The following is a 144,179-nucleotide window of genomic DNA, read 5'->3' on the forward strand; positions in this document are numbered from 1 at the left end:
GAATTATTTAATAATTACAGTAAAACTAATAGGAAAATATGTATTTACAAGAATGAGCAATGTGACCATGTAGATTATTATTATTATTATTATTATTATTATTATTATTAATAGTAGTAGTAGTGGTAGTATTAGTAGAAGTAGTGTTATTGCTTCTGCATTATATTTGAGTTTAAGAGCAGTTAGAAACATCAATAACGACAGACAGAAAGTAAGCATAAAAAGTTTTTTATTATGCGTAAGCAAATAAGTTCGTATCACCAAGGCACATTACAGATAAAAGCAAAGAATGAATACTAATATAAAGAAATGCAACAATTTATCACTTGGCAAGAAAAATCCTACTAATGCATTTTTCTGGGACATACACATTTATAAACCACATTTATTTACTAGACTTGGAATTTGAACCAAAGTTTCCATGGAAACAATCCCAGAAAAACAGTAGTGTTTTATCAAAATTTCTGCTTAAGGCTGATGTTTTCCAGGATGGAGTCTTTCGTTTGTTTTTTTGACTTAATGAATTGGTAGGTCATGAGAGCAGCTGTGATCACACCTGCAAGGGTGAGACTGAGAAGGACATATAGGGCCACCTCAGCATCTGGAGCAGAAACCTCTAAACCAAGAAAGTTCACCCCCATGGCCTCATCTGGAGAGGAGGAAAGTGTGGGGGGTGAGCTTGTTCCTGTGGTAACAGAGTGAAAAGTGTAATGATGTTATTTACTGAGTTATGTAAACTTCATTTTCAAATTTCATTTTGGTCATTTATGGTCATTTGAGGTCATTTGTGATCACCTTCAGGTCCAAGGTTTTGACATTCATGTGCTCCCTCTGAAGGATCTGGGAAGCCATTACAATTGATAATGGTGGCATAGTGTGTGGCAGACTTCTTGGCTATACGTGGTAGGGACGGGTCTGAGTGATTCACGTAAAATAAACCAAATTTTTCTGCAAAACCAGTGGCCCACTCCAGATTGTCCATTAAAGTCCAGGCTGTATAGCCACGGATGTCTACTCCATCCAACAAATAAGCTAGAGAGAGAAAAGTGAGTTTAAAGTGCAATATCATGCTCTAGTTACTAGTTTAATATTTAATTTAGTTCAATCCAGATTAACATCTTATCAATAAAAAGATAACACATTTGTAGATAACATATAAACTTGCAACTCGACTCACGCACATAAAAGACTCTATCATTGATTGTACCTTTCAGAGCCTGATTAATGTAGTTTTCATAGTAGTGGATTCGGTGAAGGTCATTCAGGTTCATGTCTCCTCTTTCAGAAATGCCATTCTCAGTAATGTAAATAGGAGGGTTTCCATACTGTTCCTTGATGAAGTTCAAAATTGTTCTGAATCCAGCTGGGGTTACTTTCAACCAGGATGATCCAGAATCCAGCCATGAACGGTCATGGATAGTTCCCACCCCCCTTAATAGGTGAAAGTGTAAGTGAAAATTTTGTTAAAGCTTGGTCTTTGTTATTAGAAGTACACTATATGGCTAAATATATGTACTTGACCATTACACCGATGTGTGCTTGTTGAATATCCAATTCCAGATATTGTCCCCCATTTGCTGCTATAACAGCCTTCAATCTTCTGGGAAGGCTTTTCACTAGTTTTTAGAAAGTGGCTGTGGGGATTTGCGCATTCAACTACAAGAGCATTAGTGAGAACAGGTACCGATGTTGGGTGAGAAGCCCTGGCACACAGTCAAGGCTCTGTGCAGGCCACTCAAGTTCTTCCACACCAACTTTGGCAAACAATGTCTTCAAGGACCTTGCTTTGTCACGGGGCACTGTCATGCTGGAACATGTTTGAGCTCGACCCCTTAGTTCCAGTGAAGGAAGATCTTAATACTACAGTATACAAAGACATTCTAGACAATTGTGTGCTTCCAACTTTGTGGCAACAGTTTGGGGAAGGCCCACACATGGGTGTGATGGTCAGGTGTCCACATACTTCTGGCCATATAGTGTATGTGATTAGCCTGTTACCTGTCTGCATCATAGTGTTGAAGGTTCTTGTAATCCAGGTTAAAAGCCAGCACAGTTGTGTAATGATTGAACCCGAAGTAATCATAGGTGCCTTTTATCCTTTTCACCTCTTCTGGGGTAAATTCTGGAAGGCTTTATAAACACATGTTGAGATACATCATGTTTGAGCTTTGTCTGTCTATATATACCTGTTGGCTGCCATATAACTCTCTAAATAATTTAAATGAAATGTGTTTTACCGTGATTTGGACAATCCAGCACCCAAACTTCTCTCTCGAATTCTATTCTTCATCACATCATTGTAATCGCCATTAAATACAGGATGAGCAAACCAGCCAATCTGGAACTACATTAGAACAATGAGAAATGGCTCATAACTGTGGCAACCCAGCAGTACATTTTCACAGAACTGAGCCACTGGTTGAAATACTTCTTTGTAGTTCCTACCTCCACAACACGCATGGCTGCATCATAGTCCTCTTGTTTGTATGGGTTTCTAGGCTCTGCCCAGTCTGAGTTGATGGTGATACCAACGATACCACCTTGTTTGGCTCTGTACTTGTCATTGTACAGATGCCAAGCCTCAGCATGGGCCTTAAGGAGGTTGTGAGCCACTATATAAGGTGCTGTGCCAGGTCGAAAACTTATACCTAAACAGAGGATGAGCATCTCTGCTTATAGTCAAATCAAAGTGTTATTGTCACTTGTATAACAGTGTAGCATTGCAGTGTGATCTTCGAAAACACACTGTTATCCAAGTCTAAAAACAGATTTAAATAACTGCATAATAAAACTGTATAAATAACTGTTTAAATAAAAGGGGTTCCCCACTATTTACTTGAACTGAACTGAGTGGTGGAACGTCTTAAATACAGGTACAGTTGTCAAGACCACTACAAAACATTTCTGAACATTATTTGTGTTTAATTCTGACCTGTGGTTTGTATTAAAAGGTGCAATAAGCTTTTAATTTAATTCATAATACAAACTCATAATGATACTTTACCTGGTGCAGCTGTGCCGTAACCATGTCCAATATTTGCAACATTATAAGGCTCATTAATTGTGATCCAAAACTTTACTTTGTCTCCTAAACTGCTATAGACAACATCTGCGTAATCCCTGAACCTTGTAACGATGGTATCATTCTCCCACCCTCCAACATTCTGCAAAGCTTGAGGGAGGTCCCAGTGATACAGTGTAACCTGTTAGTATGGAAAAATGTGAAGTTATACATGGAGCAAATTTTTTGAGCCACCTTTTTTTTCCTTTAACCTTCAAAATGAAACATTTAACTAGAAGTGCAAAAATTCATACTTTCATTGGGAATAATAATATTCAACAGCTTAAAACATGTCAAGGTTTTATTCACCTGAGGCTTTATGTTGACTGCCAAAAGTGCATCCACCAGTCGGTGGTAATAATTCAATCCTGCCTCATTAATTTTTCTAGTAGTTCCATCAGGCAGAATTCTTGGCCATGATATGGAGAAACGGTAGTGGTTGACCTTGAGTTTTTTAAGTGCTTCAACATCCTCAGTGATTTTATTGTAGCTATCACAGGCAATGTCCCCAGTGTCATCATTTCCCACCCTAAGAGGTGTGTGTGCAAATGTGTCCCAGATACTCAAACCTTTTCCATCTGCTCTCCAGCCTCCCTCAATCTAAGAATTGCGAACACAACAGAATATAGAGAATGAAGAAGTCAGAAGACATGCATTTAGATAGATAGATAGATAGATTGCTTTCTTATTCCCAGAGGGACTTTCACAGATTACAACAGTAATCCAAAATGTAGAGTGTTCAAGCAAGAGTTCAGAATAATAAAAATAAACATAAACTTATTCAGTACAAAATTATAAAATATAAAATTGGATATAAAGTTAATATAGCCTTATCTACTGTACAATACTGTGATACCAGTTTACCTGATAAGATGCAGTAGCTACACTCCATGCAAATCCTTCACGGAAATGGCCATACAGTGGCTTTTCCTCATTTGGTAGTGGAAAACCATTGTCTCTCATTACTTGATAATAATAATGAGCACTGCGTTTCGGAGTCCTTGGCCTATCTGGGTGTTTAAAATCCACATGGTGAAGTCCAAAGCCAACAGTGTAACCATTAAGCCACTCAAAAGAGTCCATTAGAGACCAAGCTGTATAACCCTTAAGTCGCACTCCATCCAAGTTGTGTGCTAGTAAAAGAAAACGCCAAGGTTTAAAAATTTAATTAATTGTTTGTTGAATGTCTGTTACTTTCATGTATCAATAGATATGCAGTAATTATATAAATTGCAATATTAACACACCTTTAAGAGCCTCATCAATGTAGGTCTTGAGGAAAAATATTCTATCTGTGTCATCAACTGTTGTACCAGTATCTGTAGCCACTCCATTCTCAGTTATGTAAATTTCTGGGTCCCCATACTCTTCCTTTATCCAGTTTAGAAGTCTTCTTAGTCCCCAAGCTGCCGCTTTCAACTCTGTCATTGCAGTGGCTTGAGAGTCTGACACATCTTCTATAACAAGATCCTGATCATACTCATAGGACTTAGGGGAAAGTCTAGACGTTGCATGACGTGCCATTCTAGTAGTGTAGGCGTTAATGCAGAAGACATCAGCAGTGCCTTGGATATAAGCTTTCTCCTGCTCAGTAAAAGATGGCAACCTGGATTCAGATAAGCCTTGAATCTCACTCTTGTTACCCACCTGCCATTTCATGGCATCAGGATAGTCTCCATTTTTGAAAATGGGATGTGCAAACCATCCAAGCTGGAACTGGAGAGCTCGGTCAGCAGCCACCACCTCTCGAGGTACATTTACATCTAGAGGTTCAATCCAGTCAGCATTCAGACTAATGGAAACCAGACCATGTTGTGTTTTCCTGTATTTCGCATCATAGGTGTGGTAGGCTCTAGCATGAGCCTTTAAAAGGTTATGTGCTATCCTATAAGGAGCATCTGCAGGTTTCTTGATACTGGGGGGAAAAGCTCCCAATCCATAGCCTAACCAGGCAATTGTGTGGGGTTGGTTGAAGGTCATCCAAAACTTCACTCTGTCTCCAAATGTTTCAAAGCAGAAGTCACAGTAGTCATTGAATATGTCAATCATAGTGAGATTGTCCCAGCCATTGATGTCTTGAAGAGCTTGTGGAAGATCCCAGTGGTGGAGTGTCACCATTGGTGTGATATTATATGCAATTAGACCATTTATTAATTGGTTGTAATAGTCAACTCCCTTCTTGTTTAAGGAATCTCTGTAACCACTGGGAAATATTCTAGGCCAGGATAAAGAGAACCTATAAGTCTTTATTTTCAGGGCTCTCAACATGTACAGATCTTCCTCTATTTTATTATAGCTGTCACAAGCCACATCACCATTGTCATTGTTTTGAATGTTATTAGGTTTATGAGTAAAATTGTCCCACACACTAGGTCCCTTCCCGTCAGCATTCCAGCCACCTTCAATTTGATAGGATGAGGATGAAACACCCCATTGGAATCCTTCTGGAAATGTCCCATAGTGATAAAGCTTCTTCTGAAATCTGGATTGATGTGAGAACTTCTCCCAAACAACTTTTGATTTTGAAGGAACTTCAGATGGTGGAAGGCTAGGGCGCCATGAACTTTCAGTTCCTTTACCAGTGATTTGTCTAAAAGACTTTGCACTCATTTCTTTAAAACCATTTCTTTGAATCACCTGGGATAAGTAGTAAGCTGAAGCTTTTGGGGTTCTGGGTCTATTGGAATCCTCAAAGTTTACAAAATGGAGACCAAATCTTTGGCTATAGCCTTGAGGACCCTCAAATCCATCTATTAGGGACTGTACAGTGAATCTCTGCACCACAACACTGTCAAAGTGGATAGCTGTATTGACAAATTCAACAAATTAGTTCAGGTTGCTCAAAATAAGTTCACATAGTTGAACATACAGTTAACTACCAAAACACACCTCCACTAACAAGTAATTATTCAACAATAAAATTGTCTGGAACATGCTAAAACATTTAATTTTTTAAGCTGTAAATTTTGTGACCAAGGTTTTGGTACAAGGATAATATAATCAAGAAAATCCTCTTTTTTTTTGCTTAATGCTTACTCAATTGTCCCACTGTAATTAGCTTAATGATTACCTTTCAATGCCTCATTGATGTATGCCTTAAGGAAGTCTATACGCTGCGTGTCATTGAGCAAATCACTGTTGTACTCGGTTGGCAATCCATTTCCAGTGATGTAAATGGGTACGTTGGTGACTGATATGTATTCTGTAGCAATATAGTTCAGTAAACGACGAAGACCCCATGGTACAGACTGAATTTGGCTTGATGCTGTGGTGGGCCAATTTGGGTCAATATGAGTCTCAATGTCCCCAACGCTATCTGGTCCAGGGACACAACTGCCTCTGCTTTCACTGACAAGGCGGGAAGTGTGGTGATTTAGCCCAAAAAAATCAGCTGTACCTCTGATCCTCTCTTTCTCAGCTCCTGTAAATATAGGGAGCCTGGCCACCTCCTTACCACATTCAGCTTTCTTCTTATCAATCTGATTCCTCAGCAAGGCTGGATAGTCTCCGTCTACAAAGATGGGGTGAGCAAACCATCCCAGCATGAAGTTCAGGTAGCGCTCTGCAGCCTCTACATCCTGAACACTGGCAGAATTTTTTGGTTCAGCCCAGTCTGAGTTCAGAGCAATGCCCACTCTTCCACCCTGCTTCATCCGATATTTATCATTGTAGACATGCCAGGCCTCTGCATGAGATTTTATCATGTTGTGTGTCACCTAAAAACAAACAAGTCTTGATATTTTAAAATGTTTTCAACAACTACTTTTGTTGTGACAGATTGTCAAACCTACCTGGTAAGAAGCGACAATTGGGTCTTTGATAGATGGAGGATGTTCGCCTGTGCCATACCCAGAGTTGCTAACTACCCAGGGACTGCTGAAGGTGTTCCAGGTCTTCACTCGGTCACCATATCTGGAGAAGCAGAAATCAGCAAATTCCTTGAATGCCACCACAATTGATTCATTGGTCCAGCCACCATGGTCCTGCAGGGTTTGTGGCAGGTCCCAGTGATGTAAGGTGACTGTAGGCTCTATACCTGAATGAAGCAGTGTGTCAATCAACTTGTCATAATACAAAGCTCCTTTTTCAAGTAAGCTTTCTTTTCGACCTGTGGGGAAAATTCGGGCCCAAGAAATAGAGAACTGATAGTTAGAAGAGAGCATGCCCCTAAGCAGGTACACATCGTAGTCCACCTTGTGATAGCTGTCACAAGCAAGATCAGCAGTCTGGTTAGCAAAGACTTGGCCATCATGTCCAAAACGGTCCCAGACAGTCTCCCCTTTTCCATCTTCAGACCAACCACCTTCTACCTTGAATGACTCAGTGGAGATTGCCCATTGAAATCCATCTGGGAATGAGTCATTCAGGAAAAGATCCCTCTCAGATGTACTCTGAGTTTTGAATTTCTCCCACACCTTTTGGTAGGAAAATGCAGATTTACTTCTTTCCTTTTGGTCATCACTCTGCAAACTGTGCAATATAAATGTACACTTAGTGGTACATATAAGCAATATGAAATATGTTGCAAATATACTTCTTTCTTATACACACTGATCAATTATATATGGTCTCAAATTAACAAGTTGAGAGAGAATTGTCACTTTTTTAAATGTACTTTTCTATGTTTACCTTGCATGTCTCTCATTGTGCTCTCCGAACAGGTCAGTAATATCACACCCCACAATGTGAAACTCTGGGTATTTTAAAACTGAAAAATTGAAATTTGTTTTTAATGTCTCTCTCACATACATCTTCAAAGATCATGTCATAATTTTTGTGGAAAAGAATAATTATTAAATATTATAGACATGCTTTTCTGATGTTCTTACTTAAGAAAATAATGGCAAATCATCTGGATTAATATAAATCACCCATTGTGGCCTCAAGTGAGATGATGAATATTATAAAGCCTCAGACCTTTGGAAGAGCTTCTAGATAAGTAATCTGAACCCTCACCGTTTATAAGATATAAATTATTTGTAATTGGTACATGATCTTATGGCTGCTATTGTTGATTACATAAAACATACAGGGACATTTACCTTCAAGGACACTACTGAGAGGTTGAAAACTGCTGTCAGCACATTGCTTTATGTTCATCTGATACATGAGAATGTGTTGTTGACCAATGGTTTCCTGAAACCATACAATTCATTTATTTAACAGAAAAAAAAAACACTACAATATTCCACATATTATCTATCACATATTTAGGACTAGTTATTATACTGTAAGATATATATTATTATATTTTATTATTTATTCTTCACTTTGATCCTACTAATCTTACTAAAAGTGCTAATAGTACTAAAAGAAATATTAGTATAAATGTAACATTTTTGAAATTATGAGGAATCATTGTGGTTATCTGCCAAGTGCAGTGTGAAACACCTGGATAATATACTGTTAACACTGTCATGAAGAATTGCACCTAAGGACGACCCTGAAAGGTGTTCAGAGATGACCACCACTCTCAAATGTGCATGATGAGTTGGTTCTTTGTTACTGCCCGAGACGCATCGAGATGCGTTCATGTTCATACTACAAATGTGATATGGCCATATCTGTCCCAGACCACCACCAAATGTGGTTTGACTGATCAGATCACAATGCTTCATTGAGATGCATTTGACCCTGTTCACACCTGTACTTAGTGCTGTCAACTTGTGATCTGTTCACCCAGGATTCATGTTAATGCCAGGTATGAACGGGGCCTCAGTCAGGTCACCTGGGGCTTCGGGGTGAATCACCAACTGAGGAGTCATCTGATCCTCAGAAGTGTTATGTTTTATGGAGGAAAGACACAGCTTCCCTTGTGTAAGAATCACAATGATCTATAGACGGGCTGGACACCTAACCCCTAATATGATATCTCTTCCTCATGGGCCTTATTTAGTGGAGTGCTGCTTGAGGACGCCTGTGCTGCTGTTATCTGGGTGTCACCATGCACCTTCTGTGTAAACTCTAGAAACTGTTGTGTGTGAAATTCCCAGGAGATCAGCAGTTTCTGAAATACTCAAACCAGCCCATCTGGTACCAACAACCATGCTATGGCTAAAGTCACAGAGATCACATATTTCCCCATTCTGATGTTTGATGTGAGTACTGAAGCTCTTGACCTGTATCTGCAGGATTTTATGCATTGTGTTGCTTCCACTTGATTGGCTGATTAGATAACTGCGTAAACTGTGCAGGTGTACAGGTGTTCCTATTAAAGTGGATGGTGAGCGTAACTTGAAAACACTTGTGGTGTTAGGCAAAGGTCAACGTGCAGAATTTTGAATTGGAATGCCTCTCATTGGAAGGCAAAAAACATCGAGTGAGATATTTCAGTCTGTTTTCTAGGATTCATTTTTGATCAGACATGGGTGCTTGTGGAGCCAGGGTCGAAGTCTGTCTGCTGAGTGTGCCGTCTCAGCATAGGAATTGCTGTGCAGTGAGTGAGTCAGACACAGCATCTTTGAGATGCTCAGTGCAAAGTCTGTTGACATAACTGGCACCCATCTACAGGTTATGTTGTGAGGCGCAGATAAGTGGAAATCCAGCTAATTTAGCTGACTCAGCAATGAACAGTGCATGGTATGCTAAGTGAAAGATGGCTGTATGACAGCAGTATTTATTGCAGAGTCTCGATACAAGGTGGTACCAGGTGTTTCACATATTCCCTCTTTGTTAGAATGGGTATAATGGAACTTCTGAATTTTATTGCAACCCTAATCATTGTCATATTCAGATGTTCCTAATGGTTTGATTAACTAAATCAGCTATTAAATTAGAAGTTTGTAAATCATTAAATAAGGTATGGCCAAAATAAGGTACAGTTGTCATCAAAGACGCCTATAATACATTAAAATGAAACTACATCCATGCAAACAAACTGAGTATCTTAGAAAAACTCTGGTTAAACTAGATGTCAGTAAACATGTAGTGGTATGTTGTTCATTAGGAAATTCAATTCAAAGTCTTTTTTTTATTTATTATTTAGTTTTTTTTTTTTTTTTTTTACAATTTAAAAATTCTTTGCTTGCTTCCATACTTTTGGCATATAGTGGATAAATTACCTGCATACGTGTTAATGCTTCTCTCAGACTTGCTGTGGTTTTGCAGTTATATTCCATGTGCACAGACAAGAAGTCTATATTTTTCTAAATAGGAAATAACAAAGCAGTTCTGATGAACATTTATCCATTGAACATATTGATTGTTAACAAATTACATTTCAAAATCTTACCAGGTCCAGAGGAGCTATTTGGTAAAGATTGGTGATATCACTCTCACTCATTCCAAGGGACACATGGACTCCTGAAAACATTCAGATCAGCTTATCTCTTAGGCTTGTAGTGGATTATTACACACATATCAGATATAACATGGTATAAGATTAACATAACATTAGGATATAACTCACTTTAAGATAAAAGATTAAATTTGAGCATTAAGGTAACAAGTCTTGCTTAAAATATTTGCAAAATAAAAGATGCATATTGTGTTCACTGTTTGAATTATTGTGGTCATCAAGTGATTATTAATGAAAAATTAATTACGTAAATCACAAATGAATAACTTTCCTTCAAAGTATTTGTTCACCAATATGTTTCATTATGCTGCACCATGTTTTATGTATGTTTTAACTCAAGAAAATTTTGTACTAATTTTTAATTATTTACGTCCTGTTTAATTTTTCCACTAATTCTGTTAAAATGTAATCACTGTTTAAATTTCAGATAAACAATCATGAAATCAGAAAGAGATGCATTTTTCTAACTTACCTTTAAATATATTATGGTACAGTGTATACACATCTGAATGAAGGTGGAGAGCATGTTGAACTTGCACTAAGTCTTTGAGCTCATGTACATAACTAAACGTGATGTAAGAGTCAGCCAGATCTGCAAACTTGGTAAGAACAAAATCTGCATAGTCCTTAAAGAGTTGCCCCACATCTGGGTTCTCCCAGCCTCCATATCTGATCCTAAGGCCTTCAGGGAGTGTAGAACGGTGGAGCTCAATCACAGGTTGGATGCCTGACTGAGTCAGTAGCTTCATGAGGGTCCTGTAGCAGGTTACTGTGTCTTCATGGGGTTGGCTGGGATCACCAGTAGGAAGGATGTTTAACCAGGACAGGGGAACTTTATAATGTGTCACCCCTCTGTCCTGCAGGTACTGAAAGAAGTCTCTGGACTGTGTTGGGAGACTATCTCTGCAGTCAAACAAATCATCTGCACCTGAAGCTCCTGATGGCAAAATCTGACTGGCCAAAGGGTTTCTTTTCAATTCCTTTACAAAATGGTTGGTTAAAGGGCCTGCTAAAATCATGAAGTCCGGCGACTGTTCTCCATGACTACAGGTCGAATAGAAATTCAACAGCCAAAGAAAGAGAAAACTTCCCTTCATGGTGAAGTCCTTCATCTTCACCACAGGATGATTTCAAAAATAAACCCTGTCAAAGACCTTTATATACACACATCATAACCTTTGGGGTAAACAAATTATCTGTGTGGTTTACTGCAGTTTACTGCATTGATAACAGCAGGTAGACTATGAACTTAGATAAATCATGATCATATTTTATGATGTCCTAATTTTAATTAGGCAATATAAATGATAATGTTCATGTTGCTTTATTTATTCACTCGAGAACTCATTGTGAAATACTTTTCTCCAGTACACACCATGTATTGCGTATCTCATTAAAACATATGACTCGATAAAGATTGGCTTATTAAGTTTACATTTATGGCATTTGGCAGAGGCCTGCCTTTATCCAGAGTGTATCCCCAACAGTTGAGGGTTAAGGGCTTTACTCAAGGTGCCCAGCAGTGGCAGCTTGTTGGTGCTTGAATTTCAATTCAATTCAGTTTTATTTGTATAGCACTTTTAACAGTGGACATTGTCACAAAGCAGCTTTACAGAAATAAATACATTCAAATTAAATTAAATCAAAATAAATTTAGAATTTATATATTTGAACTCACAACCTTGTTTTAACCACTAAGTTGTTACCAAGTTATACAAAGGGTATTAGATATCTGTTACAAAGTGTCACCAAGAAAGATTTACCTGAGCTAACTTGAACTCTTAGCTAAGAATCCTAATATTAAATTCAATTCAATTTTTATTTGTATAGCACTTTTAACAATGGCCATTGTCACGAAGCAGCTTTACATAAATATATAAATTCAGGATATAAATTTTAAAATTATAAATTTATAAAGTATTTCCTGGACTAATTTCAAAAGCAATTTGCATTTGCAATTGTGTTTCAATTTGTGGACGCATAAATTGTGACATAATTCAAATGAAAATGCAAATTTACATGATCATACAATGCCTGCAAACATACGTACATACACAAACATACAATGCCTGCCAAATGGACTTTGATTTTCCATTTTTCAAATGGAAAAGCAAAGTCCATTTGCAATTGCATTTCCCATGTCTTACGAATTTTGACCCTGTCATATAGAAATAGCAATAGCAATTGCCCTGTTTATTTCACTTCCTCGGCATTGCGTCAAGATTCTTATTCAAATCAACAATATCAGCAACACTGAACAAATGAAGGAGTCCAGAAGGTATAGCATCAAAAACAATTGCATATTCCTTAGCAGATATTGAAAGTTTGTATCTAAAAATTCTGTATATGAAAGTAGATAACTGTTATGGTCAAACACCTGTGTCACCAATAAAATATTATTTCTAAACCAAAATTCAAAAAAAGCGTTTTATTTTTATATTTAATACATTTATTATTCCAAATCATATCTACATCATCACAATCATCTGCACATTTTCTTTCTTGGCCGTCAATTGTGACTGACGTCACTTTCAAATACAAACATGTATACAGTATACTCCAACAGCGATTGAAAGGTTTCTGTGAGCGGCATCGGAAATGCAAATGCAAAGGGAATTGCGATTCCGTTTGAAGTTTGGCAGGCCCCATATGCAACGCAAGGAAGTGAAATAGCAAACAGGGTAATTGCTATTGCTATTTCGATATGACGGGGTCATAACTCGTAAGACATGGGAAATGCAATTGCAAATGGACTTAGCTTTTCCATTTGAAATTTGGAAGACATTGTATGTTAATGTAAATGAAAATGCAAATGGTAACGCGATTTGCATTTTCATTTGAATTATGTCACAATTTATGCATGTGCAAATAGAAAATGCAACTGCAAATGCAATTAGCAATTACTTTTGAAATTTGTCCAGAAATACTTATATATAGCCCAGTTAGATGTATTTCTCAGAAACCAAGTTGTGAAGTGCATAAATTGGGAAGTGTGTAAACTGGGTGTATGAACTGTTTAACACAAAATGTAGGATTTATAAAACCAAAATTTATAGGGTTGTTTTTATGCACAGCCATATGCATTTGCCAGGATCAGAGAGAAATACATCTAACTGGGCTTTGGTGTCCCTGGAACAGAGAGGGTTAGGGGCTTTTTTCATGGGTCCAACTGATATGCTGACTCAAGCGCTGCTATGCCATCACTAACCGCTTTGGAAGAGCACAGAGACTTTGTTCACAGTAGTTACATAACACATAATAAGTGATAAGTGAAGAGTGATAAACAAGTGAGAGGATGCAAGCTATCATAAACAAATTGCAAATACGTGTATGAGTGGATGGGTTTCACGACCAAACGCCCATGTAATCTCTGTTAGCAATATATGAAATTGCAATCATGTATGTAATGTATATGGAACAGAATACAAATACATTATACAGAATGAACATATAATGTTTTATAAACAGATACAAATACAAATATGAATAGGAGGTGTACTATTCGTTTTTTTTGTTCAGTAGTCAGTGGTTAGTTCACATATCCCAACTTTAACAATGCCTTGCTGAGCTCCACAATAAAAGCATATTTCTACCAATACAAAATGCCCCCCCCAAGGTCCATGAAGACATGGTCTGTCAAGGTTGGAGTGGAAGAACCTGATTGGCCTGCACAGATCCCTGACCTCAACTCCACTGAACACCTTTGGGATGAACTGGAACGATGACTGTACCCCAGGCCTCTTCATCCGACATCAGCACCAGACCTCACTACTGTAATGCTCTTTTTGCTGAATGGGCAAATTCCCATAGCCAAAATCTAGTGGAAAGCCTTCCCAGCAGATCAGAGGCTGTTATAGTGACAAAGGATGGACCAACTCCAGAGTAATGCCCATGGTTTGGAATGGGATGTTCAACAAGCAAATGTGGGTGTGATGGTCATACTTTTGGCCATATAGTGTATATCACAGTTTGTGGAGTATAGGCCAATATCAAACCTCCCCTTTATCTTCAAGATCCTGGAAAAGGTTGTAGCACAGCTGTTATGCTCATACCTACATAGGAATAACATTGATGAAATGACCTACTATTGGCCTCTGATCATGGTTGTGTCTCTTTGCTTGTGTTGCTTGACCTTTCCTCGATAGATTAGAAAATGTTGTTGGAGTTAAGGGAACGGCCTTTTCCTGGCCCAGGTCTTATTTGACTGATTGTTTTCATTTTGTAGATGTTATCATTTTGTAAATGCTGACTTCTCCATGCACACTAAGGTAAAGTTTGGTGTTCCACAAGGTTCTGTTTTAGGCCCACTGCTTTTTTCTCTTCATATGCTTCTGTGGAAGTGGGGGTGTGCTTGAGCAGCGATTTCGGAATGGAAGGCAGAGCTGGAGAAGGTGAGTGATAAGGAATGTGGGGGATTCTGCTAATGAGTGTGTCTGTTTGCAGTGAGCTGAGGTGAGGATAAGAGGGAGAGAGACGTGCACCTCGAGAGAGAGAGCAACCAGCACAGAACCGTGTGTCTGTGCGTGCATGTGTGTGTGATTAAAAAGCTGAAAAGAGCCTTTTGAAGTGCTCCAAGCCTGCCTCTGGCTTCCTCATTTCTGCCTAAACTTGGGACAGTATCACAGCTACCTCTGGGTAAAATTATTCGTAAACATGTTAGTAGTTTCCACTGTTATGCTGATGATACACAGTTGTATGTTTCAGCAAAGTCAGATGAGAGTAACCAGCTTACTAAAGTTGAGGAATGTGTAAAGGACATTAGAGACTGGATGCTTATTAACTTCCTTCTACTTAATTCTGATAAGACAGAAGTACTTGTACTAGGACCACATGCAGCTAGAAGTAAGCTTTCTGATTACATAGTAAGTCTGGATGGACTTTTAGTTACATCTTGTGCAGCAGTAAAATACCTTGGCGTGATTATTGACTCCAGTATTTCATTTGAAGCTCATGTAGATAATATTACTATGATAGCCTTCTTTCATCTCAGAAATATTGCTAAGTTAAGAAATATAATGTCACTAGATAATGCAGAAAAGCTAGTTTATGTTTTTGTTACCTCTAGCTTGGATTATTGTAATGCCTCGCTGTCTGGATGTTCCAGTAGGCGCATAAACAAGCTCCACTTAGTCCAGAATGCAGCAGACATTGTCCTCACTAGAACCAGAATATATGACTATATTATCCCTATCTTAAACTCACTGCATTGGCTCCCAATCAAATTTTGCATTGATTATAAAATATTGACCTATAAAGCACTGAATGGTCACGCACCACAGTACTTGAGTGAACTTCAGGTCTTTTGTGATCCACCATGCCTACTTTGACCAAGAGGTGCAGGCTCTTTGTTGGTACCTTGAATAGTGAAGGTTACAGCAGGAGGCAGAGCTTTCTCTTACAAAGCCCCAGAGTTATGGAACAGCCTTCCAGTTAGTGTTTGGGACTCAGACACAGTCTCAGTGTTTAAGTCTAAGCTGAAAACATATTTGTTTAGCAAAGCCTTTTGTTAATAGATTTTTTTCTTAGGTAATGGAGCAGATCTGGAGGGCTCAAGGGCATAGAGTGTCTTGGTGACCTGCGATGTTTGGATGCTGTCGCCCCCCAACTCTCATGCATTCACTCAGGTTTGTTGACGGTGGAGGTGCTGGCCACTTTACTCAGGGCGCCTTCATGTCTGTGTTATCTTCTGGCTCTCCCTTTTAGTTATGCTGTCATAGCTAGTATTGCCGGAGTCCCTGCTTGCACTATGCACACACTGTACACTGTCTTTAACCATTATGTGACAATAAGCATACCTAATAATCTCTCTCTCTCTCTGTCAAGCTACACATGCTACTCCTGAGATACCAGTGATCCTGCTTCCCTACTTCTTGGAGTTCTCATCACCTGAAAACCACTCGCTGCTGCTGAGGATGGCCTTACATGGACAGCCTAAAGATCAATGAGATTACTGTGGATGGTACCACATAGAAACCATCTTCCTTGGATAGCTTCCCTTTCTTAGGTCATATTCATAAGCGTATAGCGCTTTTTACAAAGGTCATTGTCTCAAAGCAGCTTTACACAAACAAAAGTAAAGTGAAGTGTGTGTGTGTGCCGTCTCTGATGAGCAAGCAGGGCGACGGTGGCAAGGAAAAACTCCCTGAGATGGTGATAGGAAGAAACCTTGAGAGGAACCAGGCTCAACAGAGAACCCATCCTCATATGGGTTTACACTGTAGTGTGCGTGTGTGTGAGCACAATGTGTGTTGGTGTAGTCCATGGAAAACAGCTGAAGCGTTTTCGTGGCAGTATGAAGCATTGCCGGTGGACAGGTCCAGAGTGAAGGGGGGGAGGTCTGGATCACCGGCAGCTCAGGAGTGTAGCTCGGCAGAAGGAGAAGGAAAGTGGTTAGGTACACTCACAGTCACCGTGTGGAGATAAAACTCAACATCCACGAGTCCCCCAGATCTACTCCTTTGATAAAAACACTAGTCGCTAAATGCTAGGTTAAATAAATAAGTCTTCAACCTCGACTTAAACACTGAGACCGTGTCTGCTTCACATATATTAACTGGGAGACTATTCCATAATTTTGGGGCTTGGTAAGAGAAAGCTCTGCCCCCTGCCGTGGTTTTGGCAACGCGTGGTACTGATAGACAGCCTGCATCCTTAGAGCGAAGTAGGCGCGGCGGAACGTAAGGTACTAACATATCGCTTAAATACTGCGGAGCGAGACCGTTTAATGCTTTATAGGTTAGGAATAATATTTTAAAAACACTTGTAAAGTTCTATCAGTGAGGGTTCCACTGAATTCTGAATTCCACTGATAGAATACCTCATGCAAAATGCTTAATTAACCTTTTTTTTCCTGCCATTTTTAAGATATCCACAACTGATATCTACAATCTCTGTTGTACAGGAAAACACTGAAGATCAACGATGAATCAACACATAATGTATTATATTTCAAAAGCTTTATTCAGTATTAAACTTACACAAAAATACTATTGGTACAAAAGGTATAAAAGACAGAGTACAAAGTTTATTTAAAACAAAAAAAACACATTTGAGATGACTGCAAAACTCAAAACTAATGCTGAAATAAAACAAGAGGCTTGTTTATTAAAAAAAAAAAAAAAAAAAAAAAAAACCCAAAAAAAAAAAACATTCAGGACATCCCCTCTAGCTGACGTTTGTGAACATGAAACTATTCTTAGATTACATTTTAGATTTCCCAAAGCAAATCTCTTTCAGACTAGAGTAGAAAAACACCAGTCACGAGGGGACATTTACCAAGGATTGGATTGTTTCTCAAGCTTAGTTCTTAGTTTTGCACAAGGACATTGACCATTGTGCTTTAAGAAAACCAGGCAAATAAACATGTAAATGAATTTGGACCAGTTTGACTCCATTTAAATAATGAAGCATCAATGATTGTATGTGTTTTTAAACAACACTCGTGACAAATTAAACAAGATTTTGAGGAAAAGAAGCAAAAAAAACACCTTGCTCAAGACTTATTACTTAACATGTTCAGACCAAACACACAAGACTCGAACAGAATGGCCGGATAGATCCACATCAGGCCCCCCCCAAAAAAAGACATTGTGAAGAGCAATAAGCAAAATATTAATAAAAAAAAAATAAGACAGAAGTTTTTGTATGGCACTGAGGAGCCTTGCCATCCTCATCCAAAGAAAGAGGCATTCAACAAAATCCTCATATACACATCACACACGAGGTGGAAAACAGAACTATCAAAAGCTTCCTTGCAGGTCAACAAATATGGTTCACAAGTATTCAAGCATTTTCCAGGTTTTCATTGTTTTGATTATTCAGACAAAAGGCACCAAAAAGTGGCTTTAATGTTCCAGAACAGCAAAGCTGAGACGCTAACACCGAGACTGAATTTCAGCACAGCAATCACTAGTTTCCAGTTTATAACAAGCAACAGAGATGCATTTTTTCAAATGTACAAACCTACACTACTGATGGCACTGTGTCCCGAGATGAATTACTGTCAAAGTACAGGCTACATGTTAAGATAATTTGGAATGTGAGCCCAATATACACAAACCACCAAATAAGTTTGTAACTGGGTTTGTTGTGCAACATCACATTTGTAAAATACAAATGAAACAGATGTTCAAATTTAAAGCAGTGGAAACTGAGGCCACTTCAATGCCTACTACAAAACATAACTAAAACAGTGCTGGTCTTAGGTCAGTGTTATTACCTATTGATTAAGACCACTTGGATTCTATGGGCAAACAGAGTCTAAATTTCTCCCAGATGTACTTTATTACCGGTCAAAAGCTTGGACACACCCATTTCTCATGATCATAAAGCTTCTGGTTTAAATGTACTTTTAAGAAAAAATAAATAATTATGTTCATGCCTATGTATGAATCTTTAAATGAATTTTAAATGTGAAAAAGAATTTGAAATGCCTCCAGCAAGTTTTTTTTTTTTTATTATTATTATTATTTAACGCTTAGGAAAGGCAGAAAGTGAGGCCTCAGCACAGGCGGCTATCTAATGAAGCTGCTAAGTAGAGCTGTTATCAAGGCTACTTTGAATAAATATAAAAGTTTTATACAAAGTTTGTTCATTGCTTTTTTGTTGCTTTTTTTCCCCATGAGGTAGCCAGCAGTTTTGGTGTATTCACTATTATTTTTAAAAACGTACAAAGAATGCTTCTGGGACTGGGTGGGTTAAAACTTTTGACAGGTACTATATAAACCTAATTAGATAGGCTTTGATAACAAATCACGTTGAGTCTATAAACCTGATCCAAGACCAGAACACCTTCTTGGGAACTTTACGCATAGGTCCTTGGCATACCCGACTGTATGTCCTACAGGAAGAATCAACCTTCCCCACCTTAACTCTACAAATCAAAAATAACAGAGTAACAAATTCTACCTTTGACAACAAGCCCTTTGCTGACACTGGTTCACATATACATGCAAGTACTAATTACAGATCACTACTTAAACACAAAAGCTATTTTTGTCCTACACATGTACCTAAACTATCCAAAAAGTATAACGTGATTTAACACTGGCTCATCCATTGCTTTTTGGAATGACAACGAAATATGTAAACTCCAGTTTAAAAGTTTAAGGCATTTTTGAGATGCAACCCTTGGCACTTCTTAAGAAGCGTGTTAAACATATGGCAGATCTTTTTCTAGGATGGACAGACAAACACAAAAACTGCTCAGTCAGCTACAGAAAGAAAAGTTTTTATTTGCCCTTGGGTACTTTGGAATGTCAGGCAGACAGCTCCTCAAGTATCACTGGCTGCTGAGATATTCTCAGAGGCCGATGCGCCGTCCTGCCATAATACTGCACAGGCTGTTCTTACTGTTCACCAGTGTGCTCACAGTGTTGTGTTGCCTTACTAAAAATCCTACACACACACTCAAGATGTCCATCTTCATAGTGGCCCTTCCTCCAAGTTGTTTCGGTAGGAAAGAAATCAGATGCAAATTGTTGACTCGGGACTCAGGCTCTGATCCCTAAAAGACAGAAAATATTTGTACACTGATGATGCAAGTTTTTGGGGTGGTGTGTGTGTGTTAATGTGTGAACTCTACATGCATGTCTTATAAATATTTCTATTGTAGCCTTTCACATTTTAGATATCTACAACTCCATAGTGTGTCATCACACTCATGATTTTAATTCTGTGTATTTATTATTCATTCATCCATATCAAATTGTATGTATGGTAGATGACTATGTTTTAACATACCAACAATGTGATTTTTTTGTCTATGGCATAGTTGTATCAATGGCAGAATAGCATTTAGGTGTTGCACAGCAGTTCGTTCAGGTACCACATTTAATGAGACAGTGCTATATTCTAGTTTTATTCATGAAAATTGTATTTCAGAATAACGTTCCCAAATAACTGAGCTGTCATGAGGTTTGTGGCAACACACAGTATAGATGTCTATAAGTGTAAAAAAACAGTAGTTTTTATTACTAGCCACAGCTAAGCAAAACTTTTGCATTAGAGACCAACATTTTTCAGCATCTGCCATTTCACATTATGATACAAGTGTTTCCTCACAAGTGCAACATTTCCATGTGGACTGAAAAAAAAGAAATTGTGTGAAATTATGTGAAAACCAAGTAAAATATGGGATGGTTTCTTTAATGCTGTTTAATTGGTACATAATTATCTACTTGGTAGCTTATATTTTCACTTCACTTATGTAAAACCAAAAAAAAGAAAAATCACAATGGCAAGTAGAGGGTTGTATGATGTTAATAATGTTAGATCACTGTTACTGAACAACCAATTTTCCTAATGCATAAATGCCGGAATGACCCAATTTATTGGAAACAGGGATACCTGCTGCAGAAACGTATTTTCTAGATAGGTTTACCTTTCTCACAGGAACTGGCTTGCTTCTCCTGTTTCTCAAAGTTGAGGCGGTTCTGCTCGGCGGCCGTGCCGTTGGACTCAGGGCTGCTGCTTCTCACTGGACTGCCCTCTTCACTCTGGTACGCCAGGTCCAGGTGCTGCTGCGCTAGCTTCAGGTGCCGCCGCAGGCGGTCCAGCTCCCGCGAGGACGCCTCATCGCCCAGAGACTCGCGGCCCAAGTCACCTAGGTTGTACTCACCTCTTGCACCTGCCTTGCCAGAATCCTTCTTCAGGGCTGTGTGGTAGCCAGGGGGTGCTGAGGGCATGTGACGTGGGCAGACCAAGGTCCTCTGGTTGGGCACGCCTAGTTGATGATGATGTTGGCGCCGTGTACGGCTTTGGAACGCATCACGGATGCCACTGATGCCTAGGTGCAAGATCTCGAGCACAGTGAGCAGCAGGCAGAGGGCGCTCACGGCATACATGATGAGCAGGAAGATGGTTTTCTCGGTGGGACGCGACACGAAGCAATCCACCGTGTGTGGGCATGGGCTACGCGTGCACACGTATGATGGTGCCACCTCAAACCCGTACAGCACATACTGGCCGAACAGGAAGGCCACCTCGAAAGCCACACGTGAGAGAAGCTGCATCACATACACCTTCATCAGGCCGTCACGCTTGATGCGCCTCCGTCCATCGTGTTTCTTCCTCGTTTCTTTCTCCTTTTCTTTTTCCTTTTCCGGCTCAATCTCCTCAGAGATCATGGGGTCCTCCTCGCCATTGTCCTCAGCTTCCTCGTAGTCACGGTTGGCGCTGCGGTTTACCAGAGGCATGCGTTTGCGCCCACTACGTGACGTGTAATCATTGTCCTCCATGCGTGCGATCTTGTGCATAGCAAAGCCAAGGTACATGATAGTGGGTGTGGTTATCATGATGATCTGGAAAACCCAGAACCTTACATGCGAGAGTGGTGCGAACGCATCGTAGCACACATTTTCGCAACCAGGTTGATGCGTATTGCATACAAACTTGCTCTGTTCATCATAGTATATTGACTCACCACCCACCACAGTAAGTACGATCCGAAACACAATGAGTAGTGTAAGCCAGAGCTTGCCCACAAACGTTGAGTGGTTGGAGATCTCCTCCAGAAGACGTGTCAGGAAACTCCAACTCATGATGTCACTGCTACAGCTCGCTGGTCAGTACTGTTAAAGAAAAATGAATAGTTAGGACTCGTTCATAGCAGAAGACATACATAAACTAGCCTGGATTTTTTTTCAAGCCAGTCTTCAGGGACATTTTAAACAGTCCAGAGTTTCCTCTCACAGCTCTGCATCAACCCCACAGAGTACCCAGTTCATGTGTTGGGATCTGAGAGAAAACAAAAATGGTCTTCAAGGACTGGGTAGAAAAATATTGGGCTAGTATAAAATGCACTGGTTTCCACCCTTTTTACAGTAGACATAAACTTCAAAAATTTTAGTTATAAATAAAATAAAGCATGCATATTAATATTAATTTGGTTGCAATGTGACACATTAGTCCGTCTGCTACTGTGGTGGCACCTTCTGTATTCAAAAACCAGAATTTTGATCTTAATGATGGTTGATGGATTCAAAACTTGAGTTTTAAAGGGGACAAACATTCTGTATACACTGTTTTCCTGAATATCAACTCTTAGAGTAGTCAAGCCAAAGCATATAGATGGACCGAGCCAGCACTGCTGAGGGGTCAATATTTCAGAACTAAGACTTGCCAAACAATGAAATAAAAACATAAATATCAGGCCACTAGATGGAGCCTCCACAATACTGTGAAAAGGCTGAAGGGCACTACATTCACACAATGCCTAACAGGAATATTGCCAGGGAGGGGAGAGAAGAGGGAAAAAAAAAAAAAAAAAAGTTTCTCCCTTGATTGTCATTTGTATTAAACAGGTTTCCTGTGGCCTTGCCTACATGGGAGGCAATAAGAAGGCAGGAGACTCTGTAGACTGGCTTAATTTGGGCAACATAATTTTACTCTTCTTTTTAGGTTTCTTAAAATTAGAACATGAAGGATGTTTATATAAAAAAAAAAGGCTGTGCTAATTCCTGAATAAAAGCTTTTTTGGACCCTCTACAGCCTAGCCAGCAATAAATGTAGGGAATCAGTAAACCATTCAAATATAAAACGTGTGAAGAAACCCCCTGAAGTGTAGTAAAACCATGGCGTGAAATAGCCCTTTGACTCCAGCATTTGCTTTTTTTAGTGCCTTCTGAACAATGTGAGTTAGCACCTACCTACTAAAATAAGTTCAGAATAGCCAGCTCGTTTGAAAGAGCGTGCTGACAGACTGAAAGGAGCTTGGCTGGTGTACAGGATCAAAGAGAGGAACAGGAAAACATGGGTCCATGCGAACTGCAGATTGCCCAGCTTTTTCCCAGCTCCACCAAACTGCTAGGCGAAACGTTTTAAGATTATAACACAGGGGTCAGTGGCTTAGACTTGTACGACATTCAGAACGACCTAGACAGCTGAAAACCTTAGCAAACATTGGCTGGGGCTGTTTGAACTGCTTGTGTAACTAACACCAGACATCAAGTCCACCCTTTCCACCCACCACAAACACAGCTATTCTTAAGCCTTTTCTCAACAAATACCCTTCAGCTGTGTTCCTTCACTTGCAAGGCTTCAACTCGTGCCAGGCTGTAGAATACTCCAGAAGTAGGAATGTCTTAATCTCTCAAGGCATGTAACAGCATGTCAGAATAAATGCATGGCTGACTGACAGACTGCATGACTTAGCTTACCGCAATGCAGGCTGATTACTCTGGTGCAAAAAAAAAAAAAAGACTTGAAAGCTGTTTAGTACACAGTAAAATACAGGTAAAGGTGTGAGTCCATGTGTATATGTGGAAGTCAAGGCGTTCATTTTAAATACCTGGCAAAGTAAATAGCTGCAGGAAGTATGCTGGAAACTCGTGCTACAACTCGTACAGCATGCATGGCAGAAAGTTTTATGAGAGGCCTAGTGTCCTCACAAAGAGAGTCATTCTGAGCGCTGACACTACACATGTCCAACACTGACACTACACACAGGCACCAAATTACAGCAATTTGTAGGTAGAGCTAGAAGGGCACATCCATTTGGCGCCAACAGCACAATGAGCCAGTTGTGACATGCAAACACACAGCTGATGCCCTGTAATTCAACATTTTTGTGGGCCAGAACCTGCTTCTTCAACTCTTCCAGTGTTACACCCTGCTCAGCTGGGCATACGTGCCTCAAATAACTGCCATCAGTCTGACCCCGGAAGAAGACTCGAGAATCAGATCTGGGAGGGCAAGGACATGTGACATGGCAGTAAGCATTAGGAATCATATTCCTGATCATGCTGATCCCCCTTTTCTCCCAAAACCTTCACACCAAAAAGCAGAAACAGAGGTGTGGTAATCAGGAGCTTCCCCTGCTGAAACAGGAGATCACCAGAGGCCTAAAATATGTAGTGTAGGAGCAAAGTGAAAAAGTAAGCGACTCACTGACAGTCAAAACATAAGCTAAAAAAGATTTTAACGTCATCTTCAATCACGTAAATTGATATGTTTAAGGCTGAATTCGAGGCCTTTTCTCTGAATCTAAATTCCCCAAATTCCTCAAGGGAATGAACACAGCACCGTTTCATATATCCATGATTCCAACATTCCACACAGGAGTCCTGCAAGATCCAGACAGGACAGCTATTACAGTCAGTGAGCACCACAGGAACAGGACGGCATTGTGAGACACATCTGGGAGAGTAGTTAACTCTCAAGTCCAAAGTATTCATGTCTGAAACGACTCACTCTGACTTGATTCTTTCTACCAGGACAAAGTTTGTATTTGTTTGTTTCATTAAAGAGGGGCATCTAGAAATATATAAGCTATAACTGTTGACCACTGACCCCCGCTGTAACAAAGAAAATGCTGCATACTGCCATATGATCCAGATAACCACCATAAGTTGAGGATCAGTCCAAGGTATTGGTGTCCAAAATGACTCAGATTTGACTCTTTTGAACTAGCAAGTTGAACAACATTGATTCCTGTTTCACAAAACAGCAGCATCAAGTTATAATATAATATATAATGTAAGGTATAGATTTGACCACTGACTTCTGGTGTAACACATGGTCAAGATTTTACACTGTCATTGCTTGCATAAGCCTATAAAAACTATTTATTACCAAGAACAGAATCATTTACATGACATAATTGGTCTAGGAAAGACCACACATACCACAATCAGGTTTAATTGCTACTCTGTAACCACATTGACTTTGACACTTTTTTTTGCTTGACTACAAACAAGGCATGATAGTCTTAAAAACTTAATAAAATAATAATAATAATAATAAAAAAAAAGACATGCCACTTTGACAAACTTGATTCGTGATTCTTGCGAGTCGACTCAGAACGATTCGCGAAGCCTCCATCAGTAAACACCAAGCCTTCAATAAGACCTCACACAGAAGCCTAGAAAATGCTGGAAAACTTCCAAGGTTAACCTTCTAGGTGGGTAAATGAACATAAGGTTCTTGTTTGGACCAAGACAAGCTGAGACTTTGAACAAAAACCCTGGGTATATGCTGAGTATTTCTCTTGAAAACATCACACTGGAGAGATAAACACTAATAAATGATGCACTTACTTCATGTTGGTCTATAAATATCTTTATATGGACGCCGTTTGCCCAACTTGTTAAAACAAAAAGCTTCATTTCGAGGCTTCAACTGATATATTTTGAAAGGTTAGAGCTAAAAATAGCATAGAAATGAAGTTAAATCCTCAAAACTCTGGCTTGTCAGAGATGTTTCTTCCATTAGGAGGAAAATGTGGCGTGCAACGTGTCGCCTCCTCTGTGTGTCTCGCGCCGCTTCCACACTTCACACTCATCCTTCTGACTCAATACTCAACATTTAACACTGAACTTTTTCCACAAAAAGAACCACATTTATCATAGTCACTTCAGATAAACCAAGGTCCTTCGCTATAGATAGTAATAAAGCGTTGAAATGTTGAAAAAAATTCATCGTTCAAGTCCAAACGGTACTGAACGCCGAGTTTACTATTGTTCTCTCCTCAGGAATGAACGCGTCTTGCTGCTCGTTCACGCAATTTCACCTCAAAACCACACACAGTTCTCATTAAATCTGCCATTTTTCACTCACATAATCCACCAGACCAACAGAAAGAAACACTGCCATTTTAAGCATCGGACAGTTCTTGCTTCTTCTTTTTTTTAATAGAAGTAGAAGGGAAAAAAAGACTCGTTCAACGCCACTACAGTTCAAAGCTAAGCTAGCAACAAGACTCAACTCAGTATGGTTATAAAGACAGACACCGTACCGTCAAAGATAGACTTCCACTCGCTTTTCCTTTGGGTTTGTTCGCCTAATGTGTAAAGGATTACCACATTTTTCCCTCCAGCTTCCAAGCAAATGCTCAGTCCTGGTTAAACCGTTCAGACTAGGTCCATGTGCTGTTTCTCCCCACGCCGACGGGGCTCTAAATAAGCGCGGACAAAAGAGGAGCCCCAAATTGCTTTTCCTCCTCCTTCTCCTTCTCCTCCTCCTCCCTCCTCTTTCTATCTTTCCCAATCCCTTCCTCCTCTCCTTCTTCCTTCAGGGTCCCTAAAGTCTGAAACCCCACCTGTTCTCCTTCACTTTTCACATTTTATTTTCCCTTACCATTAGGTTATACACTCTGAGGGAAAAAAAAAGGATACTAACCTGTACCTTTACTTCTTAATGGAGTGATGCACCTTTGATACATAGTATATCTTTACAGTTTTACTCTAAAAATCCAATTATGCACCTTAAATCTTTTTTAAAGGTACACTACATCCACAATTCCAGGTGAAAGATACATATTAAAGGTACAAACCCCGGGGTGCACGGTGGCTGAGCGGTTAGCCTCCAGGGTTGGGGGTTTGAGGAGCTTGCATGTTCTCCCCTTGCTTTGGGGGTTTCCACCGGGTACTCCGGTTTCTTTCCCCAGTCCAAAGACATGTTGTAGACTGATTGGCATTTCCAAATTGTCCACGGTGTGTGTGATTGTGCCCCAAGTCCTGTGCGACCCTGTGTAGGATGGATGATGAAGATGGATGGATGACAAAGTCACTTTGTGACAAAGAAAGATACGATTTAGTACCCTTTTTCCGAAAGTTTAAAATCAGGAACATACAGAATCAATAAATATCATCGTATATTTATTGACATATAAACATATAGGTAAGTGAAAGAGGAAGCACACCTACCTTGTAACCTTGTATCTATTTCAGATACACCTTCATATAAGTGCACACTGCAGGTATTTTGACTAGATTATTGACTAAAGTCCATTCATTATGGGAAAGGAACCATTATACCATTATACACCACTATCTAGATATTATTTTGTGTGACACTGACATAGTGTGAGTGCCTCTGATAAAGTGTGTTTCAGGCACGCAGGATTACTGGGATGTTTTAATACACCAATTATCTTTTATACACGCCAACCTTGTTGATCCACTTTATAGATGTACAGACTACAGAGCATAGAGATAATCTATGTTAATCATCCTCAAGCCCTTCATCAATGTCAGATATTGACAACAGAATCACTGTCAGCTGAAATTTTTTGGTGGGCAGACTTGTTCTCAACACAGCCATGTTCTCAACATCCCAGCAGCACTGTGTCACCTGATACACTTATTCCAGCACCACACACGACCTTGTATCAGTGTTGTGTGGTCCATCGTACAAATGTCTGGTTGGTGGTGGTCTCCTTCCGCTGATGAACGTGGTAGAGAGGGGCTGATGAACTGCCCATTGCAACAGATGGGTTACTATCAGTAATTTTATAACTACAAACAGCACCTATACAGTTAAAGTTGGACCTGATAAAATGGTAAATGTGTGTATATGTAATTTTAAGGGTACCTGGTACTTGACATTAATTGGGTAAGTAAACAGTGAATGTAGTATATCTTTAGAAATCTATTTACAATACATAAATGGTCAACTGTTGAGCTTTTGCATATACACATACACTGTTTTTATACATTCGAGTATGCATAGTCATTCAACAGTATATATGCTCTGGGTCAAAAACTGGGCCAAGAAAAATAAAAAGTCCATTGAAATTAAATTTTTTTTTAAATTTAGCAGTGAAAAAATTCAACAAACTTGGAAAGACAAGCAACATGCAACATAAGTTAATACTGAATAGATTTTCCTTAATATTTTTTCAAATAATGAATTTTAGTGTAAACCTTCACACAGCCTTTTACACACAGATGTGTCAGTGTTCTTCCATTCAATTGTAATGGCTTCCCATCGTTGATAAACAGACTGTGAAGTAGACCTGTTTAGGAGATGAAGTGGGTCCTAACTTTCAATGATATGCAACACTTTTGCCCTTTTCTTTACCCCAGAGTGTAGGCTTTGTTAATATTCAGCTGCACCGCCGGACAATAAGTTGGTGTTACAACACACCAGTTGCACGTGCTCACCCTTCGAAATGTTCCTAACAACTTCCTTTCTTCCTGGAGAAAAACATGTTCGGAAGTCATTGATATTTGAGCTCTTTCCTCAGTAGCACTTTTTCAAAGAATGAAGTGACTGGGGGGACGGCTTTCCCTCTCTCTTCCTGGTAGGTTTTTTTTTTTCACATTCCAGAGTTGTCTCATGCAATTACATCAGGGCATTGCATCATGAAATTTACAATCACATTTATTGTACTATATATTGTGTAGACTTTCCACAAGATCTGGATCAAGTCAAAATGGCTCAGAAAAAAATAAGTCGGTGACCAAATTTGAATACATGATGTTTGTTTGATGGGCTTTTAGCGGATCGCTTACAATTCACTAAAAAAACCGATGATAATTTGCACTTGAAAAGAAAACGTGAGAAATGGCCACGTACTGGTATTTTAGGAGAAGAGAATAAGCTTACCATTTTTCCCCCTCACCCTGTGAAAGCATGATAAGTGGTGCACTAATTACCCAGTTCATACAGATATTACCATCCCACTAAGTCATACTTGTCTTTGCAATATATATATATATATATATAAATTTCTCATACAAAATAAATCCTGATTATTGGTAAAGCTAGGTTAAATTGGCTCAATCTGTTAGCTGGGGCAGTTTGGGGAAATCAGAGTATATAATTAACAATAATCATAAACCTGAATATTGTCTTTAATACACAGCTAGGTATGTCTGCCAGGCTGGCTAGGTAGATTTTAGAACGAGTGCTAAAGCTGCTCGCCTGCTGCTTCCTCTTTTTTTTATTACTGTAAAAGTATTCTGGATTTGGCAGGAGCTGAATGAAATCACAAGCCCCAACAAAGAATGGTACACCTTTTGAATAAGCCAGCTGCGGAACTTCTTGCAACTGAACATGAATATATTCTGATTCTTTTAGTGATATGTTCTAGTGATATGAATGAGATTTGTGATAAGGGAGTCTATGACTTTAGTTGAATAATATTTGTTTTACTTTCATATAGTTTACAACTATAATTATAAGTGATGAGGAAAATATGCATGTCATGCTGAGAAATAACTAGAACTACAGGGGAGGAGATTTTCCTTCGCAGCTACAATAGTGCTGACACATTCTTGAGTCAATCTCCTTGCCAACCCTTTTACAATAAGTCTTTGTGATAATATTTCATGCATGAAGTTCCGACGGTTATTGACTACATACCGCCAATAATTTAACAGAAAATACTTGAGAGAGTATTTGTCTCTTGCTAACACATTTTTGTGCAAATTTATACAAGAACGCTGAGGCAGACACATACACCTAAATAGCAAATAGTGTGGTCTGTTTTGTGGTATTTTTTATTGCTACCCATGCTGGTTTAAACAAGAAAACAGACTTCCATACTCAAAACATCTGCTGTATGCAGACACCACAGACAAACCTCCAAAGTAATTTTCTGGAGACCAGGTAGTTTATTGATTAAAAAAACAGCTGCTAGCCTATGTGACTGTGCCAGTATAAGTGCTACAGTAATTAACTAATGTCACAAACCACATTGTTGCAGTTAAATTCACAGGTTGGAAACAAAGGGCAGGTGCATGCATTATACTTTCTTAAAACTCACTGTATTTCACTGTAGCACTGTTGGTTTAGAAGGGTTTAGACAGATTAAACAAATACACTACAGGAGATGTGAGCTAAATTGCATACAAATTAACTTGTGTGTTTTTAGAAATGTCTGTGTAAAGCACAAGCACAAGAAACTTAAATGTGCTATACAAATAAACCCGCCTTGCCTTAACAATGGGCCTAACAGACAAAGAGTATGTTTCCCACCTTTGCTTTGTTTAGTGTGTAAGGGGGAGTGTTTGGGGGGCAGGGGTACGAGGCAGTGGGGGTTGGGCAGAGTTCAGCTCTTCTACTTGACTCTATCCCCAGGAGTAGGTGGAGTAAACGTATCAGCCGTGAGTCTCTTATTCCATCAAGTAGGCCTCACTGCTCCGTTCTTCCCTCTGCACGACTAGCTGTAGTGGAGCTACAAGCAGAAAAGTGTGTAAGACCTGGTAGCACACTTCAGATTATTACAGAACTGGGGAACACTGGTGTTGCCATGGAGGCAGAGCGGCAAGCCCTCAACCGCCCCCCAGCATTAGAGCAGATGGTTGGAGGAAGGGTGCTTCAGGAGTTGTGTTGCACCAGCAACTTCACACACGACTATCTCTCTAAGGGTCTTCAGCAGGGTTTCTTTGTTTGCCAAGCCATAACATTTCACACTAGCCAACTTGTAATGTAAAATTCTGAATTATATTAGAGTGAAGACCAGTTTAGTGTTTGTAATTTTTTTTTAAATGCCTTTAGTTATATGAAATACAGCAAAACATCTGCAATTATCATAATTCAAAATACCCTGGTGTGAGAAAAAAGTCTTGGGTTTATAATTTTTTTCTTCTTTAAAATAGCATTTCTACTTACTATTATTTTTTTAATCCTTCATGACAGTCACAGAGATCAAAACCAATGTATTCTACATCCCTGGTGCTAATTTAGCCCTTACATGATACAAAGGCTGCATGTGTCCATACGAAGGTTGCATGTGTCCAAGAGCTTCCTCTCTTACTGTGGGAACATGTGTTTGGAAGTCATTGAACCGCCACCACTTTCCAGTTTTTACTACAAAATTCCAAAAGTCTTTTACTGAAGAATCAACATTAAAGCATGGAGCCATGCCACCGAGGATAATTATAACACAAGGCAATAAACCAAGTACCACTTTCTAAACCACTGAGGAAAGAAGTAATATTTATGAAAATACTTTGCCATCCACCACGGCAGACGTCTTTGCGTGCTCCTCCCATAACCGCTGTTATTTATTATTTATATTAGCCCTTACAGTTGCTCTAAATGTGCAGTATTGTATGCACTAATAAATTACAGCAGACAGAAACTTCTGGAAATCAGCAAAACTCACTGCAAACTCGCCATTAGCCTTTATGATCTGGATGATCTCCAACAATATTTATACAACCTGACAGCTAATGTCTCTTTCATTGTACACGTTTACTGCCATTGTCTTACTACTGCACTACAGCCTACAATACCTCACATTAGTACTTGTAGCATATTTCATTTTATACTTGTAATAAAAATTATATCACACTCTTTCTGTACACCCTGCCCCACAGTGTAATTTCTATCCATTTTATAACTCTGTCTGTACAGTATCGATGGTTTATCAGAAGGAATGCAGAGTAAGAATTTCATTGTATAGTGCAACTGCCTGTTTTAGTGTGCGCATGACAAAACTCTTGACTCTTGAATATTCATTCACTCTGCACACCAAAAAGAATAAAAATGTAATGATATAATGAATACATTGTAGTACGTGTATTTCTGTGTTAAGGGTTTTTCCTTTTGTTGTTATTGTGAATTTAATAAATAGAAAATCTCTAATTTTTCTCCGCCCATAAAATCTTCTGGTATTAGATTTAATGCAAACTTTATTGTAGCTTAAATATAGTTAATATAAATATAGCTCTGTTGGGATTAAACTAGTTAGTGTGATAGCATTATGCATTATCATATAATTATCATAGATGTATTATCATAGAATTATGATAGCATAGATTTATACAAAAGTTTTGATAAGCTATCAGAAAAAAAATATGTGCTGCTCAAATGTTAATGGTTGTAGAGGTCAATTTAATGACACAATGCAATAACGCAAAAAAAGTGATTTACACGTGAGGCAGAATACAATCCAAGCATAGAGCTTGCAGGCTCTCTTGCAGTCTTGGAAACTGAACTCGTAACTGCTTGGGGGCTGTTTCCGAAGCCCCCACCCCACCAAACCACCTCAATCATTTCTTTCAATCTGTAGACCACAAGGGGGCCCCATGCGAAAGCCACAACTGCAGTATCTGCTCATTGTCCCTTATTGGCAAAAGATTCCTGTTTGACCTGCTTATAGCTAGAAACAGCCCTGCTCATAACCTTCTGGTTACTATCACAGAACTTAACTGTACAGCTACCACTGCACACTAACAGAATTTTGATGTTTGTTATGCATAGAATTAATCAGACAACCTGTGAGTGTATGAGTGACTTGTAGGAATGCACTGAAGATTAATTCCGATTACTAGTGTGCATATTTACACAAAAAGTGTACAACAGATATCTGTGCGTGTATATATATATATATATATATATATATATATATATATATATATATATATATATATATATATATATATATCTTTGAAAATAGATATAAAGATTGTTGGCAAGGCAATATCTAAATCTTAACATGATTTAGATATACTGCACTGCATATAGTTACATGTTAAAGTTTTATAATAATATTATATATTATATCTATATATTTTTCGTGAATGTGGAGATGTTCTTACTTGACTCCATGGTAGCATTACTGAGGTATACAAAATTTTTGCAGGTGAGTGGTAAGTCTAGAACACCAATTAACTTTAATTCCTTAATGGACATTCAAAATGATTTAATGTGATGTGACATTCTCACACATTTGACCAAATTAATATGATTAATGGGTGGTACGGTGGTGCAGTGGGCAGTTCCGTAGTTCCAGGGTTCCTGTTTCAGTCCTGAGCTCTGGTTACTGCCTGGGCAGAGTTTTGCATGTTGTCTCCGTGTTCATGTGGCTTTTATACAGATCCTCTAGTTTCCTCTTGCTGTCCAAAACATACAGGTTGGTTGATTGGCTATGCTAAATTGCCCATGGCATTGAATAAGTGTGTGAATATGTGGTGCATGGTCCCCTGTGCTGGACTGGCATCCCATCCGGGATAGACTCCAGATCTAGTGAAACCTTGTCCAAAATAAAGCGTTTAGTGAAAATAAATAAATGAACATAATTGACAACATGTTTTCCCAAAATAACATGACCATATTAATTGTGGCAGCAACAATGTACAGTTAAAAGAGAGTGTAAAATAAGTTTATTTATTTAACAAACATTTAAATCATAAATGATTTATGGGTAAGTTGACTTGTTAGGGGCCGTCATTCAGGGGCCGTCTAACAAACTTGAGTTAATAAACCAATGGACCAACCCCTAAGGAAATGCCTTGAAAAAGCACACCAGAAGAGTAAAACTAGAATTAAAACTTGACATGATTGTGTGTCCAGTATAACACTGACTATTTTTAATTATTGCCACAGTCCAGTTGACTTGGTCTTTTGAGGTCTGATGGGTGTTACTACTGCTTATGTTCTTGACAGTTGGCTGAAGAAATTAAATAAAATTCATTTAATGACTTTTAATTCTTTAATTAAATTACATCCCTTAATGTTACCATTAAATAGTTATTAATTAGTTTTGCAATGCACACATCAGAAATCTAGGTTTTTACATAAATGTATCTACTAAATGAACTGTGTTGAGAAAAAAAAAGATCTACATGTATTTCAAAAGCTTCACCTACAGCTGGTGCCTGTTGCTTCATGCAGTTGTTTGTTCTGTCTGTTACACTGCTCTCTATTATATCTGGGTATTTGTACCATCTTATTATCCTGTTCCAGTCAAGGCAAAATCTTCCACATTCCACATTCATGCAGTAGCCTTTTCCGAAGATGTCATGTCTTGTATGTCAATCCTAGTTTCTTACTACAGTTTTTGGATTGTTCTAAAATTTCAAAAGTTCACTGGTCTGAGTAGAAGTGTTTCATGTGTGAAAACAGCTTTATTCACAAAATAAAAGAGCACATCAGTGCCATCAGGTATGGTGGCCCATAGGTTTAAAACTCATTAACAAACCAAGAGCAAAACACCAGCAATTAAAAAAACATGCATTGATCATTAATGCAACATTACCTCAAAACAGAAATTATCAGTGCTTATTGAAAATCACATGCTCGTTTTGACTTCATGATGTTGACATGCTTTGAATTTGTTGTCGTCTTTTAGGTTTTGCTATTGTGCTTACGAATTTGCTCACTTGTGTTTTTTTGCTGTTGCACTTTCTGAGTTTCTGTTGTGTTTTGGAGTTAGCTGTTATTCTTCTGAATTTGCTGTCGTGTTTTTGGTTTGTTAATGTGTTTTGCACTTAGCGATGTAATCAAGCCTCTTCTATAAAATTCTGCATAACAAATGACTACTCGAATCTATCTGAAGTCCAGTGCATACAGAGCTTAGTAAAGATATGTCTATATGTCTTATTGAAATGGTTAATAATGTTTGCAGAATCCAATTGTGTACTCGTAGAGTTCGCCACTATAATAGTGCTAACTGAGCTGATACAGTTGAGGTCAAAAGGTGAAGACTCATGAACAACTATCAGTAAACAAAAAAACACAGCTGTGGATCATTCAGGTAACAACACAGTATTAAGAATCAAGTGGATGTAAACTTTTGAACGGGGTCATTTTTATAAATTCAACTATTATTTTCTCTTGTGGACTATATGTAAACATCTTTTATGTGAAATATCTTATTCAGATCAGCACTAAATAAACAATAACATGCATTTTGTATGATCGCTCTTATTTTGGTAAAATAATTAACATTTTGCAGATTTTGAAAGGGGGATGTAAACTTTTGACCTCAACTGTAAGTTAATCAGTGGTGTCTAGCTATTTATCTATCACTGAATTACTTAGTCTACTTCATACCAGAAAGCTTTTGACATATGCGGATTAAAGTTTCTTCTCATTTAGGCAAAAGTGGTTTCGTGTTAAACAGTGATGGCTGGTCATGATATTAGATGGGAGGGCAAAAATCAAATATCTATCAATAACTAGACAATGAAATTTGTTAGGGTTGAGCAATGCATTATAGCATTATATCATGATGTCTCAATAGCATAATAAGAATGATGTGTGTAATGTATTACACACTTAAAGACAGATAGGCAGTTCCATAAGTTCACAAGGTCCTACTGGGTCCATTGTGCATTTCCTGTGAATACCAGACATGGTAAAGAGAAAAGTTGTTACCCCGAGAGAGAGTAACTACTGATAATCCACCGCATTCATATTAATTTCACAGTGACTGAATTATATTTACATGTGTTGTCGGTGTTCTTCTTCAAAGTTCCCATGAAAATCTCTGCAGTGAGAATCTGTGATCTTACAGTTATGAGAATCTGGATCTTACGACCAGAGGAAGAATATATCACTGTGAACCAGAGACGTCAGCTCACAATGTAAATATATTTTGACAAACCCTCTACTTATATTAGATATTGATTTCCCATGGATCAACATGGCATGACATGGCAGCTTCTATTTAAATATAATTGGAATGTAATTTTGTAGTAAATATTGACACAGACAGATAATTCACTGCAGCCTGACAGTGCAAAGCTATTTGTGCTGAACAGACAAATGAAGAGTAAACTATTCAGATATCTATGTATGGTATTATATATGGTATCATAAGTAATATTTTTCATTGCTTAAGTGAAGTTTTCACTGATCAAAAAATGAAATTCTTACAGGTATCTATGACGGCACAGACAGGATTTTGCAGTAGAGAGCCATATTCTTCACACCTACCAGCACAGCCTTTACCAACAAACACATAACTCTGGCATGGTAGCACCAAAGGTGCACAGAACTACACTACCCATCAGCCCCAGCATGTCACATGTCACAATCACACACACCTTTTTTCCTGTTTCACCTTGATTAGCACCACTTTTTAAGTTCTAGTTTTTCAGCGTCTTGTTGTGAAGCTTTTGTTGTAATGTCGTTTGTTGTGTGTACTCTCTAGTCTGTGTATGTTCTTGCCTGGAGATCATGTTTCATGCTTATGATTTTAAGATTTACGTCATTTGTGTTGTTTTGTTTAAATAATAATCTGCCTGCACTTGCCTCCGCCTCCACCTTCTTGACAAACACAACTAGGTTTCACCTAAAACACTCCAAATACAAGAGCTGTTGAAGGATTTCTGCATTCTTACACTGTTAAATCTACAAACTAATAAGAAATGTTTTATGTATTCGGGACTTATTATGGCTTATGAACAGCAATGCAACTCGACAAATTAAAAGACCGCTGATTTGCATGAAACCTCTGAGAAAATGACAAGTTATATTGTTTTGTTCTGTATACAAACCTCATTAATATACTTTAATACAGTTTTTCCTCCTCCAAAGGTCTCTCGAATGTGCAAATCTCAACATTTTCGAATTCGCACAAAAAGGTTTGTAGAGAAGCAACAATGCACCATTACTTTAACTAATACTGTAACAAATCTATTCATGCATTTTCAAAGATTGACTTAAAGTTTGCTGCTCCACATTTGGTTAATCCAGTATGACTGATGGTTGCTTCTGTTCGGTATAGAGTGTTACTCTGTCCCTTAATTTATACCTGGATTTTAGTGTATATCCAAGGTTTTTTTTTCTGCCCTAAGTATTGTTTTGTGAAGAGACTATCTTGCAGGAATATGACGCTTGTTGGCACTAAAAAAAAGCGGATGAGAATTTTAAAATTAAAATTTTGGTGTTCCTTCCTCGTTTCCAGATATAAGCGGTAAATGCAGTCACTTAGGGCCGCAAGGGGGCTCTGTATGAAAGCAGGATTTTTAAAAAATTATATATTTTTTGTAATAATATCTTTTGGTAAGTAGGATGTCCCTTAGGGCCCCCAAAGGTTTAGAAACAGACCTGCTTGGGTGGCTGGGAAACAAAACCATCAGTAAAAGATTCCTGTACATAACACATAAAAGTGAGAGACACTTATGCGACACATCCTTAATTTGCTAATCCGGAAGCTTTAAGGTTACACATGATCCACAGTCAATTATTAAAAAAGAACATTTTCATATTAAGATGAAACAGATATGCGCATGTGTATTTTGAAAGCTTTACTAGCTGGCCCCTGTTGCTCAGTGCAGTATTGTTTGGCCTGTACTATCAGTTACACTGCTCCCCATTATACCTGTGTTTAAAACATCCATTCAAGCTTACTATTCTGTTCCAACAAAGGGAGAAACAATCTTTCACCCTCCTATTGTGGAGTGTAAGACAGGTTCTGGATAAAATTTCCTGGCATAGTTTTGGATAAGGATTTTATTATCAACAAATTTTACTTGTGATTAATGGATTATTCTTCAATATATTTTTTGTTATTCTTACAAAAATGGAGCCATAGAAGAGGAAAAAATTTTTTTAAATGCAAATCATAAAATCACCTGCATGTGAAAGAGTGTGTACTCCTAGTGAACACCCCTAAATATCCTTATGCGGTGGGACACAAGCGATATAAACAACAGGCTGAAAAAAAAACTACTGGAGCAAAAAAAAAAAAAATTAAATTCTGCAAGTGAAATTTGGTGGGTAATCCTCCACTGATGAAGTCCTCTAAACAAGCTAGTATAGCCATGACACTTTACTATTCCCAGATTTCTGGCTCTGTGTGTGGAATTGTGTTCATTCTTTCAGTCACTCTCAATTACGCGACGTAGCTAAGAGTCACTGCCAGGAGACGTGAGCGTGCTGTAGTATACTGCATGAGCACAGAGAAAAGAATATTTTTATGTCAGTTTCAGGTTTAAAGCATTCTGATTTGTTTGTCACTTTTAACAAATCAATGGATTTTAAGATCAAGTCTAATCATAAGATCCCTTAATGGACATAATTGGACCTGGTTTCTGCTGATAGTTCTAGTTTTAAGATTTATTCTTCATAAGATTTATTCCTTGGTCTAAGTAAAACTGTCTCATTAAAAAAGACAGATATGTATTAGATTTTTAATTTACAAAAAAAAAAAAAGAAAAAAAGTTATAATATAATCACCAGTGGACACCAATATGTAATATGTTTAGACAGAGACGCATGTTATATTAGCTACGTCTTATTCAATTCTTTTATTCTAGGAAAAAAGACAAACTGGATATGTTGAAGGCTGTGGTTAATTCTTTTATTTAATTGAAATGATAATTCCCATTCTCATTATTTAACAAAACGAACCAAATAATACATCACATGCCTGAAATGTAAATAATTACTGTAAATGATTTTATATCCTTGGCTAGTGATGGTCATATAGAGACATCTCCACGGCTGATGTCCTCCTTATTAGTTGCAGTAGTTGGTACTGCAGCAGACAGCAGTGGTACCAGGAGCCTGCTGTTGCTGCCTACAGATGTACTCACTCATGCAGCCTTTCATATAAATGGTGGCTGTTGGAAGACAGATAAAATTGTTATAAGTAAAAATGTGGTGTTTTATTCCCACAACTGAATTATCCTAGTGCAGATTATCATATTGCACCCTAGGACAGATTCACAAAACAGTGGCTTATTATGAAGTCCTGGGTGTTTGAAACATCCAAATATACATTTTCAGTTTCCTGTTTAATAGGTAACATTTGTTTTTTTTTGACTGATTGAGATAAAGTTCTTACGGGCATCTACGATGGCGCAGACAGGATTTTGCAGAAGAGAGCCACATTCCTCTCTTCTACCTGAACAGCCTTTTCCAACACATCCATAACACCACAAAGCCTCACCTGAAACAGACCAAAGACAAGAGCAGCTGGAGGATTTCTGCATTTCAGCACTTAATAATACAAAAGTATCTAATTCGAAAAAATATTTCATATATTATGGGTCTAAAAACCTACTGTAATTTATGAAGAGTAAGGCAACCAGACAAATGAAAAGTGCCTTCATTTTCATCGTATCTGAAGAAATAATAAGAAAAACAACTTTTAATCAGTAAACTCACCTCTCACATTAGTGGTCCAAACATTTCTTTAAATTTAAACATTAGCAAAGATTTCTAATATGAATGGTTGTACATAATCAACAATGCATAATTATTTGAGAGTTGTTTCAACATTAACGGACATGTTAACAAATTTACCCATGTGTTAGACTCACCCATTGGCTGTTGCCTCTTTGCTTAACCCAGTGTACCTGCATTTATACCTATACAGTATCTTGGCTTTTATTCAAGGTCACTGATACGCCCCAGCCAAAGATTTGTACATTTGTATACATTAGGGAAAAATGTAGCTGGCACTGGTAGTTGGCAGCTGTTTGGTCACAGAGGAAAGTTTCTTCCTAACACATTTTTTCTAAAGACAACGTCAGCTATGTGTTGAAGCATTTTTTGGGATTGGGATGTTAGTCTAGAGTCTTGGACCAAATCTCTCAAGCCTCTAACCTGGTACTGGTAGGACATGAGCTGAAGTAAAATAACAATAATATCCTGCAAAAATACATTTAATATAATGTTCAATTCAATTCAATTTTATTTGTATAGCACACTCTATTGCTTTTTTAACAATCAACATTGTCACAAAGCAGCTTTACAGAACTCAGGATGTAGATTTAGATCCCTTATGAACAAGCCAAAGGCAACAGTGGTAAGTAAAACTCCCTGAGACGACATGAAGAGAAACAATGAGAGGAGCCAGACTCAAAAGGAAACACATCCTCTTCTGGGTGACCAGATAGTGGGATTAGTGGATCATTACTCTTCCACATTTGTATATCTTAAACAGTACTAACAGAGTCTGTGCCCATGATAGCCTCAGATTCTTGTGTTACTTCAGACTTCCTAACATATATATATATATATATATATATATATATATATATATATATATATATATATATATATATATATATATATATATATATGGTTAGAGGGTGTGTGTGTGTGTGTGTATATACAGTATATATATGTATGTAATGTATAGGTGTGTTCATATTTTATTTCAGGATTTCGTGGATATATCCAGATATACTGTATTCACAGTACCATGTTTGTTTCTAATTAATTTAGATTTTTTTTTACTGTAAAACTACTGCTTATTTTTCTTAATAAATGCTTTGTGTCTCTTGAAATTCTGTTGTTTCATGTAGATCAAAAAGTGATTTCAGTGCAATATTATATGGTTTAGTACTGAATAATACATAATGTCAACTTATCTGTCATTGTTTTTTTTCCCCTTAGGTTTAATGTGAAGACCATTGGAAACTTCACAAGGACAACAGATACTACATGGGAAAAATGCAGCTTGTCATTTGAGCATGCCTTTATCTCAAAACATAGATTTCAGCAGGCCCAGTCCCACAATGCAGACAGAACGTTTTTTTCATGGCGTTAAAAGCATCTGTCTCCGTTTGTAGCCTTTAGTTACTTGTTGAAGACATTGTCCTTAGCAATGGACATAACTGTTGTCTGTGTCAAATAACAAAGTGTGAAGGTCAATGCCTTTTAAAAGGTTACAGCATTCTTCACAGGTCCTTCCCTTCTTTTGAATTCATTGTCTCAAATAGGAGCGCCTCTCAAGCAACCCCCTAAACACATTGTAAAGTGGCAGACGGACACAGTTCACAGAAGCTAATGATATTTGGAACTTCAGCCAGAACAAAAGACCAAATACCAAAATCTGGTAGTGAAATCGTCAACAAAGTTATCTCTGTAGGCATAAATATCACAAATTTTGGACTGATTTTCAATCTGGACTGAAACTTTCAAAGGCTTAACGTTAATAGGGCAGCAATATAATGTGTAAGCAACAAAAAAGCAATCCCTTAGCTATAAATACACCTTTTAGACATGAGCAACCCTGGCTACACCCTTAACCTTAAACATGAAAAAGTGCTGGTTTAATACCTACAATGTGTTGTTTTAATTATTTGAATGAGAAGCAAAAAATTTGGTTCACATGATTTGCTGGTATGATATTTTCATACCAAGTTGAAATATTTTCACCATAGGATTTTATATGGCCAATTGATTGACTTTGTTTCCAGCATTTACTTTAAATCTGTTCCAGTTACCCACTCCACAATCTGGTGAAACAGACGATCTGTTTATTTTGGCTATGATGAACTAAATGCTGGAGGCTGGAAGCTTTATCCCAGTCTTTCATCAGTAATTATGGAATTAAAAAAGCAACATGTGTTAGCTTCACTTCTGTCCCTGCTATTTAACCCATAGCCTAGAGCCAGGGTTTTGTGCCTCAGTTTCAGTAACATTTTACCAGACCACCAGGTTCATGTGGCAGACTTTTCGTTCTCTGTCCAGACATATGGGAACAACAAGGAGGCAATCACATTACAACATGGTCTGCTTGTTTACGTTTGTTGGTGACCTCATTACACATTACAGTAGTTCTGACATCTGGTGAAAGGCCTGAATGAGACAGGCAGTGCTACTGTTAATCACGGTTGCTAAAGAAAAAAAACCTTTTTGATCTTAAATTAGCATCTCTTTCAGTAGCACATGCTCTGCTAAGACACAAGACTGGAAAAATAGACTTTTACAGCGACAACTGTAGCATGTACATTATTTCAAATGACATCCATTTTTTATTCATTCAGTTAGTATGATTTTTATTACATTTACAGCATTTAGCAGATTCCATTATCCAGAGAAACTTACATTTATCTCATTTATACAACTGAGCAGTTGAGGGTTAAGAGCCTTGCTCAAGGGCCCAGCAGTGTCAGCTTGGTAGTGTTGGGATTTGAACTCACAACCTTCCAACCAGTAAACCAATGGATTAACCACTGAGCTACCATTTCCCCATGTTAGTATGTTATTAGTGTATTTTACCATGACATAGATTTGTCAGAGAACGCAACAATAAAGGCTCTTGTATTTTGTGCAGCTGTCTGAATTACTATCATGTTTCTGATTTAGCAGTCATGTTTATGAATTTGCTGTTGTGTTTTTGTTTTTTTTTTAATGTGTTTTGCACTTACAAACCTAACTAAACCTCTTTTTCTTTCTCTTTTCCTTAAAAGCAGTGCATAAATGTCTTAATAAAGATATGTTTATATGTTGAAATCGTTTATGAATCAAAATTCAGGATGCTGGTAAAACTTATTACTGGTTAGTGCTTTTTAGATTTATCTGAAAGCACAATGCACTTTATTCATCAAGTCTTAAAATTGAGCCAAAGAATACAGAACATGCTTACATGCCCAACTCATTCAACTGCAAATATAAAAATGAGTACTGGATTTTAGTACTTATCTTCCTGGCTCACGATGGTCACATGGAGACATCTGCGTGGCAGATGCCCCTCTTAGCGGTTGCAGAAATTGGTGCTGCAGCAGGTAGCAGTGATACCGTGTGCCTGCTGCTGCATACAGATGTACTTACTCATGCAACCTTTCATGTAAAAAAATGGCTGTTGAAAGACATAGTTATTATTGATATCAATTAGGTATTTAATGTATACGATGACAAATGAATTTAGTAATGTATCTTTTGTAGTCTGTGAAACAAATACGTATATTTAGCATAGAGATAGAACAAATTCATGTCAATCTAAAAAATGTACAATAACCTGGTTGCATAAGTGTGTACACCCTTTTATAATGAGGCATGTGACTATGCTCAAAATTAACCAATCACATTTAAACTCATGTTCAAAAGTAATTATCATACACAATGAAGTGATTCTGATTAACCCCATATGAAGATCAGCTGGTTCTGTAGGATTTTCTGACTTCTGAATGCATGATCCACAAAGAGCATACAAGTCATGTGCCAGAACTCAGTGTTGAAAGGTACTGATCAGGAAAAGGGTACAAAAACAATTCCCAAACCATCAGATGTACCATGGAACGGCCATCATCAACAAGTGGAGAAAATGGGGCAACACAGTGACATTAACAAGAAAGGAATTGATGAAAGGACAAGATAAAAACTTATAAGGGAGGCTGCCAAGAGACCAATGTCAGCATCAAAGGTGCTGCAGGTATGTCTGGCAAGTACTGGCCAGTCCCTGCATGTCACAACAATCACTTGTAGTCTTCACATGTCTTTTAGAATCCATGCTGAAGCATGGTGATGGCAGCATCATGCTATGGGGCTACTTCTCTTCAGCTGGGACTGGGGCTCTAGTCAAGAGTGAGGGAAACATGGATAGCTCCAAATATCAGTCTATTTTGGTACAAAGCTGCAGGCCTCTGTTAGACAGCTGAAGATGAAGAAAAATTTCACTTTCTAGCACAACAATGACCCAAAGCACAAATCCAAGTCAACAAAGGGATGGCTTCAGAAGCGGAAAATCAAAGTTTTGGAATGGCTGAGTAAGAGTCCAGCTCTAAATCCTATTGAAAACCTGTGGAATGACTTGAAGTGGGCTGTGCACAGGAGATCTCCTTGCAATTTAATAGGTTTGGAGCATTTTTTTCAAGGAAGAGTGGAATAATATTTCCAAATCAAGATTTCCCCTAAAACATTTATCTTTCGCTTTTTGTTCTTTTACATTTACATTTTACATTTATGGCATTTGGCAGACGCCCTTATCCAGAGCAACTTACAATAGTGCTTTGAAGTCTATCAAAAATATATTCTGATATTGGCTCACTAGGTCACAAACTAGGAATACCATCAGTCCAAAACTTCTTTTCCCCCTAAAACATTTGTTTTTCACTTAAATTTTCTTGGTTGCCATATCACATTAAAGGTGGAAAAGGATCTGACATGATTTTATGATTTTCCTGGTTTAACTTTTTTTTTTACATCATGAAAATCTTCAGTTTTAACAGGAGTGTGTAGACTTTTTATATCCACTGTACGTGTGTATTTTGAAAGCTTTACTAGCTGGCCCCTGTTGCTCAGTGCAGTATTGTTTGGCCTGTACTGTCAGTTACACTGCTCCCCATTATACCTGTGTTTAAAACATCCATTCAAGCTTACTATTCTGTTCCAGCAAAGGGAGAAGCAATCTTTCACCCTCCTATTATGAAGTGTAAGACAGGTTCTGGATAAAATTTCCTGGCATAGTTTTGGATATCTAAAGGATTTTCTGAACAAATTAACTATAAATCTTTTATCAAATGCAAATCTTAAAATCATGTGCACGTGAATGAGTGTCTCCACCTTAGAGAACACCAACAAATATCCTTATGCGGAGGGACACAAAAATTATAAGTGGCACATTGAATAAAATTGCAAGTGAAATGCAACACAAAAAAAATCTGCAAGTGAAATTTGATGGGTAATCCTCCACCGATGAAGTCTTTTAAACAAGCTAGTATAGCCATGACACGTTCTTATTCCCAGATTTCTGGCTCTGTGTGTGTAATTCATCAGTTCAGTCACTCTTAATTACACAACACTGACATAACTAAGAGTCACTGCCAGGAGAAGCAAGTGTGCCCTAGTGTACTGCATGAGCACAAAGAAAAGAATATTTTTATGTCAGTTTCAGGTTTAAGAAATACAGATTTGTTTGTCACTTTTAACAAATCAATGGGTTTTAAGACCCTTGTCTGTCAATAGGTTATTATTGGACCTGATTTTTCACTGGTCTAAGTAAAACTGCCTTGTTAAGAGAAGACCAATTTTTATTATATTTTCTTTTGTTAAAAAAAGAAAAGAAAAAACCTTATAAAGAAAACTGCCTTTAGTTTGCTTTTTCTGTGAAAATCAATACCACAAGTAACATAATCACTAATGAACACCAATGTATATGCAATATGTTTACATAAAGACATATCTTATATAGGCGATGTCTTATTTTATTCTTTTATGTGTTATTAAATTTCTTTTATAATAGGGATAGAAAAAAAACAAACTAGAATTTTTAAAGGCTGCAGTTAATTCTTTTATTTAATTAAAATAAAAATTCCCATTATTTAACAAAACAAATCAATTAATGCAGATGCCTGAAAAGTACACATTATATTTTATACTCATGAAATATAAATGAGTACTGGATTGTAACTTCTTGGCTAGTGATGGTCATATAGAGACATCTCCATGGCTGATGTCCTCCTTATTAGTTGCAGTAGTTGGTACTGCAGCAGGTAGCAGTGGTACGAGGAGCCTGCTGTTGCTGCCTACAGATGTACTCACTCATGCAGCCTTTCATATAAATGGTGGCTGTTGGAAGACAGATAAAATTGTTATCAATTAAATTGTGGTGTTTTTATTCCCACAACTGAATTAGTCCATGCATCCTAGAATGAGTTCATGAAACAGTGGGTTATTACAAAGACCTGGGTGTTTAAAACATTGAGATATATATTTACAGGTTCATATTTTATGAAGTAATATTTTTCATTGATTGAATTTTTTTTTTAAATAAAGCTCTTACGGGCATTTATGGTGGCACAGACAGGATTTTGCAGAAGAGAGCCACATTCCTCTCTTCTACCTGAACAGCCTTTTCCAACACATCCATAACACCACAAAGCCTCACCTGAAACAGACCAAAGACAAGAGCAGCTGGAGGATTTCTGCATTTCAGCACGTAATAATACAAAAGTGTCTAATTTGAAAAAATATTTCATATATTATTGGTTTAAAAACCTACTGTAATTTATGAAGAGTAAGGCAACCAGACAAATGAAAAGTGCCTTCATTTTCATCATATCTAAAAAAGAAAGAAACATTAAATCATTAAAAAAACTTTAAATCAGTAAACTCACCTCTCACATTAGTAGTCAAAGTATTTTTCAAGTTTTAACAAAGTTTTAGCAACTATGGTAGAAAATATTACCATCTGAAGAGAAATAAAAGCTAAACTCACAGAGACACAGTTAACTCCAGAGTAATATGTTTAGTCTCGTCACAGCCGGGGAGAAGAACTCCAACGACCAAAGTGTTACATGCAATTAAATAGTTCACTGCACAGGGCTAGTGTTTCATGATTGGTTACAGGTAAACAAAGAATTTCATCCTTATTGGTCGAATAAAGATAAAACTAACATGAATTATCATAAATGTTTACATGATTGACAGGAAAGGAAATACATATATGGTGAAAATCTAATGTAATACTAGGACTGTGAGAACTACTTCATTTCAACCTCATTTCAACTTCTGGTCACAAGCCAATTCTATTCATCATACATAACAAAACATGATCACAACTGCACATCCCACAGGTTGTCTTAAATCAATCATGATGGAGTAGGACTCTCTCTATGCCTTAAATCAGGACTTCAGGACATCTTCCTGCTTTCTCACACAACAAGCCTAAATAACAAGAAGCTAATGCACTGGACTTCTGATTACCCACATAAATGTGTGACTGCTGAGTATAATGAGGGATTAACTAATGGTAATAAAGAAATAACTAATAGAATAAATGATTAACTCATTAGTAAAGGTATGAAATTAAATCATTTTTCATACAACAATGCATCACTATTATTATGAGAGTTGTTTCAAAAAGAACCGACATCTTAATAGATTTATCCAAGTGTTTTCACTCACCTGCTGGCTTTTCCACCTTTTGCTTAATCCAGTGTCCTCCTGAATTTATACCTATAATATGATCTTTATCTAAGATTACTCATGTGTCCCAGCCAATGATTTGTACATTTGTATGTTTGCTAGGGGGAAAAAACGTAGCTGGCACTGGAATCCGGTAGCTGTTTTGCAACAAAGGAAAGTTTCTTCGTAACACATTGTATCATTAGACTACATATGAACAGTTTCTTGAACATGAAATACAATATTGTTTAGATCTGTTTTTCTCCCTTTATAAACCATGTTTTGGGTTTGGGATGTTAATCTGGAGCCTTGGACCAAGTCTAACATGCATCTAAAATGATAGTGGTAGCACATGGGCTGAAGTAAAATAATAATAATAATAATAATAATAATAATAATAATAATAATGGTTGCTAATACTTCACCGTAATATCACATCAGAATACATTAAATATTCGATTCAATTTTATTTGTATAGTGCCTTTTTTTTTTTTTTTAAATAACAGTAGATATTGTCACAAAGCAGCTTTACAGAACTTAGGCTGTAGATTTAGATCCCTAATGAACAAGTCAGAGATGACAGGGGCAAGAAAAACTCTCCAAGACAACATGAGGAAGAAACAATGAGAGGAACCAGACTCAAAAGGGAACACATCCTTTCCTGGGTGATAGTGGGATTATAAATCATTACTCTTCCACATCTGTATACTATAAAGTCAAACAGTTCTAAGTGTTTTGAAAAGATGTTCAGTATCAACATCATAGTCAGTGTGATTCTACATTTTCTATGCTGGTCTCTAGATTGTGTTTACATCAGCTGTATGTGCAAATTTGGGTTATTTGGGTTAAAGTGCTAATATTGTTCTTCTTCACTGCACCACATTTTGTATCCCCCAGACATACAGACTACGTTATTCATGCCTGAAAGATGACGTCAGGTTCAGGATCTCAGCACAGCTTGAGATGGCATCACACAGGCCTATGGCAACAACAAGATTTATAGGTGAACTCAACCTGAAACAAGGAAAGATGTATTTAAGACACTTAAAGTAATCACTCTCAGGTATTTATAGTCAGGAGTAGGCTATGTATGTACAGAAAGCATTATACAGAATGGGTTTATGGCGAATAATATGACTTTGGAGACAACTTTCAACTGGTGGATGTGTCATTGTGTGGCCTGGTCAAGGAAATAAGTTCAACAACAATGACATCTGATATGCTTGTGAAAAGAATGGAGCTCAGGTGTTCGGATCAAATATATATATATATATATATATATATATATATATATATATATATATATATATATATATATATACATATATATATATATATATATATATATATATATATATATATATATATATATGTATATATCCATCTATTTTTCATACCACTTATCCTACTCAGGATCATGGGGTAACCTGGAACCTATGGAGCCTATCCCAGGGGACTCAGGGACGGGGTGCCAGGCCATCACAGGGCACAATTTCTCACAAACACACGCATTCACACACTATGGACAATTTAGAAATGTCAATCATACTACAACACATGTCTTTGGACCGGAGGAGGAAACCCCCGAAGCACAGGGAGAACATGCAAACTCCACGTACACAGGGCGGAGACGGGCTTCTGTAGCTCAGTGTAGCCTCAGATTCCTGTTCTTGGATGACAGCAGTGGAACCCAGTGTGGTTTTCCGCTGTGGTAGCCTATCTGCCTTGAACTTTAACACGTTTTTAAAATTCATAGATGCTTTTCTGCTCACCACAGTTGTAAAGAGTGCTTATTTGAGTTACTGTAGCATTTCTGTTCCTCTTTCTCTAACCTCTCTCATCAAAAAGCTGTTTCTGCCCACTGAACTGCTGTTCACTAGATGATGAAGTCACTGAGAACACATTTTTCCCTGTTCTGATGTTTGATGTGAATATTAATTAAAGCTCTTGACCTTTATCTGCATGCTCTTATGCATTGTGCTGCTGCTGATTGGAACACTACATGAATGCGCAGGGGTACTGCTGTTTGTTCAGTGAGTATATATAAAATACTCAGAAACATATAAAGGTACTGTAAATGTATACAGGTATACTGTATTGTCATTGCCCAATTTTCTTCTAATTAATTATTTTCTTAATAAATACTATGTAGCTAAAACTATAACTTATTTTTTCTTAATAAATGCTTTGTTTCTTCTGAAATTGGAATATGTTTGCATGTACATCAAAGGGATTTCATTAGCTTCACCAAAATGTCTGGGAATACGTCATTTTTAATGGTGCAATATTATGCATAGTACTGAATAATACTTAATATCAAATTATTTATCATTTATTTTTGTTACTTCTAGGTTTAATGCAAATAAATCCAACTTTGGAGCAAAATGCAGCTTGTTATTTAAGCATGTGTAGATCTCAAAATATTGATTCCAGCAGACTCAGTCCCACAATGCAGACAGAAGTTTTTTTTTTTCATGGCATTGAAAGCATTCGTCTCTGTGCATAACCTTCAGTTCTGTGTTGACGACATTGTCCTTAGCAATGAACACAACTGTTGACTGTGCAAAGTGATAAAGTCAATGCCTGTGAAAAGGTTACAGCACTTCTTCACAGATCCTTCCTGTTTCTTTAGTTGTCTCAAGCAGGAGCATGTCTCAACCAAGCCCACCAAACACATTGTAAAGTGGCAGATGGACATTTATATACCAGATCTAAATATACTCAATTTACACCAGATCTAAATATAATAAATATACCAGATCTAAATATACCTTTTAAAATTGCAGTAACTCCCTGAAACTTAGTGCTAGTTTAATTATTTAGATGAGAAACAAAGATTTTGTACAGATGATTGGGGATTTTAATAATCTATTTATCCCATATTCAAAGATATTAGAAACAAAAGTAAAAATTTTTATGCCAAGCTGAAATGCTTTCACCATATGATCTTTGTCCAATTGACTCACTTTGTTCCCAGCATGTACTTTAAATCTATTCCGGTTCTCTTCACACACTCCAAAGTCTGCCGAAACAAATGATCTATTTATGTTGGCTTTGGTTAACTAAATACTGGAAGCTGGAAGCCTTCTCTTAATCATTCCTGACTAAATAAGGAATTAAGGGAGCACTGTGATGCACATTAGCTTCAATTATCTTGTCTCCTAGAGCCAAGCTTTTATGTTCCACTTTCCAGACCATGTTCACTTACCTAGAAACCTTTAACATTTTTACCTGACCATATTTTAGGAAAGGTTGGAGGAAGTTCATGTAACAGATTTTTCCTGCTATATACAGACAGAAGGGGAAAAAACAAGGAGAAGAGAGCGTTAAGATAGCTCTGCCTGTTTACTTTGTTAGTGACCTCATTGCACAGTACTTTGGTTACATTAATTTTTTATGTATGACTTTTTGTGTGTTTACTGACAAAATTTCAAAGGAAATTGTGGCTGGCTGACTGAAAAGAAAAAAAAAAACATCAAAAACCTTAGTTACATGCTTATTTCAGGGAGCTATGGTTTCTGACCTAAACAGAAAAGGAAAAGTGCTGAAATGAAATATGACCACATAACCACATGGTGATTGAGAACAATCCTATCTGAAGTTTTTCAGATGAGATGAGAGCAAAATGAACGAGTCTTTGCTCTTTGGTGAGGGTAATGCACAAGGAATTTGGTATGTGGCTGCGCTCTGGTAGATGTGGGGCAGTGACATGTCTATTGCTTCTGGTAATTACTGCTGCCCAAAATAATTCACCAGTTATTTTAAAGAAACGTTTGAAAACAGCCTTTAAAATGTCCTTGAGTTTGCAAACTTAACAATGTGTTTGACAAACACATTTTGGCTGAAATGAAATGCCTCTAGAACAACAGTTATTTTCACTGAATCAGTTTTCAGAGTGTCGATGACGGCCCTTAAATGTTCAGTGACCAATCTCTGATTTTGGAAAGCACTTGGGTAACTCTCAATACACTGAAAAGCCTTTGTTTAAAGTAAAGTTAGTCAGCTACTGCCTGCTCTTCACACCAAATGCCTCTTTGTCTGGGCCTCCTCTGTCATTGTAACCTGGGACAACAGGATCCACTGTCAGTCTGGAGGGAGTAGTTGTGGGCAGAGTGTTGCTCTTTATGTGCCTTGTTTGGAAAGACAGGAAGTGTCAGTATGGGTACAGCTACAGATTGTCCAAGACGACATGATATTTCATTTTGGCGGTTAAAGTCCATGCACATTACTTGACCTCTAAATTGCAGAAAAGGAAATTATAGGGTGTACTAAACACTGGGGCTATTGAACAGTAGTCAAGCTGAATTTCTCATTTCAGTTTTTAAATGATCTGTGTGAAGCTGCCGGTGACAAAATCTACTATTAGGCCCCGTACAAACAAATCCTACATATTGTAGGCCTAATCATTTTTACTTTATTTTTAGGCACATCATACAAGCAAAACAGCAACTTCACCAGTAACTCTTATGCAGACGATACTGAATACTCTGACATTCATAATGGTTCCAGTGAAATAGTAGAAAAATCGTGACCTCAGGATTATAAGGCTCTATCCATGTGAAGAGCCATTTGGAGATAGGGCACATCAATGTTTTTATATTAAAACTAGCAAAACTTTTGGTTAAACACTTCATAGAACTTTATTATTCTACAACATCAAATACTGTTTGGTTGTTGAGGGCTCTATCCTCATGCAATCTCTTGATCTCATTAAATAATAAATAGATAAGCAGAGAAAGATATTTTGAGCCTATTAGGGCTACTTTATGATTGTATATACTTAATATTTTTTTTAAAAATGATCTCTATTTCTAAGCTCTAATTTACAAGATTTATCACTTTTAAAAATCTGCTTTTGTTCCTGAAGTTGTTCCTAAAGATATTTTTACCTTAAAATGTAATTTTAGAACCTTTTGAAGAATATGAAAATACATGAGAACATACAATATGTTTCTGTCCAAGCACACAAACACTGGAACGTTACACACTGTTACACTGGAAAGTTCCATTTATTAAGCACAGTTCATATAGCTAGCTAAAACCAGTAAATATTTAATGCTAATGTTTTTGGGCCACAATATTAGCTTCCCACTGTGCTGAAGACTTTCTAATGTGCCAGAATGTTTTTACATTATAAAGCCAATGAGTAAAGTACACTTACTTTTGATTGCTCTCATGAAGCATATGTAGAAAATCTACAGATAAAATTGAAACATTCCCTCCAATTTACTACAGTGAAGCTTCAAGTCTGTTCTTTTATGACAGAGGATAAATAGAAGGTTGATACTAATAGGCCAAGGCTGCATATATTGCTTTCATCCTAAATTCATCCTTGAAGACTATTGGTTGGTAAATAGAATCTTCTAAAGCCAAATTTGTATGTGAGTTTGGAGATAGAATGTTTTTTTTTTTAAGTATGACAACTAAAACCTTTGCTATTAGTGTGTGTTAATTTATTGTTAACTTGGATCACTATTTCCTGTTTAAAAATAGCAAGAGGGTGACAGTAAGACAGGCTGATTAAGTCAGCAGGATTTTTCATGTGCTGTTATATTTTATTCACCCAAAATTTATTTCTGCATATGTCGATCTTTCAAGAAAATGAAATAAGTTTCCAGAATACACATCTTAACCAGGGAACAGCATGTACTCTCTTCATGTTGAAATGTACTGCATTTGACCTTTTTTTCTTTTTTTTTCTTTTTTTTCATTTTTGGATTAACTGATATATGGTTACTTGACTTTGTTTTGTGAATAACAAATAAAAAAGAACCAGGAAAAATAAATCAAAATTAATTTTATGAAAAAAAAGAATGAATTTCCTATTTAAAAAAAACAACAAAAAAGTTGTTTCCTTGTTCTCCCATTTTTATTATGAAGTGAAAAACGAATAAACAGACTTGGACCATGTAGTTTTCAAATACTTTTCAAACAAAATGCCTAATAGAACCTAATAGAGGTCACAAAATCATCCAATCTGACCATTGTTATTTTGCGGTATTTGTTTATCTTCTCTATCAGCTTCAGTTAAACATTTAAAAACAGGTTTCTCTCTATACTGACTCAAATCTCTATATCACAAAAATCCATGGTGAAAACGGTCGGTTTGTAGGTGGTGTGTTTACTGTTTACTGTGACGACGTATTTCTCAGGACAAAAGTATAGGTATTGTGAAGTTGAATAACCCTGTTTCGAGTTCCATAATGTACGCAATTTGTCGTGAACTACAACACTACTGCATTATACTGCTATGGGAATGGATTTAATGACAGGTGGGTATGCTATGTCCATAGAAATCTTTGGTAACCTTATGTCTACTTTAAGTTTCTAATGTTTCCTGGAGTGAAAAAGGAACATATGAATGGGTTTTAAATTTTATTCCTGAACATTGTCCAGAGATCACAGATCATTTTACTTACTGATTGTGCACTATGAAACCAAAACCCTGAAACAACATGAGATTTTCACTCCAGTTTAGGCTGAATAGATGGTGCCTTTATGGTATGGTTTCATTATTTAGACCCAGTAAAAAGGTTTTGTGTTTACTGACATCTTAATGCTATATTGAAATATTCCAGGTGAATGTGGTGGGATTTTGCCTTTTGTCCCTTCACAGAGTCTTTTGTGCCTTTACAGGTTTATAAGAGAAGTCTCACTAGACTTGTTATTGTACAGACATCAGACAGACTGAAAACTTTCCAGTGGACTTACAGCACTGGTAAGCACAAATGCCCTTTCATTTAAAGTAGTGACTCCAACAAGCCTTCTTATATTGCACTGTACATTTGTGTGTGTGTATGTGTGTTTTCCCAGCAGCTGTAGATTCTAACTTACAGGCAGCATGAAGCTTTTGGTAAGGCCCGTTTTCTCACCTCCACATTAATACATTATTTGTCTTTCTTCTGTAGCTTATTATATAGAATTTATTTGTAATTCTTTTCAGTTCTTTAGGTTAGACATTCCACATGTCTTTATTCTATGTTTGTTTGATCTACAGTACTGTGCAAAATCTTATTTTTTATATACAGATATTGTCTTAGATTTAGATCCTACTTGATTTTATGACTTCTGCATTATTGAGTCAGTAAAAAAAAAAACTTTTTTGATTTCCAAAATCACTTTTCCAACAAAAACTTGCATGTTTGCATGTCAGTAAAGATAGTAAATAAAATATTATGTGATATAAAAACAAAACAAAACAAACAAGCAAACAAAAAAATCATAATGTTGGCTGGCAGGGTTTACCTGCGAAAACAGTAGCATGTGTGACAGTCAAAGTCTCTAGAAGGAATTTGGCAGACTCTCCAAGATGCTCTCCAGAATTTCCTTATAAAACTGCACAAAGTGTACCTGAGGCTTCTGATGCATTTGTAAAAAGCAAAGTTCTGTCTCACCAAATACTGTTCTTTATAGTAGATTTTTTTATGTAGAAATGTTTAATTTCATTATTTTTGAAGGCATCTTTCCACCAGCATTTGTTTACATGTACTTTTGCACAGTACTGTATATTACCAGTCCTAAAATATAATGTTTCATATGGTGCATTTATTAATACTCACTATCTTAATTGAATCACGGTCACTGGATTTTATCCTAGATCTTTTGTGTAATTTTGATTTCTACAAGCAAGTATGCTGGTAAGCAAGATGAAGAGTACTTAATTACTGTCATCAACTGAACCTGAAATGATTCAGTTTTTGTCATCTTTTTTCTACTTTTATTATTTTTTTCTTTTTTTTTTTCAAATTTTTATTTATTTATTTATTTATTTATTTTTCAGGAGCACAAGATCTGGCCCAAAAGAGTAAGAAAAACTTTACAGGATGGCATGAGAACACAATGTCTGCTGCGTTTAGGCAGGGAGAAAAGCGACTTCACATGCTGCATATATGGAAAATGATGCATATGGCTGTTACCCGAAAAAAAACTTGAAGGCTTTGTTTATTGTGTTTCTCTTGTTTGTTACACTCAGTAGTTTGTTACACTCAATGGTTTGACCGGGACAATCCCAGTGGGAAGGGAGATTATGAAACCTTGAAAGATTTGAGAGCAGAGTATCCTAGAAAGATCTGCTCCCAACCTCTGACCATTCAGGCTGCAACGCTCAGTGGTGTTCCTGCCCAAAACATTGGACAAGTGTTTGAAGTGTGAGTCTGGCAAGCATTGTGCAGTAGATCTTGATTTCACTGATATAAATAAAGTAAGGATTAAAACACAACAGACATGCTGTTATAAAAAAAAAAAAAACAGCAATGTGGTCGTGTGATGTGGAAATGTGAAGCAGTGTTACTGTTAATTATTTGCCCATAACAACATGTCCCAAAATGTTTTGTTCCTCTTATGCCACAGCATTTTTGTAACTATAATTTTTCTTTATTATTGAATGACAATTTTCAGTAAGTTATTCAGTTCCTTCTGTCACTTGTTACAATAGCTATAAACTGCCATTCTCTCTTCTGCCTCTCTTTTTGTCATAAAAGCCAAAAAAGCTTCTTGTGATATAATTGAGAAACAGCTGTTAAGTCCTCTGTATTGAGGACTTTCCTGTTAGAAAATCTAAAGTTAGAGACTTACCTCGGACTGTTTCAAATGCTGACACTGCAGTCTCATTTCTAAAATGCTATATAAAGTCTCCTCACAGAAAAATCTGTTTATGTGGAGAGTTGACCGTACAAGTCCCTGTGAATGTTGTTGCTATAGAAATAGTAATGTATCAGGACCTTGCAGCTGGAAGTATTGTCAAAGCTGCTGTTATAAAAATTTAATCAACACCTTCTAACCAATTACAATTGAGCATTCAAGAGTGCTGTGGTGTAAATTGTGATATAAAGTGACAAACTGTTAAAATGAGTACTCAAAATCATAATATGTTCATCTTAAAATGTTTTGAACAGTGTTTTATCTGATTTATTACCATTCCCTTTCACCATCTTTCTCTGTCTCCATTAGGTATGACACAGTTTCTGGCTTTGCCTGTGTAAATTCTCAACAAAGGAATGAAGAATGCTGTTTGGACTATAAGGTGCGTTTTGGATGCCCATGCCCCTGGCCCCCAATCAAGCCTATATTTTCTGCAGTGGAGGATGTCCAAGCCCAGCCAAATACAACTCTTGCTTAGATACTGCTGATAATGCATGCTTTGTTTCTTCAGGCATTTTATTATACAATTTAAAATTCTGTTGTTAACGCTGTTTTTCCTTTTAAAATGTTTAAAGTGTCAGTGAGTAAGTCTTGTTTTTGAGATCATTAACTATTTCACTCATTTCCTTCGGCATTACTAGGGTGATGGAATGTAACGTTTTTTGTTTGCTGTTGTCATTATGAATTAAAGAAGGCATATTAGATTTAAAGCATACTTTATCTAGCCTCTTACTTTGCAAAACTATTGTCTAATACTATGGAAAAAATATTGTAATGCACAAAATAATGTCCTGGAAGTTTCCTGGTTTTTCCTGGTTTTGATAACTGTAGGGGTGTGTGTGTGTGTGTGTGTGTGTGTGTGTCTGGCAGGGGAGCTTATGTATTTAAATCTTGCTGGGGAACAAGTGTACCCAGAAGGATAGGAATATCTGAAATTTCTGACCTTGTTGGGACATTTAGCTGGTCCTCATGAGGAAAACTGTTTTTTTTTTTAAATTTTTTTTAATTAGGTTTAGATGGACCAAGATTAAAAACCAAGATTAAAAACTGAACTTGACCCAGTTGTCAAACTATCTCCTCCCCTTTATCTTCAAAATCCTAGAGAAGTTAAGTAGTTAAGCTCATACCTGCATAGATTAAATCTTTCAGTTAGGCTTCAAGCCTCAACACAGCACTGGTTAAAATAGTAAATGACCTACTATTGGCCTCCAATCAGGGTCATATCTTCTTGTTCATATTACTTAATCTCAGTCTCAGTGCAGATTTTGATATCATTGATCACAATATTCTTTTATACAGACTAGAAAATGATGTTGGAGCTCTGGAAACAGCTCTTTCCTTGGGGTTCTGCAAGGCTCTGTCCCAGGGTCACCACTTTTTCACCTATATATAAATCTTGGTACAATTAATCATAAACATGGCATTAGTGTCAACTGCTATGCTGATGACACACAGTATGTTTCAGCAAACCTAATGACAGACACCAGCCTAATAAAGATAAGGAATGTATAAAGGCCATTAGACACTGGATACTGGGTTAACTTCTTCCTACTTAATTCCAACCAGACAGAAGTTCTACTATTAATGATCTATAAATCATTTAGGAGTCAGACAGTTAGAGAGGGATCTAAAGCTGCGTTTGGATTTCTGTAAAGCTGCTTTGTGGCAGTGTATATTGTTAGAAGCCCATACAAATAAAATTCAATTGAATAGAAACACAGGCTGTTTAGGAACTGTTATTGTTATGTTTCACAGATATTCCCAGCTAAAACCGGTCTTTGCTGTGTAACTAGATGTAACTATAGTCTTACATACAACCTGTTTACAAGTCAAGGCCACCTCAGTTCCAGCCAGCTTGCATAACCGGCCCCAGGTGAACTATAGCATTAATGAAATTCATGATGAAACGTTTTAGGATTCCATTAGTGATTTAAATTCAGTGTATTAATCTCAACAATGTTCTTGTATTTATTCTTGTAATCTCTCTCTGCTTATGTGCTTGAGTCTTGAAATGACATTAAGAGTTGTGTACGAAGGTTTGTATATGCATTTAATGTGTGTGTTGTCACCTAGAGTTATCACTCCGTAGGCCTCATTTGAAGAAACAGAGGTCACAGTTGTTATTTTGTGTCAGACTCTGACAGACTCAAGGATAATTGTCTTAAAACAGTAAAAAAAGAGCAAAATATTAACATCAATTTAAATAGAACTCTAACATTATACAGAAGGACTCTTGTGAACAAAAAGGCACCTAATTTAAAAATAACCTGCCCGACTAACAAAAAATAAACTGACAGCTTGTATTGTATAACCTGGAGTAGTACAAAGTGGAGTAATCATAGAAACTCTCATAGCTTCACAATGTAAAACAAATTAAATTCATAGTAACTAAAGTTATAAAGCTATTAAACTCTGAGGTGACATGGCAATTATTTTTTTAATAAGTTGTGGTCCCAAATTAATATATTGAGGTCAGAATTCTTATTTGGAGGCCACAAATGAAGTATCTCATTGCGTCAAAGTCATGCCCATGAATTATGTAACTTGAGCCCATGACTTATGTTGTGACAGTATAAATATATAATCCTCACACAGGCTAAGGTATATAGCAGTGTCTCTGGTTTTATCAGCATTCCATACTGGTCAGAAAGTACTTAAATGCCATTGCTCTACTGTATCATTGTACTTAATGGGGTTTTTTTTTTTGGAGCTGCCCAAAAGGATTACTCCATACAGGCAGGGAGTAATCCAGTTTCACAAACTACATGGTGAAGGCCTTGAAAAAACACATATCCTACACCAGTTCCTGAAAATAAGATAAGATACAACATCATCTCCTTGAAGTCTAAAGCACACAATTTACAATTTTACTTTGTAATACTAAATTATGTTCATGACATATCAAGCTATTGCAAGCTACATTACTGCAACATACAAATCCAATCGAATGAAAAATTAAATTTCGTTTGAACATTCCAGCCTTCTGTCCTGTGCACTAAAATGTACACAGCTGTAAGATCTATAAATTATGCATAAATTTGACTGGGACCCCAGTGAGAATGGAGATTATGAAACCTGAAGGAATTGAGAGCACAGAGAAAACCAAAGAAGAGCTATCCTAAAGCCATAGGTCTTGTTTTCTCATGGGAACTCTCATGAAGTGTGATTCATTTATTCGTTTAGCTTTCTTCTCTCCATTAAGTATGATGTGGTTAAATGCTTTGACTTTTCAGCAGCTTAGCAGCAGAATGGAGAGTGCTGTTTGAACTACAAGGTGCCCTTTGGATGCTCATGCTAGTTAGATACAGCTCTTATACAGGGAAGTACGTGAACATGTCAGAATGTTATGAGTGTCCACTTGTGTTGGACCTGCTCAAAAATCCTCTCCTCTCTTTTTTTTTTTTAATGGATGAGAACCAGCTACAACCAGATTCTCTTCAGCAGTCTGCAGCTGTGGACCTGACACTAAAAGGAGAAGAGGAACAGCTGTGGAGGCCTCTGGCCCTCTTCTTTAGGGAGCAATACTCAAAATTCCTGCTATTCCACCACACAGTCCACCAATCACAGCTATCTGTGTCTTCATAGATCCTCATCTGCATTTTCTTCCATTAAAATCAAGAAAAAGCAGGTAGAACACCTTGGATAGTAAACCCTTCCATCAACCATAGACCAACTTCAGAGCATCTCATAGAGAATGCATGCAAGCTGAAACAGTTTTGCTATGGTCAAATTCTTGCTTAGTTTCCTCCCACTGATAAATGTAACAGCTGCACTGTAACAAGTACTGTTTGTTGGCACATTGTAAAGGGTATAGTGTAAATCACTGGGGAAATTGTAGTGGAAAAGATTTTTCAGGTATCGAGTCCACTAGCCATCACTCAGGCTGCATAATGCACTCATCCAACAGGGCACAAGTTAGTCAATTTCGATCTGAGAAAGAAAATCACAACCTATTTTAGGATTGACTTCGATGCCTAAAAATCCAGCAGCTGGAAACCACAGCCCTCTTAAAATGTCAGTTTATTTTGTGGAGCTTGGTTTGGAAGCACATCACGGAGGCCATCGTCTTGATTGACGCATATAAACAGTACAGTTTTTTTTTTAATATTTACTGGCTGCGTAAATGAGAAACAGTTCTCTAAAAAATTTCCTAAAAAGGCCAGTTGCATTTAAAAGCTGTACACTGAAACACTGTGCATGTGTAATAACATACAGTCTGATTTAGAGAGAAGAAGACATTTGTGAATCTGTTCAGCATGACATGCCAGATGTGTGTGCTTGTCTCCACACATTGTGAAAGGAAATAAAACAGACACTTACTCCTGAAATAATTCCAGACATATCTGAGTGGTGGTACCAGTTAATGTTACAATGTGGGAAGATGTGTGCACTCCATGTAAGAATATTATATTTAGCTTGTACTTTTCTTTAGTCTTATCAGCAGTAACCACTCCAATGAGCTTACTCATTTAATGTAATCACGCCAAAACAATCTCTGAACGTCATATTAAGCATGGCATCTGTGTTAGCAGCAAATATTGTAAGGTCACAATTTTTGTGAATATATATTTTCTGGAAAGTGATCAGCAATACTTCTTAGATATTCGCCTCTTTATGTGCACCATGCATTGAAAAGCTTAATTTTATGACACCTGTCTGATACTGAACACCACTATCATAGTACCTGATGATGCATTCCCTGGCCTGATAATACTGTAGGTTGTGCCATGATATGTTCTATCAGCGGTTAAGACTGGTCTGGTAGTCTGCATTCATTTCAGTTGGCAGGAAGAGCTGGATTGCTTTTATAGCTTGCTCACTGAACCTATAATTTCCTCAGTGCAGATCAACTCCTACTCCAGCACCCATCACTGTGAATATAAGAATATACAAACCTCTCACTACTTCATCACACAATTCCCACACCTCACAGTTCAATTGCTCGCTGTTCATAATTACAATATCTGTATCTATCTATTTCTTGGATGAAGATTTTATATTTCAATGCAAAACTCTATAGTGAGAGGAAATAAGTACACCTTGGATGCCTTCAGACACCTTGTTTTTTGATATTTACTATACTTCCAGTGTATATATCCACTTCAGAATGTACACACACACTGTCTTTTGACTTTGTGCTTATAAATATGAGCAAAGAAATAAAATAAACAGGAAACTGATAGGGAAAATGTGACGCCACAAATGATCAAGATTAATACTTTGTTGCAAAGCTGTTGTTGGCAAATACAGCTTCTGGAACATCTATGGTAAGAAGCAGTTAGCTTTTCGCAGCATTGTGGTTCAATTTTGGCCCTGCACTTGCATCCTAACCCTGTCTGTGATGGAAACAAAAGACATAAAATAAATACAAATCATGAATAACAGCTTAAGTAGAATAACAGATATTATGAATTATATAACTGAGGCTGGGCTTTAGCCCAAGCCTTCATGTGCACAGAATAATGCTTTGTGGACAACGTTATTTTCACGCTATTTTCACTGGAAGACACTTCTTTTCTGTCCAACAGAGAAACCATGTTTGAACCAGGCTAACTTTGTACACATTGTCAATTTGAAGCAGCAAAACACTGCTCATTATTTTTCCGTGCCTTTCAGAGAGCTGGTTCTTTGTTAGTTACTTGCCAACAGATGAGTATTTTTTTAATGTACTAAAAATTTTGGACTAGTGCAACCACTGAGATTCTCAGAATTTCAATAAACAATCCTTCAAGAAATTTTGTTAATGTGATCCATTAATGCATTTGCCATGCCTTTCACCGGGTGGAGGTTTCTCTCACGGTTATCAAATCACTAGCCTTTTACCATTCTACTTTCTTTATAATAAATGAACTGACATGTTAATGGACTGGAAAGACTGGCTAAACAGTGATTCATAAGTTCAGTTATTTAGTAGATTAACCAAACATGTCCAAAACTCAAGTTCCAAAACCTGCAACTCTGTAAACTACAGTATGACTCAGAGTTGTTATTCCATAGTGTCTGCCAATATTGGTCTTTCCTTGTACGGCACTACACATTCGCGTGGCGTGCAGCGATGAACCAAACAAAATATTTTGTAATACATCAATTAAACTTTCCAAAACTCTTATTTATAGGTGGTATAGCTTTCATTAAAAGTTGGACCACTTCCATTTGTTTAATCTTTGACTATGTAACAAGTGAACACACTGCCACTGTGATAAAGTACATATGATGCATATTACAACAAGATTTATCATTGTTAGCAAAATTAGTCACCTGAATGGGACCTTTTGTTTGTAGGAATGTGTCTACAAGCTTATCTCATCAACTCAAGTGCACTCGTACAAAGCAAACACAGGCATGTGTGTATGTGGGGGGCTTAGCAGTTTCGAGCTAATATAATGTGTAGATACAGCAGAGAGAACTTTGACTTTTGGTTGAGGAAGTTAATGTTAAAGGATTTTATGGGTGTTTATGTGTGGTGGCTTCCAGAAATGAATATTCCATTAGACGTTTTCCATAATATGAAGTCATCACGTAGATCAGTTCTGCTTCCTTACATCAGGCAGCCAGGGCAGTTTCCTTTGGTACTAATGCTTTATTTGCAAGAGGTCTTTTACTTGCTAAGTAACAATAGCAAACCTGTCATCTTGTAATAGTGGTCCCTGCTACATAATACTCATCCTTTTTCCTATTCTCTTTCCTATCTTATCAAAAAGTAGATATAAATATGCTGAGTATAGCACTCTAAACCTTTGTTTTAATTCCCCCTCAGTTATCTTAGGTGACAGTCATTCTAGTTTGACTTGTTATTATTCTCATTAACATTGTGTCCTTAAAACAGACACATGGAGTATTGTTCTTGTTTACATGCACTGTGACTCTATGTTACTTAATCTCATAATCTTCTAAGTCATTCATTTCGCAAATTGGGGTCAATTGTTGAACTTGTCAGCTTTCCCAACCTCTTGTATTTCAGAGCATGATGGTGAGCTGTTTGTTCTGCCAGGCCCAAATGGAGTTGGATAATGGACATGCCCAAATTGTTCAGGAAACACTTATAGAACTTTGTCCTTACTGCAGCAAAATATTGTAGCGTATGGAAATAGCATAGCCTTCTGGGAATAAAAAGGTAAGCTCAGAACCATGGTTACTTATGTTACCTTTTGTCTCATGTGGTCAAAGGTCATTAAAAGAAACCTAAAATCAGAATGTCCTATCTTGATATTTCATATTTTTGATAATATTATACATGGCTCTTCAGCAACAATCATTTTTTAAAAAATTTTCCCCAAGGCAGCGAATCATACTCGGAGGAAAGCACTATCTACCCTGTTCTGCATACATGAGCTCACAGACATCTGTGATTGATCGTGCTGCTCTGATTGACGAGGGAGAGAGAAATCTCTTCCCTTCTACCAAGACAGCATGGCCAATTTTGCTTTCTTGACTCCTGGCCATGGCTGGCTGTGGCATCGTTGGGATTCAAACTCACGATCTCTTGAAATTAGGAAGAATGCTTTTCTGTTGCACCAGCATCATCAATCACTTAACATCAATCTCAGAACATGTAAGAAAAATGTGTTAGGATTTCCATTTCACATTGTGTTTAATGCATTTTTTTCATTCTTTTACATAGCAACATTAACAGTGGAAATCAAGAGAAAAAAAAGAAAGAAAATTAAAGCATGTTTCTTTCCAACTCAGCAGGTGCAAATTAGACTGTGCTGTGGGTTTAGGATTGAGCTCATTCCTGTGTACAAACAGCATGTCAACAGATAAGCTAGCTTAACTCAAATGCTTCAGGATTGTCAGGATTTAATTCAAAAGTCACACGATTTTTAACCTAGTGACTTTTAAACCAGTGCCCTGGGGAGCGTGCTTTCCAAAGAAGCCCTAGTAAGCTGCCACATTTTATCTCAAGTGCCTCATATAAGAAACATTGTGTCTTGGCCTGCCTTCTGATTACGCAACACAGCCTCAATGTGCTTCTGGTTAGATAGTGCATTTTAATACTACTGCTCACCACTTTACCTCACACATTGCACAGTTTTCATATGATGCATGTGAACTGCATCAGTCACTGACAGAAAACCAGAAACCCATGTTGGACAGAAAGTCTTAGCCAAATTCTTAAATAACAACAAACAAACAAACAAACAAAAAGTGGAAAACAAAACAGGACGAGACCAGGAAAACAGTGCCATCTGTGAACAGAAGTGGAGCTTGCACAACTGAACATTTAAATGGGTGACTATTCAGAAAACTAGGGCCTGAAGAATTTGCCAGCTATTGGCAAGCAGACGATCACATCATCTCCTGATTATGCAATCCAGGGCATTTTAAGGTTTCTCAATTTCCCAATAGGGGTTTGAGTTCAGATGAGGGAGATGGTTTTTCAGAGCTGATGCATGGTACCAATAAGATGAAAACTGGATGAAAATACTGTGTTGTTCTTGTAGTGGCCAACAAATGAAATCTAAGAACAGTTCCACCTGCGGCTTGTTATGCAAAAGTGCATCTAATAGAGAATGAGGTAAAAGTGCAGTATTTGTGTATTACGGCTGTTTAAAGGGCTTTAAGAAGATTGACATGACATCACCAATAATGATGGTTTTCCTGTTCATATCATGTTTCTGGCATGGAATTCCTTTAGCAAGGAATATTTGTTCCTTTTTTTACCATGACATATCCCCTAAGTACAATTTTGGAAATGGTAGTTGGGGTATGTAGGGCCCAGGGCAGTATTCTTCTTACAGGGAAAAGGCTGAGGGTGTATAATGTTTGATCTTCAATGACACAGATTAATCTATTTGAGTATGAATGAGTTCTCAGTAGCTGTTTTGCAATCTTCTGGATGATCGCAGAATTTTATCTCAATATCCAGTTTACACACAATCACATACTATAATTCTAAAACTGTTGCCTTATTCCAATTACTAACCCTTGATCTATTTTTTAGAACCTCCTGACTCCAGGGAAGTGACTCTAAAGCCAAATAATCAGGGGTCTCTCCAAATAAAACAGTTCACTTTCTGATGTTGCTTTCTGAGCTCCTTTGAAAAGCTGCCAAGCATCAGAGCAAGGACAGAAAGAAAGAGTGTTGTTTTCTAAAATCTATCAAGGCTACCTTAGCCTATCTTTTTATTATACATATATATATATATATATATATATATATATATATATATATATATATATATATACACATATATAATTTATTTTAATTAAAGATGACAACAGTATATTAATGAACAATGTGATATCAAATACTAAGTTTCATAACATATACCTACTGGTGCAGGTATAAATGTATACCATGGGGAATTTGATACATGTAATGTCTTTTCAGCAGTCTTTGTTTTTCACAGTCACATTTCTCCACAGATCACCAAGACAAACCTTTGCAGTTATAAAAGTATGTAATATTATACACCATATAGCCAAGTTTGTGGACTCCTAACCATCAGACCCATATGTGAGCTTTCCCCAAACTGTTGCCAGAAAGTTGGAATCGCACTGTTGTTTTGAATGTCTTTGTATGCTGTAGCATTAAGATTTCCCTTCACTGGAACTAAAATGCCTAGCCCAAACCTGTTCCAGCATGACAATGCCCCAGGCCTTCTGGACTGCACCCTAAGCTGCCTCACTTGACATCAGTGCCTGACCTCACTAAAGCTCTTGTAGCTGAATGGGCAAATCCCCACAGCCATGCTCCAAAATCTAGTGGAAAGCCAGTCCACTAGAAGAGGGGAGGTTATTATAACAGCAAAGTGGGGACTAAATCTGGAATGGGATGTTCAAAAAGCACATATGGGTGTGATAATTAGGTGTCCACAAACATTTGCCATATAGTGTGTATTAAGTATGCTAAAATAGTGTCTAAAAACTCTGTTTTAGCATACTTGAGTCCTAAGACAGCCATTTAGATCATTTTTTCCTTTATGAAGAAAAGTGTCTAGAGTAACATCAGATGTTCCTATTCTTCTTTTTACCAGCCACATACGCACAAAAAAGCCATTTCAAATAACTAATCCAAATAACTAATCCATTTAGTCATCCTGACTGTGCAAATGAACTATCAGTGTTTATGCAGAACCAAGATTTGGCATCTGAATATATACATGCATCACACAAATTACAGGGATGGCAAAATGTCACCTAGAATCTTGTTTTAGGCTCTTTTTATTTAAAACACAGCTGCCAAAAAATATCCACCCCGTTTGACCCCATAAATGCTGTTGCTGCTTTGCCATTACTAACAGTGAGTCAGCTGTTTGACTCAGTTGAGCCCGTAACTGGGGCTAATGCTTCCATCTAGAGGAAGTGCTATGCATCATCAAGGTCTGAACAAAGTTAAGGACATATAGTTTTTATTTTTATATGCTAATTTTCTATAAGAATTTATTTATTATGCTTGAAAACATCTAAGGTGACCACTTTTAATCATGAGGGACCCGGCAGACGGGTTGTTCCAAGCTCATGTTTTTATCTGAAAAGTGGTCGATCAGTAAATATTCATTTTTACTAATATTCATAAATATTTATTTTCTACAATGACTTTTTTTATAAGATCAAGAGAAATTTTAGATTGAAACATGCTATATATGTGAGAAATAAAACACGATGGGGCATGAGTTATAGGAAAATAATCAATGAAAGGGTGGTGGGAAAATAAATAAAACCACCCCTAAATTTTCCAATTACAGCAAATCCTGTGGGGTTTTATTCCTCTTATACCACAGCAACTTGCCAAAGCTAACCATTTTTATTTATGAAAGAACAAAACATCGTACGTCTTATCCATTTATATTTACATTTAAGGTTATGGAACTTCCACAGAACTTACGTTAAAGCAGCTATAATCAACCCCTCACCAACCTCTCATTTTTCTCTCTTTTTTAATAAGATGAAAAATGCAGCTTGTGATTTTACCCAGAAAAGTGTAACCTTCTCCATCTTCAAGTCTCTCCCAGGTTAGTAAACCTAAAGTTACAGTTTTCCGTCAGACGATGGAGACTGGTTTAAAAAAAAAAGCTAAATCTTAGACCATACAGTATATGTTTTCTGGAATCTTAACACAGCCCTTGATTACAACCTTTAAAGTCACCTAGAATAATGTTGAAAGCACACCCTGACCTTTTAGTGACGTACATAAGAAATTACAGATAAAACAGTGACAGCTTGCAAATAAAGCCCTTCTCAAAGTTTCCAACCTGAAATCACAAGATTTCTTCAGATAGCACAATGGGGGCAGATAACAGCAGCTGATATCTGCTCTGCACATATATGGCTCACCTGTGGTTTTTCTACGTCTCCCAACAAACACCACATTGTACCTTCTGTCCTTAATGACCGCTGACATTTCCCGAGCTTTAGTGGACAACTGTATGCCCTTTTTATCTGCCGTCTTTGACAAGCTGCCTTCAACACCTGACCTTTGTTGGCGTATGATGAGATACAGTAGGACAGGACAGACACACACTTACACTGTACTTACATTTAGTTGAAACATATCAATCACAGATGCCAAAGTAGGTAAACACAAAACCTACAGTCTATTTGCTGATGTGTGTATCGTAGATAGTCTATTTTAACCAGATGCACTGACGTTCATAATCTCTCCTGTAGACAGAAATATCCTTTAGATAGGCTAGGTGTTTCATGTTGATAGAAGTCAGGTTCCCTGTTGTAGCAAAACAGGCCTTATTCTTGTCTGTTAGTATAGATCATAAATCTTCTGTTATGTTTATGATTATCTGTAGACTTGTGATTATGTAAGGAGTGTAATAAAGATAACTCAATATAACAAAGATAACAATTGTTTTCCTGTCAAGTCTCAGGTCAGGGCCTAATATTGTTCTACAGACTACAGATGCATTAATATGATACAGACACAGTGTATTTTTTCTTTGGGTCAAAAAGATATACAGTGTACTCATGCTGACCTGAAAACGTTTCTGAACCTTTACCAGAAACAGAAAATTACTGATACAAAGAGTAATTGGTTGATCAAAGGGACCAACATTAAATCAGGGGTTTGTTCCTCGTTTAGCTGGGACAGAGTTTGTGATTGAGAACCATGAACTTCAGCAGTGTCATTGCTAAGGCTGAGAACATGTTTGCATACTTTAGCTGATACTATCTAGGGCAGAGGAACAGAGAAAGAAGGATGATTTGTCTGGCTTAAATTGCAAAGATAAACAGCATTTGAGCTTCTCGTATCTCAATATTCTTTGTTAGTTTTTTTTTTCTGTACATAACTTATTCAGCCAACCATTTACAATTTAGGGGTCCAAGCATTTTTCCTTATCTTTTGCCATTTTCTACACTAAATAAATCATCATAGGAAGTTATAGAAACATGGTCAATAGGTAGTAGTGTCTCCTGTTACTCAGGCAATTGAGATGAGGTCAGTAGGCCTAATGGTAGTGATATAGAGCAGTGTTTATATTTAGAGTTTATAGTTTGGATCATATTTCAGGAACCATGAGGCATAGAGACATAATAATTTTTCACCCTATTCCCTGGCTCAAACAAAATTTGATTTTGAGTTATGTTTTTTTTTCATATAAATTGAATCTTGAAGATTCATTTTATGTTTGAGTCATGGCCAAGCTGCCAAGACTCAAATAGGAAGTGAGGCCTTATCATTACAACACTTCAGCTGATTAACACCAAATTTGGTACACATGTATGGTACGTGACTTTGAAGTAGCCTACCAATTTTGAAGCATTCTCTCAATTGGAGTGCTATAACATTCAAATAAATGTTTCAGTGGATCCATATGTCTAAAATTTAAAAATTTTGTTTTCAGTTAAGTTGAAATTTTGTATGCTACATTCATCTGCTAGTCTGTAATTAGCTTACCATGTGTGACATGATTTATTGAAAAACATGGCCACCATTGTCCAATCAACTTTCAGTAGGCATTTAACATGGTTAGCAATAGCTGAATATCATGAAACTTCTGTGGAATGTCAATCCAAAATCTACCTCTAGTATTCTATGCATACACACAAAGAATGCTTTTCAATTTAAAAGCAAGAATAAGTCTTATTTACTGAAGAAGACAGCCTAAGATCATTATCCTAATTATTTACTTCTGGCCAAGCATAATTGCAATTTGTATCTTTAAGCTCTACCCTTATTATTATATTGCCCAAATTTAGCATAATAAATTGAAACTGTTTTCATTTCACCTTTGTAATTTATGATTTTTTTTGTAAAATAAAAATTGGCTTAAAGCCAATTTATGATATACAAGGAATGTTATAAAAGGAATTTGGCAGGTCAAACATGAAAAGTTTTTTCACAACAACAAAATAATAAAACAAAAATCAAATATGTAATTCTTAAAAGCATTATATGGGTTTTATATATATATATATATATGGGTTCTTTGGGTCCTTAGAACTCTCTGACTGGGAAACATTCTGGTATAGGGATCTATATAGAACCTGTAGGGGTTCTCCCTGAGCAGCACAGAACCTTTAAGCATTCTAGATTTAATCTTTCCACTAACATGACTTGTACCCTTGTAAACTTTTGCTCCTTCAGGATATTTTGCATGAAAAATGTGAAATGTTATTCTGAATAACAATTTTGATCTTTTGAACTGTACTGTATTTCACCTATACTATGTTTTTTTTCCCTTGTAAACCCCTCACAGCATGACCAGTCACAGCATGAATTTCTTACACTTTTAAAGCATAACTGCAGTGCCTTCTTCCTTAGCTCCTATGACACCGGCAGGTGGGTGGTGTTTTCACTCTGCTGCTTTTGTTATTACAGAGGCAGACTCCGTAAATCCTCAGTGTTCATTAAATGAATCATTCACCTAAACACACACACAGACACACACACACACACACATTTTTTTTCTGGAAAACATCAGAAAGTTAAGCCCTGTTAGCATGGCGTCACTCCCCCGGTCGCATGCTGACGCACTTTCTGTAGAAGAATGTTGGACCCCTCCTCGTTGTTTGACTATTTTTCAACTGTAACCAAGACATTTTGGGAAAAGATTCTGTTATGGGCTTTTGACTCAGTCATGTACGTGACAGTACTCACTGGTTTCCTGGTGCAATATATAAATAGATGTTAGGTAGGCTGTTGCAAAAACATCATCTTCTTTCATTTCTACATTCCACCCTTTAGAAATTATATAGTGCCCTCTCTTTTGTATAATTTTGCTCTTCTTTGGTCTTTGAAAACCAGTAGGGTTGTTTTTTTTAAAGAGGTTTTTCTGAAAATGCTATCAGCAATGTAATCCATATAAATAAAACAAATGACAGGTAAGGGAAGCTCAAAAATGCCCAAAAAATACTGAGTTGAGTTGCTCCAGTGTAATGGCTCCTGACTTGAAATAAGCATACAGCATCACACATCACGTTCTAAACTCATAAAGAGCAACCATAACAGAACTGATGCACACCATGCCACAGTATAATCTAGCAGACATCTAGGAAAACAGCTGCCAAATTTCTCAGTCTAGATTCCATCAGAGGACAAAACATCCTCTACCTATATAAAAGATGCTGATAGCAGATCTGAGCTGATCTTTTTACTGAAAAATGTACAGCATGCGCAAGCATCCCGGCATGATAAGCAGATGATTACCCTGCTATTTGTTTGTGCCAGACAATACAACTAAAGAGATTTACTGGCTCCTCAGCACACATGGTTAACCACCATGCTTATCATGACATGGCAGAATTTTAAGCATGTATCCACCAACAAGAATACACATGACTATTTTGGCCACATTATCAAAGGTAATGGCATAAATGCAACAAATCAAAATTGTCATTCATTTTTTTATTTGAAGTGCTATTTGTAAACAATTAATACATACATAGTTCCTTTACTTCTGCATTTAATTATCTGGGCCCAGACCCCTTTCTTTTGGACCTGACCACACGCTTAGCCCTCTTTAATCATGTACTAACGTCACTGAGACGCCACTTGGTGATAAATATTAGGCTTGGCTACCACTGATTCAGCTTCCTTAGTCACATCTCTCTGAGCCAGAAAGACAAAGGCGTTGTTCAGTGAACTGTCTTAGATAATGTTTCAGCTGTCATTGCTGACTAAAATGTCTTTTGATGGCTTGGAAAGAACATGAATCTCCCAAGTGTCCTCCCTTCCCAAGAGAGTTTGCTTCTTTTCTTAAAGTTCATTCTTGTTTTAAAGGAGCTTTTATTAGCAGTGTTCATGTAAAAAAAAAATTGTTTCAACAATACCATGGCCTATATTGTGACTAATTGTTTTCAGTATGCCTTTCTTTTGCTCCAGCTCTGTCTTGTCCATGTTGCTTGAACATTGTTAGCACTTGTTCTTTGTTTCATCACCTCTGTATTTTTTTTTGGCAGTACTAGCTGTGTAGGATTGTATATGATTACTATTTTTATTAGCAGCACCCAATAAAAATCTGACATTTTGTGTTCTCTTGTGCTTCTGGAATGTAAGAACTTGACTTCTGCTACAGCTAAGTTGCACAATGAATTTGTCCTCCGTGAAAACAATTTTGCTCTTACATTTTTATAGTTACAAACAAGCATTTCACAGTGCAAAGGTCACTTTTTCAAAACTCTCCACACAGTTGGCTGTATGTGGGCTGATGATTTGACTCAAAAAGCATTAAGTGAACACAGTGATCAAAATTCTTTCAGCTGTTTCTTTTTTTTACTTGATTTTTACCACCAGCAAAAATGGGATAGCAGTTGGCTAAGTAATGAATACTATATTGAACACTCAAAATCTTAAAAATGATAACAGTCATAGAAAATACAACAATAAATGCTCAGGGCCAGAGAAATGCCAGTGTCACTGGGAGCGCCGCAAATATCACCCAGTGGTTTTGCTATAACACAAATATGAGATCATAAACTATAGTATCGTGTTTCATTTGTGGATGAGCTAAAGTTGGAAATTTGAAGCCTGAGGTAAAGAAAGAGGTCAAACGAGGAAACATTTGCATAGGCCAAAGAGTCACAATTTCTTCAAACACAAGCATTGTAATGTTTATGATAATTAACCAGTGATCAGATGTCTGTATAGAAGGATGGATTCCTATACTTACTGACCAAAAATCACTTGGGGATCGATTACAGCTTTTTAGTACAAATTTGACTTTTCAAACAGTTAGCACAACAGCATTCCATGTAGACTAAACCAACAGTAGGTTCACTGCTTTGACACAAAATTCATTCATTGATCAGTTTTCAAATTCCTGGAAATATTTTTCATTTTATTTTTACTACAAATGAATGTTTGCCTGGGCCAAAGCATTACAAACAGCACTATGTGTGCATCATCTATTGGCTTGCTGTAAAACAAATCCTGTATTGAGCTGCAAAAAAACAGAGTACTAATTTCATTTGTGTTGTGTATAGATGCCATGTATAGATGCTGTGTATAGATGTGATATTAGAACATTATAATGTATTATACAGTAAACTATATGTTTCATACCACATGTGAAAATCTTTAACTCTATATAAATTTCTTTTTTATTCATGATGTGCCCTGTGTTAGGGTTTAGTTTAGCATTGGGTGTTCTGAAAAACAAATATTCAAAAGAGTCTCCAACTTACAGTATACCCTATAATTTGAGTTAACTTAAATTGTTTTCAGAAAGATTTTCATAATGTAAATGATCTTTGTTAATACTATATAATTCATTATATAGTATTAACTTCATTAACAAAATATTAATCCTTAATTAATTATTAATACCTATTCATTATTAATGCCTATTCATATACAGTATAACTCAGGTGACTGTTAATGTATACACTTCATTATTTCCTGATGTGCTTATGAGGATTAGTGACCATATTACTTCATCATTGCGAAAGCATTAGTTAAGTATTAATATATTGCTTATTTGTGCTCCTTATAGTAAAGTGTTACCATTATGCATGACAGAGTATGTACTGTATATTTTATGTGAATAAGAATGTATTATGTGTGGGGATTCCTGCCACAAGGGGGCAGCATGTGATGAGTGGTGGAGTTTCTTCTCCATCTGAGAAATGGCCAGATAAAATTGAATTACTCCACTAGTCAACATCACAGCTTTACAGTGTCTGGTCCTGTGCACCACAGTCACTACAACTAGTTTACTCTGCCTACTGGCACACTCATCCCAGGTATTCATTATGATTAATGACATAATAAGATATGACAATATACTGTATACTGTATACTGTATATGCATTTTTCAGTATTTGGTTTTTGTCACCATAGTTGTATATTTTTCAGTGGAAAAAAGGAACCGAGACTGTTTCTGTTCTTTCACATTTCCTTTCACAAACCAGCTAAAGTACACTATATGGCCAAAATATTTGTGGACACCTGACTATTACACCAATATGTGGGCCTTTTCCAAACGCCATGAAGGTAGAAGCACACAATTATCACAAATCAGGTGGAATATCTGTTACCAGAGACTACTGTAGTGAAGGTAAAGCTTATTTATTGGATTAAAATGGATCAAGTAATTATTGTACTGGATGTAGAGCAAGCTTGGATCAATGGCTCCACCTGGAGGTATGTTGTAGAAGCTATACTCCTTCATCACTTTCATGTTAAAAGTCTCATCATCTCATCATTATTCTAGTCTTTTTTCATAAATAAATACTCATGTATATATAAATAGACTTAATAGGTATACGTAACAGCAAAATGAATTTCATGTTAAAGTATAAGTGAAAATGAATAAAAAACCAACCACCCAACCAATCAACCAACTAACCAATCAACCAACTAACCAACCAAACAAACAAACAAGCAAACAAATAAATAAATACATTTGTAGATATGTGCATACAACACACAAAAACACAATGACTAATAATCCAATTCGTAAATCCAGTGAGTAAAAGGCAACTGCCAAATAATTAACATTTCTGAAATTCAAGATGCCAGTTTAATTAATTGCACAACATCAAAACTAAATGAGCCTGTTTTCCTTTGAGGCTTTAGTGGTTCTGCACAGCAGCAATCAGCAGCAATTGTGTAAGTGTTTATTTTAAATGTGTGTGTTCCCTGGCATCCAAAACAGGCCTTTGGTCCATCTGTGCTGCCTTTCTTCCTACCTGTTCCAGTAAAGGTTCACCTGGTTCAGTGAGGGACTTGCCACTGTTTTTCTGTGTGTGGCTGCGTGAAGGCAGATTAAAAACAAAACAAAACAAAACAAAACAAAAAAAACAGCACCCAGTACTGCATTTGAATAATTCCACAATTGGGCTGCCATTTATCCCTTAAAAAACTCATAACTTATTAAAATTAAACTTCATATTTTTTATTTTGTATCATTTTCAACACTGAATGTATATGTATATGTATATATATATATATATATATATATATATATATATATATATATATACACACACACACACACACACACACACACACACATATATATATATATATATATATACATATATATATATATATATATATATATATATATATATATATATATATATATATATGTGTGTGTGTGTGTGTGTGTGTTTAAATATGTGGTAAGCGATATCAACAATATATCATTTTCAGTTTCTTTGCTGAAAAAGGCTGGATAACAGGGATGAAATGAACAGGGTTGAGTGACCTCATGACCTCATCAGGCAATTTCACAATATCACTATAAAGAAGAAAGAAGTTTTCTTTTCTTCTTCCCATGACTGTCAGTGAAGTCATGATGAAACCTCCTACTGAGCGTGTGACTTGTGGAATAGACAATTATGGATTGTGTTCAGGTAACAATGTTTAGTGTTTGTTTAAAGCATTTTTCATAACCTATAATGTATAACTCGTGGATGTTTTCAAACCATGAGATTCATCCATCTTCAGTAACTGGTCAGTGTCATGGTGGATCCATGGTATGTGGATATTACATACATATTTATAAATCTATTATCAGTTTTGCATGTGGCATGGTGACGCAGCGAGTAGCATGAATGCTACTTCCCTGAGCTTGGGTTACTGTCTATGCAGAGTTTCTGTGCAAGTTCTTCTTGTGTTTGCACGGGTGTCCTTGGGGTTCTCTGGTTTCCTCTCACCTCCCAAAAACATGTCATTAGGTGGATTGGCTAAGATACATTGCCACTAGGTGTGAATGAGTGTGTGGAGGTGTGTGCAGGGTGCCATGCGATGGATGAAAGTGAATTAGTGAGTAATATCAGTGGGACATAAATGGCACCCCGATTGTGGAATCACCCTTTTAACATATCCTCTTCAACTTCCTATTGATAATCCCTGGTGCCATCCTAAGGGTCATTACAATAATTTATTAGTTTAAGTGAAGGTTGCTAGATGACACTTTGGAGTCATAAGAAATCAAACCAACATAACTGCAGGCTTCAGGAGCAATACTTGCTCAAAAGGCAATCAGAATCTGAAGTAATTTACTTTCTGAAATAGCAAAAATGCCAGATGAAGAGGTTTCTAGATAGGAATAGCTTGTAGCAAAGGAACAACAAAATGCTAAAAATAAAAAAAAGTCATTTAATTTTCTACATAAAATAGGGTTTTATATAATCAACTACTATTTTATATAATTACTACATCATCGTTGATGTAACATGTTTGACTCTAACTGATACCTTTTATCTAATGAGCATGCTAATAACTGATAGGGGTATACTTATGACTTACTTATAATGATACTTACATGTTAGAAATTGATATGACTACACACATTTACATGATTCAGACTAGTAAACATTTCTAGTTTTCATAATAGCAAAGTTCATAATACTAAACATTTCGAAGTATGACCTGATATTTTTGTTTAAAGTGATTCACATATGAGCTCACTTCATAACACAGGCTTGAGTGTATCATGGTCTAATATGCTAATTATCAGACAATAACAATGTGGTAACTGAATATTTAGCGCCTGAGCATTCAGGCTAAGCCATGTGAGAGGAAAAAGAGTGAAAATGCAAATGTATGCATAAATGACTCACAAAAATCCTATCTGTTATAGTCATGAAAATGTTATTTTGTACATCAGCGTTCTTATGTATACAGAAGGTGGAATAATTTTTCACATTGAACAAATTTGTTCACTAGATTCGTGGTTTGATACATTTTGCAGTGAAAATATTAGTTAAATTTACTCTTCTAATACATCAAAAATGACCAGATTTTTGTGAAAAATTGTGTATTTGTATAAACATATAGCGTTGCATTTCCCAAATGCTGCCTCTTTTCATTGTAGTATAATAGTTTGCAGCTTGCATATTTATGCATATTAATAAATCCTTAAATTTTTTATGAGAGTAAAGCTGTAGAGATGCATACAGGCCATTTTTGTAGTTTCTTGCATTCATTTGAGTAATATTTTACTTATTTTTATTCGGTACATATTGAATGTAGAGAATTAAACAATGAACATCATGATGTGCTTTGTGGAATGTTTACAAATCTTGAGCAGGCCCATTTGAGCTCGACGTTGGATCAAGATTTAATGAGGAAATGATCCAAGTGTGTTTGAATAAGGGTTTATTACTGAGACAGAAGCTTTAATCACAAATACTGCTCAACTGGCTAGTGACTAAAGTGACTTCTACATTTATTTGAAAGACATCAGGGTTGGAAACTGTGGCTGAAAGCATACATTTAATGACTGTGATGCTCATGCATTAGTGAGATATTTAAGGAAAAACAGAAGAGCAACTGTGATTGAGAATGTCAGTGCAGGATGTGATCAGACTGCCAGCAAAAATAATCCTTTGACAACTACATGGAGAAAGATACATTATATGGCCAAAAGTATGTACACAGCTGATCATCACACCCAATATGTAGTCCTTCCCCAAACTTTTGCCACAAAGTTGGAGGCACATGAATGTCTATGTATGCTGTAGCATTACAATTTCCTTTTACTGGAACTAAAGGGTCAATTCCATTCCATCAATGTTCCAGCATGGCATTGCCTCTGAGCACACTTGAGGTCCATAAGGACATGGTTTGCCAAGGTTGGTTTGGAAGCATTCAAGTTGCCTGCATAGAGCGCTGACTTCAACCCCACTAAACACCTTTGGGATGAATCGGAACACTGACTGCCCGCCAGATCTCCTCCCCTGACATGAGTGCCCAATCTCACTAATGCTCTTGTGGCTGAATGGGCAAATCCCCACAACCATGTTCCAAAGTCTAGTGGAAAGACCTCCCAGAAGAATGGAGGCGCTGTTATAACAGCAAAAAGGAAGGTGCAACTTCATATTAATGCCATACTTTTGAAATAGGATGTTCAACAACGACATATGGGTGTCATGGTAAGGTGTCCACATACTTTTGGCAATATAGTATATTATAGTAGCGTTGCAGTGCATAAACCTCTCATTACAAAGACGAATGCACATTTTAAAAATTTTGAAATGAAAGAATTTTTATGAATGATTTTTGCTGGTATGGTTTGGGTCCACTTGTTTTCTTGGAGTTCTTCTGACTAATCCCTTTTACCCTATGATGAAGCATTTCTAGCCTGTTGAGAGTGGCTTCTTCCAGGACAACCCCTCCCCCATCTGCTGGGCAGGAGGGCTCACTCATCTTAACCCAACTAAACACCTATGTGAGATTTTGGGCTGATATGTTAGACACACACACACACACACACACACATATATATATATATTTATATATATATATATATATATATATATATATATATATATATGCAAAATGTTAATAATTAAAAAAATTAAAAGGGATCATAAAAACTGCCATGAATAAGCTATTTCACATAGAGTATGTGTACATATAGTTCACAAGACACAATAATAACTGAATTTACACAAATGACTCAGCTCAAATGTTTTCATACACTTGAATCTTAATACTCTGTGTGTGTTTCTGGATGATCAGCAACTGTTTTTATGTTTTGTGATAGCTGTTCATGAGGCTATTGTTTGTCCTGAGCAGTGAAACTGCCCACTTTTCTTCAGAAAAATCCTCCAGGTCCTGCATATTATTTGCTTTTCCAGCATCTTCTGCATATTTGACAACACTTCCTGTGTGATGTTGAGATCCATCTTTTCACACTGAGGACAACTGAGGGACTCGTACAAAACTATTATAAAAGGTCCAAACATTCACTGATGCTCAAGAAGGCAACATGATACATTACAGGGGGATGTAAACTTTTGAACGGGATGATCAGTGTAAATCGGTATTATTTCTTCTGGGAAACATGTAAATATCTTATGTAGCTACTGAAGGGCAGTACTAAATGAAAAAAAAATAAGAGCTTTAAAAAAAATAATAACAATTTACAATAATCATGCTGTTCACAAGTTTACATCCCCCTGGATCTTAATGTATTGTTTTATTATATATTTATTATTTTATTGTTTTATTATATTATTTATTATATTATATTATTAACATTTTGCAGATTCTGCAAGGCGTATGTAAACTACACACACACACACACACACACACATATATATATTATAAAAGGTATATATATATATATATATATATATATATATATATATATATACATACACACACACACACACACACACACACATATATATATATATATATATATATATATATATATATGTGTGTGTGTGTGTGTGACATGTACGCTTGTCTGAATCTACAATACAGTATGTGTGTAGATATATGTATATATGTGTGTGTGTGTGTGTGTGTATGCATAAATACACACACACACACACACACACAAATATATATATATACACACACACACACACACACACACATATACATATATATATATATACACACATACTGTATTGTAGAATCAGACAAGCGTACATTTCGGATGCTTGGAGGAGATGACGACGCTGCGCATCACGTGACCCCCAGACGTCATTCTCACGCCTGTAGACGGCAGCAGGCGGTCGGGAGGCGGAGGAGAGGAGCCGAGAGGAGAGGAGAGTGCCTTCATCATCAGCAGCATGGAGCTCCGGGAGCGCTGCGCTCTCTGACCGCGCGTCTTCACACCCTTTCAGCCAAGACCACTGCCCAAACGCACACATGCAGGTAGGCGAGCTCACACGGCTCTCACACGGCTCTCACACGCTCCCGGAGACTGTCCTTCACCCTGATCTTCATGCATTTCTGCTCCGAAGGTGCGCCGCCTCCTTACACAGCTTTCCCTCGGTGGCTTTCTGCAGAAATGACAGCTGCGCTGCACCGGGGCTCTGCGCTCCAACACCAGCTCCCTTCTTTGTAATGTAGCTGTGAAGAAGGGTGTGTGTTCGAGAGCGTGTGTGTTAAGCCGTGTGCTAAATGCGTGTAGGATCGGAGGCAGGTGAAGTATGTAGGAGGCGTGAACAGGTTGATGATGGCTATATGGGATTAGGTGGCACGTCTCATATACTAAAGATATACTAAATGATAATGGATGTGGTCATTCATGAAAATGTCAAGCTGTGTAGCTATATCCATTGTTCAGGTCATATCAGACTATTGCTGCATTTAATGCATTACACTAAAGCAACATTGCTGTTAACATCCCTTTCTCTTGACCTCTTTAATGGGTTAAGGTTGGAACAAGCTAGGGCTGGGCAATATGGCAATATAATATCAATATCATGATAAATTATGTCACAATACATTTTTCTGAGATATTGTAGGGATCACAATATCTTTTATATATATTGGCAACAGCATATTTTGTGTTAAAAATTTGTACTGGATTTTAAAATTTTAAAATTTTGTTATTTCCCTCCTTTCATCATTAAATAATTGACCATTCTAGACATTAAATAAACGTATCCTTAAAATGAACTGTCTAGTTTATTTTTTTAATACAACACTACTATTAGCAAATCTATATACCTTGATACATATCATGTATCATAATATGTCTTCAAGTACCATGATATGATATTTTTGTCATATCGCCCTCCCCTAGAAGAAGCCCCAGAAACTAGGGATGTACTGATTCAATACCGAGGGACGATACTGGCCTGAGATGCTGGACTGGTTTTGGATTGGATTTGACATATTTTCTGATTCACTGATATGACAACACAGATCATGCACATGAAGACTGGACACAAAGTGTCTTAAAGCACATGCCATCTAATGTTTTGCATAACTAAAATACAGAATCCCAAAAGCTCCCTAAAATCCCAGAATCCCTAAAATCCCAAAGCTCATATATTTGTACCAATGTTGCAATGGGAAAACTGGGAATGGTGCATCACTACAATGGCCAATAACCTCCTCAATGATAGCTTAGACCAAATCATGCAACTTGTTTTAATTCTTTCTTTGCCCAAAGAACATTATTGCTAAGGTAATTCTTTTGTGTTTAAATCCCTGAGTTATGATATTGCAATCATATTTGCATTGTCTTACGCAGACTTGTTATAGTTAAATTTGATATTTGCATATATGGCAACAGAATATGACAGCCACTCCTTCTGTATTGTAAAAAGGCTCCACAACATTGTCCCCTATCTTTTAGATAAATGTAAGGTGAAGCATGTCTAACATTTTGCACTGATCATATGTAGGCCTAACTATGAATACATGATACTGACATACAAATTATAGTGCTGTGAATTGAAACATACTGTATGTCCATATTAATCTGACATCTCTTACATATAGTATTTCTGGGTATTTGATAAGCTTTTGTAGTTTATTTTTATTTTTGAAGTTGTAGTGGTAAATAGGTGCATTTTTCCACCTCTTTTGGACATCTGCGGATTCTGCAGATGTATTTCCTACCACACAGATATACTAAATATATAAAACAGGTTCAGGTTAAATGAGTGGAAAAGCATATATACAGATTAGCCATACCATTTAAATAACATTGATTATCTCGTTACATTGGCACCTGACAAGGGGTGGGATATATTAGGCAACAAGTGAACAGTCAGTTCTCAAAGTTGTTGTGTTGGAAGCAGGAAAAATGGACAAGTGTAAGGATCTGAGTGACTTTGACAAGGGCCAAATTGTGTTGGCTAGATGACTGGGTCTGAGGATCTCCAAAATGGCAGGTCTTGTGGGGTGTTCCTGGTATGCAGTGGTTAGTACCTACCAAATATGGTCCAAGGAAGGACAACCGGTGAACTGGCGACAGGGTCATGAGTGCCCAAGGCTCATTGATGTGCATGGGGACCAAAGGCTAGCCTGTCTGGTCCGATCCCACAGAAGATCTACTGTAGCACAAATTGCTGAAAAATTTAATGCTGGCTATGATAGAAAGGTGTCAGAACACACAGTGCATCGCAGCCTGCAGCATATGGGGCTGTGTAAGCTGCAGACTGGTCAGAATGCCCATGCTGATCCCTCTCTACAGCCTAAAGCGCCTACAATGGGCACGTGAACTGGAGAACTGGACCATGGAGCAATGGAAGAAGGTGTCCTGGTCTGATGAATCACATTTTCTTTTACATCATTTGGATGGCCTGGTGCATGTGCGTCGCTTACCTGAGAAAGAGATGGCACCAAGATGCACTTTGGGAAGAAGGCAAGCCGGCAGAGACAGTGTGATGCTCTGGTCAATGTTCTGCTGGGAAACCTTGGGTCCTGGAATTCACGTGGATTTTACTTTGACACGTACCACCTATCTAAACATTGTTGCCAACCAGGTACACCCCTTCATGGCAACGGTATTCCCTAATGGCAGTGGCCTCTTTCAGCAGGATAATGCGCCCTGCCGCACTGCAAAAATTGTTCAGGAATGGTTTAAGGAACATGACAAAGAGATCAAGGTGTTGACTTGGTCTCCAAATCCCCCAGATCTCAATCCAATCAAGCATCTGTGGTATGTGTTGGACAAACACATCCTTGGTGGCACAAGGGGGACCTAAACAATATTAGGCAGGTGGTTTTAATGTCATGGCCGATTGGTGTATAGTCTCTCAAGTGGTGGTGTGCACCTTGGAAGCTTTGTGATGAGGCTTTTCATTATTAGTTTTGCTCGGGCAAAGACACAACAGGCAATTATAGATGGAGATAGTTAAATATGTTATAACAAGAGAGTCCGTGCTTAAGAAACCATTCCACAGTTTCTGAGTTACTGAACCAAGAACATTATAAACCTGTGTATTAGTCAGCTTTATAGGGTGCTTGCTCTTAGAGCGCAGTGTGACACATAATTTTAATTCAGGCAGTTACACTTAGAATTAATCACTATAAACACATTTTACTATAACAACATTGATAATACTTACTAGTAATCTTAATCATTTTAAAAAAATGAAATTGCAGGACCCCTGGCTATATATATTACTCTAAACTCTAAATCAGGAGAGAACATTTATATAATGCTAATTATTTTGTGGGCAAGATACCAGAATTCACAAGAACATGCTTAGAAAAAAGATTTCAAGTGTTCTTTGGATTAATTAGGAACCCTTCAGTAGACAAACCAAAGAACTATTTAGAGTGCTCAATGCAACCTTTACCAGTAGAAAATGTGTGTCTGTCACGTGACTTGGCTTTTCCAAAAATAATTTTCAGGTGCCTTCTATATCACCGTAGCAAGGGGTTGAAAATTGTAAATGCTACAGCTAAACCATAGATGTTGGCACCGCTTCAGTCCTAAATATTAATCAAATCTGTATGCTGGGGTGATCCTGTTATGGTTTCAGTAATCCAGATACTAAAGCAGCTCTTATTTTAATGGCATGATTTGATTTCTGAGATATTATTTTGAGCCCTATTACTATTCTAAATAGGGTAAATTCCTTGAGTGGCTGTCTGGGTCACTTTAGCAGCCTGAGGGCTCTAAGCTATGTCATAAATGCTTCATTGCACTGACTGCCTGTTTTATAACCCAGCAGTCCATATTCATCACCTGGAAAGCTCTTGTTGGACTGTGAACATATCTCAATTTGTTTATTTTCCCCAGTAGCTGAGTCATTTTATGGTGGCTAGAGAAAAGTGTATGCCAGATGTAGGTGAGTTTTTATACATTTGGCCTCAGTTACTGCTGTTGCAGAAAAAGAAGAACCACACACTGTAGATATGGTTATAAATCACTGTTCAAATGAGATATAGTGATTTTGGCTTTGTTTTCATGCTCTTTAGGATATGTTATGGATGTAATGTCAACCATAAAGCAGCACAAAATGTTGGAGGAGAGTATCACTCTCACTCTTGGTATCACTTACACACATTACAAGTTAACACAGGCCTGTTTCAGCAAGGTCAGGTTACAGTTTTAAGAAAATAAGTGCTCTGGCTATTTCCCCCGGGCATTCATGGAGGTTGTGTTATTGTTTAACATAACCGGGTACAATTTAGGAACTGCCAGTGTCTTGTTAATTGCTTGAAAACAATACCTTTAAGACATGGTTGTTCTTGTCAAAACTATTCACCCAGTGAACTACAATGCTCAGTATTAGGGACAGACAAAAATAGCATATTTACAGTTTATAGCTTTACATTAGGATGGTGATATGCCTTGCAAAGTAAAACAAAAATGTAAACATGTGATGTGTAATGGTTAAAGATTAGTTTCAGAGATGGTCAGAATTCACAACAATACAATAAATATTAATATATTATGGTTTGTTAGTGCACATATTTGAGATATCTTAGATATTTGAGACATATTTCAGATATATTTAGATATCAGTATTGCAAAGGCCAATATGGCAATAACAATCAACAGACAATATATTTGTGAAGAGACAGATAGAAAGTTAACTGAGAAGAAATAAGCATACTGAGGAGGAACTACTCATTGCTTTATACAGAATCATGTTATACACAATAAATCGTTTCAGCAGAGGAATTAAGAGAGGTGGATGTATCTTTATCCAATGGCAGCTTGTCCATTAGGGCAGGCACGACACATCCTCACCATTGGGGGCAGTCGTGGCCTAATAGATAGAGTCGGACTTGCAACCCGAAGGTGAACCTGAAGGTTGTGGGTTCGAGTCTCAGGTCCGGCAGGGCTTGTGGGTGGGGGGAGTGAATGACCAGCGCTCTCTCCCACCCTCAATACCATGACTGAGGTGAGACCCTTGAGCAAGGCACTGAACCCCCAACTGCTCCCCAGGCGCTGCAGCAAAAAAGGCTGCCCACTGCTCTGGGTGTGTGTGTTCACTACTGTGTGTGCACTTGGATGGGTTAAATGCAGAGCACAAATTCCTAGTATGGGTCACCATACTTGGCCACAAGTCACTTCACTTCACTTTATATCAGCCATTCAACAAATGTTAATTTTCATATGATCCTCATTCACAACTCCATACATGTTGTTTAAATACTAATTTTGAGTGACCAACAATTAAAAAAAATTGTTGCTATTTGACAAATATAAGCCAATGTTCCATCTATTTGCTCAGCTTGTTTACTGTTCGATGTAGCTTCCATAGAGTTTTTATTGAACCAAGTGGTCAAAAATGGGAACTGCAACAAAAGCTATTTTTGGCCCACTGGGGCAGGAATCATGCTGCCCCATGCTCAGGGAGGAGCAGCAGACAGACAGTTAATGACATGGTTGCCAGTGTGGGCTAGTTTAAAAATACTCCACTCCTGTCAAGATTTTGTTTAATAGATAATAATCTGAATTAAATCTAATACAGTCGGCAAAAAGGGCAAAAGTGTAAGTGCAGACGTGTCTATGATGTACAGGTTTACTCTAAAAATTTGCTAGATTGTTGCCTATAGCATAAGTGTGATAGCCTTCTGTCTTAATTTAGTTTTAGACTATGTCATTATTAATGTCATTGCCACACCAAAATATAAGGCCATGAGCCACTGCTGTCTTTACCATAAGCTTCAGGTTTCAGGCAAAGGCCAAACCAATGTTCTAATGATCACAGTGCATGAAAGTGTAGAAGTGTGAGGTCACTGGCTGTATGATGTGAGCAAGGCACCCTGGTGATCATCTGATGCTGATGCTGTTGCAGACAGCTGGAAAAGGTGCTAGCCTGTTAACCCATGCTTCACTCAGAATGAACCGCTGCAGCCACTGAACTGATGGAAATTTCCGAAGTGCACACAGAGGTGTGGTAATTTTCACTGTGTAGGAGCTATGCTGTGATCACACCTGTTAACAGGATTTGAGAGGCTTCTGCAAGCTGAGATTATCACACTCAAACCCATAAGAACAGTTCAGCACTGAAGAATGGGCATGGATGAAAAGATTGTGCTGTGGTGTTGCTGTGATTTTTGTCAGTGTAAATGAATTCATTACGATTGCAGATTTTTCACTCTAGTTAGCCTAGTGAAAAGATTTAATGTGCAGTTACTTATGCTATTATAGTGAAGAATAATTTTTTTTCTGAAAAACTCTGCCTCATTTAAGCAGGTTTTAATCATTTGAATACTCATATTCATTGCATGCAAAGTTGACATCATTTCTAAAATTGCATCTTATGAATACCCTTGATAAAAATAAACATGAATAAAAGCTTATATTTCAGCTTAAATTTCCTCTTCCTGTAAATATACTCTGGCTGTCTGTTTCTGCAGTCTCTCAGACATTGCTGTTGAGTTTTTGGTTTGTTAATATGGTTTGCACGTACGGGCCACCATAGTCTTGCAACGCCTAACTACCAGTACTATTCTGTTACTTGCCTGCTGTGCAGTTTTATCATAGTGGCTTGTTACTTTACTAAATAATCCCTTGGAATGTGGTGATTAATGGTATAACACCCACTATAAAGTTATATTTGAATGTAAGGTTTTATTGGGTTGATGAACTGCACTCCGGCCCAGTAGACTATTTCTGCTCAGCTCTCTGAGTCAATATCAGGTTAGAGTTAAATAACATGAAGGTGAATAGGATGTCTCTGTATATTTTTGCTTTTCCTCTCAGAAGGAACATTATAGACTGATGGATAGCTCAACTACAAATAATTATCTAAGCACATGCTATATTAACCACACATTATGCTTGTAGCTCTGGAGACACTGTCAGAGCTGAGTGAGTGCAATAGTTTTACTCAGAGAATGGCCACATGCCATTAGCCTGCACTTTATTTAGGTTTCTCTCTTTACTGTGCAATGAGGAAGAGAAATGATGAAACAATGGACCATTCTAGTCAAGCTAACAAGCAGTCTCATCTCTATATTCCAGGCACCTCTGAACATTGCAAGAAACATGCAAGCTAAAGCCAGTCAATGCTGTAACCAAGCTGTCCTTGGCTATACGCTGATGGTGCCACTTCTGAATGGGTTCTCAAGGACATTTAGGGGTCGACACTTACATCATGTTTAAATAGGGAGTGGTAGTGAAATTCCATAAAGTTCCTGGCCACAGGGGAATAATTTAAAAACCATTACCTGAATCCTGCTTACGTGGCCCAATTGTTGGTCTTAAGAAGCCATTAGTATAAGCAATGAACAACCAAGTTGGAAAAGGAAAAAAAAGTGTGTCTAATGTGGACAGATGTCTAAAGGTAGACCTTAGCGTGACCGGTGTGCACTTTAGAGGAGGTTTCTTGCCAAGATTCCAAGCTATACATTCCTAAAGCCATTAATCCTACATCCTATGTATCTACAGTGACTGCCAGTCTGAGCACGTCATCCTGGACCTCATGTAAGTGTTGCACTTTGAATAAAATCCATATATGCCTCCACGCTAATGGAAGCACTAACATGTAAAAGGTAATGACGATTATATTGAAGATTTTTTTAAAAGATGAAAACAGGGTTTTCGTCATTTGCATGGTTTTAGTCATTCGTGTTAGCATGATTTGGAAAAATGCAATCACAAAAAACTCTTTCGTTCTCTTTTGTGTCAGCTCCCATCATGTGATTTTTGAGTGGCTCTGAGTTACTTTGGCAGTTCCCTCTTTACAAATTTGGCTCTGCAGTGGTAACTCATGCTGACAAGCTTCATAAATCATTTGTGGCTTCAGTGGAGGGAAGAGGAAGTGAAATTCAAACACTGATCAGATGCAGGAAGCAGATCCATTTTTAATGTATATGTAGTTACGTATATGTGATTGTAAGTGTTGCTTGAGCCTGAGGAGGCACCTTAGGGCCAACAAAGGACCACGATTGACTAGATGTTATTTTGGTAATGTATTATTCTCAGTTTCTCTGACACGGTGTGTGTATGATACTGGTGCAAGTGAAACAGGTACAGCATAACTGATGCAGTTTTAGACAATGTGTCTATTTATTAGACAAACATACCTTGTCCTTCCACTCAGTAGGTGTAGAGACTAAAGCTCATATTTTCCCACACACAGTGTGTGAAAATCGTCTTCTAGCTCTTCATTAATGTCAGTTTGTGACCACAGGATGACTACCAGCTAGGTATTTAAGGTCGGTGGACTTTAATAATAACCCCCAATCATACTGTTGTGCCTGAAACACCAACCACTACCACACCATTGTTATTGTTGTACTGTGAATGGTCCAACAGTCAAATAATAATATGCTCAGCAGTGATTCTATGGCAGCCACTTTGGACTGATGGACAGGATAGAGAAGGAGCTGACTAATTGTGCATAGCAACAGATGTGCTACAGTCAGTAATTGTATACCTACAGAGAATTCAGTAGTATTACATGGGTAGTAAAAATTGCATTGTAGTACTCAGTTTCTCTCGAAACAGAACGTTTTGGACAAACATCCATCAGCTGTGCAAGCAAAGTGTTTCTAAGGCCTTAGGAGGTGAAATCAGCTGATATTCAAAATGGCCGCTGATGTAATTGTTTTTGTCAAAGCATGACGTTCATTTCATGGGATTCCAAAGGTCAGAGAGCATAGATTTCTCCTTAGGTTTCCTCACTTCATTGCTCAGGAATAAACAACTAGCATTGCAAACAGAGATGTTATTAATGATACGTCCATTGCTTTTGAAGGGAAAATGCTTCATTCTGATGGTATGAAGGTTCTTGAAGAAACCTGTCATCCACAGTACAGCTAATTTCACCTCTTGCACAAGAGACAAAATATTAGAAATAAAATGTAGTGATGCGTTAGGAGTGGTGAGTGACACAAAAATGATCCTTTAGTGAAAAAAAATACTTCATTTTGAATGATATAGGGAAACAATACAAAAAGAGCTCATTACATTCTCAGAAATTTGGAACCCTATCAAATGAAAGGCATGTTTTGACAACAGCTGTTACATAATCAAGCACTTTGCTTCAGAGGCTGAAGGACTTTCATGAAGGACATTTGTCTGAAATGTCCAGGTTCTCTAGAAACTTTGTGTACCTTGCATAACTTTTACTGTTGGAAGCACACAAGATTGTCTAGAATGTCTGTGTATGCTTTAACATTAAGATTTCCCTTAACTGGAACTAAGGGGCCTAGCCCACACATGTTCCAGCATGGCAATGCCCGTGTCCCCAATGTGAGGTCCATAAAGACATGGTTTGCCAAGGTTGGTGTGGAAGAACTTGACTGGTCTGCACAGACTCTGACCTCAACTCCACTGAACACTTTTGGAATTAATTGGAACACTGACTGTGCCCCAGGTCTCCTCACCGGACATCAGTGCCCAGCCACACTAACACTCTTATGCCTTCCCTGAAGAGTGGAGGTGATTATTGTAGCAGCATAGTTTTGGGTTGCCTGTGGTTTTGGAATGGGAAATTCAAGAAGCACATGGAGTGTGATGGAAAGATGTCCACATACTTTTGGACTTTTATAGTGTGTGTGTGTGTATGTGGGTGTATACATACATACATACATATATATATATATATATATATATATATATATATATATATATATATATATATATATATATATATATATACACACATACACACAATGGATATAAAAAAATCTACACACCCCTGTTAAAATGGCAGGAAATGGCAGGTTTTTGTGAAAAAAAAAAATTAAACCAGGATAAATCATGTCATAACTTTTTCCACCGTCAATGTGAACTTATAACATACAAAATATGTGAAAAACAATCAGAAACATTTTAGGGAAAAGTGGGAAAAATAAAAAAGTTACAATAACCTGGTTGCATAAGTGTGCACACCCTTTTATAATTGGGATGTGGCTGTGTTCAGAATGAACCAATCACATTCAATCTCACTTTCCAATGTAATTATCATACAGCTGTCATCAATGAAATTCTTCTGACTAACCCCAAATAAAGACCAGCTGTTTCTGTAGGATTTTCTTGGTTTCATCTGACTGCTGAAGCCATGGTCCGCAAAGAGCTTACAAAGCATGTACAGTATCTCACTTGTCAAAAGGTAGCAATCAGGAGAGGGGTGTAAAAGAATTTCCAAAACATTAGATGTACCATGGAACACTGTGAAGGCCACCATCAACAAATTGAGAAAATGGGGCAGCACAGTGACATTACCAAGAATAGGACGTCCCTAAAAATTTACAAAAGGACAAGACAAAAACTTTTCAGGGAGGTTGCCGAGAGACCTACGGCAACATTAAAGGAGCTGCAGGAAGATCTGACAAGTACTGATTACTCTTTGCATGTGACAACAATCTTTCATATCCTTCACATGTCTGGGCTATGGGGTAGGGCAGCTAGACTAAAGCCCTTTCTCACAAAAAACATTCAAGCCCCACTAAATCACCCCAAACCATGTGGCAAATTGTGTTATGGTCTGTTGAGACCAATTCCAAAAGATATAATAATTCCATAATTCCAAAATCTATGTTTGGCCCAAAGCACATCACCAAAAGAACACCATACCCACGGTGAAGCATGGTGGTGGCAGCATCATTCTTTAGGGCTGCTTTTCTTCAGCCAGGACTGGGGCTTTCACCAAGGTGGAGGGACTCATGAATAGTTACAAATACCAGTTCATTTTTAGTGCAAAACCTTCAGGCGTCTGCTAGTAAGCTGAAAATGAAAAGGAATTTCACCTTTCAGCATGACAATGACCCAAAGCATAAATCCAAATCAACAAAGCAATGGTTTAACCAAAAGAAGAGCAATGTTTTGGAATGGCCTAGCCAGAGTCCAGACCTGAATCCAACTAAAAATCTGTGGGGTGATCTGAAGTGGGCTGTGTACAAGAGATGCCCTCACAATTTGACGGACCTAGAATGTTTTTGCAAGAAAGAGTGGGAAAATATTGCCAAGTCAAGATGTGCCATGCTGATAGACTCTTATCCAAAAAGACTGAGTGGTGTAATAAAATCAAAAGGGTCTTCAGCAAAGTATTAGTTTAGGGGTGTGCACACTTATGCAACTAGGTAATTGTAATTTTTTTATTTTTATTTTTCCACTAAAAAAGTTCAATGATTGTTTTTCAGTTTATTTGTATGCTTTGCAGTTTTAAATTCAAAGTGGGAAAAGATCTGACATGATTTTTATAGTTTCATTCTTTTACTTCACAAAAACCCACCATTTTATCAGGGGTGTGTAGACTTTTCATATCCACTGTATATATAGATATTGAACATGTTTAATTCACAAAAAAGGCCAAACTTCTACATAGAACTCAGAAACAGTTCATTAGCAAGACTTCCTTGCCCTCTCTCTATGTTGTTACCAAATACATGCAGCAGGGAATCTATTTATCAGGCATATTTATAGAGCAGGCTATTCCTTCTAGTGAATCATTTGCCTTCTGCAATTATCCCAAGTGGAAAACTGCTATTAATGTACCAGTGTGCATAAAAGCCATCTTATCTTGGGAGCAATTAATAAACTCCTACCAAAAGCATTACCAAAAGCAGAGAGATTGGTGTGCGGCTGGGAACGAAACATATGTCCCATATCCATGTAAACATTCCAGGTATATAAATATATGGATCAAATGATTTTTCAAGTGTTACGGACTTACGTCTGTATGCACAGTATGTGTTTGTATTGTTTGACATATTGATGTCACTGATAACATTGGTTTTGAATTGTTGACTTCCAGCAGATCTGTTGCTTCATTGATGACACATATTGATGTGAGTGGTTGTGTTTTTTTTTGTGTGTCATACGGTCCAAAGTGGCTGGATTGGTTATAACTGCACAAATGGGAACAGAGGCTAGACAGACTGAGGTACAGTCAGGGCCTGACCTTTTCCTGAGTAGGCAGGTCTGTGTTTGTCACAATGTTAGTTTGACTTATCTTCTCTTACTATAATCCTTTACACAGATGAATGTTAGGAAGAGAATGGCTTTGCCCTTGTCTTCCCTGCCAGACAATTGTAATTAATCTCACTGAGCTCTAAATTTGGCCCTGTTGCCCAGCTGTGGTACATATTCAGACATCGAGCACCTGCCCAGGTGTGATTATTTTAAAGTACAGCATGAACACTGAAAATGAGACACAGCAGCATGAGAATGCAGTTTTTGAAAATAGCCAAAGAAAGCTAATACAACCCTTCTGAATGTCTAGTAGTAATAAATTACAGTCTGTTATAATCTTGAAGGCATTCGTCTACTATTCCAGTGGACTTAATCCCATTGAGTGCTGGTAAAATTCCTGGCATTTAAATACAATCTGAATGCAAATTTGACCTTTACCTTGTTGGTTCATATCCTTGGTCATGTTGTTCACAACTTATCAGTACTATGCGCTTGTGAGACATGTTTTTCCATAATCTCCCATCAAAATGCAAAAACCTTGACCTGCATGTACATGTCTTCTGATGTCATACCATAGATTCCCACAATGTGTGAAAAAAGGTCCCAGTTTATACTCAATGTCTGTAATTACTGTGTAGTTAGACATAAATTATACATGCAATCATACTGTAACTAATGTGGGTGTCTGTACTATTGCACATGGCTTACAGTAGCTTTTATATATATATATATATATATATATAAAGTAAGTAGCTAGTTCCTGTGTAGTTAGTATCCGGATACTAAAACAACCAAAAACAAGCAGTTCATACTGGTGTCCTATTACAAAAATTAAAATCAGGGACAAGAAGCAATATATTTTTCATTTTTAATATCTTAATAACACATAATAGCGTTCTTTACATATGGTCAAGAGGCTTTCAGCTGCCATCTTAGTGCTAAAATTAGTTGATGGTTCACCTTTCCAGTCTTTCACATAAATTAAAGGGTGTTTTCTTTGAATATGTCCCTGCAGATTTCCACCATGGTTGCCAGATATTACGTCAGCATCCTTCTACTTTGCACTGTGATATTTTTGTTTGCAGAATTATAGGGAATATACTTTCTACATGGGTTTTCTGCCTTTGCCTATTTTTGAAAACCCTGCTATAGTGGCTATATGCCATATCAGCCAGGCGTGCAGGAAGCGATGAATTCTGGACAGGAATTCGGGCCCAGTGGGAAAATTTTAGGTTTAAGCTATATTTTCTTGGAATCATACTGGAAAATAACATTATTATCGAGTTAAGCTCTTTTAAAAATAATATTTTCACTCTGGAACAATTTAGAGTGATTTTTTTTGGATTTTTGACTATGTATAATGTAAAATCATTTTGTTTTCAGTCCCTGTAACCTTTCTAACTTCTGGTCATGATTTATTAAACCAAAACCTATGTGTGTTTACAGATGTTCTACTAAAATCCATCTGTAACAGTGCACTCATCCTCAGTAGATGCATTAGAGTTTCCTGTATAGTTTATTTGTAACTATACAGGTATTAGAGTCACTTATACTGGCAATAGAGACACAATTTAAAGTGGGACCCTGTCTTTTGTATGATTTCTGTACAATATCTGAGTTGTATCATGTTAACCCAACAAATCTGCTCTCTTATTTATGGAGTATTTTCTGTATAAAATTACACTTTAAAATAAGTAGACATTTCCTGTGTAGTTAGTATGCAGATACTGTGACAATCATTATTTGAAACCTAGCAGTTAACACTGATATCCTGTAAAACTGTCAAGATTATACAAACCAAAGCTGATTTACAGTCTTTTTACAGATGTGCTCCAGTAATCCATCTCTAACAGTGAAAGCATTCTTACTAGGAACATTACAGCTGCCTGTATACTTTATGTTTAACCACACAGGTATTAGAGATACTTAATGCTTAGAGAAAGTGGGACCAAAAAAACATTAATCAACGAGAGGAGGTAAAGTCATTTCACCTCCCCTTTCCTTGATCTCACAGAAGGAAAACTCAATAAAACGTCACATTGTGGAAGAAAAATGTGTTATGATTTCCATTTCACGTTAACTTTAATCATACTGTGTATGATTCACATATATGCTGTCCTGAAACCTGCGGTTCAGATGACACTGGTGCATGGAGGTGTGGACTGGTGTGCACACAGCTTTTTCCTCTCCATTGAAGAGAGCACTTCCTTAATGTAGAGCTGCCCGGGGTAAATGAAAACACTTATTTAATGTTTTTATAGATCACAGCTGGAGGTTTGCAGGTAGATGATTGTGTTTACCAAGGGTTTGAACTGTCATATCTTCTGTTTTTGGTTCACATATTGGGCGCACACATGTTTTTGGTTCAGAAATGGCTGATGTATTAGTTATTTGAATCCCATGCTTTTACATTAAGCACTCCTTAGAGGCTGCAGTAGTGATTGTGTGCTTATTGTGTGTGTGTTGTTTTTTTTTTTAGGTTATGCCACCCCACAGGCTGACTGCAAACCCAACGGTCAAAGAGAAGGGCTGATCTCAGACCCCCCCGCACTCCTGCTGCTGTGCCCCTCCCTGTCCCCATGGCGACAGGAGGCTATGCCCCTGAGAAAGATGTTTTGATCAACCTGCATCAGGTAAGACTTGTTTGATTCTTGTCTCTCTCATGCTGCTGTGGTTACCATTGTTGTACTGCTTGCTGTTGTAAAGTGAGATTGAAAAAATCTATAAAAATAGATCTGGGTTTTTTTTGGCCTTATTTTAAGTGGACTGGCTATGTGTATGCACTGTGCTACGATGTTTTTCCCCTAGTGTAGTCTGTATCAGCCAAGTTAAGTGATACTCAAGAGACTTCTCTGTAATAATTCCATATTTAGAGAGAGAATGAGGCTGCTTTCATCCTCATATAGTGAAATGACTCAAATGTCTCTAATTAGAGCCTGAGCTGCTGTGTCTCCTGAGCATTGGCAGATGGTGGGGGAAGAACTAGGGATGGAGTAGCAGATGTGTGACTGAAGTGCCTGGTTACACCAGACAGAAAGGAAAGAGAGTACCATGCACAAGACAGTATCGTCTACTCTGCTTGCTTCTCGAGTGCCACTCAGAATGCATGGGACTGTCACTTTGGGTTTCAGTGTAGCCCAGTATATATACAGTCAGGTCCATAAGTATTTGGACAGCGACACAATTTTCGTGATTTTGCCTCTGTACACCACCACAGTGGATTTGAAAGCAGTCAAGATGTGATTGAAGTGTAGACTTTTGTCACTGTCCAAATACTTATAGACCTCACTGTATACTGGGCACAGAGAGACACAGAAAAGTGGAAAATCTGAATTCTACAATCTATGGTCCAATAAAAGGCATAGTAGTAAATGATATTAGTTTAAATATATGAGATGTCCTTTTTTAACTTATAAAATTCATGTAAGCCAAATGCATTGGCATAAACTGTATTTCTGAGGCAGAAGTGTAACTTTACAAAGAGTAGTGGTTAGGTATGCTCCTGTTATATTCAATCAAATCAGCTTCTCTCATTCCTTGAGAAATAAGTATATGTGCTTTTGTGGGCCTTCACTCAAACCTTTTTTTATTTGTATTTTTGGTAACGGCTAATTGCTTGTCCCTATGATGGCAATAAGTTTGACAAACATGATATTTAAATTAGTTTTGTTACACATTCAGTTTTGTTCATTATTGTATGTTCCATGCATATTCATCTATCTTACATCTCATCTTAACTGTATGATTCACTTTGAATAGCCACATATATAAGTTATTTGTTCTACAGACTCTGTTGTATTTAGTTAGTTGGGTCTTGTAGCCTTGTGTCTCCTATATGAAGGAGTCTTGGCAGGAAGTAGCATAAGTGCAATTTTGGGGCAAAGTGGGTGCAGAACAAACAAACAAACAAACAAACCCAAGCAAAACAAAACAAAACAAAACCACTGCTACACTGGCAGATTTTGAATGACATATTCTGTATGCCATTTACATACAGAAAGAATCTGTAACAACAAAGAAATTTGCTAATTTGCTGGTGTAACTGTAATAGAGCGAAAAATAGGTGCACTTTTACCCCTTATTAGTCCGTTTGCCGTGTAAGAATCAGAACAAAATTGATAATTTTAGTTTGTTTGTCATTTGCTTAGGTTTGGTTTCACACTGTGCATAATGAAACAAACCAAGACAAAACGCCTTGGCTGACAGGTGTCTGTGATTGAAAACGTACTCAAAACGCTTTCAGTCATTTCTCAGAAGTACAGCAGCAGAAAAAAGCTTTGCCAAGTGTGCATAGAAATCGCAAAAACCACACAGATAATTGCACAGATAATATGGATCCAGTGCTAAATAAATGATTAGATAATTAAATAAATAAATAGTTTAAGAAAATTTGTGTATATGTCATGCGACGGAGTCGGAGACGGATGCAAATGCAGTATAGAATTTATTAAAGGAACTGGCAAACAAAAATGTGAAGCAAAAGACATAACCAGGAACAGGCAAAAGGTCAGGTGATCAGCAAACAACAATTCAAGGGCAAGTCCAAAAATGCAGAAACCAGATAACAAGGCAAGATCAAAACCAGAAGATTAAACATAGACTCAAAAGGCTTGATAAGTTCAGGTAAGGCATACTGAGTGTTACTTTGCAATGAGATTGTGTCCAAAGTCTTTTTATAAAGGCTGTGTGTGTGATTGAAAACAGGTGTGCATGATTAGATTATAGCCATATTTGTAGGCCAAAGTGTGTTCCGAGAAGTGAAGTCTCTGATGGATTCTGGTGCTGGCGTGACAGTATGCATCGAGAGTTTATATTCGTCAGGCAAAATATCCAGAACACATCACATTTCTGCAGTTCTGCAGCTCTGTCCTTTGGCTTAGTTTTCACCTCACAGCTCAGTTTAGCAGTTTACATAAAAAAAAAAAATATCCTGCCCACAACCCAATTATATGTCCAGTCCGAATCCATTTTTCATTACAATTGAATGAAGGGAGTTGGAAGTGGACTGAAATACTCTGAGATTGGTTGTTGTAGTCAATACCTGAGTGTGGTTGCTGGGATCTCACCTGCCCAAATGAGAAAACACACCAGGGTTCAATTCAAATGCATTAACTGTATATGTAAAAGCACCCTAAGAGAAATTTATTTCAGACCAGTATAGATATTGATAGGTAGGCAGCCTTTTCAGTTTTAAAGCAAGAAGCTTGCAAAATGTTGTTGTGGAGCATAGAGCTAAAGGAGTTGTTGTGTATTAGAGACTTCTTGTTTACTAGATTTGCATGTCTGTCTCTTTGTGAATGACTCAAAATTACTGCAAAACATTTCATTTCCCTTTGCATTCAACTGTCAAATCTTTCCAACTTCCCTTCACTCCGAAGTGCACTGAGTGTACTGCTCAGTGTTCCTGCTGTATTCTGATGTAATGTAACTCAAATTCTGAAAATGTCTAAAAACATGATACTTTTTGGCTATTGTGAGAAATACTCAAAATGTTTAACCAATACAATGAATGAGGCCATACAAATGGTTTTAAAAGACCTTATGGATGTGGCAGTGATGTCATTAGTGAGGTCTATACTCTGATCTAACACTACTGAAACATACAGATCTCAGATATTCTGGCAATTCATAAAATGAAAGAGCTAAAATGCTGAAATGTTTGATTTGAATTCCCTGCTGTTTCTAGTCTTTTCCTTTTTTGTGAATGTAGTAAAAATAGATGCAGCTCTGAGAATGTGTGTGTGGGTGTATGTGTGTGTGTGTGTGTATGTGAAAATAATTATTTTGTGACAGGATTGCAGTGTGCTGTAAGGTCTTTTGATGAATAGAAGAGTGTTAAGAAAATCGTTTGAAGGGAGATGGCTCATTGAAGCTAGACTTTCAGAAAGTAATTTGTTAATGTTCAGCCTAGTGTTGTGTGTGCTGATGACACTTCTCATATTGACATTCTCTCAGAGGGATCTTTACTTATCAGAGCTGATATCACATAAGAAATTAAAGAGAACGGAGCTTCAGACAGCTGGCAAACAGAGAGAGAACACACTTTGCAAAACTTCCATTAACATTCATTGAAAGCAGGTGTGAAATTCAATACATCCAGCCACTGAGTCTGACCCAGTGTTGGGCTTGTTTACAGGGGCTGAGGGTTGGAGCAAGGCTGCATTTCAGAGACTGTTGGCTGGGGAAAGGCTGCATTTTGTTCTTTGTGGCCTCAGATACCAGACCGGTCCAGTCCAAGGTTGTGTGGTGGCTGTGCTTTGGATATCAACAGATCTTGTTTCAGTTCTATTTGTAAAGAAGTGGAAACCTAGAGGAGAGTAAAACTAGGAACAGAATAGGCAGAATAGGATCTTTCTTCCTTTAGTATCTCTTCTAGCAACTCCAGTAGGCTCCTAGGAAATAAAAAGACTTTTCTTGAAAGAGCTAGAAAGAGAAAACAAACTTTAGTTATTTGCTGTATTCAGAGAAGTTAAGTCACAGACAGGAGTTTAGTGATTCACTCCTGCGTTCAAACTGTGCAGCAGTGCAGTATTCCTGCATGCAAATATCTGATTTAACACAAATTCAGACAAATCAGGTGACCATGGAACCAGCCTGATTTGGTTTTGACATCCCATGTAAGTACATCCTAATCAGGAATCCCTGGAACTCACAAGTCAAGCCACTGTGGTCCAAGCAAGAAACTATTGAAAGATCACATCTAGTATGCTATAACACATGTTCACTGCCCTTTGTGCTAATAATCTTAGAGCTGTTCAGTTATGTTCTGCCATTAGACTTTCATTTTAGACAAATATCTGGTGTGAGGAAGAAAGAAGCCATTTTGAGCTTCCTCTTTGGTCCAGGCATTGAGGTGAATAAAATATGAGTCAAGCACCTGACTCAGCAAAAAACATGAGCAGATAAAATATTTAAAGTGCATGTCACAGCTGAGATTAGGCAGGGTAAAGACGAAGCATTACTTTTGGCTCCCCCAGGCACCAAAATTAATTTATTTTGCTTTTTTTCCTGTCGTTCAAGTACATTTGTCTCTGATTTTATCCTTTGCCTCCACAGCCAGCCGTCTGAGCTATGTCTGCCTTTATCTGTGCCCAAAATACTTGTTTTCTGTGATTACAGTAGACTTTATACCAATCACGTTTGTGGCTAGAAATCCTCTTATAGTTATTCTCTCTTCTCACAGAGTCTGCTGTGTAAATGAGGATAGATTTTGTGTGTTATGAGCTATGATTGCTTAGGCTAAAATGTGTACACTTGTAAAATAGATGGTATGCATCTGAATGTGGTTTTCTCAAAATGGTGGTTTAATTTACTGCATGTGATCAAATTAATCAAATCAGTTCTAATAAGAATGGATGCAATTCTATCAACTACAAGACTCTATAAACTCTCAAATATAAATAAATGAGATAAAAGTGTGTGTGAGGTGGACGCCAGAATCTTGTGAATCTTCTCAGATCATCTTGTTTTCGCTCCTTAGCCTTGGCACCCATTTGATCTGCTCCTGACACAGATCCATTGTCCTACAGTACGAGAAGATTGGCAATTTTATCTCTCCAAAGCCTCTCCATCATCGTGGGCTGACACAAAAAGGATCTGTAATGAAATTTTCACGATGAGTCATCTGTGTCTTGTGTAGAAAATGTCATATCCAGTGAGGCTCAGTCTTGGATTTAGTTCCTGGGTTGTGGTTATAAGTTTACATATGCCTTGAAGAATCTGCAAAATGTTAATAATTTTGCATTTTTAAAATTGCATTTTGTTATTTTATTTAGTACTGCCCTGAATAAGCTATTTCACATAGCAGATGTTTACGTATAGTTCACAAGACAAAATAATCACTGAATTTACACAAATAAACCAGTTCAAAAGTTTACATTTTACGCTTGATTCTTAATACTGTGTTGTTACCTGGACGATCAACGACAGTTAAACTGCCCACTTTTCTTCAGAAAAATCCTCCAGGTCCTGCACATTCTTTGCTTTTCCAGCATCTTCTGCATATTTCACCCCTTTCCAACACTGGCTATATGATGTTGAGATCCATCTTTTCACACTGAGGACAACTGAGGGACTCGTACACAGCTATTACAAAAGGTGCAAACATTCACTGATGCTTAAAAAGGCAACACGATACATTAAGAGCCAGGGGGATGTAAACTTTTGGACAGGATGATTGGTGTAAATTATTATTTTGTTTAAAGGTCTTATTTTTTCATTTAGTACTGCTCTTCCGAAGCTTCATAAGATATTTACATGTTTCTGGGAAGACAAAATAATAACAGTTTACACAGATCATCCTGTTCAAAAGTTTACACTCCCCTGGCTTAATGTATCGTGTTGCCTTCTTGAGCATCGGTGAATGTTTGTGTCTTGTGGACTTTATGTAAACATCTGCAGTATGTAAACATCTTTATGTAAACATCTGCAGTACTAAATAAAAACATAATTAATTTATTATGTATTGTTTCTTATTTATTATTGTTTTATTATCCTTCTTATTTTATTTAATTTTTTAAAAATTATTACTTTAAATGATTTTTTTTATTTTTTAAATTTTGAATTTTATTATTTTTAATTATTAACATTATTAATTTTGCAGATTCTGCAAGGCGTATCTAAACTTATGGCCACAACTGTATTGGCGTGATCTAGGGTGGCCCTTAAGAGTAATAAATATAACCCACTGTGAGAATATATATGTATGAATAATAAAAACAATAGTGCTTCAAGTCTTATACAATGTAATGATATACAATGATATCAGCCAAGAGCTTTGCTACTAAAGGGTAACTAGAAGCATTTGTCTTTAAAAGCTTACTCATTTAAGCAACACTGATAGTTTGGTGGTGCTGCGATCTGAATGCACACCCTTCTGATCACTAGCCCAAAGCCTCAACCACTAAACCACCACTCTTGCAGCACAGATGAAACATTTACTGCATCCGCTGCTGTATTCAGGACACTTGTCAAATGCACACAGTAAGACATCTGCACCATCCAGCACTAACAACACAATTATATGTTTAACATAATTTGATAGATGTGTGGCAGCCAGGGAAAACTCTTCACATTTTCTATTATATATAATTTCTGAAAACTACAGGTTTTTTCTGCAAGGAAATATGTTTGCCTTTTGCATGTACATCAACAGTAAGAAATGTTTTTGTCTTTTTGGCTGTTTGTCAGAATTCAGCCACACAGTTCATACGCAGTATTGTGAATAACATATATGTAGTAAAATATACAAGTTTTAAAAATGACCTTAATGACCTTAATAATGCTTTATATATGATGGATAGTTACCATCTGAGACACTCCAAAGGATTGATTCTGCTGTCAGAGCCAGTCAACAATAAATGACTATTTCTAATAATTCAGGTAAATCAGATCTTTTGCATGATTCTCTTCTGTCAACACAATGCACTAGCTGTCCATCCAGGAGGCTGCGTGCTTTTGGACATATGTGTCACTGAAGCACGACATTTCAGTAGTTTTGCATAAATGTCAGTCTCACAGTCTCGACCCAGGGTTCAGCTGGAATTGCGTTGCCATGACAATGCCACTGTGGCAGTGCTAACCAGCTGCAGCTGCAGTACAGCTACAGATTAAGAGTCATATAATATCTGATCAGATCCATGTTTAGTTGTATTTGAGCTGTTTATCCCTTCACAAATACATTTACCTACAATTGGATAGTGTGTCAATTTATGTAGGTGTTTATGTATCAGAATCAGATATCAGCTTTTTTTTTTTATCAGCCAAGTACAGTCACATGTAGAAGGAATTTGTTTTAATTAGATTTGAAGTCCGGTTTTATAATAGGACAGGACAAAGGAAATATGAATAGCAAAAGTGAACAGAAAATACACTATGTAGACCTCGCAAATATACACATAATGTATACATGCAGTCTGATATACACACAATGTATACACACAGTTTGGCCTCAGATGTTGATCTTTTTTTGGCTCCCTGCATTTCTGTATGCTGGTTCCCAGTGAAAAACAAACTTTTAATCATCATAAAATGAGCTTTTTGGAGCAAGATATACTCATTGAACTGAAAAGAAAGTTCACCGTCTGAAAATATCTTTAAAAGTTGTTAAAACATTTATTTGAATTTTTCAAGCAGTTAGAAGAGGTCTGTGGTTGATCATCTTCCATGCCAGTCAAGTTGCCTCTTATTGTGAATATAGGTGGTTCTTGGCCATGTTTATTCATGAAATCATGTATTACAAGATGTAAGACTGTACTTGTTGAATAGTTGTAGCCAAAACTTGCCTGAGATGGTTCTTGTTTCAAACCGTTTAAAAAGTGCTGAACTAGCACCTCTGCTGATCCTTCATCATTTACATGCTCACTTTCTTACTATTTTCTGAGTTTGGCCTTTTAGCACTCATCATTTTCATTCTAATAGCTAGGATATTGTTAGAATGAATGTTAGGCTGTTAGGAACTGACATGTGTAAGTTTTTGCTGTGCAGTTGTATTCTAATGATGTCATTTATGTGAGTAAAGCAATTTCAGTGGCATCAATATTCCCAAACCATTCTGTTATTGCAGCCCTTCACAATGTGTTCACTGTGGAAACTCACATCATGTAACAATAAAATTATGATTAATTGTGTAGCCCTTAGTGGGGAACATTTGTTTAAAGTTAGGTGTATGTAAATCTATATTGTGGGGAAACATTTAGGAATCATAGCCATTTTAACATATCCTTTTTATTTGGCAGGAACATACAAAGCAGGTCATTTAACAGCTGGCTGCTCAGCTGTATTTTGGCCAGTGGTGTATTGTTATGTCATACCGTATGTGACACGACTGGATGGGGTCAATGCATGATACATATGCCACACAAGTTGATAAATATGGACCTATTTAGAGCTAAGATTAGCTTTTCTCACTATTGCACTAAGCAAACAAGGACTAAGCTAGTATTATGACCCAGGGCCCACTTTAATTCTAGTGGATTTACATCTAAATTGCTTCTTTCAGAATCAAAACTTGCTGCTGCTTTGACTGTGAAAGAGCACACAGTACCTGCCTCTATTGAGTGGGTGATATGATACTCGCTGCAGTGGCCTTGTGAAGGATACCTGCACTCTGTGAGAGCTCTCTTATACACTCACAATGGCTCCTTTAATGCTTTACTTTTTTATATAACTTCACCATTGTATATCAGCACAAAGACTATAAGTTGAACTGCAGAGCCTCTTTCATCTCTTCGGAGTGTCAGAGGGCAGTAGTAATGTAGAAGTGGGCTGGAACTGCTGTCCACCTGTGCCCCGTGTAACTCTATCTCCAGCTTACCCCGTGTGCTAATGAAGAGCGAGCAAACACATCTGTTAGCCAGCGCTGATTTTCCAGCCCTCATCGCCTCAGTTCGTCTCAACGCCACGATGAATAGAGCTGCAATCCATAACCTTTACAGCCATCGCTTGCTCCCAATCGTAGCCAGGCCATTAACATTCGCACAATGAGACAGTGCTCTGACTCAAAGAGAAGAGAAACAAATGCTGCTTGAGTCCCCTGTCCTCTCGCGGGTCCAATACAGTAAAGAGATAGTGGGAAGTGGCATTTAAAAAGCGATCTGCTAAAAGGCCGTCCATTGTTTTATGTTTGTTTGTTCTTTTGTTATTACATGGTGGTAATTTAGGTGAGACAATTGCAGTGAAAACAAGACAACTGACCAAAGGAGCTATATTTCTTTCTCTAGCTGAATCTCAAATGAGGTAAAATATATAGTCCATTTTGCAGGTCCTAGCACGCCACTAAATTAGAACCTTTGTAGGGAGTTTATGGATTGAATATAAAGGAGTATATGTATAAAGCCATATAGGATGTGGCTTAACTTTGAAGAGCTTAAAAATTCCTGCATAAAGGTGAGCTGAAGATGGCAGATGAAGCATATGTAATGAATATGAAGCCTTTTAGGATGCAGTCTGTATGTCCAAACAGTATTATAATACTGTAGGCAAATAAATAAAAGCAAATCTGGAACATTAAACTTCATGAAAGAATTATGATTTTGCCCTCTTGTTTTTTTATTAGATAAATACAAGCCAAAATTTCCTTTTTTTGGTTTATTAAATGCACGTCTGCTGACCTTTGTTCTGTCTGGGGCATTACATTTACATTTACAGCAATTAGCAGACGCCCTTATCTAGGGAGACTTATAGAAGTGTTAAAACAATATAGACTAATTAATATGCAAAAGCATTCAAATGCTAAATCTGTAAGTAATTAAAATTCAGTGTGAAAGGTGTGTTGCTGTAGCACACTTCATTTATGATGAAGGACTGGCTGCACCTCATTTCTTTCAGTCAGAAGAGTGAATGAAATCATTCTCGCTGCTTGCTTTAAAAAATCTTAAGTACATGTCACATATTAGCCCTGAAATGGATTTACAAGACAAGGGTGAGAGAATTCAGAATAGAAGATGGTACAGTAATTTGGTAAACATGTTGGGCAGAAAGGGGCAAGTACATTGTTTTTCCACAGGGAGTGATATGTCATTTGATTTCACAGGTCAACTATTATTTTATTGAAAGAAAGCATTTGAATGTAGATGAAAGCATGGGAGGAGCACCAAGAGCTAAATGAAGTGTTATCCTGATTAATTCAAGCAAAGCTAAGGGACACACACGACAAAGACTACTTTGTCTGCTTTAATTAGTGGCTTCCCATTCTGTTATCATTCTTGCTGTTTGGCATGTTTGGCCCAACTGCTCTGATTAATTGTCACCAGGCACTTTAAGAGGACAGCTGAGTGTTTGAGACTTTCTGTGAAGGAGGAGATTTAAGATGGAGTCTTGTTAAATCTGTTTTTCCATGTAACTGATAAAAGCAGTTTTGTTTGTTTGTCTGGATCTTAAAGGACAGTGAGAGCATTTCCTTGTGTTTGGTGACCCATAGACTGTGTCGTCTTACCAATTATCGCTTGTATGACATGACAGAGGCGCTTATGAGAGTAGTAGTTGTTGTAGACACCCTAAGCTTTGCAGTCTGCCTCCCATGGGGCTGGTGACATTTATATCTGACTGATCTGGCAGCCTTGTAGCCTGCCTTCCTGCTTCCTCGACCTGCACCATCACTCCTGAACCTCTTCAAAGCTGACATTAAAGTATTTGAGGTCAAGAGGGCAACAGCGTCTTGTCTCCATGCTACCAGAGACCCTACTGTGTGGAGTGTTACATCATGTATTAGTTAATGGTAAATCCCACTGTGGCAGATAGTATTGAGTCTCATTCACTCCTTCTCAGTCCTTTCCATTCACTCAATCCTTAATCTTAAATTCAGAAGCCTAAAGCAGTATATCTCTAGCAGACAGGGTTCCAAGTAGAACCTTTTAGGAGGCAAAGAGCCCTAAACGATCCAAAGAACCCTCAAGGAACCCTTTTTTTCTAAGTGAAGTCTACTATTTCACACTTGGAAATTACACTACCAGTCAAAATTTTGGACATACCTGCATCTTCATATTCATAATTTCTACTATTTTAGTATAATAATGAAAATATTAATTCTCTGACATAATAAATATAGATTTATGCAGTGATGGTCTCGTACAGTGTGACAAGTAATAATCTTAAAGGGGTACTGTAATCTTTCAAGCACTTTTAACACATTTTTAACACAAGCATTGCTGGTACCTTGGTTTCATGAATAAGTATATTCATGCTCAGGTTGGGACAACAACATGTTGCAAAATACTCTAATGCAAAATGCTAATTTCATGCTAGTTTGAGTATTCTATACTACTGCAGGAGTCTGTTAGCTCATGTATATCAAATAATACAGTTAGGGCTTGTTTGGCTAGACTGTGCATGAGCAGCAGGTTAAAAAGGTGTGATGGCTTTATGCACCTCAGAGACAGCATGTGTTAGCCTTCACTCTCCCAGCTTGGTAGGCAGAAATTGGCAATAACTAAATTTGGAGCAAAATAAGAGAATAATTTTACAATGTAGTTTCATAGACTCTCAGGAGTAGCACAAACATGCATGCAATTAATACAATATTGCACCAGCTGTGTCATTTAGTTTATAACTTAAAAACTAGTTTATAACAAATTAATTATCATATGTCCATTTTATATGTGTCTTTGAAGTTACTCTGTGTTGACAGTAATCACAGGGCCGATGACAATCACAGAGCTCCATCACTTAGCATAAAAACATATACACAGTAGTGTCCAAAGATCTGAGACCACATTAAAAATCTGGGATTTTTTTTAAATTAAAAGTGGAAATAAACAAACCATTTAGGCAAAGAAACAAAGAATGGAAATGCTCAATAGCTTGACGAATCAATATTCAAAATTCTGCACAGTTTCTAGGTCACTATTTAAATTTAAGCCAATTTGTTGTATTGACCATGTTAACTCCTTTGTACAAAAGGATCTGATTTTCCTGGAGTCTTATCCCTGCCATTGAATTGTGTGTTTAGTTGACACTCTGATGGATTTGATCTAACAACGACCACCAGGTTTTACACAAACTTGTGGATTCCATGCCAGCTCCAGTGCACACTACCATTAAAGCAAAAGGGGGACATACCAAATACTAAGAAATTCTTAAATTCATGTAAATATTTACAAAAAATATTTTCATGTAAAGATTCTTTTCACTGAAGTTATTGCTGAAAATAAAAGAGAAAAGAATGAAAAATAGAAGCGTTTTCGCTAGTGGTCTCAGACTTTTGGACGCCACTGTACATCAGTTAGACACTGACTAATTGATTGGGTTTCTGTTCTCATGTTCAGGTTCTGGCCGAGGAGGAGAAGGGCTCCACAGAAGGGCTGGAGGATGAAGACTGGGACAGGGCTTTGTCTGTGGAGCGTTTTGGGGACATCATCACAGAGTCTGGCACGAATGGTGCAGACAAAATGGGTCGCAGCTATAATGAAAAGGACTTTGAATGTAAGTAGAGCTGCGTTTGCACAACTACACAAAATACTCCTGGTGCCTTTCAAAGAAGAAAATTCAGTGAGGAAATTTGTGCCATGCTATATTCCTAATTAAATAAAATCAGGCCTTGCTTGAATAATTGCAAATGATATTCTTTTGTTTTTAATACACATGATCATGTTTTTCATAAGCATCCATCAAAAGCGAGTGATTTCTGTAGGGATGTGCAGCAGGTTTCCATGAATTAGCCTTAGTTTAAAAGCTCTAGCCTTGAGGAGAACACATGTCTGATCTTTATTGGATTGGCTTCTCTCTCGTTCTGTCTCTCTTTATTTCTCTATCCATTTTTCACTCTTCAACTACAATATTTTGCTACTACTTACGTCAGTTTCCTCTAGAATCCTCATAAATCAAGCTTTTCTATCCCTGTATACACTGCGAGGAATGTATGATTTGGGTACCAGGTAATGATTTACCAAGGAAAAAGAATAAGAAGAGTTCACAGAGGCAACATGAAAAGGGTCTTCTCTTCTTTTTTGTTCTTTTACTAATTATGCATGCCAAGAGACATGTTTCTTGTATGATGTAATGACAATTTTATGTACGCAAATGCAAATCACCTAAGGCTGTAGCACACTGCTATGTTTTTATGATAATGTCATTGCGTCCCAGCGTTTGATGTCTGAGCATAATTATTCTGACAGCTGAAACATTCAGTTAAACTGAACCACCAACAAAGACAAAGACGTGAAAAGGATAGAACGGTCATCCTGATGGCCATATGGGGTGTGACCAGGACAGCAGAAGATTTGTTCTGTGTTTCACCGATAGGCTGCAAGTCACCCAAAGCCTTTTTTCAGTCTCATACATAGTATGCATGATAAACATTTGACTTCTATAGTCTTAGTAAAAAGGAAACCCTATGTTGTAGAGATCTACATAAAAACTATGAATTGCCCCACAAGGATAAACTGAAGGAGTCATCATTACTTGCTAGATGGAATAGTTTTGGCATGTGTGCTAGGGACTTTTGAATTCAGGATTTTTTCCTGGACTGCTAGGTCAAAGTCCTCTCTCTGTGCTTTGTTCCAAGGGGCAAACCCACAGGCATCAATGACATGGCTGTGGTGTCAAATCTTTCTATTCATTTGGCATAGCCGACTTGCTCAGGAAGGAGACCACCAGGATGAAAGTGTTGATGGAAACCAAGGCCCTGCCAGCCATCTCTGGGCCACAAGTAGGACTCTGCTTAATTTTGTGCAGTGTGAACAGAATCAGCACTATAGTTGGAAAGGTGTATAGTAGATGATGAGGTTTTTCATGTGTCAGTGCATGCTGTTGCAGCAGGCTGGCCGGGTACACTTAGGAGAAGAACAATCATCAATGAGCTGACGTGGCATCAGCGAAAAGGTCCACCTGCACTTTAGCAAACTTTTCCCAGATCTGGGACACCACGTCTGGGTGCAGACGCTGCTGCTGCAGGACTGTATAATTGTCCCACTGCACTATTGTACAGTCCCAGTAAATGAGTTTCTCTCAGTGAGGCTAACCATAGATAGGACCACCTGGAGCTTCTTTGCAAAGCAAAGAGAGACATTTGGCCTCATGCTGTTTTGATGATTGATGTTTCTGACTGTCCCAATGTTGTCTGAATGGACAAGTATACGACAACGTCTCAGAAATGGTAAGATCTTTAGGGCCAGACTGCCATCAATTCTTGTTGTGTTCTCACACCAGGGGGCCACATCTGATGCTTCTGATAATCAGAGAAGACAGGGCCACCTGCATAAATCTTGAAAACAGCCATGGCCCTAGAGAGAGAGGCTGAAGGGTAGAACTTTGAATTGGAGTACCTGTCCAAACCTAAAAAACATCTGTATTCTGGGTGATGGATTGCTTGGCCAGCTTGCTCTGCTTATCAGTAATTGTGGACCTTGATACAGTTGCTTTGCACCCTGAAGTACCTGTAAGTTCTGGTACTAGGAATATTGTTCAATATTACAATATTGTAGTTCAGATTTAAACTCCATAATACTTCTGCAAAGTGTTAATCTCTAGAAGTGCTCAAAATAACAATTTTAACTGCACAAAAGAGATATACACAGTGACAGTCGGTTTCAGCATTATTTCTAAATTAGCCTGGTGAAATCAGCAAGAATTCCTGCTGAGATTTGCAGTAGTATAGCTGAGAGAGTTTTTAAGAAATTAAATCTGTCATATACTGCATATGTTTGTATTGTTCTGTGCGTGCATTTGTTCTACCAGACCACCGCCACACGTTCCACCATACGCACCACCCACTGTCCACCCACCTGCCCCCGCAGCGCTTCAGGAAGAGGGTGCTCAGCATGGAGCGTCGGCGCAAGAAGAAACGCAGGAAAAAGAAGACATCTATGCCACCCTCTGATGTCACGCCCACCATCCATGAGGTAGATGAGGAGGAGGTGGAATCTGAGCCAGAATTGCAGGGCCAAGACACCACGCCCACTGAGCCCCCTGAACAACAGATGCAGGTAATTAGATGTTATATTCCTTTATGTCTGTGATTCAGTATTAGTGCTCTATAGGATTAATATTTCAAACTCAGGCTGGCTTATTTATTATGGAATTAGTAACAGTTTTCAAGATGGTTTATGAATTCTCACCCTAGATAAAGTCAATGAGAGCTCTTGTCTGGCTCCCTAGTGGCACAACACTCCAATTGTTTGGGAGGTCATGAGTTTAAATCCAAGGATGCCCTAGTCATCAGTGGCTGGGAATCTGAGAGGACATAATTTGCCCTTTTTTCTGAGTTGAAAGGATGGTTCAGTGTTACACTAGGCAATTGACTGTTAGCTTATGCTTATATAGATATATACTGCATAAATATGCAAATATGCTCTTAGCACTCTTCTCCAACCTCCAAGTATGCACAGCCCTACAAGGTTACAAGAACAACATTGCAATAATATTCAGTAGCTTCACTCTTCACACCTTCAGTGTCACTGGTTGCAAATGCTGACTTTGGTCCAACCAAAAATAGGAAAAAATTAGGGAGAAAAAAAAAAAAAATTTATATATATATATATATATATATATATATATATATATATATATATATATATATATATAGGTATGTATATATCTATCTATCTATCTATCTATATATATATATATATATATATATATATAGATAGATAGATAGATAGATAGATAGATATAGATATATACCTGCATATACACACACACAACGATCAGCAAACCATTGGCAGGTGAAGTGAATAATATTGATTATCTTGTTAAAATGGCACCTGTCAAGGGGTGGGATATATTAAGCAGCAAGTGAACTGTCAGTTCTCAAGGTTGATGTGTTGGAAGCAGGAAAAATGGGCAAGCATAAGGAACTGAGCAACTTTGACAAGCGCCAAATTGTGATGGCTAGATGACTGGGTCAGAGCATCTCCAAAACGGCAGGTCTTGTGGGGTGTTCCTGGTATGCAGTGGTTAGTACCTACCAAATATGGTCCAAGGAAGCAACAACCGGTGAACCGCCGACAAGGTCATGAGCGCCCAAGGCTTACTGATGTGCATGGGGAGCGAAGGCTAGCCTGTCTGGTCCGATCCCACAGAAGAGCTACTATATTGCTGTAAAATGAAAATTGCTGAAAAAGTTAATGCTGGCTATGATAGAAAGGTGTCAGAACACACAGTACATCACAGCTTGCTGTATATGGGGCTGAGTAAGCGGCAGACTGGTCAGAGTGCCCATGCTGACCCCTGTCCACCGCCTAAAGCGCCTACAATGGGCACACAAGCATCAGAACTGGACCATGGAGCAATGGAATACAGTGGCTTGGTCTTATGAATCACGTTTTCTTTTATGTCATATGGATGGCTGTGTGTGTGTGTGTGTGTTGCTTACCTGGGGAAGAGATGGCACCAGGATGCACTATGGGAAGAAGGCAAGCAGCCAGAGGCAGTGTGATGCTCTGGGCAATGTTCTACTGGGAAACCTTGGGTCCTGGCATTCATGTAAATGTTACTTTGACACGTTCCACCTACCTAAACATTGTTGTAGACCAAATACACACCTTCACGGCAACGGAAATCTCTAATGACAATGGCCTCTTTCAGCAGGATAATGTGCCCTGCCACACTGCAAAAAATGTTCAGGAATGGTTTGAGAAACATTACAAAGTGTTCAAGGTGTTGACTTGACCTCCAAATTCCCCAGATCAATCTGATCGAGCATCTGTGGGATGTGCTGTACAAACAAGTCTGATCCATGGAGGCCCCACCTCACAACTTACAGGACATAAAGAATCTGCTGCTAACGTCTTGGTGTCGTATATCACAGGACACATTCCGAGGTCTTGTGGAGTCCATGTCCCGATGGGTCAGAGCTGTTTTGGTGGCGCAAGGGGGACCTACACAATATTAGGCAGGTTCAATGTTATGGCTGATCGGTGTGTATGTATGAGTGTATATATATATATATATATATATATATATATATATATATATATATATATATATATATATATGTTTATTTATTTAGTTATTTAAAAACCAAAAAAAAGCATATGCTGTAGAGCCCTAAAAGGAATGGGTTATAAGCTAAATGGTCAAGTCAAAATGCACCACTTCAGACCTTCTGTAAAAAACATAAAGAATGAACAAAAGTCATTTCTAGTAGCTATCAGCTATAAGAACGGTGAAAAATCTCAGATCTCATCTCTCCAACCAGTTAAACAGCAAACAGCAGAGAGATAATATATGATTCTGATCTGCTGACTGTGTGTGTGTGTGTTTGTGTATGTGGGTGTGGAAGTGAGACAAAGAATGAGTGACTGTGTGTATTCAGTTCAATTCAATTCAAGTTCAATTTTATTTGTATTGCACTTTTAACAATGGACATTGTCACAATAAAATCGCAGTATATATTTCTGTAAAATTGCAGTTTTACAGAAATTTATTTATTTATTTATTTATTTATATTCCGGCTATAAATTTTTAGTTTATTCCTAATAAGCAAACCAAAGGCGAGTGGGGCAAGGAAAAACTCCCAGAGTCATATAATTGTAGGTGCTAGCTTGGCGTTTGCTCTGGAGCTTGAGCTCCTCCAATATTTCAGATAAAAAATATTGACCTATTAGTGATCATAAACATGCTATGCTCAGGCATGAAGTCAGATATTTTATGAGAATGATTAGTTATGGCTTTGTTAAATAGAATTGGGTCTGCTTTGTTAACAAGAATGCTGTTACAAGACCCCCAATGAATTTCTCCAGTGAAGCTGCCACCCATGCATATAATATACAATTGTCTTGATTTCATGCATGTGTGTGTGTTGGGGGGATGTGAGTTTGTATGTGTGAGTATGTATGTATGAGTACTGAAGGTATGCAGGAGCTGGTGTATGACATTATGACATATCTGCTGGCTCTGTGTGTGTGTGTGTGTGTGTGTGTATGTGTGTGTGTGGATATGTGTGCAAGAGTGTATGAATTTGCACATATACTAAAGATATGCAACATATAGGTGTGTATGATATACCTGATGACTGTGTTTAGTGGAGTTGTGCAGGAAAGTGCTGACACAACAATGTGTTACACATATACAGATAAACATCTGCTGATTGCACACTGAAGATCTTACGTTACTTCTCAGTGTGTGTGTGTGTGAGAGAGCACAAGAGAGCAAGAAAGAGAGTTTAATGCATGTTGTCCTCTCTCAGTTTAGTTTGGGATGTGAGGGAGTGATGATGCCACCTGTTCCTCTCCCCACATTCCACGTGGAGAATGAGAGACCCCCGAGCCCAGAGCTGGCCATTACCAGAACCACAGAAGTACATGAGGAGGAAGAACATGACAAACAGGAAGAGGAAGAAGAGGAAGAGGATGAGGAAGCATCAAATAGGTAAGCAGAGACACAGCTCAACAAGCCATCACTGGCTGGTGTTTCATGCATTATGTAATACCCTGCTAATATTACCCATAATCCAACTTTAGTATATAGGGTATCACAGGCTAAAGAACCCCTGAGACAAAACCAATATCTACTGTAACTTTTGCAGAAACCACAAATCTCCATAAACAGAACATTGTCAATGATACATTTGAATGGTGAATAATTTATATTAGCCTTAGAAATTTCAGTCACACTTATTTCTTAATACGTCTTTATACACTGAAGAAATCTTGCACCAGTTGGATCTGTCATGCTGAAGTCATGCTGTTTCACAGGATACCACAGCACCGTTGAATTCTCGAATCTGATTGGTCAGAAAGGGTTGATTAATTTTCTGTAACTCTCCGGCAGGCTGCAAGACAAATCACAAGTGTCTATTAATGTGATCATTCTAATACGTTATCATTTATATGGTAACGGCTAATTTATAGTGACTTGTATGGCGAATGCTTCACATAAACAGACTTAAAAAGTGTGTAATTGTTGATATGGTGAAGTTTTCTGTAAGAAGACATTTAATTAGCCTTTTTGTAAGAACTCTCCAGTATCAGCTGTTCTTTTAAATTTTCATGACAGAGGGCTTTACGGTTTCTTAGTAACATAACAAGCTGTATTTTTTGTCTTATTAACTTTGTGAAAAAGGTAAAAAAGTTAGCCTGGTGAAGGAACGACCATTTACAGCTGTTATAGATTAAGTAATAACAGGAACTAACTTGTTTTCTGGACATTTGATAAAATGTATAACGTGATTCACAAACTGTGTGTTGGCAAATTGCTGTGGTATAAGAGGTATAAGAAGAGTAAAACAGTCCTGAACATGCTGTTTTTGGAAAATAATCTTTGGGCTGGTAACAATAACTCCGCTTCACATCAGGCTGCATCATACCACCCTATACTCATACCAGTATGCCTTGAGAGTTTTATTAATCACTTAGATTTCAATTTTTTGGTTCATCCAATTAATTAATATTCAATATTGGTGATGTTAGTGAAAGTTTGCTAGTTAGCTAATGTTAAATATTATTATATATTGTTATTTTGGCCCATATATTGAAACCATAAAAATGTAAATTAAAGTTATTATTACTATTTTTGTTAACATTAGTATGTGTTAATTTGTCTCACTGTATTGTGATAAGAGACTGCATTTAGTTATACAATCTTACAATAAGATGTACTTTTACAATCAAGACTATTTTTGTTAACATTAGTATGTGTTAATTTGTCTCACTGTATTGTGATAAGAGACTGCATTTAGTTATACAATCTTACAATAAGATGTTACATAAGATGCTTCAGTTACACAACTGTTTTCTCTATAATTTAGAAAATACATCTCCCTTTAATTATGGAAAGAAACACAAAAGATCTAACTGTTGAGCATGCACATTTGAACATGATCCTTTTGTAGACATTTAGCAAAATTTAAATATTTCTGTATAAATCAGTGTGAAATTTAGTAATGCTCCAGAGATGTACTGTGCATGTGATATGTTTGCACATGGCATGCACAATATAAATAATTTGTAAAATGATAAATAATGCACTAGAAGAAACAGAGATCGAGTCCCTCCATTGCTGCTTATGTGCTCCCTATAATGGCTTTTAGAAAAGCATTCACAAATCTGGAAGGTTTAAACTGGTGCACAGAAAATTAGCATGTGAAATAAAGAGCATGATGGTGTACTACTGGAGCTGAAGAAAGGAAGAAATGGCTTTGCTGGGACAAGGGATGCACTGGCAAATTTATACTAGAGCTCCCTCTGCTGGCTGACTGAGATTCTGTACAAAATCTGAAAGATGCTGAACAGCCAGAGAAAGATTTGTGTTAATTTGATTTTTAAGCACACATGTGAACAACAGCAGATAGTTTACAGTACTTTACTTTTTGTGAGTGTTATGCCCTGAAGGCTTTTTCAAATTATTTGACAAGAAAGTGTGCATCAGAAATGTTGTAAGAAAGCTGTTTGCCTTTTGTCCTTGTGTTCTGAATAAGCTGTGTCTTTGCTCTACAGGTTTAGTCCATCATTAGAGCTGACCAGTGTCCCCACACGGGCCTGGTTCTGCCGGAAACCTGTCCACCGGCTGAGCGGAGCCCAGCGCACCAACTACGACCTGAGAGAACGCATTTGCATCGGCAGCATGACTGCCATGGAGACAGCCGTTTATCAGAAAGTGCCCACAGACGAAGCAGAGGCTCAGATGCTCGCCACTGTTGACCTGGATGACATGAAGAGTAAGAGCGGCAGTGTGGGGTTTGCAGGTTACAATATTTGTGCTGCATTAGCGGCTGGTTGTTCTTAGAATAGGGGAAGCACAGATGTCTGTTAATGAAATATATACATATCTACACATCAGTGTGTGTTCTTTTTTATCTATTTCATCTGTTGGTCTGGCCTCCTGTTTAATTCTCAGTACTGCAGCTCTGAACTCTTTCTCTGACTAGGTGTCAATACACTATATGGCCAAAAGTGAACACCTGACCATCACACCTATGTGTGGCTCTTCCCCAAACTGTTGCCGCAAAGTTTGAAGCACAGAATTGTATATTATGTCTTTGTATGCTGTAGCATTAAAATTTTCCTTCACTGGAACTAAGGGGCCCAAAAGTGCTCTAGCATGACAATGCCCCTGTGCACAAAACGAGCTCCATGAAGAAATGATTTGCCAAGGTTGGAGTGGAAAAACTCGAGTGGCCTGCACTGAGCCATCACCTCAATCCCACTGAAGACGTTTGTTATGAACTGGAATGCTGACTGCACCCTAGGCCTCCTCGCCTGAAAAAAGTAAAAAAGTGCATGACCTCACTAATGCTCTTGTGGATGAACAGGCAAATCCCCACAGCAATGTTTCAAAATCTAGTGGAAAGCCTTCCCAGAAGAGTGGAGGTTATTATAACAGCAAAAGGGGACTAAATCTGGAATCTGATGTTTAAAAGCACATATGGTTGTGATGGTCGAGTGTCCACAAACATTTGGCCATATAGTGTATGTGTAAGTTTGAGATGTTCATGTGGTCAAGTATGGTCAGGAATGTACATTACCATTTCTGTGATTGTCAGTTGGTTATGAGGTTCTGCCCCTCTGAGATATCTCCCAATCATCGTATGAAAAGCCATTCATCCTGTCCACTTCTGTTCACCCCCAGAGTCTGGGCGGGACACAAAATGATGTATAAAAAGCCTGTTGTCCAGTCAAAACACAGTGTACTTGAAGCTGTCTTAGGGTCCCAAAGAAGCTGTGTTTCACTGGGTTTCTATCCGCGCTGTTCGAGGGCTTCAAGATTGAAATGCAGGCTGTGCTGTCCACCGAAAGCGCTTTGCATTAAATGAATGAACAGCATGATATTGCTGTGAGATATTTGATCATTTGATTCACTAAAATATGGACTTTCACCAAAAAGAGTTTAATGTAATAGATACATTTCTACATTTAATATAGAAACATTTCATTACCGCATTTAATGAAATTTTAGGGCTTTCCATGTAGTCCTAAAGTAATCACCTGTGCTGTGATGCACTTCCATATAATAACATGACTGAATGGAGACAACAGTTACTTTTAAATGGGCTCTTCTGCAGTTTTTCAAGTACTTGGTACACTGAAAACTTTTTCTAGGTCTGCATCCAGACCAGGTCTGCCACTTGACGACCTCTGCCCTACAAGTTAGACAAGTGACAGCGCCATACATATTTTCACAGAAAATAAGCTATAAGTCTGGTTTTTTTTTACTTGGAATTGATTTTGAATTTGCTACTACAAATTTGTTGTAGTATTTAACTCATCGATTAGGTGGTTACATAACTAACTAACCACTACTCTCCACCCCAGAACCTCCAAAAAAAATCCTACTATTTTGAGTGGTATAGTTATGCAATGGGAAATGAACACAGCTACTCAACCTGGGATTAGTGTTTGGTGGAAGTGTGCTATTTGAGGCTTGCACTGGCTGCAGTTTGGATGGGTCATTTTGTGAACGCCTGCTGTGTGCATATCCATACTCATAAATGTGTTTTTGTAGAGAGCAGGACCAGGGTCACTGCAGAACTAAACCAACAGTGGTCCGGCATCAGGCCAGTTTTACTCAAACTCCATTAAAAATTGTAGTAAACAAGTCCTGACATGTAGAAATATGGTTGGGATCACTGGGACTGGGATGTGAGTTCCCTGTTATTTTTCCAGCAATTATCCTTAATAAAATCTGCTTAATTGAGCGTAAGGCATGAGAAAACAAACCACGGATTACTCCTCCTAGCTTTAGTGCATGGCATCAGGAAGCAGTCAGTAAGCTTCAGGAGGACATAGAAGTACAGGATGCCCAATGTAGTTGTCAGGGATTTGGTTAGAGCTTTTGGGTAATCTCTCTGAAACCAGCAATCATAAGACATCATCTTTCTTTTCTCAAAAGACCGTGCAGTGCCTGTAATAACATGTTTTCCAATGGTTAAAGCTCCTGTTGGCATCTTTTTCCACATGATGTTTGGGAGAACTATGTTCATCTTTATCTCTGTTCCTGTTCTGCATGGGATGTCTAGTGACTTAAAATGGCTCTAGTGAATTGGATTTAAACAGACCTGTGGTTGTCTAAGTAAGCATTAATTTAGATACAATATAACTTATTGCTTTTTACAGATAAAATTATTAGTCATTTATTACATGTCATTAAACTTACCATGACTTATTAATAATCTTTTTTTATTCATGTCATTATGGCACATTTTTATAACTAACATATATTCAAAACAGCAAGATGACACATAGTTACATTGTAAGTAAACTTAATCATTAACCTATTCATGTTCATTAACATGTTCACTGAGCCAGGGCGGGGTGAGCGGCACGTCTAAGTAAGAGCTGGGAACATGGTCCTGAGGCTATAATTAACATAGTCATTCTAATTGATTAACCTTAACAACACTTCCTGTAGTGAATCACAGATTTGGGCCTGCACTGGAACAAGCAACTTCATTTTGGTCCTGCACAGAGAGGGAGGCCTGTCAATACCCACACCAACCTCTACACCCATTATCACTCTCCCATGTTAATTATTTTAACATTAATGTCCTTATAGTGCATGTCAGGACAGATGCACTACAGTTCTGGTAGTTTCATTCAAGTTGAAGTGTGTCAAGTCGAGTGTGTTGAAATCTTCTGGTGTCCGTCTTTACTATTTTCAGACAGCATTAAGATAAATCAACTAATGATACATGATATGGATATTTTTCCATAATCAAATTTTTATTCTCCTGATATCAAGTAATTTTATGAACTGCATTTCTCTTTATTTTGTAAGAACTGATTATGAATGAAGTTGGAAATACCTTATTTTGGCATGTTATTTTGATGTATACATGAAATGTGTGGAGTACATAAGCGCATTTCAGGTAACAGTGTGTCAGAGATGGGAGCGGTTTCCATGGAGACCCGTGATGTAGAGACAGTGTTCCCTAATGTGAGGCTCCATGCGTCTGGACGTTGTTTGACTAAGTGTGATGTATCAGCCGACGCCTCCATCTGATGCTCAGCTGGCGAAGCCACTTATCGTGCGCTCATCGTATATCAGGCTACTCGGCATCATCAGCTTCTTTCTGTCCTGCTGCTGTTTCTGCTGCTGCTTTGGACAGCCACCTGGGAGCCCCCACAAGCTGACATTGCTCTAGGCCTCTGACTCACACTATTGAGTCTGGAAAAGCAGGGGGGCTGAAAACAGGACAACACTCTAGCATTGAGACAAGCAATTTTATCCATGGACTGCTGCACAATCAATCAGTGCTGTCATGGAAATCAGACAGGGAGCCAATAGGTTGTGTTGGACTAAAAAAAGTAGATGAGTTGTTTTTGGCAAATCATTGGGCATCTCCAGTGTCCTGGCTACTCACTTACATGGAAGAAATGCTGCCTACCCAGGAAGCCAGATCCTCTTCTTAGAAGCTTTCATCAATCGAGAAAAGCCTTATTTGAGCAAATTAGTTGTATTATACAGGATCAGGCTTATCAAACAAAGGTGGAATGCCAACTAAACACATTGGGAAGAGCAATTTCTTCTTTATTTTGCTTTCTACAGACTTTTTTATGCTGTATTTTATTGTTTACTTTTTCTTTGAATGAGGCATCTCTCTGCTGACGACAGGATATATGTAGCATTGTAGCACTCCCACTGGAATATACTCCCACTCGAACTCCACCCAGTGGATATAGAGGATCTACGAGGCTTAGTGTTCCATCACTGCTGGTGGAGCCAGGCTTGCTGCGTCCATCTCGCTCCGGATGGTCAAAGTTACAGCTCTTAACGGACGTCCAGAGCACTAGGTTGTATAAATATCAACAACTCTGAGCAGTAGTCAACAAGTGAAGCACATTCTGGATGAAAGGATCCCACCAGTCCAGGGTGGGGTGGAAACATTGGGCATGGAGATAACAGATATGGTGCAGGACCAAGTAGGTGCTAGAGCTGAACCACAAGAGAATCCAAAGGAGATGAATGATGAGAAAGGACAAAATGGAGAAGACGAGTATCCTGGAATCTTCCATGTGGATGGGTTTGAAGACTTTGAAGAGTTTGTTCTGGATTTTGATGACTATGACCTTCTGGAGTCCATCCACAGTCACCTGAACTCTCCTGTTGAACCTGTCCGTGAGTACCGTCAACAACATGGTTTGTGAGGCAGCTGGGGGGCCTTAGACCACATATTTATCCCCAGTGGCTTTGCAGGACACTAACGTTACTGGGAGAGCCTATCCAGTGCTTGATTACTCTCAGGTTATATGAAAACCGTATGCTTTTAGAAAAAAGTGCTATATTCCTCAGGCATTCTTTGGATAGGTACCATTTATGAGTTCCTCCAGATCACAGGTTCCCAACTCTGGTCCTGGAGTACCCCTGTCTTCACATTTTAGTGTTTTCCCAGCTCTACCTCTGCTCACTAAGTGAATGGAAATTAGCTGATTAGTAGAATAAGGTGTTTTTGAAACAGGAAAAACACTAATATGTGTAAGATAGGTGGTACTACAGGACAAAGGTTGGAAACCTGTGCTCTAGAGGTACAAACAAAAGAACCATTAAGTGTGATAGATGGAACATTTCTGAAGCATAAAGACCTGTTAAAAAGTCAACAATATGCCAAAATGACTGGTATTTTCCATGTAATGTGTTCCAGTAGCTTTTTCTGTTTAGCTGATTGTGCAATGTGAAGGCATCCTCTACTCTGTGGAAACCCCACATTGGAAATTGATCAATGGGAATTTTGAAATCAAATGTTTTATTGATTCTCCTAGGGGAAACACAAGCTAATTAACGTAAAGCCTAGGCCTCGCAAACAGCTCACTGATGTTAACTGAAGTAGGGCCCGTGGTGATGTGCTGTCGAAATAGTGGGGAAAGCTATTGAACAGGCAGCTCATCCCATTCACACACAAACACACACAGACCCATGCACACTCACAGACACACAGCCGTAGGCCAGTCCTGTTCAGCATCCAACTCAGTGAGACATGAGCACATTCCATTGACTGATGCTAGTGCTTTCGCCATGAACATTTCAGAAGATTTTGACATAAATGCAGTTGAATTGTTGGATCATGATAATAACAATTCTGCATACAAAATTTGTATACATCAAGATAAAGTAAATGTTGGGAGCCCAGTAATGCTTTCAAAGTAATCAATCTTCCAGAAACTTTTGGCAACCAAGTAGTCTTTGAACACTTGCCAGGAAACAAGAAGTCTCTGTTTGAACAGCAAAGGCGTCCTTGGTTTTGTCATTGATGTCAGCAGCTCCTGGGCTTCTACGTCTCAGCACTTATCCAATGGTTGAGCTCCTCTGCTCTATCTGACAGGACACCCCTGTTTGTGTGACAGTCAGTCTGTCTGGAGAACTTCCCTGCCTGTCTGCCCTATCCATCTCTGAGTAACGATCCAGAAACAGCCTTGGTCTCAAGTCCAAGTTCAGATTCCACACGGTTGTCTGCTCCACAGAATGCAACTGTAGTGTTTCATAACATGATAAAATTACTACCACGATTCCTTTGACAAGACTCCTCTTAATTTATCTGTTTATATGGAACTCAAGCGGACAGTTCTACTGCTATAGTCTGTATCCATAAACCATTTTGTTTTATAGTTTTGATCCCAAAATGTTTAAATCATTTGAGTAAACTCAATAACTTGCTTTATTAGTGTAGCATATAAAATATATATAGTGTTAGATAACAGTGTATACTCAAGCTTTGTTCACACAGCAGAGCAAATGTGTTTTATTTTTTTTTTAATCCAGTTTTTCGACTAGATGTCCACATTGCAAATTAGAAGTAATAAAAACCAATTTGGATAGCACGGTTGCTCAGAGTATAGCATGGCCACCTCACACCTCCAGGGTACACAGTTTGATCTTGTATGGAGATTCACGTTCTTGGTGTGTGTGACTGTGGGTTTCCTCTGGGTTCTCTGGTTTCCTCTCACCTCCCAATAACATGTGTGATGCCTTGCAATGGACTGGTGTCCCATTCAGGCTGTATTCCCACCTCTTACCCACTGTTTCTGCAATAGACTCCAGATTCACTTCAACCCTGATCAAGATAAAGCGTTTACTTAAAAGGAATAAATGAAGGAATGAATGCAAAATTGAATGCAAAGTTGTTTGATCATAGTCACATTTGCTTGCATGTACACCTTGGTTGCTAATACCAATGACGCTGACCCACATAGTGAGTAGTATGAGGCAATCAAATGTTAGCTAGTTAGCTAGCTATCAACATTTGGGCAAGATTTGGGCAATGTAACATAAGGTCAATGTCCATTGAAGATCCAAGTACTCATCTGTCATCATTCACATTCATCCAGTTTTGCATCCATGTTGTTCTTCTTCTTGCCAGTTTCTTCCTGCTTAATTCAGATATGCCAAAATATCTGACTTAACCTTTTGGTCTGAACATACTCTCTGTCTATATATACACGTTTCTACACAGCATACACTATATACTTTAATAATAAAACACATAACCTGATAAGCAGGATTTGAAAAAAGAGAGTGAATTAGTTTATATGAGCTATAGCCTATTATAGAGGGCCTTCAAACAATTCTAGAGTGGGTTTAATATGCAGTTATGGCTCGAGTTGGTTTCACCCTCTAACATTTTCACTCAACTTGGCCTGAAATCTTTTTTTCAGGACTGCTGCTCTGCTACCACACCAGCTCACGCAGAGTCCAGCCAAAAGGCATGGCTGCTATGTTTGTCAGGAGTCTCCCTGTGTAAAAAGGAGCGAAGTTAGGAATGAGTGGACTCTGGGGTTTGGGGGAGATTGTTTGAGGGTTGGACTGGAGTTATAGATCTCAGGGTCAGAAATACAGGGAACAGAATGTAGTTGAAGAAAGAGGAACAGAATTTTACTTTTGTTTATGGCACGTCCTGCAGCTACTGTGACAACCTAAAACAGCAAGGGTCTATTGTGGCCTGGCATGGCCTGATGCCTCAGGCCCCTCAGCTCTCTGCTACTGGGAGAATGCATGACTTTGGGCCTTCAATTATCCCAAATTTAATAAGAACCTTGGTTTGTGGGTTGAAGTGATATAATATTAAATCAGAGCCAGTTTTTGGAGAAGCCTGTGGCTTTAACCGCACAAAATAATTCGTTCTGCCTTGTAGATTCCTTTGGCCAACAGTGACTATGTTTCTCTGTTCACTAATCTGTGTTCTTTTGCTCAAGTGAAAGCTTTAATTAAATAATCTTTCAGTCAAAACATGTTTATAATGAGAACATTTATGGTGTTACCACTAACATGCTTATTTTTTTCCTCATTTCATTTGCTTTAAACTTTATGCTTGTTTGCAGGTCACCGGTTTGAAGACAATCCTGGAGTAAGACGACACCTGGTCAAGAAGTCATCTCGTTGTCAGGTTTCTCGGGCAAACAATGGCTCTCCTTCTCTGTCTAGCCTGAAGAAGAGGAAGAAGATGGACAAAAAGACCCATGAGGTAAGATTGTGTACCAAGCACAAGGACACAGTCTAGCACCACTGTACTGAGCAACGTTTCTATGGACATAATCACATAATAACAGGAAGGCTTTAAAAGAGAAAAGAAAGGCAAAAATAATTTCACAAATTTATCTCATAAGCACACAATTTTATATTCAAATATAGAGTTTCATGAAAGACATAAAATCTGATAGTAGAAACAGACTAATTTTATCAGTAAATATTTATAATGCTTCCTTGTAATAATAGCGTCCTGTTTTAAGGTTCTCTGATGTTTATGCCAGTAATATGGAGCAATGTCTCTGAGGACAAACTTTCCCCAGTCAGAATGAAACTGAGGTCCAAACAGCTGCATTGTATAGTATAATAGATTATATGTGATGATACATGATATGAAGGCAGTTTATGAAGGACTTCTTTATAAATAAACACCCATCGGGGTGCTGTTTTTTTCCACTGAGATGGTCATCTCACTTTCTGTATAAAACAGTGTGATGATATATTTACCACTGGTTATAAACATGAGAGCTGAATGATAAACAGCATTAAGAGCTAGGAGGACAGAGATGACAGCAAGCATGTAAATTATATGTCCATAGCCAGGAATGGAATAAGATTGTATGGGGGAAGTCAAAATAAGCATTGTTTCAGCCTCGAATTTTAAATAGATTTTATATGTTTTTTTTTTTTTTTTACAAGAGAGTATATAGCACAAATTTTAAGGTAATGATTAGCATTTTCTACAATACAAGAACTGTACCATAGTGTTGTTGAATTCTTGATTCTGATTGGCTGGAAGGTGTTTTGACAGTAATTCTGGTTGCAAGACAAATAATGTTGTGGTTTCTGTTGTAACAGGTAATTCACAGGGACTTGTAGGGTGGACTTGTATGCCTAATAAAAAGAAATTGAAACATATGTTGTTATTTAACAAAGAAAACATCTATCTGTTCATATGGTGAGGCTTTTTGAGGAGATTTTTTTTTGAGGAGTTTATTTAACATTTATATAAGGAGTCTCCAGTGTCAGCAATTTGTAATGGTAAGCAAGTTTTCTGCCATGGGAGAGTATGCAGGACAGAGGAGGTTGCACATTCCGGTTTCTTGGTAACATGACAAGCTGTGTGGCTTTTCTTTATTCAAGAGAAAGAGTAAGTGAGCCGGATGAGGGAATGACTGTTTATAGCTGATATAACATAAAAGAGAACTAAATTGACTTAAGGACATTCCACAACATTAAATGTAACGTTAAATGTTTAATGTATAAATGTCAAAAAGTAGGTGGTCTCATTCATCAGTAAATTAAAATGGCCATTGTGGGCAAATTACTTCAGTATAAGAGGGAAAAAAACACTTTAGGTATACTGTCATTGGCAAATAATCAACAACAGCAAACCCCTTTGTGTTTTTTTTTTAAATTTCATAATACATAATTCAACCCCTTAACATTAAGACAACGATTATATTAATGATATAAAATATAATAGGACTTCACATCTCGATGTACTTGGGTATTGGGTAACTAGTACCTCAGTGTGTAATCAAAACTGGTGGCCCATTTCATCTGAACTCATCTCATTCAAATATGGCTGCAAAAACACAGCCACAACTCCACCATAATGAGACCATATCTCAAACATGATATGGACCAGGACTTGACTTTTGAGCCAAAATTGAAGTGCTGGATGAAAATTGAAATTGGATATGGTTTGTTGCATAATTTGGGACATTTTTGGCCTAGATTTCAAAGCTTGTAAACCTTATGTGGCTGCTTACAGTTGGATCATTTTTGGTCAATAAAACACTTGCCATTGCCATAACTGACGCTTATGGGTCTGAACTCAACCATATCTGCCTCAACCATAATTGTCTTTTTATATTTCTTAAATCCCTAACATCTTTAGCATAAGATGAAATTAACTAATTAAGAAAACTATTCCCCTGCTCCTTTTACACTGAAATGTGTGATCCCTGATAAAAGGAAAGTTCCAGGGCTCAATAATAAATATATCTGTAATACACTGATAACTGTCTCACTGATCCATCTCCCTATGGAGATTTTAACTCTTTATCCTCACCGGTTTCTTCAAAGCAAAGCAAAATCAATATTTGTACGTTGTTGTGTTAATAGAGACTATAACTCGCAGAAAACAGCTCCCTGGCCTTTGCCTGGCCCTATTGATCTTGTCCCACTAGCACAACTTGTACTCCCCATCAGCAGTGTCTCTGACTCACTCAGATCTGACAAATGGATTAATTACACAAAATCTGCCCTTAGTCACAAGCTAAACCTCATTTAACCCCACAGCCCGCCACACTGTTCATTTGTCAACACTTCCCATCAAACTGTGGCAAGCTGCTCAACCAGAGGAAGCTGGCTCCTCTCTGTAAGATGTGGGGGTCAAACAGTCACTGAAGAGTGCTGATTAGATTGTGTGCATGAGCAGGGAGAAATTTTACAGCACATGTTGAAATGCATACAGTACATACTGACTTCTAAAAAGAAATCTGGACAGAAATAGTCAGAATAGGCAGAATTGGTTGGTGGTTATGATCTGTGAAAGTCATTTATGATGTGACTCTGGCATCTTTAGGTCTTTGTAGAGCTAAATGAGCTGATTATGGACAAGAATCAGGAGATGCGCTGGAAGGAGACGGCTCGCTGGATCAAGTTTGAGGAGGATGTTGAGGAAGATACGGACCGCTGGGGCAAACCTCACGTGGCCTCGCTGTCCTTCCGGAGCCTGCTTGAGCTCCGCAGGACCATCACACATGGTATGTGTACATCACCAGGTCCATGATATAAGCCTTTTTACACATTCTGAGTATAGTGTGATGTGTTCATGTTATACACTATCTTGCACAAACTGATTGAAAGGTATCACTGTGCATTGCAGACATGGTTGTGTAATTGTATTTCACTATATGACATCTGACCATCATGCCCATGTGTGGGCCTTTCCCAAACTGTTGCCACAAAAATGGAGGCACAGAATTGTCTAGAATGTTTGTGTGCTGTAGCTTTAAGATTTCCATCTACTGGAACTAAGGGGCCCAAATATGTTCTAGCATTACAGTGCCCCTGTACACAAAATGATGTCCATAAAGTCATGGTTTGCCAAGGTTGGTGTGGAAGAACTTGAGTGGTTGGAACAGAGCACTGACCTCAACCCCACTGAAAACCTTTGGGATGAATTTAAATGCCGGCTGCACACCGGGCCTCACCCAACATCAATACCTGCTTCACCAATTCTCTTATGGCTGAACGAGCCACAGCCACATTCCAAAATATAGCATAAGCCTTCCCAGAGTGGATGCTGTTATAGGAATGGGAATGGGATGTTCAATGATCAAAAATGATTGTGATGTTTAAGTGTCCACATACCTTTGGCCATATAGTGTAGTAGATAGGAGGTCTAAGATCTAATATCTATCAAAGGCTCAACAATGAAACTGTTACAGTTGAACAATGCAGTATATCACCAGGTCTCAACAGCATAATAAGAATGATGTAGGGCAATCTATTACACATATGCTTAAGGCAGATTGACACCTGTATTCACAATTTCAAAAGTCTTTGAAGTTCATAATGGTCTACTGGGTTCATGTTGTTCTTCTTCTAAATACCAAACATAGTAACAGAAAAGTTGTAATGCTTTCTTTAAAACCATAAAACACTAAACTTACAATTCTGTTGTCTGCCGTTTTTGTAAGTTCTTCTTTGATTGGACATTGTGTTCCTACCAAGGTAGGAAGGGTGTGATTGCACAAGCATATTGCGACATTTCCAGTGTCTATATCTTGGATATCATTATGACAGTAACATGGTTGATCTTCCATTTTTTCAGGTGCCATAATGTTAGACTTGGACCAGACCACACTTCCTGGAATTGCGCACTTGCTGGTGGAAACCATGATCATCTCAGACCAAATCAGAGCAGAGGACCGCGCCAATGTGCTACGTGCATTACTGCTGAAACACAGGTCAGAGAATCACACATCAATATTGCAAACAGGGATCTTATCGATCAGCACTGCTGTAGTCCTCACGCTGTGTGCCATTTGCCCAACTCGCTGCCTGTATTGACTTCATGATAGTTTGAGTGTGATTATGCAACCTTTTTCAAGCTTAACAAAACAACACTTCTCCCTTATTAATAAATTAATACAATTAATATAATTTTACTTTTTTCTATAGGTAATTCAGTTACATTCAAAATATCTGTTGTAAAGTCAGTATCCTTTCCTATGTGGAATTTATCTTTATAAAAGCAGCACAAAAGCCGTGAGGTTAGAATGTGTGATCTGTAGCTTGCGTGCGTGCTGTGTTTCGTGTCAAGTTTACTGTGTGTTGGGTTCAACTCATGCATCAGGACCATTCAGTGAGGTCTGAGCAGCCAGCACCCTGCTTGAGGAATAATATGATGAATATTGCATGGTCTCACCCACAGAGAATTAATGTTTTGCAGATGAAGCAGTGAACCTTTTAGAGAATGACCTCTTTTTCCTAGAAAATAGCACACATATGAGCTTAATGAAAGATTGTTTGGTTCAAATGTCTGAAAGAGCCATATGATGACACATTGCTTTTGCGATTTTTCATTAATATTGTGACCGTGTACTTTGTCAGTGGAACCCTGGGGTTTATGATTATGCACACTAGCAGACTCTCTTCTGAAGTCTCAGAAAAGCTGTAAACCTTTAAATGCTTTTTAAATCAGAACATTTTTTGTAATATTTGCTGAGGTTCAACTCACATTCCTACAGCTGTCAATAAAATGTAAGACTCCATGGACTATGTTCTAGTCTTCAATGTTCTAGCAGTCTGTGTTTTAACTATCTATGGTCTAGAGATCTACTATATGGTCGAGATATCTGTTATAGTTATCTTTTGGAATTTTATATTGCAGATATCTATTGAGTTCTAGATATGTATTCTAGACATCTTTTATTTTTCTAAGTTGAGCAACTCCAGCGATCAAGATTTAGGGCAGTGCAAGAAAATGATCAGACCACCAGAACCTACAGTGATGGCAGAGAGCATGTTAAAGATGTTAAAATGCAGCTTACAACCTTTTGATGCCAGGGAGCCAGTCTTGAAAGAAGTCTAAGATGTCTAAGAACTCTAAGAAGGCCAGGTCCAATTCAACACCAGGACAAAATGGAACCACCTACAAGGTTTACAATCACTGCCCCAACCTACTGTGACACCACTGGAAAATCATGAGAATGTTTTTCCAGAAAAGTATAACAGTGGAGATATGCTGAAGGCAGATACCCAAGGTAGACAATTCCATGAATTATCTTGCTATTGAGTGTAGAAGGAAAGATTTTCCTCAGCATCATGGTAAAACTTCTGACTGAGTTCTTTCCCTGGACTGGATACATTGGCACCTCAGTACAGAAGGGTGGCATTCCAGGGATCCCAGGCTGCCTTGAACACAAAGCTGTAATCACACAACTCTTGAAAGAGGCAAGAGTGAACAAGGGCAATCTTTTGGTGTTGTGTTTTGATCTGGCCTCACTCAGTGACCCTGTTAAGTCTGGCCATGGTAATAGTCATGGCCACTAGTGAAATCGGGTAACCTACAGTGAAGAGGACACAAGTCCAAGACTGGGACCCCTACCACCAATCTGAGCCTTCATGGACAACTTGACAGTGACATGACATGGTTCACCAAGGTTGGAGTGGAAGAACTCAAGTTGATTGACCTCAAGAGCCCTGACCTCAACCCCACTGAACAAGTCTGAGATGAATTAGAACTCACACTGTACCCCAGGCCTTCTCACCCGACATCAGTCCTTGACCTCACAAATGTTCTTGTGGCTGATCGGGCAAATCCCCACAGAACCATTCCAAAATCTAGCGGAAGGCCTTCGCAGAAGAGTCGAGGTTATTACAAAAGGGGCACTAAATCTGGAATGAGATATTCTAAAAGTGGGTGCAATGGTAAGGTGTCCACATACTTTTGGCCATATAGTGTATGATGTTCTAAATATCTATGTTCTAGATGTCTGTTGCATTCTAATAATCTACATTATAGACATATATTATGTCCTAGATATTTATGTTCTAGTTTTAGATGTTCTATGTTTTAGATGTCTGTTATGTTCTCACAATCTGTTTTAGATGTCTATATGGGGTCTTATTATCTATTTTGTTCCAGATATCTATGTTATGATCTCACAATCCATCTCCATTTCAGTCTTATTTTAATGCAGAAAATTTCACAGACATGGCTCTGGTTTCATTTTCCTGTGGGTGCTTTATTTTTCCCAGACATTACACTCATTTACGAGTCTGATCCAAATATATTCTTAACTCCCTAGGTGGTCCAGGGCCAGATGGAGCACCTGTAGCCATTTACTGGAGTAGATCTATTGCCCAGTAATAAAACACAAGTACACACACACATAGGTCCTGGACAGGCACACTTGTGCTCACACACAAAAAAAAGACTTTCTTGATAAGGCTTAATGAATAATGATAAACCTTGATGATAAGGCTTAATATAATTCTTGATAAGACATAATGAATTATTAATAATGGTAGCCCTCTTCCTCCTGTTCCTGACTAACCATTGGTAAAAGTGTAGTAAAATGCAGCTTAATAATATTTTAGGACACACTGCCTGTGGCATTTAGATGACTGGCTAAGCTTGGACCTAACAAGAGCACTGATGTCAATAGCTGGCATAGTGTTGACAGCATATGTGTATGAGGTGGTAAAACACACAACTCTGCTAGCCCTTTTCCACAGACAAGGTGCCAGATGCCTATTCTTGTACACTCTCACCATTTAACTGCAAAAGAGATGAAGATTCTCAAACCAGATTTGGTTTCAGCACAAAAATGCTGCTGTTTTGGAACCAAGAACTGGTGATGTCAGGGAATTAATGGCAGATTATTATCACCATGACAACAACCCAAGCAACTCAAGTTACTTTTATGACTGCCAGTAAATAAAACACTAACATGAAGAGGGATTTTTGAAGGCTATTGTTGAAAACAGATGGAGTAATTTTTGTAACTTTGAACTGGAAGCAACTTTTATTGGTGCTTGCATCATTTTAAGTAGGAGTTGCATTGTTATTGCTAATGTTAACAAAATGTCCTTTGAGCAGCTGCACACACTGAAATAAATGACTAAAACATGACTAAACAACAAGTATCTCTCATTCATTCATTTATTCATTCATTCATTCATTCATTCATCTTCAGTAACCCCTTTATCCTGGACAGGGTCATGGTGGATCCAGAGTCTATTCCAGGAACACTGTGTGATGCAAGAATACGCCAGTCCATTGCAGGGCACAACACACAGACACACATTCACACCTAGGGGGAATTTAGAGTCACCTTGGACTTAGTGGCATGTATTTGAGAGGTGGGAGGAAACAAGAGAGCCCAGAGGAAACCCACCCGTTGTGCCACTGTGCTGCTCTGTATCTGTTACATAATCTACATTACGTAATCAATGTGGCACTCCAAAAAGAATTATTCTTTTTCAAAAATAATAATGCTTCACGTGCCTTTGTGCACGTTTGTATGTCACTGTGGACTGAAGACTCATATTTTCTGTTTAAATAGCCCCTGATGTTATCAGGCCCACATGTGGCCTGTTTGTAGCTTTTGCAATTCTTACTGATTTCTTTGGCATGACTTCCTCTGCTTGAATGGAAAATGTGGTTTGGTTTGCAATTTGGATTTTGATATCATGTAATGTGGGGTTTCTGTGTTTGGTTTGCAAATATTGAACCCGAAGCTGGAACCATCATAAACACACAAACCAAGATCAACATGAACACGGGCATATTGTGTTCTTTTGTCTTGCAGGGCAGAACACATGTTCCCGAATTAAACAAAGAATAATACATTATGGTTGACAGAGATATGAAAGATATGAAAATCATGAGTTTCTATTTGACATGACCTTCCGTTTTTCAGTCACCCGAATGATGAGAAGGAGGGCCGTTTCCACCGAAACCATTCAATCACCAGCCTGGGCAGCTTGCGCCATAACCACAACCATGTTCATGACACGAGCCTGCCACTAGTGGCCCAGGATCATGACACCAAATCGCCCGAGCAGGACAAAGAGGTGTTTATTTATTTGTTTTTTTTTTTATTTAACCAGGGTAGTCAGATTGGGGAAAAAATCTCTTTTACAAGCGAGCTCTGGCTAAGAAGGCAGCACAATAGTTACCACAAGCAACATTCAGACACAGGATATAACAAATAGCACTTATAACAGCACTGCAAAACAAACTATTAAAAAAATCCCTTATAAAAAAGCTTTTTAGATGTTTGTGTAAATCCATGATGATGAGGCGCTATAATTAAAAGCTGTCTTTTCCAAATCTCAGCAACGGAACATCAAAATGAATGAAGATTGCATCTCATGTTTTTTTTTAGCAACAATACAGCCTTTTTTCATGAGTCTTGCTTGGTTGCGTGCTTCGCAGGGAGGCTCAGACATCTCTGTTTTTAGCACTGATCTAAACCTCTTATTACCTGGATGACACATTGTAAGATTCTTCCCCGAAACTAATATAAAGGTAGCTTTATTTCGGAGAAGAAGCTTGAAGATTGCTCCATTTATACACTCATGAAGTGGAGGTTTGTGCATGTGCTCTGTGACATGATGGTGTGTTTGCACCTTTAGAAGGACCTGTAATGACTGCATTTATATTAGCACATGTGCATGACTCGGAGGTACACAGGTGCTTCTTGTTAAAGCCTCCTGACCCAATAGCTGTGAAGCTTTTAATGTCTCCATGGCTGAAGATGTTGGCACATTCAGCCCATAAAAACATATAAAAAGTCATGATGTTAAATGATTTTAAAATGACTGACCATTTGGCAAGTTTGTATCCTAGTCCTGTACATTTATGCCTCTTGATTAAAGACAGGCAAAATGGTTCATTAAAATCTAAAGAGCAGTAACTAACACACATGCACACTTACATGTGGAACCGTAATGTTTAATAAAGCCATAGAGTGACGTTTGTGTGCACTGCCTGCCAAAACACTTTAGCCACAGCCAGTGTTTAACATTAATATGTTACTAACTATTTTCTCCTGTTAATGAAAGAAAAACCTGCACCCCGTTCCTGCAGAGGCACATGCTGCAGCCAGATCTATGAAACTGCTGGCAAAGATCCCCAAGGATGCTGAGGCCACAGTGGTTTTAGTGGGTAAGCAAAGGATTGCTTCAGGGTTTTTTTTCCCTCTTTTGTTTCATTTTCAAAGCCAAAGATTATGTTAAGTGATCACATCACAGATTGCCAATAACACTTTATTGTGACCTTGCTGAATTATCCTATTCTATATTGTCACGTCTGATTTTGAAAGAAAATACTAAAACATTTTTGCTCAGATTCTTCCAGAGAGTGACAGCGAGAGAGAGGAAAGAGAGAGAGAGAGAGAGAGAGAGAGAGCGAGCGAGCGAGAGAAAGAGAGAGAGGGTGGGGGCATGTTTTTATATCTTTTTTGGGGACCAAATGTCCCAACAATGATAGGAATATCTAATAGTTTTGACTTTATGGGGACATTTGGCTAGTCCCCAGATAAAAAACTGCTTTTCTAAAAACATAAACTAAAGGTGTTATTAAAAAAAATTAAAGGGTCAAAAGGTTAGGGCTCCTAAGGTTAGGGTTAGGTTTAGGTGTAGGCATAGCATTAATCAGCTGCATTAATAATTATGTCAATGGAAGGATAGTAAGACAAATGTGTGTGTCTGTGTGTGTTTGTCTAGGCTGTGTGGAGTTTCTGGAGCAGCCTGCTATGGCATTTGTGCGCCTGAACGAAGCAGTCCTGTTGGAATCGGTTCTGGAGGTTCCAATTCCTGTGCGCTTTATTTTTGTGCTACTGGGTCCATCTCAGAGTAACATGGACTACCACGAGATTGGACGTTCCTTCTCCACACTTATGTCTGATAAGGTTAGTCCTCACACACTAACCTTATTATTAAATTCTGGGGTCTAAAGTAAGTAGGCTTTAATGTAGAGTGACTATAGAGTGAGAACATTTTCAAAACAGATCAACTCAAGTTGTTAAAATCAAAAGTTGTTTTAATGGACATTATAGGTTCTTAACAATTGGCAACCCCCAGAAGAAAAGGAGCTACTGCCCAAAAAACATTTAGAAAACTTTGCAAGCGGCATTTCAAGCAGAGTAGGTTGGGCATGCAATAGGTTGGTGGTTCCAATTCCTTGTGCTAAAGTTTGTGCCCTGCCCTGTATATTTTAGAGAATAGGTTGTCAGTTCTGGTCCTGGGGTATCATAGCCTCGTATAGTTTGTTTTCCCTGCACTAACAGAAGCTCATCTCAGTTTTGTGCGATTCTGACATTGGATTTCTTGTGTGGTGTCAGCTCAAGCGCAAATCCAGTGGCACTGTCTGACAGTTCTATGTAACCGCAACTTGTCGCACTGTGCAACCCAACTCTGAATGCGAGTAACTTTCCTCGAATAAATTTCAAATAACTTTCCTTGATGCAACTTTTGAACTTAAGTGTCCAGCTTAGGTTGCTATCTCTGAATACAGCCCTTACCTGAATATATGTTTGGGATAAAATGATGGATCTGGATTACACAATAGTCAGCCCGAGTCTCTTCTAAGCATTAGAGAACGAACGGTAGATGATGGTTAAGGACCAAAATCCTACAGTTAAAGTAATATTTAGTGCTGCTCTTGATTTTTCTCAGAACTTCCATGAAGTGGCCTACTTTGCAGATGACCGTCAGGATCTGCTGAATGGCATTAATGAGTTCCTGGACTGCAGCATTGTGATTCCTCCCTCAGACGTTGAGGGCAAGGACCTGCTGAAGACTGTGGCCTCCTTCCAGAAGCAGATGCTACGCAAGCGCAAGGAGAGAGAGAATAAGAAGGGCATGAGTGGAGTGGCAGGACCTAATCAAGAGACCAAATGTGAGTCTCTCTAGTGGTTTCTATCCACAATTTTATAAATTTTGAACATAAGTAGACGTGACATGGTGGTGCATGGTGGTGTAGTGTTGCCGCCTCACAGACTCATGGTCCCTGGACTGTGTGGAGTTTCTGTGAATATAAATCTCACAAGATTAATACTTACCTCTGGTGGAAAAGGTTGCCAATAAAGAGGAGTTTTGAAAAGTGGTGTTCCAAATAGACTTTTAACATACTGTAAAATATTACATATTTTATATTAAACAGTATGTCAAAAGAGTGAAACACCTATGGTAAATATGGAGTAGTATTCTGACATGCTATTTGGGATGCTAGTATGTGGCTCTGGATATAACCCATGACAGCCTACATATGAAGTTTGTTGAATTATGTAATCTTGTTCAGTCTTCTTCTTAGAATTTTCTCTGAATAGTTGATTTTCTTCTGCTGACATTTTTGAAAATTCACTTAAAATGTGGATGGCATCATAAATTGTGTAGACATTTTTCAGACGTACATTTTTCAGGGGCTAAGCTAAGCCCAGTTTTTTTTAAACAATTACAGCTAACACAGCTGTAAAAATGATCACATGGGAATCTTTTTTTTTTTTTTTTTTTTGGTCAATGCCAAATAATTTTCACCAAATCACATGACAGTTGAAATGAGTAAGGTCTAAATGTATCCTTTGCTCTGTGTCAGATCTCAATCAAGATGATCAGGAGGATGAGGAACTGGAGGTGGACCCTCTGAAACGCTCTGGCATCCCATTCGGAGGACTGATCCATGATATTCGCCGCCGCTACCCACACTACATAAGCGATCTGAAGGATGCGGTGGATACGCAGTGCATTGCCGCTGTCATTTTCATCTACTTTGCTGCCCTCTCACCAACCATCACTTTTGGAGGACTGCTAGGTAATTGAAATGTTTGTTAGGTAGTAGTCTGTGTGGAGTTTTGCATGTTCTTACAATGAGACTGAGGTTTATGTATGCAATCACAAGTTAGTTTGATTTGGATCTGTTACCATAAAACATGCTCAGACACCAATGTTCTGGTTTATTTAGGGGAGAAGACTCAAGGTATGATGGGAGTGTCTGAGCTCATTATCTCGACATCAGCAGTCGGGGTGCTGTTTTCCCTGCTGGCAGGACAGCCACTGCTCATTATTGGCTTCTCCGGGCCTCTTCTGGTGTTTGAGGAGGCCTTCTACAAGGTAAACTCCCTCTAGACCACATAGCCACAGAGCTTACCAACAGTTTTTTCAGTGATCAGTATGAAAGACTTACTGAGTGGTGAAAGTTTCATAGCTCATTATATTATTTCATACAGAATGTGTGGGTGTGACAGTAATCTTTTAGACTTAAGGTTGGTATGATGTTGACTCATTCACTGGAGATTATCCAGGAATTAAATTCAGGGCCCAACATTTGTTATCGATGACTAAGGCACTTTGTGCACATGATTTTATTTAAGTAATCAATGATAGGGCAGTCAACCAACTAAATATGCCAAATTCTTTTTCCTGCATTAAAATTTTAGCTTGCACTGAATAAGGCTGTCTATAAAGCATTAATTTTTCTGTTCTTGTGGATCAGTTCTGCCAGGCGCAGGGCTTCGAGTACCTCACAGGTCGAGTGTGGATCGGCTTCTGGCTCATTTTCATCGTGCTGGTGATCGTAGCAGCAGAGGGCAGCTTCCTTGTGCGCTACATCTCACCCTTCACTCAGGAGATCTTTGCCTTCCTTATTTCCCTCATCTTTATTTGTGAGACCTTCTCCAAACTCTTCAAGGTGATAATTCAGTACACACTATCACAACAACTAGACAAAATTGTTAAATGTTAAGGTTTATAGAATGAAATCTAAGTGTATAATACAAAACTGCGGTCTAAATTGGGAATCACACTATTTAAAACACTGTCTAGAAAAAAGAATCTGTGCAAGTTCGGTTTTGTTTCTCAAGGTATACCTGATGTATACCTTGTGATACCAAAGGTTCAATTGTGTACAACAAATAAGTTAAAATGGTACAGTACATTCACTTACTCTTGAGGATATAACCCCAATGATTAGCATTTGTGACCTGAAAGGTACAAATCATGGTTTATAGGCTCCAGTCTGTAAATTTTTATCTGCTCTGGCTCAGAAATGAACTGTTTCTCTGGAAACACACATAACCCCTTCACATATTACAGTTAGAAAGCTAAACTATACTGTTACTTGGCCAATACTAAAAACAGTGGGGAGTGTGGTAAGAATGGGGCAACAGTGGTAAGAAAAGGTTGTCCTTGAATGGACATGAGGAAGAAACCTTGAGAGGAACCAGACTCAGAAGGGGACCCATCCTCTTCATGACATCAGACAGTGAGATTATAAACCATTACAGTATACAGGTTTAGTAGAATAAAGACAAACTGTAATAAGTGTGTTGAAAGGATGTTCAGTATGAGCATCGTGAGAATAAGAGTACTTGGATGAGCACAATGCAGTCTTTATGATTGGTCATGTTTGTTTATAACCTGACATAAGTCAGAGCCATTATTAGTAGAGTTTTCTGAGAGTCAACCAATACACAGTCCAGAGTCAACCGCTACACAGTTCAGTAATAAACTTCATCCACACCAATCACTTATTCTTGGTGTAAGAAGGTATTTGATGATGACAGCAATGGTTTTGGTTGTAGGTATTCCAGGAACACCCCCTGATGAAGACCTACCCAGTCTCTGCAGGGCCTCCTGTGCATGGAACACCAGAATCACCAGAAAATGGTGTTCTGACTGAGGGTCCAATTCTAAACCAGCCCAACACTGCCCTACTCTCCCTTGTGCTCATGGTGGGAACCTTCTTTGTGGCCTTCTTCCTTCGAAAGTTCCGCAACAGTCGCTTCCTTGGTGGCAAGGTAAATGATTCACATGTATACACTTAATGCTCCTGCTGAATTGTGTAGTTATTGTACTTATAATGTCCTGTACATTTATGGGATTTTGCTGCACTTGTCATTTTATCGAAATTTACTATGTTAATGTTAAATTTACTAAATTTAAAATTGAATATTACTATACAGTTTTGCATCACAGTCTTGGAGGCAGGATATGTTGTTTTTATACATGTACAAGGGTGGACAAATCATACATTTATTAGCTAAACCACAAGGCAAATAAAAGCACCAGTGTGTTGTATTGTTTAGGTTGCCTGGAAACTAGGCTAAAAAGTGGTAACTAGCATAATATAATAACATATGGCAAGCTAATTAGCTAGTTAAGTGTATTATTATTACAGTCTAAGCAAAACAAGGATTACCATCCTGTTCTAACAAAGTTTCTAATGTAGTGCATCTTTTTTTTGCACCATCAACAACAACAACAACAACAAATAATTCCACTAGTGGCCAATATTACGGCTATGAGATTTCTGTTCTTATATCACATGTAAAAACATAAAAGCTACAGTCTGTCTAAAATCTTTATTTTCTCTCAAAATGTTTAACTTTGAGGTGACTGTTACTTATAACAAGAAAGTTATATGACAACTTTGTGCTGGAATTTTTTGGTTTCCATATATCTGCACGTTACTGATTTGCAGTCTGTGAATGGCAATTAATAAAAACCATTATGTCGTCAGCCAGAAAGTGCTTCAGCTGATGTGTGTAGTGCAGCAGGCAGAGAGATTCAGAATACCATATTTACAGCAACAAGGTGCCTGATATCTCTATGAGGCTCATTAAGTTTAAACCTAGCTACATACCAAATAAAAACTAAATAAGGAGTAGATTTTATATCTTGTTCTGTTTGCTGAACTGACCTGTCTGTTGGGTAACTATGAATAAAAAAACAAATAGCCTGGATCTGAAACCTGCCTGTCCTGGGCACCCGGGCTGCTGATTTCTCCACACCTGATGTAAAATAATGCAACTACAAAACAATTCATCTTAAAGAAGAAAGCACACAAGAGTAAAGGGACTTGACCAGTCATTTTTTCCAGTCATATTGTTTCTCTATTTCATTGTTTAAAGGTCAGGAGAATTATTGGCGATTTTGGCATACCCATCTCTATTCTGCTATCTGTAATAGTGGACCTCTGCATCCCTGACACTTACACACAGGTAACAATGCTAAAATCTAAACAGTTTCACTCTGCCATGTCATCTCCACTGAGCATTAGTGTGTGTTCTGATCTCTTCCTCTTGCTCATACTCTTTATTAAATACTTGCCTGTAATTGAAGCCAGGTTTCTTTCAGAGTGCATATTAGAATGCGGTTAAATGCTTGGCATGGCTCAGTGACCAGCGAGGCCTGGGATCTGAGCAGCAGTGTTTTTGTGGTTGCAGAAACTGAACGTGCCCTCTGGTTTCTCGGTCACATCTCCTGACAAACGAGGCTGGTTCATCAGCCCATTTGGAGACAAACAGGCCTTCCCCACGTGGATGATGGGAGCTTCCGTGGTGCCTGCCCTTCTTGTCTTCATCCTCATCTTCATGGAGACACAGATCACAACGTGAGTTCGGTTTTATGTCTTAAGCAGGAGTGTTAAATTTTCTTTTGTGTTTTTCTTGTAACTACACTGAGTTAAAATCCTCTGTTAGCACAATGGATTTACATTATGTTATACTTACAGTGGTAATTTTGTCACCACAAGTCCAACCATAGTAATCATCTCTAGTCCAAACCAAGTAGCAAGTTCAACAAAGCATCCAAACCCATTATTTTTACTGGGATGCGATGTGGACTTTAAATTCAGAATTCAAATTTACATTTAACAATTAATTTTAAGTCAATAATATTCATTAATGATTCCCCGTTTATTTTTTTTATATAAACACATGGCTGTTGTGTGACTAAAACTGTAAAACTGTAAAAATTATGGACTTTTTTGTCTTCTCACTCTATTTGTGAAGAGCTGTCTGTTGACCAGAGCAAATGATCACTGCAGTGGAGGCTTGTGCTGCTAGTTTGTTCATTTTATTGCTTCTGCAATGATATATTGTCCCATGAGTATGCAATGTTATGTTGTTGTTCATAAGAATGATGCATGTGATTTGAAAATGGAGCATATTTCAAAGTAGTGATCTGTTCTGAATGATGACAGATATATTGCAACTCACTCATAAATATGAATGTGAAATGTCAAGGTAAAAAATAATAAATAAACAAAATAAATGTTTCTGTTTTTCTGTACATACCCTTGAAGAGTTATGTTATTGCAATTTATCTGTATTATATTATGTATTAAATTAATAACAATTTCAAAAACAAAACTTGACAATGAGCTCTTATTGGCTTATTTTATACATTTAAAATAAATATATTCCTTTAGAAAATGTCTTAAATCGGGCACTGTTGAATTCTTGATTCTGATTGGTCAGAAGGTGTCACTTTTTTTTAAGTTTTCCGATATGGGACAGTCTTCAGGACAGAAGAAAATCTGTTTTTCTGTCTTATTAAGTGTGAAAAAAGTTGGCGAGGGAAAAACAGTTTATAGCTCCTATAACATAAGTGATGACAGAAACTAACACGAACATTCCACAACATTAAACGTAACTATAAACACTTAAAATGTATGATGTCATTCGTTAATAAATTAAAAATTGTAATCCATGAAAAATTGCTGTTGTATAAGAGGAATAAAGCATGTCAAGACATGCTATTATAAGAAAATAAAGAACTTTGACGTTGGGCACCCCATTAGTGATGACCTTCCCATAACAGCATGTTCCTAAGTGTTTTAGCCCTGACATAGCCTATAGGTTCTCTCTAGCTAGATACCTTACTACGTTCCAAAGAGGGGCACAACATAAAATGGTCATTGCAGTTAACACAATAAGAACAGTTTAGGAAGGATACTGTTATAGAATATCATCACAGCCAACACATAAATAAATGTATGCATTCAAATTCAAAATTTATGATATTGAATATTTAAAATACTGTCTAAAGAGTATCTTAGTATGTTATTACTATTAAGGGCAATATAAATCTTTGTAGTCTCAGTTTTCTCTCTCTCTGTCTCTCTCTCTGTAGGCTGATAGTAAATAAGAAAGAGCGTCGGTTGGTGAAGGGTTCAGGTTTCCACTTGGATCTGCTGCTGATCGTGACTCTGGGCGCTGTCTGCCCACTCTTTGGCCTGCCATGGCTGACAGCTGCCACTGTGCGCTCTGTCACTCATGTTAATGCTCTGACAGTAATGAGCAAAGCTACAGCTCCTGGAGAAAAGCCCATGATCCAGGAGGTTAAAGAGCAGAGACTGACTGGGATGTGTGTGGCCATACTTGTGGGTAAGAGAAGTTAGACCTTAACAAGTAACAATAAATAAATTTAAAAAATTGGACTTTCTTTTCATTGCGCTGGATTTTGATGAAGATCTGGCACTGTAGCACTGTATTTTGGTGCCTGTTCTAAAATCTCTTCACCTCTTTCTGAAACCTGCAGGCATGTCCATTGTGATGACAGATGTGCTGCGGCATATTCCTCTGGCTGTGCTCTTTGGTATTTTTCTGTACATGGGCATCACCTCCCTGACCGGTATCCAGCTCTATGAGCGCATCGCGCTCATGGTCACGCCTGCAAAACACCACCCTGATCACAGCTATGTCACTAAAGTAAGGAGACATGACTGGGAAAGCAGTTTTCAGATTTTCTCTGCTCTCTTAAAAATATCCAGCACTTGTTTCTGGACAGTAGGAGGAAAGCTAGTTTTGTGGTTCCTGTAACAGCTCTATGCTTGGATTGTGTTCTGCTTTGCATTTAGATTGCTTTGGATAAAAGTATCTTCTGAATTGCTAAATAAACGTAATGAATAAGTTGCATAGGGTTGATTCAGTTTGTGGAAAATGTCCTATATTAGATAATAAATGAAAGATTCCTTCTTGGTTTATCTCCTTGGAGAAACATCTGGTGATTTAATGACAGTACCCCTTAAAACCTTTTGATGCACCCACTAGGTGGTGCCCAAACCCTCACTTTATTTTTTGTCACTTCAAAATAATTCTAAATAATGGTGAGCGAGCCTCAAGTAATCATACTGTTACTGTTAATGTATCAGTTAAAAGAAATGGAATTCTGGGTAAATATAACTCATGTCACTTTTTCTCATGTGTCCCTAGGTAAAGACATGGCGCATGAACTTGTTCACCATAATCCAGCTGTTGTGTATTACGCTCTTGTGGGTGGTGAAGTCCACTGTGGCGTCCCTGGCTTTCCCCTTCATCCTCATCATGACTGTGCCGCTGCGCAGACTCATCCTTACTAGGATCTTTGAGGAGAGGGAGCTGGCAGCTGTGAGTCATGCTCATAAATTAGCTTAGAGTTCTTGTACAGGTCTATAAAGTCTTTAAAAATATGGATTTTTAAAGGCAGTCATTTCCAGTCCTGGAAAAATACAGATATTCAGAAACACTTTGGAAAATTTATTGTTAAAGTAAGATATTGATTCCAAAAGACGCTAAAGTCTTACATCTGTGTCTTTCACAAAAGACTTTCACTTATTTTCTACTCTAACAGCCTGCCTAATGCACATAACTTTTGTTTTACTTTTTCATGATACAGTTATTGATTTTTTAAAATCAAAAAACAAAGAAAGTCTGGGACATGTAAAAAAGCAATGTGGAGCAAGTATGTCTTTGTGATGAAAGGTCAATAGCCCTGTTAGAGTAAAATAATGTTTTTAAGAATCTGTTTTTAAGTACTAAGTGCTCTTTGAGGTTTTATTGCTGACACTGCACTTATCGGTATTCAGACCTCAAATATAACTATGGCATATCTCTGTTACATGTGCTTATTCTTGCACAATATTGGCTTGAGTGAGGAGCCAGTGCCACTGTCTGACAGTTTGATGTAACCACAATATTTCATGCTGAAAATTACGTTTTGGCTGTATATACACTAAACTCACTATGGAATGCCATTTGAGGCCATTATTAAATACATAAATAGGACACTACTGAGGAGTAGATAAGTGCTCAGTTTACAAAAGAGCACATTGGCATTATTTTGTTAATTTGGCAAATGAAAATAGCAAATTAAAAGTGTGATAAAATAGCCTACATTCCCCCAACACATTAAAATTTCATGACCCTGAAGACTATTCATGCTGCAATATATGTATTTGCAATATACTAGACTCCTATTAGATGTTAATTTAAATGCTTGCCATGTTCTCATTTATATATAGCATAGTAGACTTTTTATTTCTTATTCCAAACAACTCTGAATAGGACTCTATCTTATGTAATCTTATATATTTTTTCTTAGATTCTTTCTTAAATTTTACTTGAATTAAACTTTCTTACATGATTTCCTGTGTGTCTCTCTTTATATATGTTCATGTGTGCCTCTTTTTGCCACTTTGGCTGCATCCCTATCCTTTGGTCGATTAGAGGCACGTGAGCTTTAGGGAACATTCACATCCTCATACATGATGTACTTGATGTAAAGTGGCTTCTCGTTTTGTTTCCACAGTTGGACGCAGATGAGGATTCACCCAATTTTGATGAAGACGGTCGTGACGAGTATAATGAGATTCACATGCTTGTGTAGACCTGGTCTCCAGTCACAGGACAAACCACCTGTAAAGGTGACACTGGCCATGATGTATGATGATGAATTCAGATAGTCTACTCTACTCTTCAGGATTGTGTCATGTGTATATTCAAACATTGTATTTATTCTGTGTAAAATGGAGATATTGATGCCAGAGATTCACAGAATTTAGAAACTTTTTTGTGGTTGTTATTCTTATTTATTTGTTATATATTTTTTAAAATTTACTTCTGGTTCCTCGTAAGTGGTCCCCCTGAAACCTGATGATGCACAGTGTTTCACAGTCCTGGTTCAGGACATTTTACTGTTTTAGCAGCAGTAACACACCCATTTTACCTCATGAAGGGCTTGTTAATGAGCTGATGAGGTGAGTCCATTGTGGTAGAGCAGGGAAAGTACTAAAATGTAAGGACTTGGGAACCAGGATCGGGAAACACTACCCCATGTGTCCCAAAATGCACCTTACATTGATGAATAAAGTGAATGATTCAGTCCCTAGCCTGAAAACACTGCATATAGGAGCCCACTTTTTGTCCCATATAGGAGCCCACTTCTTGTCAAGCTGAGTTGCTGTCTTTTCTGTAGTGTAGGTACTGGCCACAGACTCTGAATGATATTCAGTAGTAGTAACATCTGAGCACCCTCAGGGTGGTTCATTTCAAACACAGTCTGTGCAATTCCCTTTTTCTGTATGCAGTATGTTATAATGCTGTCATGAAGACATGAACACTAAGTGAGATTTCTTCTAATTGATTCTAATATTTAAGCTTTTAATTTATTTGCTGTTATTTATTTATGACATTTGTTTGCTGTACTGCCCAATTACCTTTTATTCAGAACAGCACTTACTTGTTAAATTTGCGTTGATATGAGCAAATCATAAGATAAGTAGAGCATTAGCATGGACTGAAAAAGTTAGCACACCCGTATACTTTTCCTATACTATTCCCTATTTATTTTGTGTTCATAATGTGAGAGTTGTATGCTACATTTTATATTATATTTGAGTTATTGGAACAGTTAAAGCCATAGTGTACATGGTTTGAAGATGTAATGTACAGATTATAAAGTTTAATTATAAAATCAATCTTAATCCACTGGCTACTGAACTGACAGTGTATATGGATGCACTGAGCGTTAGAGCTTGAACTGGAAGCGAGAGTGTTTGGCACCACTGCATTCTGCTGCCAAATCAGTGGATGAGGGCAGAGAGGAAACTTGGCCTTGGTCCCATCTATCAAACTTTAACTAGTTTAAAGGAAGTTCATGACCTTTTAAAATCCACATTGTGCCACAACCAACAAATGAGCAGTCATTTTTTTTTTTTTAGATCTGTTTCCTTATCTTTTTACCAAAAAAAGTTCCTCTGTGGACCTTGGAAGTTCCGAGATGGGTTCGGTGAACTTTCGTCCATACTTTTCATATGAACTGAAGTATTATTTTTCCTGTTTCATAACACATTGAGGCAAAGAGCATGCAGAGAGTGAAAAAGATGCCCTTTAGACTGTAAATAACATCCTGACCGGTTCCTGTTGGTTGTGCTACATCACTGTGTACTTTACGCAATTCACAAGACCAGGTTCAGTTTTCACACACACCATTGCACAGAAGGGTTTTTTTTTATTTAACTCACAGGTTATGGGGATGGTTAAATACAAACATAAGGGTTTACTCTTAAGACTAAATGCTGCTACCCATTCAAAAAGGTTGTCATTTGTGAGACCACACAGAAGTTTCTAAGTTGGTTGTCCTCAAACTTCAAAACTGAGCACTGTATTGATGCCAAAAATGTTAGCTTGTGTTTTGAAGCAAGGAGCGTCTCTAAGGGGGAACCAGAGTTGGGCAGTAATTACAGTACAGAAAGGTGATTAGGGCAGTGTTGGCTCAGTGGCTAAGGTTCTGAGCTAGCGATCAGAAGATTGCGAGGACTCCCAGGACTGCCAGAGAACCCTTAATTGCTCAGCTCAATTGAAAGCCGCTCTGGGTAAAAGCATCTACTAAATGAATGAATATATGTGGTTACAGATGCACGCTACTTCTTTAGAGTGAGAAACAATGCACTCAGGTTACTGTCTTTGTGGCGTTTTGCAATGTGTACCCCATGCCTGTGGGTTTCTCTGGGTTCTCCGGTTTCTCCCACATCCAGAAAATTTGCCAGTATGGTGATTGGTGGCTCCAAATTAGCTGGTGTGAATGAGCGTGCAAATGTGTGCATGCATAGTATCCTGCGCTGGGCTGGTGTCTCATCCAGGGTGTATTCCCTTCTCACGCCCAGAATTCTCAGAGTAGTCTCTGGAGCTACTGTGATCCAGATCCAAGATAAAGTGGTTACTGAAGATGAATGAATAAATTAATGTATGGCATGAATAATGCTTGGTGCTTGATTCAATTCTTAAAGATCCAACACTGCCATTATGTTGCTTGTTTTCTTTATAGATATCACATATATGCTGAATGTGTAATGACCACTTTGGTCACAAACACTTTACTGTAACTGTACAGGCGATCTGGTTTCCTCTTGATACTTTGTTCCTCTAGACTGAGCCATATTGTGGCTGTAATAACGTGTCTGCAGGCTGCTGTAAGAATGACGCCAGTGGTATGAGTGCTTGGACACGGCCTTGTAAAAGAATGGTTTAAATCAACAGAGATGGATAGGGAACAAAAGGAGCTCTTAAACAGGATGCTATTGTCATGATGGCTGGCATTTCTTAGGTAATGGTGGTTACCAAGACTGCAGACTTGGTGCATACTCAAGCAGCCTAATGATCTGCAGGACTACTGTTCAGTTGGGATGTTTATAGGCTCAGTGCTGGGAGAGAATACACCTGTGCAGGCTGGAAAATCAGATACCTGTTCTTTAAACATTTTCTGGGCCATAGTGTGTGTGTGTGTCGGTGTGGACAGGTACAGGAATGGTAGGAAATAGAAAGTTCAAACCATTAAGTCTGGAAGAGAATCCAATGGGGTGTGGGTCGTATGTGAGAAAATAAAAGGCACAAACCCACGTCCTATCTGTGGTTTTTCAGATGTTGGATCATGATGAAAATTCAAAGATGGGTCTAATTGATTAATGCCACCCCAGTTGCGTGGCCCACCCACCCGATCCCATAAATGATGTGTTATTGTGTAACAGTATGTCTGTCTACTTTGCTTTCAATTTTCTCCCATTTCCTAAATTGCATTTGACACTGAATGTGTGCTTCACTTTCCAGAGAGCCCCATTTAGAGGGAAGTAATGATAGTGAAAAATGGATGGAGTCAGATTGTATTAATTCTACAACCATCCTTCTTCAATATATTCAGCAGTTAGAACAGTCGACCAAACCACACTTTTACTGAACTCTAAATAGTGCATTAGATTCAGTGTGGAAGGAGTAGTCATAGAATGTGGGGAGGGTTTAATGGAAAGTCCTGTTTGTTTCAAAAACATATTTTCTGCATTTTCTCAATATCTTTAAAATAAAACATGTGTTCTCAAAAAATTTGCAGCCAGAGGCCCCTTTAACTGTAAAATGAATCCCACTGACCCCCTCAGCCTATAATTTTAGGAATATAGTCCAACTATTCAAATACTAGGCTCATTATTTAAACATGTACAATGATATTCTTGCTATTTATTGGAGCCATAGAGCTTTTTATCCCTGTAATTTACACCAACAGAACATATTATGTTCAAGTTGACATTATTTGTAGGTCTGCATGTTTTATAATTCAAGTGACCAGTCAAACAGGCTAAGAACTATAATGAGTATAGGTATATATAATGGCAGGGTGGGATTTCTACCACTACATATACACACACACACACACACACACACACACACAAACATATATATATATATATATATATAGCATCCAAACATCAACAAAGAGAGCCTGTGAAAAAAGTTTTCGTTTACATTTACCT

The 144,179-nt window shown here is 37.8% G+C and overlaps 4 protein-coding genes and 4 long non-coding RNA genes across 16 annotated transcripts in view; 3 read left to right on the forward strand and 5 right to left on the reverse strand.

Moving 5' to 3' along the window:
* Positions 1-221: 221 nt before the first annotated feature.
* Positions 222-11,506, reverse strand: LOC113525948 (lactase/phlorizin hydrolase). The gene is made up of 17 exons (XM_026912637.3): positions 10,831-11,506; positions 10,293-10,363; positions 10,123-10,206; positions 8,104-8,197; positions 7,691-7,769; positions 6,853-7,531; positions 6,132-6,777; positions 4,309-5,865; positions 3,926-4,194; positions 3,371-3,661; positions 3,005-3,203; positions 2,446-2,648; positions 2,238-2,344; positions 1,999-2,130; positions 1,208-1,431; positions 796-1,032; positions 222-685 (listed from the first exon to the last, which is right to left on the reverse strand). Exons 1-17 carry the CDS (start codon positions 11,468-11,470, stop codon positions 456-458), a joined length of 5,742 nt encoding a protein of 1,913 aa, XP_026768438.3. The 5' UTR covers positions 11,471-11,506; the 3' UTR covers positions 222-455.
* A 7,245-nt stretch (positions 11,507-18,751) lies between these two features.
* gjc4b (gap junction protein gamma 4b) lies at positions 18,752-26,317 on the reverse strand. Of its 3 annotated transcripts, none has more exons than XM_026912951.3 (3): positions 26,092-26,317; positions 20,740-21,928; positions 18,752-19,863 (listed from the first exon to the last, which is right to left on the reverse strand). In XM_026912951.3, the coding sequence occupies exons 2-3, from the start codon at positions 21,896-21,898 to the stop codon at positions 19,850-19,852; spliced, it is 1,173 nt and encodes a 390-aa protein (XP_026768752.2). In that variant the 5' UTR covers positions 21,899-21,928; positions 26,092-26,317; the 3' UTR covers positions 18,752-19,849. The 3 variants fall into 3 exon arrangements, with proteins under 3 accessions (XP_026768752.2, XP_026768754.2, XP_026768753.2); XM_026912953.3 differs by lacking the exon at positions 26,092-26,317 and adding an exon at positions 25,914-26,056; XM_026912952.3 differs by lacking the exon at positions 26,092-26,317 and adding an exon at positions 25,394-25,900.
* An 11,790-nt stretch (positions 26,318-38,107) lies between these two features.
* Positions 38,108-38,984, reverse strand: LOC128318416 (uncharacterized). Its single transcript, XR_008301809.1, has 3 exons — positions 38,827-38,984; positions 38,608-38,712; positions 38,108-38,383 (listed from the first exon to the last, which is right to left on the reverse strand). It is a non-coding gene; the product is annotated as an uncharacterized LOC128318416 (long non-coding RNA).
* A 5,790-nt stretch (positions 38,985-44,774) lies between these two features.
* LOC113526179 (uncharacterized) lies at positions 44,775-51,579 on the reverse strand. Of its 2 annotated transcripts, XR_004578249.2 has the most exons (5): positions 51,565-51,579; positions 46,404-47,417; positions 45,499-45,558; positions 45,280-45,384; positions 44,775-45,065 (listed from the first exon to the last, which is right to left on the reverse strand). It is a non-coding gene; the product is annotated as an uncharacterized LOC113526179 (long non-coding RNA). The 2 variants fall into 2 exon arrangements; XR_003402735.3 differs by lacking the exons at positions 46,404-47,417; positions 51,565-51,579 and adding an exon at positions 45,715-46,380.
* Positions 51,580-53,048: 1,469 nt separating this feature from the next.
* LOC113526178 (cartilage intermediate layer protein 1) lies at positions 53,049-55,753 on the forward strand. 4 transcript variants are annotated; one of them, XM_026913009.3, is made up of 6 exons: positions 53,049-53,121; positions 53,220-53,256; positions 54,001-54,040; positions 54,184-54,207; positions 54,379-54,550; positions 55,353-55,753. In XM_026913009.3, the coding sequence occupies exons 2-6, from the start codon at positions 53,245-53,247 to the stop codon at positions 55,519-55,521; spliced, it is 417 nt and encodes a 138-aa protein (XP_026768810.1). In that variant the 5' UTR covers positions 53,049-53,121; positions 53,220-53,244; the 3' UTR covers positions 55,522-55,753. The 4 variants fall into 4 exon arrangements, with proteins under 4 accessions (XP_026768810.1, XP_026768808.1, XP_034160665.1 ...); XM_026913007.3 differs by having other exon boundaries at positions 53,051-53,121; positions 54,376-54,550; XM_034304774.2 differs by having other exon boundaries at positions 53,053-53,121; positions 53,217-53,256.
* A 5,719-nt stretch (positions 55,754-61,472) lies between these two features.
* Positions 61,473-64,090, forward strand: LOC128318420 (uncharacterized). The gene is made up of 3 exons (XR_008301815.1): positions 61,473-61,612; positions 62,005-62,157; positions 62,322-64,090. It is a non-coding gene; the product is annotated as an uncharacterized LOC128318420 (long non-coding RNA).
* Positions 64,091-77,910: 13,820 nt separating this feature from the next.
* Positions 77,911-144,179, forward strand: part of slc4a3 (solute carrier family 4 member 3) — a 68,625-nt gene continuing 2,356 nt past the window's right edge. The window contains exons 1-23 of one of the 3 annotated variants that reach the window (XM_026947735.3): positions 77,911-78,063; positions 92,460-92,613; positions 104,743-104,899; positions 107,153-107,400; positions 110,604-110,785; positions 112,852-113,072; positions 120,664-120,806; positions 123,402-123,582; positions 124,656-124,791; positions 128,755-128,908; positions 129,902-130,004; positions 130,565-130,749; positions 131,516-131,738; positions 132,435-132,650; positions 132,801-132,949; positions 133,332-133,526; positions 134,419-134,634; positions 135,748-135,837; positions 136,063-136,229; positions 137,753-138,006; positions 138,161-138,330; positions 138,835-139,008; positions 140,189-144,179. The exon at positions 140,189-144,179 is cut by the window's right edge and continues 2,356 nt beyond it. In XM_026947735.3, coding sequence (XP_026803536.3) covers positions 92,560-92,613; positions 104,743-104,899; positions 107,153-107,400; positions 110,604-110,785; positions 112,852-113,072; positions 120,664-120,806; positions 123,402-123,582; positions 124,656-124,791; positions 128,755-128,908; positions 129,902-130,004; positions 130,565-130,749; positions 131,516-131,738; positions 132,435-132,650; positions 132,801-132,949; positions 133,332-133,526; positions 134,419-134,634; positions 135,748-135,837; positions 136,063-136,229; positions 137,753-138,006; positions 138,161-138,330; positions 138,835-139,008; positions 140,189-140,266 — 3,696 coding nt within the window. In that variant the 5' untranslated portion in view covers positions 77,911-78,063; positions 92,460-92,559 and the 3' untranslated portion in view covers positions 140,267-144,179. Of the gene's footprint in view, positions 78,064-92,459; positions 92,614-104,742; positions 104,900-107,152; positions 107,401-110,603; positions 110,786-112,851; positions 113,073-116,651; positions 117,470-120,663; positions 120,807-123,401; positions 123,583-124,655; positions 124,792-128,754; positions 128,909-129,901; positions 130,005-130,564; positions 130,750-131,515; positions 131,739-132,434; positions 132,651-132,800; positions 132,950-133,331; positions 133,527-134,418; positions 134,635-135,747; positions 135,838-136,062; positions 136,230-137,752; positions 138,007-138,160; positions 138,331-138,834; positions 139,009-140,188 lie in introns of those variants that run through there. The other 2 variants (XM_053234302.1, XM_053234303.1) reach the window with 2 other exon arrangements.
* On the reverse strand, positions 119,292-124,649 carry LOC128318404 (uncharacterized). Its single transcript, XR_008301793.1, has 3 exons — positions 124,495-124,649; positions 121,569-121,702; positions 119,292-120,767 (listed from the first exon to the last, which is right to left on the reverse strand). It is a non-coding gene; the product is annotated as an uncharacterized LOC128318404 (long non-coding RNA).

This window comes from Pangasianodon hypophthalmus, chromosome 5, assembly GCF_027358585.1.
Source record: "Pangasianodon hypophthalmus isolate fPanHyp1 chromosome 5, fPanHyp1.pri, whole genome shotgun sequence".
Classification (NCBI taxonomy): domain Eukaryota; kingdom Metazoa; phylum Chordata; class Actinopteri; order Siluriformes; family Pangasiidae; genus Pangasianodon; species Pangasianodon hypophthalmus.

Coding starts and splice junctions, on each gene's coding strand:
- LOC113525948 (XM_026912637.3), bottom strand. CDS start 11,470: ATGAAGGACTTCACCATGAAGGGAAGTTTTCTCTTTCTTTGGCTGTTG. Junction 10,207..10,292: donor AAATAGCTCCTCTGGACCTG/GTAAGATTTTGA, acceptor TTTCCTATTTAG/AAAAATATAGACTTCTTGTC. Junction 1,432..1,998: donor CAACACTATGATGCAGACAG/GTAACAGGCTAA, acceptor TCACCTATTAAG/GGGGGTGGGAACTATCCATG.
- gjc4b (XM_026912951.3), bottom strand. CDS start 21,898: ATGAGTTGGAGTTTCCTGACACGTCTTCTGGAGGAGATCTCCAACCAC.
- LOC113526178 (XM_026913007.3), top strand. Junction 54,041..54,183: donor TTCTACAAGCAAGTATGCTG/GTAAGCAAGATG, acceptor TTTATTTTTCAG/GAGCACAAGATCTGGCCCAA. Junction 54,208..54,375: donor ACAAGATCTGGCCCAAAAGA/GTAAGAAAAACT, acceptor TGTTACACTCAG/TAGTTTGTTACACTCAATGG.